Source organism: Silurus meridionalis, chromosome 12 (assembly GCF_014805685.1).
Source record: "Silurus meridionalis isolate SWU-2019-XX chromosome 12, ASM1480568v1, whole genome shotgun sequence".
Classification (NCBI taxonomy): domain Eukaryota; kingdom Metazoa; phylum Chordata; class Actinopteri; order Siluriformes; family Siluridae; genus Silurus; species Silurus meridionalis.
This window is the reverse complement of record NC_060895.1, coordinates 19940699-20060896: the sequence shown is the minus strand read 5'-3', so window position 1 is coordinate 20060896 and position 120198 is coordinate 19940699. Positions and strand designations below refer to the sequence as shown.

Sequence of the window (120198 nt, the reverse complement as noted above, 5' to 3'; positions counted from 1 at the left end):
AGAACAAGGCCTATGAAGAAAAGAACACCTTGCCTACTGTGAAGCATGGCGGGGGGTCAATCATGCTTTGGGGCTGTTTTGCTTCTGCAGGTACTGGGAAGCTTCAGCGTGTGCAAGGTACCATGAATTCTCTTCAGTACCAGGAGATATTGGATGACAATGTGATGCAGTCCGTCACAAACCTGAGGCTTGGAAGACGTTGGACCTTTCAACAGGACAATGATCCCAAGCATACCTCCAAGTCCACTAGAGCATGGTTGCAGATTAAAGGCTGGAACATTTTGAAGTGGCCATCGCAGTCACCAGACTTAAATCCGATTGAGAACCTCTGGTGGGACTTAAAGAAAGCAGTTGCAGTGCGCAAGCCTAAGAATGTGACTGAACTGGAGGCTTTTGCCCATGATGAATGGGCGAAGATACCCGTAGATCGCTGCAAGACACTTGTGTCAAGCTATGCTTCACGTTTAAAAGCTGTTATAACTGTAAAAGGATGTTGTACTAAGTACTAAGATTGAATGTCACTTGGGGGTTGAATAAAACTGATAATGATGTGAGCTCAGAAAAGACATTTGTGGTTATTTCATTATAAATGTTATGTTATATTTGTCTGACCTACACGTGCCTCTTTGATTTAATTGTAAGCAGGATGACTGAATGATCATAATCAATGTCAAACCGACCCTAACACCACAAAGGTCATAATTTTAATCAGAGAAATTTATAATTTAGTTAAAGAGATTTTTTGTTTTATTTTGTTTAAATAGAGGTTCCTGACAAAGTAAAAACCTTGATGCAATAAACAAATTTATGTGGTACTTCTGTGCATTTAAACCTACAAACGGGTCGGTGCTGACCCTAACACAAGAGGAAGGTTAAGCAGTCAATCAACTGGTTTACTGCAGATTTTCTTAGTATATGTACAATGGTGAATATTTCTTTTAAATAATGTGGGAACTACAGTCAGGGAGAGGAACGGGTAAACACCAAATAACTGGCCCAGCGAACTTTTAATATTCGTCCAGGGAGCTGCAGGCTTGTGGATTTTAACCCATTGAAAGGATTTGTAGGGACAAATTTGTTTTCCCCAAAAGAAGCATAATTTTTTTTTATGCTGGTTCAGTCAAAAAGGTATAATGGTTTATAGCAGGTATCATTGTATATAACATTTTTTGTGATTTTATTTATCACCTGCTACATATATCTCATGTTGGTTGTGTTGCACTGTGTTTCCATCTTGTGTCTGTACCAACATTTTGCTATGTTAATGGTTTTGTGGATGACATGGCTGACAAGGTGTCAGGGATTCCCCTGCCACGCCCCCCTCGGCCACCGTCAGGGATTCCCCTGCCACGTCTCGTCTCGAATTACTCGTCTCGAGCGGATATTCTTTTGTTTGTTTTCTCACCTCGGCAGCAGTGAGTGTTTCTTTGTTGAACTGTGTAAATAAAGACTATGATTGAACTATTTCCGCTTCCGCGTCATCAGCCTGACACAAGGCTTGGCACTGTCAACAAACATTATCTGACTGCACAACTTGCAGTGTTATTATACCTACCTATACTTTATTAAAAAGCAATTAATGGATATGCTTTTTTGACTTTTATTAATTACATATACACCAATCAGCCATAGCATTAAAACTACTCAAGGCATGTGCAGTATTTGCCATAAAGGTATTAGAAGCAGATGCTCAAGTTCCAAGGTGGGGCCTAAGTGGTCCAGCAAATATGTGAAGTAAAAATGGTAACGTTTTCTACTGTAATTTGAAAAAGTTAGCAGGCAGAGGAAATAACACCATACATTGTATACATATGTATACGTGTGTGTATATACATTATATATATATCTAGTATGTATATATATATATATATATATATATATATATATATATATATATATATATATATATATATATATATATACATACATACAGTGAGGAAAATAAGTATTTGAACACCCTGCTATTTTGCAAGTTCTCCCACTTAGAAATCATGGAGGGGTCTGAAATTGTCATTGTAGGTGCATGTCCACTGAGACATAATCTAAAAAAAAAAATCCAGCAATCACAATGTATGTATTTTTAACTATTTATTTGTATGATACAGCTGCAAATAAGTATTTGAACACCTGTCTATCAGCCCTCCATGATTTCTAATGGAAGAACTTGCAAAATAGCAGGGTGTTCAAATAATTATTTTCCTCACTGTATGTATATATATATATATATATATATATATATATATATATATATATATATAAAATTTTTTTTAGCTTTGTTTTAATTATGATCTGCTGCAGAGCCCAAGTACTTCAATGCCAGATATTCCTACTGTATGTTTGAAATGTAGCTGATCCGATCCTCGTTGGTTAAACAATCCTTGCTCTCACTTTTTTTCACAGTTGAGGCTGGTAGTCATTAATCAAGCCAATAACCAACAACCATTCATTTCATATCTTGGGAGGGTGAACATGGAGTAATCATAATAATCACTTAACAAACAACGCAGATGTCATATTGTTTTACAAATCCACCGACTAAACTTTAATGGTTTTGCTAGCATAATTATCAATGACACATTTTCCATATTAAATAACAAAAAAGGACACACTCACACCTTAAAAACAAACAAAAACCCTTTAGTCAATTATATATATATATATATATATATATATATATATATATATATATATATATATATATATATATATATTGTACAGACACCAGAATATAGACATAGAATAAAGTTTTTTTTTAATCTTACATATGGTAACAATAAAAACTCATCATAGTGCAAACATTGAATATTAGCATAAATATAATAATTTAGTAATTTAAAATTCCTTATTTAGTTTACTGTTTTAACAATAATATGTTAAATAACAAGCAGGATATTTCATGTTTTATGAACAATAAGATGAAATACTAAGATAATTTATCTGAAAAAAAAGAAAAATGACAAGGTTCTAAAAACATTTTTATGTGCACATTGTTACTACAAATGTGTACTGAAAAACATTTTTATTTTAAGTTTGAAGAAACAGTAAATTTATCATTTATTCTTCTTTTTCGCAATTTAATGATTATAGCTTCTCGGATTTCCTTAGTTCGAAAAAAAAATATAAATGGGTTGACAAGTGGGGGAAGTAGACTATACCACATGACAAGTGTAACACGAGTACTAATACGCATTTGAATGTTGATGTCTGTAATATTGACAGCACATCTAGGCAAATAGTAAAGACATATTATAAGAAGCTGAGGGCTACATGTAGAGAACACTTTGTACTTTGCTTGAGTGACTGGCATTTTTAAAACAGTTATAATAATTGACATGTAAGAAAATATGATGAAAACAAGGGGCCCCAGCATTGCAATCATAGTCATAATAAGGAACAACAATCTCAGAGTCCTTAAATCACCACAAGCCAATACAAATATTGAATTTTGGTCACAAAAGAAGTGGCTTATTATATTGGAGTCACAGAAAGGCATGCCTACACTCTGATGAATTATCAGTGTCAGCCACGAGACTGGAATCACCCAAAATATACCACATGCAAGTGCCATTGAATAATTAGTAACCAGAACAGGGTATCTAAGTGGATTACATATAGCGATAAAACGATCAATGGCCATTAATAGCAAAATAAAAGAAGTGACGGCACCAAAATAATGGACCAAAAACATCTGAACAAAGCACCCCTGAAATGTTAAAGTTTCATCATTAAGCAGGTACTTTGCAATGGTTTTTGGCATTGTGATGGTTCAAAAGCAAAATCCACTATAGCAAGATTACAGAAGATAAGATAGGTCGGTTTTTTAAGATTCTTTTCATACAAAAAAAAGACAATAGTTAACATATTTCCCCCTGCAAGTACGAGATATATTAAGAGAAGAACGGTTCCAACTACTGTGTAGTATTCTGGAGTGAGTCCTGGAAATCCAAGAAGGTAGAATTCTTCAATAGGTGTATAATTTGCATATTGATCCATAACTTCAGTAATATTCCAGAATTGTCTGAGGGCGATTTGGCCCAATCACTGCAAATTTAAAAGTATACATGATACACAATGATTTAAAATAATATAACTTGGTTTAGGCTTACAAATATGAATTAAAACTTCAAACAACACATTCTGACCTTCGTGTATTCTGAAGTTAACTAAAGCCTCTTACAGCTTGCAAGTCCATCAACATTGGCAAGACACACAATTCACTGAACCTTTATACATGCTCTTTCAAAACACAAGAGGCCAGTCATTTGATGCAATGTGTTTCCTCCTCCTTTCACTCTATCACATGTAAAGTGACATCATATGAGTATTTTTTAGAACATTTGAACAACAGCTAACCCCCTACATTTTTATTCTAATCATTTGGTGGAAAAATTACATTGGATGACATATTGAAGTTGTTTGTGATCACTGATTGGCTAAACATTTTACATTATTATTATTAGGTTATGTTTTACATTTTTAAACTATCTGTATAGAGTTTGTAAGCACAGTTTAATGATTGTGATGGTGGCAGGAACAACTGGATACATTTTGACAGTATATATGTAATTTGAAGTTGAATTACTTAGTCTGTTTTACTACAGCATGTAGCAATAGTGTAACACTCAAATCGATTTATTTATGTGTGCAAGTAGATCAAACTTAATTAGCAAGGCTTTAGGTAGGCCTGAGACAAAAACTTAACAATTCACATCTGTACACTTTGTTTTAGAAGAGTCTTACTTTGTTACACTTAGGCTTCATAGAAATTATAAAAAATATCCAACAATTGTTTTAATTAATTTTACAAAAAGATATCTTTACATTTATTACCCATAAGTGTCTAATATGCAGTCAGTTAAGGACTGGGCAAGGATGTTGCATTTTGTTTTATTTAACCAGGTACAAAATTGATTAAATATAATTTTCACAAGAGAGACCAATAGGGCAGCATACAAGGTTTCAACACAACACAAAACACAACACAACACAATCATCACATTATTACATCACTATATTGCCAGAAGTATTGGGTAACCTGACCTTTCCTGCTATATGTGGTTCTTTTCCAACTGTTACCAGAAAGCTGGAGGCACTCAATTATGTAGGACACATCTAGATACAATAAAATGTTGCATTCACTTGAACTTGGAAACTGAAACCTGTTCCAGCATGGCAATGCCCCTGTGCACAAAGTGAGCTCATTGAATATATGATTTACATGCTTTGGAGATCAAGATCTTAAACGGCCTGCTAAATGATAGCTCTAATTTCATCCCTACTGAACACCTTTTGGATGAATTGGAATACTGACTGCACTCCAGGCATCCTCACCTACATTAGTACCTGACTTTACCTAACACCCTTGTGGCTGATGAACACAACTATCCATAAGCACACTCCAAAATCTAGTGGAACAGCTTCCTAGAGGAGTGAAGGAATTATAAGAGCAAATTGGGACTAAATATTGAATGCGATGCTTAAAAATAACATACCATACTTATGACCAGGTGACCCAATACTTTTGGCAATATAGTGTATATAAAAATGTGCAGCATATTTGTCAAGTATAGCAATTTACAGTTTAACAAATATTCTTCTTCTATAAGGTTAAGTAATCCTAGACAGGAATTGGATGATTTAATTCTAAGTAAATGTATAAATGTTGAAAGACAGAAATAAATGCATATATAAATGTATCATTAACAAAGGGCTTAATTAAATTAATGCCTTCTTCATTTCTACATTTATTTATTTCTGTATATTAACATTCATACATTTTGATATTTATGCATTTTGTGTCCTTCTATGTTAATAGGGTGGACCGTCCAAACCTCACTCTAAAGCAGGATTGGTCAGCTGTGCAAAACAGATAGAAGCAACCAATTTTCTCTACACACATTACCAAACACCTTTTCAACTCTGCACAAATAAAAATGCTGCTCAAATCACCAAATATTTAAATGTCCACTGATTATTATTTTATGAACAGTGCTTTTGTATGTTACTTCAAATCAGCTCTGTGCACTATGATGCATTGCATTAAAGTGTATTTGTCATGTTTTGGACAGAATGTATGATAGCAAGTGAAGTGCAAATGTTGGGTAAGAATGTTATATTAAAGGAACAAGCAAACAAATCCAAATTTAAAGGCATAAACTTTAATGAGAAAAATAAATGATTGGTGTGCAAAACAAACAAATTAGAAGTATAAGATTTAGAATCTTGAGTAAAAATATTTTAATTTCAAAATACAGAATATAATAAATATATAAATGCAGAAGGCGTTAAATACATTTTTTATTGAGCAAAATGTAAATATGCATCTATTTAGTTCCCTTTCAGGAGCTGCATCTACAATGCTTTGTAAACGCTTCTGCGTTTCCGTACTCTGAATCATGTGTGTAATCGGTCCAACCAAAAGGCACGATGTCACGACCAGGTCCCGAGGCGAAGCGCCAGAGGCAGAGAGTTTGGAGATGGGCCTGTCCCTTTCTGTCCCCGGCGAACAAACACGGAGCCGAAGAGATGTGTATGGCAGATATTTTCAGAAGTACAGGTAAAGTGATCCAGTGTGATTTAAGGTTCATATGCAGTATAAGGTGACACTGTGCTGTGCCAGTCCAAAGTTAAAGAAGAGTGATGTCTTGCAGGCTAGGGAGCTCGGTGCAGATGGCACGCTCAGCTCAACCTAGATGTTCCAGAGATGTTCCATCAACAATGCTTCGGATACGAGTGTCCAATACCACCAGACTGACCAGTCCCTGCCTAGTGTGGATGGGCACAGTAACGTCTAATTCCAAAGGGACCAGGAATGGCACTGCGGTCTAGGTTATAGAACCGCACGAAGGTCAGCGGGGTGGACCAACCCACATTGTTACATATGTCTTGGAGGGGCACTCCAGAGGACCAAGATTTTGAGGCAGCCACACTCCAGGTGGAGTGAGCTCTAACCCCGAAGGGAGCGGGGTGACCAGAGGACTTATGTGATAGCATCAACAATCCATCTGCACAGAGGCTGCTAATTAGCAGGAAGGCCTCTCTTGGGAGGGCCGTAGCAGATGAGCAGCTGATCGGTGTTTCTCCAAGGACCCGTCCTGTGGACGTAGCGCGCACTGGACAGAGATGATTCAGTTGCTCCTGGTCTGGGGCCTGGAACGGAGGAGGATAGAATGCCTGAAAACGAACCTCAGGAACTTCTGTGAGAATGTAGGCTGGATACATGAAAGTATGCATTCTTTAGATCCACTGTAAAAAAAAACAGTCCTCGGATCTGATTTGAAGCACAACCTGCAACTTGAACCTGAGTCTCATGAGAGAGTGGTTCAGCTGATGTAGATCTAAGATAGGATGCAACCCTCTGTCCTTTTTGGGAACTATGAAGTACTGGCTGTGGAACGCGGACTCTAGTTCTGATGGGGACCACCTCAATGTCCTCCTTCCTCAGGAGAGTGTTTACTTCCTGTTCCATCACCAGAGCCTTCTGGTTTCCCACCAGGGTGGAAAGAATCCCATAAAGATGTGGTGGAGGAGACCCAAACTGAATCGAGTAACCTTGCTCTACAGGACCACTGAGACACATCTGGAAGAGCTTTCCAAGCTGCCAGAAAGTGCCTTAGGGGTATCAGTCTCTCAAAAATGACCTTCAGTGTGCCTAGAACCAGGGCAGTGCCCTAAGACTCTAGGGGTGACAATATCTCCTGCACCACAACAAGGCCGGGTGGAGACCAAGGAGAGAGCTCTCTGGCTGTGCCCTGAAGCACCGAGGGTGGCAGGGTTAACGGACCAGGTCCCTGAGGAGGCCGGGGGCAGGGCGGGCCCGGGTAATGCGGTGCAACGCGCCCCTTCATGGCCGGATGCCCAGAATGACCTATGTCAGGACACCGCTGCCTGTTTCTTACACCTGAAGGAGTGAGTGGGGCATTAGGGCAGCATGGCTCTTTCCCTGTCAGAAGTTTCCGAGAGAGTCAGCCAGACATGCCTCTTTGTCTAGACGAGACTTGAGGGAGGAGGCGAACCCGGGAGAGAGATTGCTCACAAGCGTCTCATCAACCCACAGCATTTCTCCATACCCGTGTATTTTCCACCCCATGAAGTGTGAATACAACGTTTAAAAAGGGGCTGAAGGGGCTTTGCATGTGCAGTGTGCAGGTCTGGAAAGAACGGGAACGGGAGATCCTGACATGGAGGTTGCGACCCAGTGTCAGAAAGTGTTCGACCAGATTACTGGACAGAGGGACTTTTTGCTCATGAGCTGGCCAAGTTATGTGGTGCAGGTCACAACTGCATAGCTCCTCGAGCCTAGCTCGCAAAGCATGCCCCCCCTTTAGAGGAAGAGATGCAGAGCTAATGCTTTTGTTGCAGGAGGAGAAACCACTGAAAAGCGTGCTGCTCTCAAGCCTGTGAACCAAGTGCTGGATCAAGCAGGTGAGGTTGGACAAAGGGACAAGCCCGTCTCGAAACTCTCTGTGAGGTCCACTTGCAAGCCCCATGAACTGCTGCGCCGCTCCACTTCAGCGAGAGCAGGGGCGGAACCGCAAGAAGCGCAAGATCTCTCCTTAGAGAGAGCCGCTCTGGAGCGGAGCGATGGCATTGACATGCAGCCGGCTCTCTAAAGAAACCAACTAGTGTGCTCCACTCCCAGGAATATATCTGGTATTGCACACTAAACCATTGCGAGCCACTTAGTGGGCAAGGCTTACACGGCAGCGGTTCAGGCTGCTGGTTACCTCCACACAATGGGTGTGTTGCAGGCATACCAGGCTGACCTGCTGCGGAAGATGGATGAGGGATTCAGCTCTGGGGCTGACGATAATTATAAGCAAGAAGCACTGCCGACCTAGCCTTTAGGGCCACCAAAGAAAACGGCTAAGGCCGTGTCAGCCTTAGAAGCCACAGAAAGTAATCTGTAGCTCACCCTGTTGGATATTTCAGACAGGAACACTTCATGGGGTGGAAAGTACACAGGTATGGAGAAATGCTGTGGGCTTTTCTGCTGAACACCCCAATGGCCCCTCCTGGCTTGTTTAGTGATGCCGTAGGTTTGGTTGTCGATAAGTTCCAGGAAGCCAAGAAGCAGTTGGCAGCGTTTCAGCGGGATCCCCCTCGTTGCTCACAAGGTGCCACTCGACAGGCACTGCAAAGCCTAAAGACAGAGTGTTGCCACCCGGACCCATCTGGAGGGGCCCAAAGGCCCTCAGTGATGCTCTAGGGCCAAGCTGAAGGAGCCAGTGGATCTAAGGGTCGTTCTCTCCAGCAAGCAGGCCGTGGCACATAGGCCCTGACAACCAAAGGGCCTCAACCTTAGAAGGGCGTTGTACACTGGGAGGTCAGGCTGTTAACCCTGCTACAGGATGTTCTTCAGAGCACAGCCACCTCCAGTGAGTGTTTTCCCCCACCTCCGTCTGGTCTCATAGCAGATGGCCTATGCACATGAGACCCCTCCAGTGGTTTAGAGACAGAGGGTTCTCCTGAAAGGGCAATCCACTCCGTACTATCAAGGTCTCGCAGCGAGCCCTAAGCGCCTTAGATATGATAGATGCATCCCTCATGGGGTGGGTAACGGTCATGAGTGGACGCTCCGCCAAAGGTTGATGGAACAAGCTCCATCTCATGTGGCACATAAACTGCCTAGAGATGCTGGGCGTGTTTTTGACTCTGAATTACTTTCTCCCAGACCTGAGGGAACATGTGCTGGTCCGTACGAACAACATTGACTCTTACATTGACCGACATTTGGGACTGGAGTGTACTCTGGAACGAGACGCTGCGTCTCCAAACCACACTCCCTGCATCCCTGCAAAGCTTTCCTTCTCATTTGCAGAAGCTAGCATCGGCTCCACTGCATGCGCATTTTGTAGCATCCTGGTTGTGACGTCAACCTGCCGGTGACGTTGCGTCTTGCTGTTGGCTGAATTACACATGTGATTCAGAGCGTGAGCAACACGGAAGTGTTTCCAAAGCTTTGTAATGCAGTGTTTTATTCCCTCAGGGAACTAAGGTTACATACGTAACCTAGAGACGTTTTATAGTAAAACCTTCAAGGTTACCCTCTGCAAGGTTCGGTTATGTTTAATTTCACTGCCTTAACTAGCTTGATAGCTGCAATTAATCAACTTACCAAAGTGAAACAGCTTGTAGGCAAGATGCAGGTGCATTTTCTAACATTGTTAGACCAAAGAATTTACAAAACGTTGTCCTGATCTGTACACAGAACATCTTTGTAAACTCACTTTAAGTAAAATACCACTTTAAACTTGATTCAATGACAAACTAGTTATAGGCCAAAAACAGTAGCATTTACCTGTTATTACAAAACCCTTTAAATGGTTGATTCCAAGACATAATCCAGGGTCACCTATATTTAACTAAATATTTATTTAAAATGATGGTTTGCCTTAGTTGTATTTTACCAGGAGTCTTTTTTAAAACCTAGGCTAATTGTGCACTTGTATTGTAATAAACCTGCAGTATGCAGAGTCTTAAAAGTTTGCATAATTGCAAGTCTTACAGTGGCTATCAGTAATTTGTATTATACTAAAACGTTTTTAAAATGTTTTGCATTACAGGGTAAGTTGACCTAAATAGCAAAAATAAATGTTAGTTGTTTCAGTTTTGTAGCTGATAATAAATCATGATAGCATTTTGTCATGGGTCAGACAAGATTTACTCCTAAAATGACCATGAACCAGATGCATGTGACATGCTGCTAAGTGTTGTTGCTCAACAGAAGGAATCAAGGCAATAGCTTGCAAAGCTATTTAAGCACACAGAGTGATTAAAGAAAAACAGGAAACAGGTTTGAATACAGGTGAGCATGAACACTGTAATGTTTGGCCTAAAATCGGATAAGGATGGGATGTTCCTTTATTTGATGAGGGCCTGCATGTCATTATAATCCAAAAATTATATTTGTTAGCAAAAATCTATATATAAAAACTAAAAAGGATAAATGTTACAAAAAAACAGCATCTATATTTCTTGCAAAAGATCTGAATCATGCCTGATTTCCATTCATACATTTGATAAAAATTTTAAGCTTTGAGTAAAATTAATAACGCAAGTATGTAAGCATAGAATATTTTAGGCACTGTGCTTATTAGACTCTGTGCTTTTTTGCCTGCCCATTTCAATAAATGTTAACAGATAAAAATAATTCTTCACAGTATTTCGAACATCACCACCTGTAGTCAGGCATATGAAACAAATTGCAATAAAATAACAAGGAACACAATAACCAATTTAACATCTGACAATTTATTCTGAGACCTGACATATACATAAGGATCTATCTAATTTGGCCTTTTTAAATTTTCTTATCAAGATTTTCTTTACTTCTTCTGTTTTTAGGCTATACAGTACAGGGTTGATCATTGGAGGTAGCAGGCTATACAACATAATAATTGCTATTTGCAAATCAGCATTAAATGTAATACCTATATTGGCAGCCAAATAATAAAAACACCTTGGTAAGAAAAACAGTGCAATTATAATGAGTTGAGAGCTACATGTGGAAAACACCTTTAGCTTCCCCTGTGCACTTGATATTTTAAAGACAGCTAAAATAATGAAGAAATATGAAAAGAGAATAATGGCAAGAGATCCCAGCAGTACTACTATGGCATAAACAAAAGCTGGAACACTATATGGAGTCCTGTCTGTGCATGCAAGTCGGGTAATAGAAACATGATCACAATAGCAGTGTAAAATGGTGTTGGATCCACAGTAAGGGAGGGGGTAAGCCCGAACAACCATCATTATAATGCTAAGATGAGCAAAACTCCAGACTACTATTGAAGAAATTACTATATTCCTGTTTGACATAAAAGTATGGTAACGGAATGGGTAACAAATAGCTATATATCGATCTATGGCCATTAATGCAAGTACATATGAATTGACTGTAGCAAAATAATGTACTAAGTACATCTGAAAAAAACAAGCTCCAAAAGAAATGTTGCCGTCTTGAAACAAATATCTTGCAATGATCTTTGGTAAAGTGCATGTACTGAACAGTACATCAGACAACACAAGACTTGTATAAATAAAATACATGGGTTTATGGAGATTTCTGTTAGTTGTTAACAAAAGAAGAAAAATTCCATTACCTATCAGAGTGAAAACATAAACTAACAACATAATTGCAGAAATGAAGACATAGTATTTAGGATGGAGTCCAGGAAAACCAAAAATGAAAAAGTCCTTTACAAATGTCATGTTTCTGTCCGACATGATCTGACCTATACTTAAAGAAAAAAAATTCAATTGTTAATGAATAAATATTCCAGTTTTTTAAAGTATTGTGAGCACTGTGTATATGAACAAATCAAGTTTAAATATTGTTATATTACATTTATGTAAAATTTACATGGATTACTATATATTTCATATAAATTACCAAAAGCTATTATGAAATTATGTGTTTTATCCATACCTTTACAGAGTCATAGCACATCAGGAAATATGTCAGTGCTCTAGGGTAATTTATTTATCTGAACATGTCAAGTCATAAGTCACATGTCTAGCAACATGTATTATTAACATTATGTAAATTTCCTAAGACTTGTGTAAGAAGCTACATTTTATTCTCCATAATAAAGTGTGCATAAACAACATCAACATGCTATTCAGGACATTTTACTGTTTTTTTTACCAATTTATGTGGAATTGTTGAACTGCTAAATGGTAAAATGACTATTTTTTGCCATATAATTTAGATCATCAGTGAAGCACAGAAACCCATTGTATTGTGTATGTCAGAGGTGGGAAGTAACGAAGTTCAAATAGTTTTTTACTGTACTTAAGTATATTTTTCTGGTATCAGTACTTTACTTCACTATTTTTATTATTTTTTTTTTTACACTATTTTTTTTCACTGTTTTTACACAAATATCTGTACTTTCTACTACTTAAATTTTCAACCCAGGCCCGTTACTTTAGTTATTTTTAATTTTCACTGCACACCTATTTTAGCCCATCAACCTATTACTTGTCATTGTGTGGCTTTTTCAATCCACTGGTGTAATATTTCCTGGCTCTCACACACCACAGATGTAGGCTAGTTTACAAAGCTCACAATGAGCAGGCAGAAGGCAAAAATAAGTATGGGGTTAACGTGGATGAGACAGAAGGAGTCAGCAACGTAAACATGACTGAGAACAGACACATTCCTTATCATCAGATCTTTTCTCTGCTTGTGTTCAGCCTGGATACATTCATTAGGTAACAAAATTTTAAATAAGTTTTATATTAATATATTAACCAGGGCTGTCAAAGTTCAAACGCAAATTCATTTTAACGGCACTAATTTTATTAACATCAATTAATGCAGTGGGCGTTTCTGTTTCACCATTTTTATTAAAAATAGACATACATAAATAAATAACTAAATATAACAGAGAAATTGAAACCTTCAGCGCAACATACTTTTATTCACGATGGCCTTTCTTTACTCAGATGTAATAAATAAAAAAAATATTTTTAATCAGTAAACATTTGTTTTAATCATGCGGCAAGTCTCAAATCAAACACCAAAATCCGCCATTTTTTATTCATAACGCCGAAACTAATTTAAATGACTGTATTTTTTGATTGTACATATAGAGAAATACATCATTCAAATTTGTAAAGAGTTTACTTTTATTTGTACACACTCATAATCAAAACAAAACGCTTTTTGTAAAATAAAGAAAACAGACAGGGGGTGCTCTCTGCCGTCTCGGTCATCTTCCTACACCAACACATAAATAAAAGAACCAGAATCTCAGTAAATACTTGCCTCACAAACATAATAAATATATGTATAGAAAGCTTAATCTGTCTTTTACATAAAACAGTACACATCGAAAACAAATATTCTGATTATGTAATCGGTATGAAAGTTAGGAGAGCCTTATTAACCCATGTGGAAACATAGCAAATGTTCCGTTTGGTGTCCTGATGATTTATCTAATTTAAACCACCATAATTACTTCAAAACAGTTACAAGAATTTTTTTGTCCTCATGCTGTATGTTGAACTTGGTTTCACACATTTGCATAAAGCATCCATATTTCTCCATGTCCATGTTGCTTAGAGTATTTACAAACTAAGTATTAATAAATGGTACAGTTACAGTAGAACAGATAGAAATGTGTGATTAGGTTGCGATTAAATACTTATATCAATTGACAGCCCTGACGTGAGGTCCAATTACCAGCGTGACACTTAAACAGGTAGTAGTAATGGCTACTTTTTACTTAAGTACATGTCAGAGCCTAAATTCTATTACTTTAACTTGAGTAAAAAAGTGTAGTCAGTCCAGAACTTTTACCTGAGTATTTAAAAACGAGTATTTTTACATTTACTTAAGTAAAAGATTTGTGAACTTTGGCCACCTCTGACATATGTATTAAAACACCATGTGTTAATATTATCATTGTGTTTATTGCAGACTACAATATATGCAATAGTGATATACATGCTCGGGAGGATAAGAGGCTGATACTGCGTTCAATCAATCAACTCGGGTAAAATGTAGGTTAAGGATGGGAGGCAGATGTGGACCTCAGAACACCTTGGCTCTAATTTTAAAGAAAGCAGACAGCTGCAGCCTAAAAATAAAAGGAACTGCCTTAAGAATTTTTAAAATGAAATCTGGAAGAGACAATTCTTAAGGGCTGGGCATAATTGCAATGCCAGAAAGACAATCTTTCATTTACCAAACAAAGCTTCTTTTGAGGTCTATTGTAAAGAGGTTGCTTACCAAGGCCCAGAGGTCTGATGCAGGATTTGATCAGAGATTGGCCAAGTTGTGTTAATTAAAAAATGCTCATGGATATGTTATGGCTATAAATGATATGATTGACTTTATTTTTTTATTATTCTATTAACTTTTTTAGAGTTAAGTGAGGCAGTGTTTATGCTGTCTTCAATTCAAACAGCGTATATCAGGGCTTCATTATATTACAACTGAAAGAGAAACAGAAGACTAAAAGCATAAAAAAATGAAGGAAGCAAATGATAAAGCAAAGAAGCAATAGTGCTTTAAATTGCACATTAAAAACACAGAGCATAGTAAATTGCATTCAAACACAAGAATTGTTCGTTTTGTCAAAGTGATCAAAAAGAAACCCATAACAACAAATGACAATTATCCACAAATTTTACAAAGTAATGTAGGTAGCATGAACTATGTCTAACTGTGCAGCTTTTAAAATACTGGGAAAACTAACTAACTAACTAACTAACTAATTAACTATCTATCTATTATCTATCTATCTATCTATCTATCGATCGATCGATCGATCGATCGATCGATCGATCTATCTATCATGTACTTACATCTTCTGATTTTACGAGATTGAGCATTAGAGGGAACAGGCTACATTGGTCAGGTAATTAAGACACCCATGTAAAAGCAGAGGGAAAAACTGTTTAATGTTAAACTGTTTATTTGTGTTTAAATGTACAAGACATCTACAAAAATGCAAGAATAGAATATTGAATCATTTAAGAATATAATTCGCTGTGTTTTATAGTGTATAACTATATTAAAGATTATATTGGGTTCTTTTTTTAAATCACAGTACTATACCTATTTACTTGACCATTTCTGAATAGCTACTTACATATAAATGTTAATAACATTTAGGATTTAGGACATTTTTGCTTTTTAATAAAATAATAGATTTTCTTCATGGTTTTCAAATCATTTAACTGTTTGATTACTGCAGTATCTGCTGAAATCAGGCACCATGAGTAAAGCGTATTCCACTACAAAAACAGAAACATAATGGCACAGTAAACACATCACAATATACATCATATTGTCAAAAGTATTTGAACACCCACCATTTATGGCTATATGTGTTTTTTCCTTAAAATTTGGAGGTACACAGTGCACACCGGAGCTACTCACTCTACATCAGTAACTGCCTTTCATAATACCCGTGTGGCTGATAATTACAAATATCCATAAGCACACTCCAAAATCTAGTGGAAAAGCTACCCAGAAGAGTGTAGGGAATTATCAGAGCAAATTGGAACTAAATGTGGAATGTAATGTTTTTAAAGATCAAATACCCCACTTATGACCAGGTGTACTTTTGGAAATATATATTGAACACCTCAATTTAGAAATGCCATGTGCCAGACTGCTTCAAAACATCCACCATCATGACATGACTTATAGGAATTACTGGACTTAATCTTTATAGGGAGATCTTCAATGTGATCTTTCAAAAAAACAAAATATATTAATTAATAATAATAATAATAATAATAATAATAATAAACATAAAATGACATTTCTAATACCCTTGTGGGTGAATGAGCACATCCACAAGCAGACTTAAAAAAACAATAGTGGAACATCTACCCATGAATGTGGAGGTTATTATAACAGCAAATAGAAACTAAATGTAGATTTAAATGTTCAAAAAAAACTTACCAATCTTATGGTCAGTTTTACACATTTTTTTTCCTACACTGCATCTTAAAACCTGATATGCTATGCTTTTAAAATATTTTCTTATCAAAATATTCTTAACTTCTTCTGTTTTTAGACTGTAGATTAAAGGGTTGATCATTAGAGGTAGCATGCTATACAGCAAAACAATTGCTATTTGCAAATCAGCATTAAATGTAATACATACATAAGCAGCCAAGTAATTAAAACACCTTGCTAAGAAGAAGAGCGCAATTATTATAAGCTGAGAACTACATGTGGAAAAAGTCTTTAGCCGCCCCTGAGTACTTGATATTTTTAGAATAGCTAAAATAATAAAGGAATAGGAGAGCACAATGATGGCAAGAGATCCTAGCAGTACTACCATGGCATAAACAAAAGCTGGAAAACTATATAGAGTACTGTCTGTGCATGCAAGTCGGGTAATAGATATATGATCACAATAACAGTGTACAATGGTATTAGCTCCACAGTAAGGAAGAGGATAAGCCTGAACAACCATCATTATACTGTTAGGATGAGCAAAAAGCCAGACCACTATGCTTAGAATTACTATATTTCTGTTTGACATAAAAATATGGTAATGAAATGGGAAGCAGATTGCCCCAAAGGGGCGGCCCCTGACGCCCCAAACCCGGAGGAGGACCCCTCCAACCGCCCAGGGTCAAAGGGGACCCGGCCAGAACCGCCGCGGAGCCAGGAACAGCAGGGAAGGGCCGAGGTGAAGCGACCACCACTACGGAGAGCCGGAACGGGACAACGACCCCAGCGGGGTCCCGGAACGGAGCACAGCCCCACGCGGAGGCCAGGAACGGGGCAAAGTCCTTCGCACAGACTAGAGGCGGAGAGACGTCCACCACGGAGACCTGGAGCAGAGCGCCGCCCTCAGCGAAGACCGGAGGCAGAGCGACATCCTCCGCAGAGCGACGCCCTCGGCAGAGACAGGAGAGCGACGCCCTCAGCGAAGACCAGAGGCAGCGCGACATCCTCCGCAGAGCGACGCCCTCGGCAGAGACAGGAGGCGGAGAGACGACCCCCCTGGAGCTCTGGAGCGGAGTGACGCCCTCGGCGGAGACAGGAGGCGGAGAGACGACCCCCCTGGAGACCTGGAGCAGAGCAACGCCCTCGGAGGAGACCTGGAGCAGAGCAACGCCCTCGGAGGAGACCTGGAGCAGAGCAACGCCCTCGGAGGAGACCTGGAGCAGAGCAACGCCCTCGGAGGAGACCTGGAGCAGGCGCCGCCCTCAGCGAAGACCGGAGGCAGAGCGACATCCTCCGCAGAGCGACGCCCTCGGCAGAGACAGGAGGCGGAGGCGACCCCCTGGAGACCTGGAGCAGAGCAACGCCCTCGGAGGAGACCTGGAGCAGGCGCCGCCCTCAGCGAAGACCGGAGGCAGAGCGACATCCTCCGCAGAGCGACGCCCTCGGCAGAGACAGGAGAGCGGCGCCCTCGGCAGAGACAGGAGAGCGGCGCCCTCGGCAGAGACAGGAGGCGGAGGCGACCCCCTGGAGACCTGGAGCCCGGCGACCCGGACAGTGGAGTGGAGAGACAATCCTGGTGACTACTGGAAGCGGGGCAGAGCTCTCAACGGGGCTTACCGGCTGGAAGACCCTCTGGATGGAGACCAGAGATGGAGCGACGACCCTGACTGAGCACAGAGGCTGAGTGATGACATCGGCAGGGTTAATCGGTGCGACGTCACCCTCCAGGGAGCTTAGGGGCGACCTGTCACCATCCAGGGAGCTTGGAGGCAGAATGTCACCGTGGGAGGAGCTCTGCGAGCTGCCTTTTGAGTGCTGGTGTGGTGAGCCGTCACCCTTCGGGAGACTGTGGGCGAGCCATCGCCTTCGGTGGAGTCTGGGGGCAACTGGTCGACTTCCCTTTTGCAGTCTCGGATGTGAGTTGAGTGCTCCTTGGGACGCTGGAGCGGAACCGAGCTCTCTTTGGGACGCTGGAGCGGAACCGAGCTCTCTTTGGGACGCTGGAGCGGAGCGGAACTTTCCCGGAAGTCCTGGGATGGAACCAAGCTCTCCTCGGAAATCAGGAGCAAAGCCAAGCTTTCCTCAGTAACCAGAAGCAAAGAGGAAGCCGCCTGGAAGCCTAGGAGTGGAGAGGAAGCCGCCTGGGGACCCTAGAGCGGAGAGGAGCTCACCTGGGGACCCTGGAGTGGAGAGGAGCTTGCTGGGAGGTCCTGGGACAAAGCCGAGCTCGCCAGGAGGTCCTGGGACAAAGTCGAGCTCCTTTCAGGACTCTGGAGCAGAACGGAGCTCTCGGGGACTCTCTGGAGCAGAACCGAGCTCTCGGGGATGCTCAGGGACAGAGAGGAGCTCACAGGGTCGCTCTGGGACAGAGAGGAGCTCACGGGGTTACTCTGGGACAGAGCCGTGTTCTCACGGAGGTCCTGGGATGGAACGGAGCTCTCTTCAGGACCCTGGAGAGGAACGGAGCTCTCTTCGGAGACCTGGAGCAGAGCTGAACCAACCCGAAGGAGCACGGCGGAGATCCCTTAGAGGACCTTCGGCGAAGTGGAGCTGTCCTGGAGGACCTGGAGCAGCGTGGTGACCTCCTGGAAACTTTGATGAGGAATCCTGCAAACGGCAGTCCAATAATAACATCCACGGTGCGTTATGGAAGAAGCGCGGTGCGGAGGAAACGACGGAAAAGCGTCAGTAGTCCGAGGTGCGCTGGGGAAGGTAAACGCAGCCGTGGAGTGAGCGAGGAGTCCGGAAGGAGAAGGTATGTAGCGGGAGCAGCATACATACGACCACACACCACCATGAACCTACATGAACACGCATGGACATATAACAACGGACGCTGAGCGTGGGTAAATGAGGGGTTTATATTGGCGGTGTGATGCCCGAGTAGATGGGAGTCAGGTGTTCCCCATGAAGCCTGATTGCGAGCAGCTCTGTGCGGGCGGGGCACGCACGGGAGAAGGAGTGAGGTGCTTTGGGGAATGCCGAAGTCTGATAGCCGCCGAAGGGGGCGTGGCAGGGGAATTCCTGACAATATCGATCTATGGCCATTACAGCTAGTGTATAGGAATTGACCACACCAAAATAATGCACTAAGTACATTTGGAAAAAACATGCTGCAAAGGAAATGATCCCTTCTTGGAACCAATATCTAGCAATGATCTTTGGTAAGGTGCATGTACAGAACAATACATCAGACAACACAAGATTTATATAAATATAATACATAGGTTTATGGAGACTTTTGTTCGTTGCAAAAAAAATCTGAAAAATCCCATTTCCTATTAAAATGAACAAATAAATGAAAAACATAATTGCAGATACAAAGACATAGTAGTTAGGATGAAGTCCAGGAAAAAGTCTTTCACAAAAGTCACGTTTTTACTTGACATGACCTGATTCCCTAAAGAGAATGTATATAATATAATGCAGATATATTCAAGCATATTAAACCATAATATATTACTGTATTGTTAGTAGATCATGATGAATTATTCTTTTGTTATGCATTCTTTTCTTAACTTTACGGAGTGTTGGTAACCTACCGTTGAACATTTGTAAAGAGCTGTGTGATAGGGCAGTTTATATAATAACCCACAATGTGCATGTTATGTGACTAGAAAGAAAAAACTAAACTGTCTATCAAATATAGCGCTAGCATTAAAATGTACATAATAATGTGTTAAAATTGTGTGTATACAAAGAATGTGTATACACACGAAGAAATTATGACAGCTGTATTTTTTTTTTTTGGATATTTATAGTTTATTGCAATATTCATATGGATGACGTCCAAAGAGGTCCTCACTTGTTTGGCAAATTTCTGCAATCAACCTACGTTTGAATTTTTTTTTTTCAGATTCATAATATAGTTTTAGTCTTCATTGTAACATTTAATTCTGATAATAATTTTGTGTGCTATGTAAGTGTATGAAAACAACAAAAGCAATAAAAAATATTCACACTAGCAGATGAGTGGTGTGATACAGCTGACATGAATTGTCTCCAGGTTACGTATGTAACCATGGTTCTCGAGGTAACAAGAAGCTGTGTCAACAACGCTTTTGAAACGCTTTTTCTTTGTCCATGCTCTGAATCACTATAACAGAACCTTTCAGAAACCTAGCTGATGTATTAAGTGAAGCACAAGCATCCAAGCGACCAGGCTAGTGAGTGCTGCTAGATACTGGGTATCAACCCTATCCCTATCCTACCCGAGATCCAGGCTATCACTGTTTGCATTTCTGAGACTCTAAGATATTTACTAAACTTGACCTACAAAGAACCTTTGATGCACATCAAAGAGGATGAATGGAAGGTAGTATTCAACACCATCAGTCACTTTGAATATCGAATCATACCCTATGACCTTGCAAATACACCATAGGTTTTCAGGCATTTATAAACTAATTTCTTTGCCACCTTTATGATAATTTTTATTTACAATATCCTGATCCTCTCAGAATTGAAAACAGCATGTCCATTAGGTAAAAGCAGTTCAAAACTGACATTAAGCGGATGATGCTGTATGTCAAATTGGGAAGAGTAGACAGCATGAAAATGTGCAAATACTTTTAACAGTTTAATAGTGTTTACAATCCACAGAAAGTTTAAAATTAAAAAATACCAATACTGAATAATGTCAATAAACTCTTATAAAACAGTTTGTGCACAATTGAATTGCTTGTATATCTTGTAATTAAAACAATATATGCAAGTAATTACATTACATTCTCAGAATATTAATTTTAAAATGAAATACACCCAAAATTGAACTAGAGATATATACATTTATTTCTATGGAATGATTTATATGTATGCTTTAAATTGAATTCGGCATGATAAAGCATGGTAAATACCTGATAATATATTATAATAGCATTTTTACATTGGTCAGACCAGATTTACTTCTAAAACCATGAACCAGATGCATGTGACATGCTTGCTATGTGTTATTATCTGTAATGTCTGGCCTGGATTCAGATAAGGATGGGTTGTTCCTGGATGGGATAAGGGTCTGCAAGTCATACTGATCCAAAAATTGTATTTGTTAACGAAAATCTAAATTTAAAAACCAAAAAGGATGAATGGTACCAAAAAGCAGCATCTAGTTTTTTTTTCAATTTTTGATTTCCATTCATACTTTTAATACAAAAAAATAAGCTTTGAGTAAAATGATTTAGTTGTGGAAGCATTGGATATTTTAGGTCCTGTGCTTATTAGACTCTGTGCTTTTTTGCCTGCCCATTTCAGTAAATGTTAACAGATTGAAATTATTTCCCCACAGTATTTAAAACATCTCCACCTGAAGTCAGGCATATGGATCAACTTCCAGTAACAAGGAACACAATAACCAATTTAACATCTGACAGTTTATTTTGAGACACGACATGTACACAAGAATCTATCTAATTTGGCCTTTTTTTTAATTTTCTTATTAAGATTTTTTTCACTTCTTCTGTTTTTAGGCTATACAGTAAAGGGTTGATCATTGGAGGTAGCAGGCTATACAACATAATGATTGCTATTTGCAAATCAGCATTAAATGTAATACCTATATTGGCAGCCAAATAATAAAAACACCTTGGTAAGAAGAACAGTGCAATTATAATGAGTTGAGAGCTACATGTGGAAAACACCTTTAGCTTCCCCTGTTCACTTGATATTTTAAGGACAGCTAAAATAATGAAGAAATATGAGAAAAGAATAATGGCAAGAGATCCTAGCAGTACAACCATGGCATAAACAAAAGCTGGAACACTATATGAAGTCCTGTCTGTGCATGCAAGTCGGGTAATAGAAACATGATCACAATAGCAGTGTAAAATGGTGTTGGATCCACAGTAAGGGAGGGGGTAAGCCCGAACAACCATCATTATAATGCTAAGATGAGCAAAACTCCAGACTACTATTGAAGAAATTACTATATTCCTGTTTGACATAAAAGTATGGTAACGGAATGGGTAACAAATAGCTATATATCGATCTATGGCCATTAATGCAAGTACATATGAATTGACTGTACCAAAATAATGCACTAAGTACATCTGTAAAAAACAAGCTCCAAAAGAAATGTTTCCGTCTTGAAACAAATATCTTGCAATGATCTTTGGTAAAGTGCATGTACTGAACAGTACATCAGACAACACAAGACTTGTATAAATAAAATACATGGGTTTATGGAGATTTCTGTTAGTTGTGAACAAAAGAAGAAAAATTCCATTACCTATCAGAGTGAAAACATAAACTAACAACATAATTGAAGAAATAAAGACATAGTATTTAGGATGAAGTCCAGGAAAACCAAAGATGAAAAAGTCCTTCACAAATGTCACGTTTCTGTCCGACATGATCTGACCTATACTTTAAGAAAAAATTCAATTTTTAATGAATAAATATTTCAGCTTTTTAAAGTATTGTGAGCACTGTGTATATGAATAAATCAAGTTTAAATATTGTTATATTACATTTATGTAAAAATTACATGGATTACTATATATTTCATATAAATTACCAAAAGCTATTATGAAATTATGTGTTTTATCCATACCTTTACAGAGTCATAGCACATCAGGAAATATGTCAGTGCTCTAGGGTAATTTATTTATCTGAACATGTCAAGTCATAAGTCACATGTCTAGCAACATGTATTATTAACATTATGTAAATTTCCTAAGACTTGTGTAAGAAGCTACATTTTTTCTCCATAATAAAGTGTGCATAAACAACATCAACATGCTATTCAGGACATTTTACTGCCAATTTATGTGGAATTGTTGAACTGCTAAATAGTAAAATGACTATTTTTGCCATATAATTTGGATCATCAGTGAAGCACAGAAACCCATTGTATTGTGTATGTCAGAGGTGGGAAGTAACGAAGTACAAATAGTTTGGTACTGTACTTAAGTAGATTTTTCTGGTATCAGTACTTCACTATTTATTTATTTTTTAACACTTTTTTTTTCACTGTTTTTACACAAATATCTGCACTTTCTACTACCTAAATCTTCAACCCAGGCCCGTTACTTTAGTTTTAATCTATTTATTTTGTGGATTTTGTGGATTATTTTTTATTTTCACTGCACACCTATTTTAGCCCATCAACCTATTACTTGTCATTGTGTGGCTTTTTCAATCCACTGGTGTAATATTTCCTGGCTCTCACACACCACAGATGTAGGCTAGTTTACAAAGCTCACAATGAGCAGGCAGAAGGCAAAAATAAGTATGGGGTTAACGTGGATGAGACAGAAGGAGTCAGCGACATAAACATGACTGAGAACAGACACATTCCTTATCATCAGATCTTTTCTGCTTGTGTTCAGCCTGGATACATTCATTAGGTAACAACATTTTAAAATAGTTTTATTATAATATATTAACCAGGGCTGTCAAAGTTCAAACGCAAATTAATTTTAATGGCACTAATTTTATTAACAGCGATTAATGCAGTGGGCGTTTCTGTTTCACCATTTTTATTAAAAATAGAAATACATAAATAAATAACTAAATATAACAGAGAAATTGAAACCTTCAGCGCAACATACTTTTATTTACGACGGGCTTTCTTTACTCAGATGTAATAAATAAAAAACATTTTTAATCAGTAAACATTTGTTTTAATCATGCGGCAAGTCTCAAATCAAACACCAAAATCCGCCGTTTTTTATTCATAATGGCGATACAAATTTAAATTACTGTATTTTTGATTGTACATATAAGAGAAACACATCATTCAAATTTGTAAAGAGTTTACTTTTATTTGTACACACTCATAATCAAAACAAAACTCTTTTTGTAAAATAAAGAAAACAGACAGGGGGTGCTCTCTGCCGTCTCGGTCATCTTCCTACACCAACACATAAATAAAAGAACCAGAATCTCAGTAAATACTTGCCTCACAGACATAATAAATATATGTATAGAAAGCTTAATCTGTCTTTTACATAAAACAGTACACATCGAAAACAAATATTCTGATTATGTAATCGGTATGAAAGTTAGGAGAGCCTCATTAACCCATGTGGAAACATAGCAAATGTTCCGTTTGGTGTCCTGATGATTTATCTAATTTAAACCACTATAATTACTTCAAAACAGTTACAAGAATTTTTTTGTCCTCATGCTGTGTGTTGAACTTGGTTTCACACATTTGCATAAAGCATCCATATTTCTCCATGTCCATGTTGCTTAGAGTATTTACAAACTAAGTATTAATAAATGGTACAGTTACAGTAGAACAGATAGAAATGTGTGATTAGGTTGCGATTAAATACTTATATCATTTGACAGCCCTGACGTGAGGTCCAATTACCAGCGTGACACTTAAACAGGTAGTAGTAATGGCTACTTTTTACTTAAGTACATGTCAGAGCCTAAATTCTATTACTTTAACTTGAGTAAAAAAGTGTAGTCAGTCCAGAACTTTTACCTGAGTATTTAAAAACGAGTATTTTTACATTTACTTAAGTAAAAGATTTGTGAACTTTGGCCACCTCTGACATATGTATTAAAACACCATGTGTTAATATTATCATTGTGTTTATTGCAGACTACAATATATGCAATAGTGATATACATGCTCGGGAGGATGAGAGGCTGATACTGCGTTCAATCAATCAACTCAGGTAAAATGTAGGTTAAGGATGGGAGGCAGATGTGGACCTCAGAACACCTTGGCTCTAATTTTAAAGAAAGCAGACAGCTGCAGCCTAAAAATAAAAGGAACTGCCTAAAGAATTTTTAAAATGAAATCTGGAAGAGACAATTCTTAAGGGCTGGGCATAATTGCAATGCCAGAAAGACAATCTTTCATTTACCAAACAAAGCTTCTTTTTGAGGTCTATTGTACAGAGGTTGCTTACCAAGGCCCAGAGGTCTGATGCAGGATTTGATCAGAGATTGGCCAAGTTGGGTTAATTAAAAAATGCTCATGGATATGTTATGGCTATAAATGATATGATTTACTTTATTTTTTTATTATTCTATTAACTTTTTTAGAGTTAAATGAGGCAGTGTTTATGCTGTCTTCAATTCAAACAGCGTATATCAGGGCTTCATTATATTACAACTGAAAGAGAAACAGAAGACTAAAAGCATAAAAAAATGAAGGAAGCAAATGATAAAGCAAAGAAGCAATAGTGCTTTAAATTGCACATTAAAAACACAGAGCATAGTAAATTGCATTCAAACACAAGAATTATTCGTTTTGTCAAAGTGATCAAAAAGAAACCCATAACAACAAATGACAATTATCCACACATTTTACAAAGTAATGTAGGTAGCATGAACTATGTCTAACTGTGCAGCTTTTAAAATACTGGGAAAACTAACTAACTAACTAACTAACTAACTAACTATCTATCTATCTATCTATCTATCTATCTATCTATCTATCTATCTATCTATCTATCTATCTATCTATCTATCTATCTATCATGTACTTACATCTTCTGATTTTACTAGATTGAGCATTAGAGGGAACAGGCTACATTGGTCAGGTAATTAAGACACCCATGTAAAAGCAGAGGGAAAAACTGTTTAATGTTAAACTGTTTATTTGTGTTCAAATCTACAAAAAATGCAAGAACAGAATATTGAATCATTTAAGAATATAATTCGCTGTGTTTCATAGTGTGTAACTATATTAAAGATTATATTGGGTTCTTTTTTTAAATCACAGTACCATACCTATTTACTTGACCATTTCTGAATAGCTACTTACATATAAATGTTAATAACATTTAAGATTTAGGATATTTTTGCTTTTTAATAAAATAATAGATTTTCTTCATGGTTTTCAAATCATTCAACTGTTTGATTACTGCAGTATCTGCTGAAATCAGGCATTATGAGTAAAGCGTATTCCACTACAAAAACAGAAACATAATGGCACAGTAAACACATCACAATATACATCATATTGTCAAAAGTATTTGGACACCCACCATTAATGGCTATATGTGTTTTTTCCCTAAAAGTTGGAGGTTCACAGTTCTATATGATGGCTTTGGATGTGGTAGAATAAACTTTTCCGCACAAAACCAGCTCCATGAAGATAAGGTTTTTATGAGATGAATTAGATGACCTTGTTAGATGAGAGCGCTCTGCTACAGATCTCTGACCACAACTCTAATAAGGAGTTTTGGGATGAACTGGAACACTGAGTGCACACCAGAGCTACTCACCCTACATCAGTAACTGCCTTTCATAATACCCGTGTGGCTGATAATTACAAATATCCATAAGCACACTCCAAAATCTAGTGGAAAAGCTACCCAGAAGAGTGTAGGGAATTATCAGAGCAAATTGGAACCAAATGTGGAATGTAATGTTTAAAGATCAAATACCCCACCTATGACCAGGTGACTGAATACTTTTGGAAATATATATTCAACATATCAATTTGGAAATGCCATGTGCCAGACTGCTTCAAAACATCCACCATCATGACATGACTTATAGGAATTACTGGACTTAATCTTTATAGGGAGATCTTCAATGTGATCTTTCAAAAACAAAATATATTAATTAATAATAATAATAATAATAATAATAATAATAATAATAATAATAATAAACATAAAATGACATTTCTAATACCCTTGTGGGTGAATGAGCACATCCACAAGCAGACTTAAAAAAACAATAGTGGAACATCTACCCATGAATGTGGAGGTTATTATAACAGCAAATAGAAACTAAATGTAGATTTAAATGTTCAAAAAGAACTTACCAATCTTATGGTCAGTTTTACACATTTTTTTTCCTACACTGCATCTTAAAACCTGATATGCTATGTTGGCCTTTTAAAATATTTTCTTATCAAAATATTCTTAACTTCTGTTTTTAGACTGTAGATTAAAGGGTTGATCATTAGAGGTAGCATGCTATACAGCAAAACAATTGCTATTTGCAAATCAGCATTAAATGTAATACCTACATAGGCAGCCAAGTAATTAAAACACCTTGGTAAGAAGAACAGAGCAATTATTATAAGCTGAGAACTACATGTGGAAAAAGTCTTTAGCCGCCCCTGAGTACTTGATATTTTTAGAATAGCTAAAATAATAAAGGAATAGGAGAGCACAATGATGGCAAGAGATCCTAGCAGTACTACCATGGCATAAACAAAAGCTGGAAAACTATATAGAGTACTGTCTGTGCATGCAAGTCGGGTAATAGATATATGATCACAATAACAGTGTACAATGGTATTAGCTCCGCAGTAAGGAAGGGGATAAGCCCGAACAACCATCATTATACTGCTAGGATGAGCAAAAAGCCAGACCACTATGCTTAGAATTACTATATTTCTGTTTGAAATTTGTCAAAAATATGGTAATGAAATGGGAAGCAGACTGCTTCAAAACATCCACCATCATGACATGACTTATAGGAATTACTGGACTTAATCTTTATAGGAGATCTTCAATGTGATCTTTCAAAAACAAAATATATTAATTAATAATAATAATAAACATAAAATGACTTTCTAATACCCTTGTGGGTGAATGAGCACATCCACAAGCAGACTTAAATAAACAATAGTGGAACATCTACCCATAAATGTGGAGGTTATTATAACAGCAAATAGAAACTAAATGTAGATTGAAATGTTCAAAAAGAACTTACCAATCTTATGGTCAGTTTTACACATTTTTTTCCCCTACACTGTATCTTAAAACCTGATATGCTATGTTGGCCTTTTAAAATATTTTCTTATCAAAATATTCTTAACTTCTTCTGTTTTTAGACTATAGATTAAAGGGTTGATCATTGGAGGTAGCATGCTATACAGCAAAACAATTGCTATTTGCAAATCAGCATTAAATGTAATACCTACATAGGCAGCCAAGTAATTAAAACACCTTGGTAAGAAGAACAGAGCAATTATTATAAGCTGAGAACTACATGTGGAAAAAGTCTTTAGCCGCCCCTGAGTACTTGATATTTTTAGAATAGCTAAAATAATAAAGGAATAGGAGAGCACAATGATGGCAAGAGATCCTAGCAGTACAACCATGGCATAAACAAAAGCTGGAAAACTATATAGAGTACTGTCTGTGCATGCAAGTCGGGTAATAGATATATGATCACAATAACAGTGTACAATGGTATTAGCTCCACAGTAAGGAAGAGGATAAGCCCGAACAACCATCATTATACTGTTAGGATGAGCAAAAAGCCAGACCACTATGCTTAGAATTAGTATATTTCTGTTTGAAATTTGTCAAAAATATGGTAATGAAATGGGAAGCAGATTGCCCCAAAGGGGCGGCCCCTGAGGTGAGTGCTCTGGGGACTCCTGGGGCAAAAAGGAGGTCTGTGACGTAGCTTCGCCTTTTGAGTGCTGGTGTGGTGAGCCGTCACCCTTCGGGAGACTGTGGGCGAGCCATCGCCCGGTGGAGTCTGGGGGCAACCGGTCGACTTCCCTTTCACAGTCCCGGAGCTGAGGTGAGTGCTCTGGGGACTCCTGGGGCAAAAAGGAGGTCTGTGACATAGCCGCCTTTTGAGTGCTGGTGTGGTGAGCCGTCACCCTTCGGGAGACTGTGGGCGAGCCATCGCCTTCGGTGGAGTCTGGGGGCAACCGGTCGACTTCCCTTTTGCAGTCTCGGATGTGAGTTGAGTGCTCCTTGGGACGCTGGAGCGGAACCGAGCTCTCTTTGGGACGCTGGAGCGGAACCGAGCTCTCTTTGGGACGCTGGAGCGGAACCGAGCTCTCTTTGGGACGCTGGAGCGGAACCGAGCTCTCTTTGGGACGCTGGAGCGGAACCGAGCTCTCTTTGGGACGCTGGAGCGGAACCGAGCTCTCTTTGGGACGCTGGAGCGGAACCGAGCTCTCTTTGGGACGCTGGAGCGGAACCGAGCTCTCTTTGGGACGCTGGAGCGGAACCGAGCTCTCTTTGGGACGCTGGAGCGGAACCGAGCTCTCTTTGGGACGCTGGAGCGGAACCGAGCTCTCTTTGGGACGCTGGAGCGGAACCGAGCTCTCTTTGGGACGCTGGAGCGGAACCGAGCTCTCTTTGGGACGCTGGAGCGGAACCGAGCTCTCTTTGGGACGCTGGAGCGGAACCGAGCTCTCTTTGGGACGCTGGAGCGGAACCGAGCTCTCTTTGGGACGCTGGAGCGGAACCAAGCTCTCCTCGGAAATCAGGAGCAAAGCCAAGCTTTCCTCAGTAACCGGAAGCAAAGAGGAAGCCGCCTGGAAGCCTAGGAGTGGAGAGGAAGCCGCCTGGGGACCCTAGAGCGGAGAGGAGCTCACGGGTTACTCTGGGACAGAGCCGTGTTCTCACGGAGGTCCTGGGACGGAACGGAGCTCTCTTCAGGACCCTGAGCGGAACGGAGCTCTCTTCGAGACCTGGAGCAGAGCTGAACCAACCCAAAGGAGCACGGCGGTGATCCCTTAGAGGACCTTCGGCGAAGCGGAGCTGTCCTGGAGGACCTGGAGCAGCGTGGTGACCTCCTGGAAACTTTGATGAGGAATCCTGCAAACGGCAGTCCAATAATAACATCCACGGTGCGTTATGAAAGAAGCGCGGTGCGGAGCAAACGACGGAAAAGCGTCAGTAGTCCGAGGTGCGCTGGGGAAGGTAAACACAGCCGTGGGTGGCGAGAGTCCGGAAGGAGAAGGTATGTAGCGGGAGTAGCATACATACGACCACACACCACCATGAACCTACACAAACACGCATGAACATATAACAACGGACGCTGAGCGTGGGTGAATGAGGGGTTTATATTGGCGGTGTGATGCCCGAGTAAATGGGAGTCAGGTGTTCCCCATGAAGCCCGATTGCGAGCAGCTCTGTGTGGGCGGGGCACGTACGGGAGAAGGAGTGAGGTGCTTTGGGGAATGCCGAAGTCTGATAGCCGCCGAAGGGGGCGTGGCAGCGGAATTCCTGACAATATCGATCTATGGCCATTACAGCTAGTGTATAGGAATTGACCACACCAAAATAATGCACTAAGTACATTTGGAAAAAACATGCTGCAAAGGAAATTATCCCTTCTTGGAACCAATATCTAGCAATGATCTTTGGTAAGGTGCATGTACAGAACAATACATCAGACAACACAAGACTTATATAAATAAAATACATAGGTTTATGGAGACTTTTGTTCGTTGCAAACAAAAGCAGAAAAATCCCATTTCCTATTAAAATGCACAAATAAATGAAAAACATAATTGCAGATACAAAGACATAGTAGTTAGGATGAAGTCCAGGAAAACCAACAATGAAAAAGTCTTTCACAAAAGTCACATTTTTACTTGACATGACCTGATGCCCTAAAAAAAATGTATATAATATAATGCAGATATATTCAAGCATATTAAACCATACTATACTACTGTATTGTTAGTAGAACATGATGAATTATTCTTTTGTTATGCATTCTTTTCATACCTTTACGGAGTGTTGGTAACCTACCTTTGAACATTTGTAAAGGGCTGTGCTGCAGGGCAGTTTATATAATAACCCAAACTGTGCATGTCATGTGACTAGAAAGAAAAAACTAAACTGTCTATCAAATATAGCGCTAGCATTAAAACATTACATAATAATGTGTTAAAATTGTGTGTATACAAAAAATGTGTATACACACGAAGAAATTATGACAGCTGCTTTTATGTTTTGGATATTTATAGTTTATTGCAATATTCATATGGATGATGTCCAAAGAGGTCCTCACTTGTTTGGCAAATTTCTGCAATCAACCTACTTTTTAAAAGTTTTTTCCAGATTCATAATATAGTTCTAGTCTTCATTGTAACATTTAATTCTGATAATAATATTGTGTGCTATGTAAGTGTATGAAAACAACAAAAGCAATAAAAAATATTCACACTAGCAGCTGAGTGGTTTGATACAGCTGACATGAAATGTCTCCAGGTTACATATGTAGAGGAAGTGCTGCAAGGATGCCAGCAGTGTGGCCTGGAGTTGCTGTGTCTCATTCCCTCAGGGATCCATGGTTACATACGTAACGTCTTTAGGCTACGAATATAATCCTGGTTCCCTGATGTAATGAGACGCTGCGTCGGAATGCTTTGGGAATGCAGCTATGTTGTCCATGCTCTAAATAATGTGTGCAATCAGTCAAAATTGGAGTCAGGCTGTCACCGGTGGGGTGACGTCATGACCAGGAAGTATAAAATGCACATGGAGTGAAACTGGCACCAGCTTCTGTAACAGAGAAGGAAGTGCTGAAGGGACGCCATAGGTGTGGCATAGAGACTCAGCGTCTCGGTACCATGGTTACATATGTAACCTAGAGACGTTCCCTTTTAGGAACTCGAGCTGCATCGGAACGCTTTTCAAATGGGAGTCCAATACCACCTGACTGACCAGTTCCTGACTAGTGTGAATGAGCACAGCTAGGTCGAAGGACAAAGGTGCCAGGAGTGGTGCAGGGGTCAAGGTTGTAAAAAATGACAAAGGTCAGTGGGGTGGACCAGCCCACAGCGTCGCAGAGGTCTGGGAGGGACACTCCAAAGGACCAAACCTTAGAGGCTGCCACACTCCAGGTCGAGTGCGCTCTGACCCTGAATGGCCCAGGGAGACCAAAGGAGTTATAATAGGATGCGATAGATTCGATATGCTGAGGGTCTACTTATGAGCAGGAAGGCCTCTTCTCGAAGGGCCGTAGCAGATTTACAATTGTTCCGTCTTTCTCCAGGGACTTGTCTTGTGGACAAAGCAGTCCAGTGCTCGGGCCGGTGCACAGCCAGTTAAATTTCTGGTCTTGGTCGGATGACCGAGGGCACCTTGGGGATGTAGAAAATGTAGAAAAGAGCCACGCCCAGGACCTGGACACCTCGGTGTGCAGGTCAGGGTAAAATGGCAGACCTCGACGTGATGCTGGGAGCCAAAAATGCTCGTCAATGACATGTGCCGTTCAGAAACTGCATGTCCAGTAAGCTGTGTACATTGAGGCAGGAGACAGTCGATTTCTTTGGCACAGGAATGATGGTCGTTGTCTTGAGGCACGTGGGAACAACGTTACTGCTCAGGGAGATGTTGAAGATGTCAGTGAAGAAATCTGCTAGTTGTTCTGCACATTCCCTGAGCACTCTGCCAGGAATGTTGTCAGGTCCAGCAGACTTCCGTGCATAAAGTTTTCCTCACTTCAGCTGTGGTTAGACAGAGCACCTGGTCAGTGGGAGGAGGGATGGTCTTCTTTGCCACCACATTGTTCTGTACCTCAAACCGGGCGTAGAAGTCGTTCAGCACATCTGGGAGGGAGGCGTCACGGTCCCAAGCAGGTGATGTGGTCTTGTAATTTGTGATCGCCTGGATGCCCTGCCACATGCGCCGAGTGTCTCCACTGTCCTGGAAGTGGTTGTGGATTTTCTTCGCGTGCGCGCGCTTTGCCTCTCTGATAGCACGAGACAGTTTGGCCCTTGCTGTTTTTAAGGCCGCCTTGTCCCCTGTTCTGAAGGCAGAGTCTCTTTGTTTCAACAGCGCACGCACATTTGCAGTCATCCACGGCTTCTGGTTGGAGCGTGTATTGATGGTCTTGGAGATGGTCACATCGTCAACGCACTTGCTGATGTAGCAGGTCACTGATGACGTGTACTCCTCCAAGTTAATGGAATCGCCGTTGGTTGCAGCCTCTCTAAACATGTCCCAGTCAGTGCACTCAAAACAGTCCTGAAAAGCAGAAGTAGCTCCTTCTGGCCATGTTTTCACCTGTTTTAGAACCAGTTTAGAGCGTCTGATGAGCGGTCTGTATGCTGGAATAAGCATAACAGAGCAGTGGTCTGAGTATCCGAGATGGGGCGGGGCTCCGCTGTCTGGCGCCGGGGATGTTTGTGTAAACAAAATCCAGCGTGTTCGCTCCTCTCGTTGCAAAGTCCACATGCTGATGGAGTTTAGGAAGCACAGTCTTGAGATTTACATGAAATCTCCGGCGATAATAAACAATCCGTCGGGGTGAGCATTCTGCAGGTTGCTAATAGCGCCGTAGAGTTCACACAGTGCCTGCTTAGCATTAGCGCTGGGAGGAATGTACACTCCGACGATGTAAACTGTGGTGAATTCCCACGGTAAATAAAAAGGTCTGCATCTAACAGTCACAAACTCCACTAGCGATGAGCAGTAGCATGAAACAAGCACAGAGTTCTTACACCATTCCGTGTTGATATAAACACACACGCCACCACCGCGAGTCTTACCGCACAGAGCTGCATTTCTGTCGGCTCGAAACACGGTTAGCCCGTCTAGCTGGATGGCGGCGTCCAGAACTCTGTCGCTGAGCCACGTCTCCGTGAAAACAAAGACGCAACAGTCTCTAAACTCTCGCCGTGTGGTTTGCTGGAGTCGGATGTAGTCCAGTTTATTATCCAGGAAGCAGACGTTGGAAAGAAGAATGGACAGGAGAGCTGGCCGGCTAGGGTTAGCATTTAGCCTAGCACGGACACCCGCCCGCTTGCCGCGCTTCGCTTCCTCGAACAGCGCTGACGTCTCCTCTCCGGCCACCGGCATCAGGTAACACCGAGGGCTGGGGGCCTGGTCTTTGTGGCCGAGGTCGCAGCAGGCCGAGGTCGCGAAGGTTGTTAATAAGATCATCATGCAGATTGTTGGTTGCATGATGCCTGTACTGTAGCAGTGTCTGGTGGTCGTACACATGAACACAGCTGACTCTGGTGTCCATGTATTGTGGAAGGTCGGGCTAAATATGGTAAAAGCACCATTTTTGGATCCGGAGAGGCCACTGCGAGCTACTTCCGCGCCGCCATCTTGGATCTCAGATCTCAGGAACTTAAGCTGCATCAACAATGCTTTGGGAAGAGTGTCCAATACCACAAGACTGACCGGTCCCTGCCTAGTGTGTAATAGCACAGTTAGGTTGAAGGACAGAGGGGCCAGGAGTGGCACTGGGGTTAAGGTTATAAAACCTGACAAAGGTAAGCCAGGTGAAGCAGCCCACAGCGTTGCAGATGTCTACACTATGGGTTGAGTGCACTTAGATTTCGTGCAAGTGGCGGCACTCTGTTTCTGAACCTTCCGATGTCAGCAGCCCCATGAGAGCAATGTGGGATTCATGGAGTTGCCAAATAGTCTAGTGAGTACCAGAGGGGATCCAACAGTGTGAGCCATAATTGCTTTTTGGTAGACACGAGGGGGGCTATAGACCAGCCAATGGCCACAGCCGTCTCTGAAGTGGCCCGGAGAGCTAAATCCGCCATATATTGGAGCTCCAGGACCTCTTGGTCACCCGAGATGACACCCACGTCTAGCACTCGCAGCAGGTCAGCCTGTTAGGCCTGCAACACTCCCATGGTGTGCAGCCACGGAGTGGCTTGACCTGCTGAAGTGTAAGCCTTGATCATCAGCGCCGTCGTATTTCAAAGGGGCTTGGTGGGCAGTGTCTGGGTTTTTAGGGATGATGAAACACACTCAGGGAGAGATAACTGGCCAGCGTCACTCCATGTTCTCGTCGCAAGAGGTAGAAACCGCCAAATTGCATGCTTTCAAGACTTGCGAGCGAGTGCTGGATCAGGCGGGTGAGGAAGGAGAAAGGGGCAAGCCAGTCACCTGAGGCCCAGGAACTAGCATGCCAGAACCACAAGGAGCAGGGGCACCCTCCTTAAAGAGTGCCCACCGGGAGTGGAGCGTTCGTATAGACATGCGAGCACAATTTGCGCAGTCGGCTCCCTCGAGAACCGACTTAGCATGCTCCGCTCCCAGGCAAGCCACACACAGCCGGAGAGTGTGCTTAGTTTTCTTGCTTGCCTTAATTTTCTTATGTATATTTTTCGGACATTTACTACTTACTATATAAACATACACACATAGAGTGCTTCATGAACAAACAGAAGCTAGTGCCGGCTTCACTCCATGTGCTTTTTATAGCTTCCTGGTCATGAGCGTGGACAACGTGGAAGCATTACCAAAGCGTTGTTAAAACAGCTTGAGTGCCTAAAAGGGAACTGAGGGTACATACTTGATTTTATACATGATTTTACATGCACAGAAATATACAGGGTTATTGAATAAGAAAGAGCCGATACCATGACGCATTGCTTCATTTCTCTAACATCGTCATATGTTGGTCAAATTGAACACTTGTAAGACAGGAAATAAAAGTTGATTGTGAGTATAATGCTTGTGACATGGCTGGAGTTTTGTATTACTTTGTATTACTTAATAAAATATTGCATAATGAAATCGGTTCATTGTTTTTGAATAACCCTCTATAAGAAATATGGTAGAAATCATTAGGCAATCTGTAGGTTCGTTATGTTCAGACTGCATACAACATATTCATACTGCAGTTTAGAAATATAAACAACTGTTAATTTGTTTCCCAAAATGCTAAAAAAAATTATTTAAAAATATGTCCACTCTTCCGAATGTTTAACAATTCTAGGCTGACCTTACTATTTGATTTAAGTCCTATCTAAATGTCCCATGAACTTAATAAAGTAATTTGTATGTAAAGCTAAATAATATTATTGAAAAAGTGTTTAACATTAGAATTATTCTTCTCTCTGCCAAGCTTTTTGTATTTTTAATCAATTAATTTATTAATTTTATAAAAAAAAAAACAAGCCTTGCAACAGGGCACCAAAAGAAAGATGTCAACAGTTTCATAATCAATAAATCACCTTGTCCTTGTTGAACGTTTCTCATGACATTACAAATTAATCTAAACACAATGAGCTAATTACCTGTTTAATGTTTAATGTCTTTATTCTCGCTCATCATGCACATAAAATGCCTGACACTCAAAGAGATATTACTATAACAGAACCAAGCGATCAGCCTAGTAGGTGCTGCTAGATACTGGGTATCAACCCTATCCCTATCCTACCCGAGATCCAGGCTATCAATGTTTGCATTTCTGAGACTCTAAGATATTTACTTAACTGGACCTACCAAGAACCTTTAATGCACATCAAAGAGGATGAATGGAAGGTAGTATTCAACACCATCATCAGTCACTTTGAATATCGAATCCTACCCTATGACCTTGCTAATACACCATAGGTTTTCAGGCATTTATAAACTCATTTCTTTGCCACTTTAAAATTAAGCTTTGAGTAAAATTGTTTAGGTATGTAAGCATTAGATATTTTAGGTCCTGTGCTTATTAGACTCTGTGCTTTTTTGCCTGCGAATTTGAGTAAATGATAAAAGATTTAAATTATTTCCCCACAGTATTTAGAACATCACCACCTAAAGTTAGGCATATGGATCAACTTGCAGTATAATAACAAGGAACACAATAACCAATTTTACTTTTGACAATTTATTTTGAGACCTGACATATACACAAGAATCTATCTAATTTGGCCTTTTTTTTTAATTTTCTTATTAAGATTTTCTTCACTTCTTCTGTTTTTAGGCTATACAGTACAGGGTTGATCATTGGAGGTAGCAGGCTATACAACATAATGATTGCTATTTGCAAATCAGCATTAAATGTAATACCTATATTGGCAGCCAAATAATAAAAACACCTTGGTAAGAAAAACAGTGCAATTATAATGAGTTGAGAGCTACATGTGGAAAACACCTTTAGCTTCCCCTGTTCACTTGATATTTTAAGGACAGCTAAAATAATGAAGAAATATGAGAAGAGAATAATGGCAAAAGATCCTAGCAGTATAACCATGGCATAAACAAAAGCTGGAACACTATATGGAGTCCTGTCTGTGCATGCAAGTCGGGTAATAGAAACATGATCACAATAGCAGTGTAAAATGGTGTTGGATCCACAGTAAGGGAGGGGGTAAGCCCGAACAACCATCATTATAATGCTAAGATGAGCAAAAATCCAGATTACCATTGAAGAAACTACTATATTCCTGTTTGACATAAAAGTATGGTAACGGAATGGGTAACAAACAGCTATATATCGATCTATGGCCATTAATGCAAGTACGTATGAATTGACTGCACCAAAATAATGCACTAAGTACATTTGTAAAAAACACGCTCCAAAAGAAATGTTGCCGTCTTGGAACAAATATCTTGCAATGATCTTTGGTAAAGTGCATGTACTAAACAGTACATCAGACAACACAAGACTTGTATAAATAAAATACATGGGTTTATGGAGATTTCTGTTAGTTGTGAACAAAAGAAGAAAAATTCCATTACCTATCAGAGTGAAAACATAAACTAACAACATAATTGCAGAAATGAAGACATAGTATTTAGGATGAAGTCCAGGAAAACCAACAATGAAAAAGTCCTTCACAAATGTCACGTTTCTGTCCGACATGATCTGACCTATACTTAAAGGAAAAAAATCTATTTTTAATGAATAAATATTCCAGCTTTTTAAAGCATTGTGAGCACTGTGTATATGAATAAATCAAATTTAAATATTGTTATATTACATTTATGTAAAATTTACATGGATTACTATATATTTCATATAAATTACCAAAGCTATTATGAAATTATGTATTTTATCCATACCTTTACAGTCATAGCACATCAGGAAATATGTCAGTGCTCTAGGGTAATTTATTTATCTGAACATGTCAAGTCATAAGTCACATGTCTAGCAACATGTATTATTAATTTTATGTAAATTACCTGAGACTTGTGTAAAAAGCTACATTTTAATCTCTAAAAAAAATAAAGTGTGCATAAACAACATTAAAATGCTATTCAAGACATTTTTACTGCCGATTTATGTTGAATTGTTGAACTGCTAAATGATAAAATCTTTTCCCATGTAATTTAGATCATCAGTGAAGCACAGAAACCCATTGTATTGTGTATGTCGGGAGGGAAGTAACGAAGTACAAATACTTTGTTACTGTACTTAAGTAGATTTTTCTGGTATCAGTACTTTATTTCACTATTTATTTTTTGGACAACTTTTTACTTTTATGACACAAATATCTGTACTTTCTACTACTTAAATTTTCAACCAAGGCCCGTTACTTAAGTTTTAATCTATTTATTTGGTGTAATGTCAATATTTTTTCTTTTCACTGCACACCTATTTTAGCCCATCAACCTATTTCTTGTCATTGTGCGGGTTTTTCAATCTACTGGTGTAATATTTCCTGGCTCTCACACACCACAGATGTAGGCTAGTTTACAAAGCTCACAATGAGCAGGCAGAAGGCAAAAAGAAGTATGGGTTTAATGTGGATGAGACAGAGGGAGTCATTGAAGTAAACATGACTGAGAACAGACACATTCCTTAACATCAGATCTTAAAATTTGTTTTGTATTATATTAATTAGGGCTGTCAAAATTCAAACGCAAATTCATTTTAACGACACTAATTTTATTAACGGGCGATTAATGCAACTATTCTTAATGGCTGGCCATAATTGCAACGCCAGAAAGACAATCTTTCATTTATCAAACAAAGCTTCTTTTTGAGGTCTATTATAAAGAGGTTGCTTATCAAGTCCCAGAGGCCTGATGCAACATTTGATAAAAAATTGGCCAAGTTGTGTTCATTAGAAAATGATCATGGATATATTATGGTTATGACTAATATGATTGACTTTATTTTTTTATTATTTTATTAACTTTTTTAGAGTTAAATGAGGCAGTGTTTATGCTTTCTTAAATTCAAACAGCGCATATCAGGGCTTCATCATATTACAACTGAAAGAGAAACAGAAGATTAAAAGCATAAAAAAATGGAGAAAGCAAATGATAAAGCAAAGAAGCAATACTGCTTTAAATTGCACATTAAAAACACAGCGCATAGTAAAATGCGTACATAACACAAGTGTTGTTAGTTTTGACAAAATTATAATAACAAATGACAATTATCCACAAATTTCTAAAAGTAATTCAGGTCTAACTTTACAGCTTTTAAAAAAAAACTGGAAAACCATGTCAGTTCTACATAGAAACCCAGATTAATCTCACTTCAGGGCCAAGCTAGCTGTATATATACAGTGGGGAAAAAAAGTATTTGACACATCAGCATTTTTATCAGTAAGGGGATTTCTATGTAGACTATTGACACAAAATTTCCACCAGATTTAGCAATCAAGCCAAATATTAAATTTATACAAAGAAATCAGAACATTTAAGTATACATAGTTAAGTCCTAATAAATAAAGTGAAATGAAACAGGGAATAAGTATTGAACACACTTTATTTAATACTTCGTAGAAAAGCCTTTGTTGGTGATTACAACTTCTAGACGCCTCTTGTATGGAGAGACCAGTCGTCTGCATTGCTCAGGAGTAATTCTGGCCCATTCTTCTGGCCCAACATGCTTTTTGTTCAGCAATGGAGTCTTGCATGGTGAGCGTGCATGGATGCCATGGCAGTTCAGTGCATTGCTTATAGTTTTCTTTGAAACAACAGTACCTGCTGATGCAAGGTCTTCCTGAAGTTCTGCCCGAATGGTTCTTGGCTCTTGGCGAACTCTCCTGATTATTCTTTGGACTCCTCAGACAGGGATCTTAGATGGAGCACTTGATCGTGGCTGGTTTATGGTGAACTGATGCTCTTTTCATTTCCGGATAATGGCCCCCACAGTTGCTCACAGGAACATTCAGCATTCTGGAAATGCGCCTATAACCATTCCCATCAAACTGCTTTTCAACGATAAGATTATCAAGATCTTGAGAGAGTTCTTTGCTTGTGATACAGCTGACATGAATTGTCTCCAGGTTACGTATGTAACCATGGTTCCCTGAGGTAAAGAGAAGCTGTGTCAACATCACTTTTGAAATGCTGCTGCGTTGTCCACGCTCTGAATTACGTGTATAATCAGTCCAATGGAAACCGCAGCGTCACTGCTGGGGTGACTTCACGACCAGGAAGCTATATATATACAGGGATGCTGGCAGTGTGGCCTGGAGATGCTGCGTCTCATTACCTCATGCATAATGTCAAAAGTGGACGCAGGCTCTCCCCAGTGGGCTGATGTCACGACCAGGTAGTATAAAATGCACATGGAGTGAAGCTGGAGCCAGCTTCTGTAACAGAGAAGGAAACGCTGAAGGGACGCCAGAGGTGTGGCATAGAGACACAGCGTCTTGTTTTCCTCAGGGAACCATGGTTACATACGTAACCTAGAGACATTCCCTTTTAGGAACTCAAGCTGCGTCGGAACGTTTTTCAAATCAGAGTCCAATACCACCTGACTGACCAGTCCGTGCCTAGTGTGTAAGAGCACAGATAGGTTGGAGGACAGAGGGGCCTGACAAAGGTCAGCCGGTTAAAGCAGCCCACAGCTTTGCAGATGTCTGGGAGGACACTCCACAGGACCAAACCTTGGAGGCTGCCATACTCCGGGTTGAGTATGCTCGAACTCCGTAAGGAGTGGCGTGACCAGAGGACTCATAGGATCCACAATCCATCTGCTAAGCATCTGCTTGTTTCCAGGGAGATATAGTTTAAGAAGTGGATGCGTTGAAGTCTAAGAGGGATCAGCGCCACATCCACACACTTCTTAAAGGTTGCGGGGTGAGAGGGCAAGACCAGATGGAAGGACCTGAAGGATGATCGATGGATACATGGAAAATATGCATCTTTCAGATCTATCATGGCAAACCAGTTCTCGGATCTGATGAGACACTACCTGATTCAGGGTCAGCATCTTGGACCAGAGTCTCAATAGTGAGCGGTTCAGCTGACGTCGATCTGGTATAGGACGCAACCCCTCATCCTTATTGGAAACTATGAAGTACCGGCTATAGAACCCGGACTCTCTCTCTGATGGAGGGACCACCTTGATTGCCTCCTTCCTCAGGAGAGTGTCTACTTCTCGTTCCCCAGAACATCCCCAGACATCCCGTCGCACAGGGTACCTATTAGGGATTCATGGAGTTGCCAAAAAGGTCCTGTCAGCACCAGAGGGGATCCAACATTGTGAGCCATAATTGCCTTTTAGTAGACACAAGGGGGGCCATAGACCAGCCAATGGCCACAGCCGTCTCTTTAGTGGCGCTAAAAGCCAAATCCGCCGTATATTAGAGCTCTTGGCCACCCAAGATGACACCCATGTCTAGCTCTCGCAGCAGGTCAGACTGATAGGCCTGCAACACTGCCATGGTGTGCAGCCACGGAGCGGCTTCACCTGCTGAAGCGTAAGCCTTGCCCACCAGCGCCGATATATTTCAAAGGTGCTTGGTGGGCAGCATCTGGGATTTCAGGGATAATGAAACACACTCGGGAAGAGATAACTGGCCAGCGTCACTTCAACCAAGGGCACCGACCTGTAATAACACTCTTTCAGTCCAATAATGTTGGAGTACACAAAGTCTTAAGACTGAAGAAAAAGGAAAGAAAGGCAGACCCTCCCTCGATACCTCGAGACCCGACCTAGCATGCTCCACTCCCATGCAAGCCACACAAAGCCGGAGAGTGTGCTTAGTTTTCTTTGTTGGCTTTATTTTCTTATGTATTCTTTTCGACATTTAACACTTACCATATAGACATATACACATAGCACGCTTCATGAACAAACAGAAGCTAGTGCTGGCTTCACTCCATGTGCTTTTTATAGTTTCCTGGTCATGATGTCATCCCACCAGTGACACTGCGCTTTTTATTGTACTGTTTACACACGTGATTCAGAGCGTGGACAACATGGAAGCATTCCCAAAGCGTTGTTGACACAGCTTGAGGGCCTGAAAGGGAACTGAGGGTTCATACTTGATTTTATACATGATTTTACACGCACAGAAATATACAGGGTTATTCAAAAAGAAAGAACTGATATCATGACACATTGCTTCATTTTCAAGCATCGTCATATGTTGGTCAAATTGAACACTTGTAAGACAGGAAATAAGAGTTGATTGTGAGTATAATGCTTGTGACTTGGCTGGAGTTTTGTATTACTTTGTATTACTTAATAAAATATTGCATAATGAAATTTGTTCATTCTTTTTTAATAACCCTCTCAAAGAAATATGGTATAACTCATTAGGCAATCTTAAGGTTGGTTATGTTCATACTACATATAACATATATATATATATATATATATATATATATATATATATATATATATATATATATATATATATATATATATATAATGGTAATTTGTTCCCCAAAATGCTGAAAAATATCTTTCAAAATATGGCCACTTCTCCCAATGTTTACAAATTCTAGCCTGGCTTTACTATTTGATTTAAGTCCTATCTGAATGTTCCATGAACTTAGTAAATTAATGTATATGTAAAGCTAAATAATATTATTTAAAAAGTGTTGAACATTAGAATTATTTTTCTGATTTTATCGTGAAGCTTTCTGTGTTTTAAATTAATTTATTTATTTAATGGAAAAAAAAAGCCTTGCAACAGGGCACCAACAGAAAGATCATCTATTTTCTTTGAATGTGCACTGACATTTTTTTTAATAAAGACATTTTCTTTCATTATCAATAAATCACCTTGTCCTTGTGAACTTTTCTCATGACATTACAAATTCATGGAAACACAATGAGCTCATTACCTGTTTTAATGTTTAATGTCTTTATTCTCGCTCATGATGCACATAAAATGCCTTCACACTCAAAGAGATATTACTATACCAGAATCTTTCAGAAACCTAGCTAATGTATTTAGTGAAGCACAAGCATCCAAGCTACCAGCCTAGTAGGTGCTGCTAGATACTGGGTATCAACCCTATTCCTTCCAGAGATCAAGGCTATCAATGTATCCATTTTTGTGACTCTTGAATATTTACTAAACTTGACCTACAAAAACCTTTAATGCACATCAAAGAGGATGAATGGAAAGTAGTATTCAACACCATCATCAGTCACTTTGAATATCGAATCATACCCTATAATCTTGCTAATGCACTATACGTTTTCAGGCATTTATAAAATAATTTCTTCGTCACCTTTATAATAATTCAATAATAATAATATAATTTCATTAGATAAAAGCAGTTTAAAAATGACATTTAGAGGATGATGCTGTATGTCAAATTGGGAAGAGTGGACTCTTCAGCATAAAAATGTGCAAATACTTAGAATAGTATTACTTTTTAACAGTTTAATAGTGTTTACAGTTCACAGAAAGTTTAAAATAAAAAATACCAATACTGAATAAGGCCATACACTCTTATAAAACAGTTTGAGCACATTTGTATTGCTTGTATATCATGTGTAATTAAAACAATATTTGCAAGGAATTACAGTACATTATCAGAATATTTATTTTAAAATGAAATACACCCAAAATTGAACTCGAGATATATACATTTGTTTCTATGGAATGGTTTATATTTATGCTTCAAATTTAAATTTAAATTGGCATGTTAAAGCAAGGAAAATACCTGATAATAGATTATGATAGCATTTTTCCATTGGTCAGACCAGATTTACTTCTTAAATAACTATGAACCAGAGGCATGTGACATGCTTACTATGTATTATCTGTAATGTCTGGCCTGGATTTAGATAAGGATGGGTTGTTCCTGGATATGATAAGGGCCTGCTAGTCATAATAATCCAAATATTATATTTGTTAGCAAAAATCTAAAATTTAAAAACAAAAAGGATAAATGGTACCAAAAGCAGCGTCTATATATATTTTTTTAAAATATCAGATTCATGCCTTTTTCAATTTCTAATTTCCATTCATACTTTTGATAAAAATTGTAAACGTTAAGTAAAATGATTTAGTTGTGTAAGCATTGGATATTTTAGGTCCTGTGCTCATTAGACTCTGTGCTTTTTTGCCTGCCCATTTCAGTAAAGGTTAGCAGATTTTCAAATTATTTCCCTACAGTATTTAGAACATCACCACCTAAAGTCAGGCATATGGATCAACTTGCAGTATAATAACAAGGAACACAATAACCAATTTCACTTTTGACAATTTATTTTGAGACCTGACATATACACAAGAATCTATCTAATCTGGCCTTTTTTAAATTTTCTTATTAAGATTATCTTCACTTCTTCTGTTTTTAGGCTATACAGTACAGGGTTGATCATTGGAGGTAGCAGGCTATACAACATAATTATTGCTATTTGCAAATCAGCATTAAATGTAATACCTATATTGGCAGCCAAATAATAAAAACACCTTGGTAAGAAAAACAGTGCAATTATAATGAGTTGAGAGCTACATGTGGAAAACACCTTTAGCTTCCCCTGTGCACTTGAAATTTTAAGAACAGCTAAAATAATGAAGAAATATGAGAAGAGAATAATGGCAAGAGATCCTAGCAGTACTACCATGGCATAAACAAAAGCTGGAACACTATATGGAGTTCTGTCTGTGCATGCAAGTCGGGTAATAGAAACATGATCACAATAGCAGTGTAAAATGGTGTTGGATCCACAGTAAGGGAGGGGGTAAGCCCGGACAACCATTATTAAAATGTTAAGATGAGCAAAAATCCAGACTACTAGTGAAAAAATTACTATATTCCTGTTTGACATTAGAGTATAGTAACGGAATGGGTAACAAATAGCTATATATCGATCTATGGCCATCAATGCAAGTACATATGCATTGACTGTACCAAAATAATGCACTAAGTACATCTGTAAAAAACAAGCTCCAAAAGAAATGTTGCCGTCTTGGAACCAATATCTTGCAATGATCTTTGGTAAAGTGCATGTACTGAACAGTACATCAGACAACACAAGACTTGTATAAATAAAATACATGGGTTTATGAAGATTTTTGTTTGTTGTGAACAAAAGAAGAAAAATTCCATTACCTATCAGAGTGAAAACATAAACTAACAACATAATTGCGGATATAAAGACATAGTAGTTAGGATGAAGTCCAGGAAAACCAACAATGAAAAAGTCCTTCACAAATGTTACGTTTCTGTCCGACATGATCTGACCTATCCTTAAAGAAAAAAATAAAAATGTAAGCACTGTGTATATGAATAAATCAAGTTTAAATATAGTTACATTACAATTCTGTTTATTTTACATGAACTACTATATAGACAAAAAGCTATTATGAAATTATGTGTTTTATCCATACCTTTACAGAGTCATAGTGCATCAGGAAATATGCCATCGCTCTAGGGTTATTTATTTATCTGAACATGTCAAGTCACAAGTCACATGTCTCACAACATGTATTATTAACATTATGTAAATCTTCTGAGACTTGCGTAAGAAGCTACTTTTTAAAGTCTAAATATAAAGTGTGCATAAGCTCAACATGCAATTCAGACATTTTTAATGCCAATTTATGTGGAATTGTTGAACTTTTATATAATCAGTGAAGCACAGAATCCCAGTGTATTGTGTATGTACTAAAACACCATGTGTTAATATTATCAGTGTGTTTATTGTTGATTACAATTTATGCAATAATGATATACCAGCTGACGATAAGAGGCTGATACTGGGTTCAGTCAATCAACTCTGGTGAAATGTAGATTAGGGTTGGGAGGCAAATGTGGATCTCAGAACACCTTGGCTCTAATTTTAAAGAAAGCAGACAGCTTCAGCCTAAGAATTATTCAAATGAAATCTGGAATAGAGTGCTCTTAAGGGCTGGGCATAATTGCAATGCCAGAAAGACAAGCTTTCATTTATCAAACAAAGCTTCTTTTTGAGGTCTATTATAAAGAGGTTGCTTACCAAGGCCCAGAGGTTTGATGCAGGATTTGATCAGAGATTGGCCAAGTTGTGTTAATTAAAAAAACTCATAGATATGTTATGGTTATAAATGATATGATTGACTTATTTTATTAACTTTTTTAGAGTTAAGTGAGGCAGTGTTTATGCTGTCTTAAATTCAAACAGTGCATATCAGGGCTTCAATATATTACAACTGAAAGAGAAACAGAAGACTAAAACGATAAAGAAAAGGTAGGAAGCAAATGATAAAGCAAAGAAGCAATACTGCTTTAAATAGCACATTAAAAACACTGCGCATAGTAACGTGCTTGCTGCTCCAGAGCGTAACAAACCCTTCAAGCTAGAGGTAGATGCTAGTGGCACTGGGGCTGGTGCGATACATATCCAAGAGGATGATAATAGGGTGGAGCACCTTGTGTGTTTCTTTTCTAAGAAGTTTTTTAACACCAACTTAACTACAGTGCCATTGAGAAGGAGGCATTGGCCATGCTGTTGGCTTTACAGCATTTTGAAGTGTATCTCGGGACAGTTCGGCTTCAGTTCATGTTTCCAAAGATCACAATCCATTAGACTTCCTGCATCAAATACGCAATGCTAATCAGAGGTTGATGCGTCGGGCCCTGATTGTGGAAGGTTTTGATCTGGCCCGGTGCTTTATTGTACATACTTCAATTTACCTTCTGTTTTACAACACCCCCAGTGTTTGTGTATACACCACCCCGTGCCTTAAATCACGCTGTGCGCCCCATCCCAAGACTGGGACATAACAGAATTGGGGGCTTGTCTGAAGGATGATCAATTCTGTTATGTCCCAGTTTAGGGTTTGGGTGCACAGCGACTATATGACCTTTTCTATGGCAGTAAAAACACTCGCGAGTTTCAGGACAGTCGGGGGAAGCACGGGATTGCGGAAGTTTCTTAAGCACCCTTGATGAGTTTTATGTGTTAACACAAACTCATCAGCCAACATGGCAGCTCTATACAGAACATTGATCTTTTGCTCGTTTAGATACACAACGAGTTGTTAGGGTAAGCAAGACTTAAACTCCTCTAATCGAATGAGTTCCTTAAGCTGATTAAAACTCTGCACACCACTAGCTGAGCACTACTTCTCAAATAAAGTAGCCTCATGAGCAAACTCTACATATGTCACATTTTTATTTTTAATGGAATTTCTGAAACCCTACTGGTACGCCTCGGGTTTACACAGTAATAATAGTGTCCACAAATTCTTAAGCCAGTAAAAGGTACTGCCGATTCTTTCAAAAACTGAGAAATACGCATCTACTTCATCCTCTCTAAACACGGGCACAAGCGCTACATTTCGGCTCAGATCAAAGGCAGGCTGTCTTACTGGGGAGGACTGGATCAGAGAAAGCGGTGACGCGGGCACACTGGAGACATCAGCCAGGACATTAGCAGGGATCCTGCCACAGAAGAACAGAACTTCCGTGCCGAGGCACTGGTTTGGGAAGACTGGGTCGACTCTGAAAAGCCAGATCGAGCTTCTTCCCCTCCATTTCCAATTCCCTCTCATGAACTCATAGCAACTGTGTCGCGTGCTTCTGCCACATAATTTTTAACTCCAACTCCTCCAAAGCGATTTGCAACTTGAGGTCTACAGAGCAAGCCCGTGGCTGCTCGGGGGGCGTTCAGCAGCACGCAACCATTCTCCCACAGCACCAAGAGCTTGAGCTGCGACCTCCGGAAGCATCTCACGCTCAGGTAAGACCTGCTGAGCCACTAGTGCCTCATACACCACAGCCTTACCCACCTTCTTACTGGCAAATCACGGAACAGAAACATCAAAGAAATCCGCAATTAACAGCAGATCGTCCTTCCTGTACTTGTCAAATTCCTCTAATGTAGGACAAAGTGTAAACAAAGTTAAATTAAATGCTGCCATCCTCAAAAACAGACCGAACCCCAATAGGCTCACTGCAAAACAGTAAAAAAAGTATACCAAATACGAGCAATCGCCTGTACAAGCCCCCACTTCTGTTTAACCTCATATGGCCCAAAGAATTTTGTCCGGAGTGAGGATTCTGGCAATGGCAACAAAGCTAAAACTTGATCTCCAACACAGAATGAGCGGGAAACTGCCTCACCGTCATATTGCTCCTTCATATTGGTCTGAGAGAAACTTAAGGCTGTAAGTGCAGTTTCTCTGGCCAGTTTAGGTGATCCCAAAGGGTAAGAACATACTTTAGGATAGTTTTATTTTGCGGGGTGGGTACAGTGGACAACCACTGTTCCTGTAGGACTTTCAATTGGCCCTGTACGATGTGAGGAAACACCAGTTCAGAGGGGTTAAAACCGAGTGACTCCTGCACAGCATCACACACAGCAAACAACAACAGTGAAATGCCATCATTCCAGTCCTTCCCAGTTTCCATGCAATACGAACACAGCATATATTTAAATGTGTGGTGGAAACGTTCAAGAGCACCTTGGGACACTGGTTGAAAGGCGCTGGAAACTTTTCAACTCATTAACCACCTGAGAAAATAACTGGGATATAAAGTTGGACCCATGATCAGTTTGTATACAGTTAGGCATACCAAACGTAGTACATAATTTTACCAGTGCTTTGACAACAGTCCTGGACTTAAGGTTGTGTTATTATGACTCAACTTGTATACTTAAGTGTTCTGATTTTTTGTATGAATACAATATTTGGCTTGATGGCTACATCTGGTGGAAATTTTGTGTCAATAACCCACTTATAAATCCCCTTACTGATAAAAATGCTGATGTGTCAAATACTTATTTTCCCTGCTGTATATTAAAGAATTTATTGGGCTTTATTTATTTATTTTTTATCAAAATACGATAAGTATTTACTTGACTATTTCTGAGTAGCTTATATATAAATGTTAATAACATTTAACATTTAGGACATTTATGCTATTTATTAATATAATAGATTTTCTTCATTACATTCAAATCATTCAACTGTTTGATTACTACAGTATCTGCTGAAATTATGCACCATGATTACAGCAAATTACAATACAAACACAGCACCATAAAAGCACAATACACACATACATAATATTGGCTAAAGTTATGTGTTTTTTCTCCAAAAGTTGGGGGATACACGATTCTATATGATGGCTTTGGATGTGGTAGAATTACATTTTTCCCTTCACTTGAACTAGGAGACCCAAACCTGTTCCAGCATGACAGTGCCCCATTGCACAAACCCAGCTCCATGAAGATATAGTTCATATGAGATGAATTAGATGACCTTGAGTCCTCTGTGATCTGTGAGCTCTGATCTCAACTCTTTTAAGCACCTTTGGGATGAACTGGAACACTAAAAAATCTAGTGGAACAGCTTTCCAGAAGAGTGGAGGAAATTATAAGAACAAATGGGGACTAAATGTGGAATGCAATGCTCAAAAATCAAATACTGTACTTATGACCAGGTGACCCAATACTTTTGAAATACAGGTGTTCTAAGAATTACAGGACTTACTTTTTAATCAGAAAGATATTTAATGTTATTTTCCAAAAAAACAAAAATATATTTTTAATTAATAATAAGCATTCAATGACATTTCTAATATCCTTGTGGCTGAATGAGCATAGACTTGGAAAATAATCTAGTGAAACATCTTCCCGTAAATGTGGAGATTAATTAAGCAATGAAAAAATTAAACATCAAATATATACTGTATTTTATTATGGATAGTTTAAATCATTATTGAATAGAAATAATATTTTTTGAAAGAATAAGAAATTTGACAACAAAACAACAAAGAGAAATAATGCTGCTCTCCTAAGCCAAAAAAGCATCAGTCTTTAGTCGCGTATATCATCCAGCTGTGATCTATTTGGCTGTACACAAAAGATCCATTTCTATAATTTTCATAATATTACAAGCATTAACAAACACCTCTGCCCCATTCTGCATATAAAACACACTCGGCTCATCTGTCAAAAGGGTAAACAAGGAAAGTATGCATAATTAAAAATAAAAAGACAAATGGTTGTTAAAAGCCTTATGCATTTCGGGAACAGCAAATAGAAACTGAATGTGGATTGAAATGTTCAAATAGAACTTACCAATCTTATGGTCAGGTTTACACATTTTTTTCCTACACTGTATCTTTAAAACCTGATGAGCTACGTTGGCCTTTTAAAAAAAATTCTTATAAAGGTTTTCTTAACTACTTCTGGTTTTAGACTGTAGATTAAAGGGTTGATCATTGGAGGTAGCATGCTATTCAGCAGAACAATTGCTATTTGCAAATCAGCATTAAATGAATTACCTACATAGGCAGCCAAGTAATTTAAACACCTTGCCTAGGCATGTGACATGCTTGCTATGTGTTATTATCTGTAATGTCCAAACTGGATTCAGATAAGGATGGGTTGTTCCTGGATGGGATAAGGGACTGCAAGTCATAATAAACCTAAAATTATATTTGTTAGCGAAAATCTAAATTTAAAAAACAAAAAGAATAAAAATATCAGATTCATGCTTTTTTCAATTTATGATTTCCATTCATACTTTTGATAAAAAATGTTAAGCTTTGAGTAAAATTAGGCATGTATGCAATGGATATATTAGGTCCTGTGCTTATTAGACTCTGTGCTTTTTTGCCTGCCCATTTCTGTAATTGTTAACAGATTTAAATATTTCTCCACAGTATTTAGAACATCACCACCTGAAGTCAGGCATATAGATCAAATTGCAGTATAATAACAAGGAACACAATAACCTATCTAATTTGGACTTTTTTAAATTTTCTTAATAAGATTTTCTTTACTTCTCCTGTTTTTAGGCTATACAGTAAAGGGTTGATCATTGGAGGTAGCAGGCTATACAACATAATGATTGCTATTTGCAAATCAGCATTAAATGTAATACCTATATTGGCAGCCAAATAATAAAAACACCTTGGTAAGAAGAACAGTGCAATTATTATAAGCTGAGAACTACATGTGGAAAAAGTCTTTAGCCACCCATCAGTACTTGATATTTTTAGAATAGCTAAAATAATAAAGGAATAGGAGAGCACAATGATGGCAAGTGATCCTAGCAGTACTACCATGGCATAAACAAAAGCTGGAAAACTATATAGAGTCCTGTCTGTGCATGCAAGTCTGGTAATAGATATATGATCACAATAACAGTGTACAATGGTGTTAGCTCCGCAGTAAGGAAGGGGATAAGCCCGAACAACCATCATTATACTGCTAGGATGAGCAAAAAGCCAGACCACTATGCTTAGAATTACTATATTTCTGTTTGACATAATAATATGGTAATGAAATGGGAAGCAGATTGCTATATATCGATCTATGGCCATTAAAGCTAGTGTATAGGAATTGACCACACCAAAATAATGCACTAAGTACATTTGGAAAAAACATGCTGCAAAGGAAATGGTCCCGTCTTGGAACCAGTATCTAGCAATGATCTTTGGTAAGGTGCATGTACAGAACAATACATCAGACAACACAAGACTAATATAAATAAAATACATGGGTTTATGAAGACTTTTGTTTGTTGCAAACAAAAGAAGAAAAATCCCATTTCCTATCAAAATGCACAAATATATGAAAAAAATAATTGCAGATACAAAGACATAGTAGTTAGGATGAAGTCCAGGAAAACCAACAATGAAAAAGTCTTTCACAAATGTCACGTTTTTACTTGACATGACCTGATGCCCTAAAGAGAATGTATGTAATTTAATGCAGATATATTCCAGCATATTAAACCATAATATACTACTGTATTTTTGATTGTTTTATGATGAATTATTGTTTCATTATGCATTATTTCCATGCCTTTACAGAGTGTTGTTAACCTACCTTTGAACATTTGTAAAAAGCTGTGCTGCAGGGCTGTTTATTTAATAACCCAATTTGTGCATGTCATGTGACTAGAAAGAAAAAACTAAACTGTCTATCAAATATAACTCTAGCATAAAAAAAAAAAAATTTGGTTTGAGCAGTGCATTATATCACAAGGTCTTAGCAATGGCATAAAATAATAATGTGGTAAAATTATTATACACACACTTTATAAAATTATCACAGCTGCATTTGTCTTTTGGATATTTATAGTTTTATAGTTTTGTAGCGTCTGGCACGTGTCATTTAGACTTTATGTCTCAGGAATTTCCTTTTAACCCCTGACATCTGCTTTTCAATCAAAGGATGAGCACCACGGCTTACACTTTTATTGAGAGCTTGTATACCGCAGTGTCATACCCCCCCCCAACAACAATTTACTCTCGGAACTCGGCCCCAGTACGTCTGTTTGTGACACACACACATATGCAGACACACACACACACACAAAAGGGAGCATTCTTTTATTAATTAAATAATAAATAGAATGTCCCATTTCACATGATACAAACATACATCTTGTTTGTATCTTCTACTATAAATAAAGCAAGTGTTTAACTCTACATCAATAATATTTAAACCTTAAAATGTAACTCTATGTTAAATGTTGTCTCTTCTCTTCTTAAGGCTTGATTGACTTAGAATTATCTGTTCTTTACTTTCCTGACAAGGGTGCATTTTATTTATCAGAATACAACATTGTATTAACATCAGTTAATTACTGATCTCTGTAAGTTAATGTACCTCTGCCTTATACTGTCATTCCTTTTCATGTTTAGTATCCAAATGACCGCAAAATTATCTGTTTCTTTATTTTTCAAACAATGGTACATTTTATTTGATCATGAAATGTACCATACCGTCTTAATTCACTTTGAATAAAACTTTAAAGTCCTCCAAAAGCAAGTATAGCCCACAGATGCATGAACAAAGGAAGTTTTTCCCTCCAAAATTTCAGGCCATAGCATTGGCCATTCCCCCAAGGATGGGTGGGGTTCAGGACCTTTAAAACATCTTGAACCCAACTAATCATTGTCCAGTCAGAGTGCAGTCGGGTCCAGTCAGAGTTCAGTCAAGAGAGTCAAGGGGCCCGATGGCTCGGAGAGTCGGACGCTTTGAACAGCTCAGCAGCGACCCTTTGGGACGAGATCTCAAATCTCTTTTGAGATTTTCCAGCAAGCTTTATCTTCAAAACACCAACTGCTCTGATCTTCAGGAGAAGCTGGGAGAACATCTGACTCCATCCTAACAGACTCGTCCAAGATTCTTTTGTCTACCGCATCCGGACTCTTGTGCAACAAGTCAATGCAAGTAACCGGTTTACCAACTAATGCGTGATACTTAGATGCGTGTTAAGTTTGAACCCCTTAATATTAAGGCAAATTTAACGATTTCTCAGTTAGGATGTGATTAATTTGAAGCTTAAGTTGCCTTTCCTCCCTTTTTTCCTCCTTCTTCTTTTCCTTTCTCTTCCTCCTTTCCTAATTTCAACTTTCTTTTATTTTATTTTCATTTTTATTTTCTTTATTTCTTTTTGTTTGTTTGTTTGTGTAGTTAATTTTATGTTGTGTTTGTCTCATTCATTAAACGCCGTATTTTTCATAAGTGATGGTCTCTGGGTACGTTCACAAATGTAAAGAACATTTGTCTGAACGACATGCTCTTTTAATTTAATTTATGGTATAAAGTAAAAGGGGGTTACGTCTTTCTTGGCCAGGGAGATACCTCTTTTATAGAATTAATATAAAATTATACTGTCTGTTTGCCGGACGAACAGACAAATAAGTGTAATGTTAATTCCATTACTGTCAATTCAACTTAATTTAAATATTTAGGAGTAACTATAACCCGTTATAATTACTTATAAATATTCCCTTTTCTTTATGAGCTAAATTCGTTACATATAATGATAGAGAATGCGGGCAGACTGTGCTTCCAACTATATACTCAATTTATCTGTATTATAAGTTTGTCCCTCTTATCCCCCAGTCGCTACAGTTTATTGGATTATTCATATGGCCTCTACAAAAATACCAAACCAAACTAGGTAAACAAAAAACTCTGGATCCTTTCAATAAAAGGTTCTGTCATGTTTTTTCCAATCGTGTACTTGGATAATGTTCAAAGAGATTCTCAAATACTTGTGATCACATGGTGTGACATACCTAACCTGGAGACGTTCCCCTTCAGGAACTCGAACTGCGTCAACAACGCTCTGGGAATGAGTGTTCAATAATGCCAGGAGTGGCACTAAGGTTATAAAACCTCACAAAGGTCAGCAGGGTGAGATAGCATCCAAAATCCACCTGCTGAGAATCTGCTTGTTTGCAGGGAAACCCCTTCTCAGAGAGCCATAGCAGATGAACAGCTGCTCTGACTTCCTCCACAGTTCTGTTCTGGGGCCTGAAAGGCAGGAGGAAAGAATTCCTGGAGCATAACAGGTCATGGGATGACCGAGGGTACCTTGGGTCATACCCTGATTTGGGGTAGAGGAAGGCACTGGCCATGCCTAGATTAAATTCCAGGAATAAGGGGAGCACAGAGAGGGCCTGAAGATCCCCTACTCTCTTGAAACAGGAGATGGCCATGAGTAACACAGTCTTGACTAGGAGAAACCTCAAAGGCACAGTAGATGGGGCCCTCCTCAAAGACCTTTGCCCATGACGGGAGCATCCGTCATTAGCGTTACATGATGACCAGGAACTCCCAACATGGGGCCCTGAGATAGGGCCCCAGGATCTCTCCAAAAATCTAAGGCACGTAGGGCTCGCCACATGATCTTGATTGTTTGAACCGGATTGACCCTCCAAGAGAACCCTCAGGCCCTGAGCCACCACTGAAGGGGTCTCATGTGCCAGAGGCCAAGTGGAACCACATTGGACACTGCTGCCATTAGCAACAGCAGTGAGTGACTATCCTTCTTTCACCCTCCTGATGGCCGTAAGGATAGACACAATGCGGCAGGAGACAGCTGCGCACGCATAAGGGTCGAACCCCAAACGATGCCTAAGTAAGTGGTTCTCTGTAGTGGAGAAAGCAGTACAGAGTGTGAGTGAGAATGACATCTCGATGCAAATTGACAATATAGTTTAAGATGCAGATCTTATGATTCTTATAGCCCATTGAGGACCCATCAAGACAAGTCTGGAGGAGCAACATCCACAGTGGTCTCTTTCGTGGCCCTAAGAGCTAAATCCACTGCACAGTGGAGCTTCTGGACCTCCTGGCTGGCGAAATGCCCTCTACATCTTTCTCTCACAGCAGGTCAGCCTTATACGCCTGTAACACCACCATGGTGCACAGGAACGCAGCAGCTTGACCTGCTGAGGCATATGCCTTACCCACCAGCGCAGACGTGCTTCGCAGGGGCTTGGTGGGCAGTGTCAGGGTCTTAAGGTATGATGTGACACCCGTGGAGAGATAGCTGTCCAGCATCTCTTCAACCCGGGGCACCGACCTGTAACCACACTCTTTCAGTTCCATTACATTGGAGTACAACAAGGATTTGGAACTGAAGGGGCAGACCGAATACGGCTTAGCCCAGGACCTGGACACCTCAGTGTGCAGGCCCGGAAAGAAAGACCTTACTTACCAGAGCTTATTGGACAGGGGAACTTTCTGCTCATTGGCCGGCTAATCGGCTTGGCTGCAGCACAGGCCACAATCTCCATAAGCTCTTTAACCTCTGGCTCGCAGCATGTAGCCCCTCCTCCTCAGAGGAAGAGAGGCGGAGCTGAAGCTGGGTATAAGGCGTGCTTTCAATGCTTGCAAATGAGTGCCGAACCAGGCAGGTGAGGAAGGAGAAAGGGACAAGTCCATCTCAAAACCCTTTGCAAGGTTCATCTGCGAGCCCCAGGAACTTGCTGGGCTCAGCGAGAGTGGGGCCAGAACCATTAAGAGCAGGGGCACCCTCCTCGAAGAGTGCTTACCGTGAGCAATGCGTTCGCAAAATCATGTGAGTGCAACCTGCGCTGTCAGCTCCTTCGAGAACCGATATAGTGTGCTTTGCTCCCAGGTAAGCCACACACAGGCTGGAAGGTGTGCCTACATTTTTTGCTTGCCTTAATTTTCTTTTAAAATATTTTCTCGGACCAGGCAGGTGAGGAAGGAGAAAGGGACAAGCCCATCTCAAAACCCAGCTCACAGCGTGCAGCCCCTCCTTCTCAGAGGAAGAGAGGTGGACCTGGGAGTTATTTTAGACAGCAACTTATCTTTTAAAAATCATATCAACCAAGTTACAAAAACAGCCTTCTTTCACCTTAGAAATATTTCTAAGCTAAGAAATATGTTGTCTATATCCGATGCAGAGAAGCTTGTCCATGCGTTTATGACCTCTAGAAAATATGATTACATAACCCCAATCTTATCGTCCCTACATTGGCTTCCTGTTAAGTTTCAAAGAGACTACAAATTACTGCTACTCACTTATAAAGCACTAAATGGTTTGGCTCCTATGTATCTCTCCAGCCTTTTAACACACTACAGTCGTCACGCTCCCTGAGATTTCAAAACTCTGAGCTTCTAGTAGTTCCTAGAATAGCAAAGTCCACTAAAGGCGGTAGAGCGTTTTTACATTTAGCTCCCAAACTTTGGAATAGTCTTCCTGACAGTGTTCAGGGTTCAGACACACTCACCCAGTTTAAGTGCAGATTAAAAACCATATATTTTTAGCAAAGCCTACACATAATACGTCTCACATCATAACCTTGTGCTGCAGAACATCTGATCACATGCACATTATCAACTTGTGCTGTTAATATCATGAACAGCAGCTACGCTAATTGCTCTCCACTGCTTCTATTTCTCTCCCCATCCTGAGGCTTCCTGAGGTTTGGCCAGCTCCAGTCACGTCCCTCCTCATGAAGATTATGGACTTTAAAGAAGTAGATGCCAAACTCGCAAACATCCTGAACCATCTAGAGACGTACCAGTGCCAATTGGATCCCACTGCATGTGTGGAGTTTTGACATTGGACCTCCTGGAGTGTTTAAAGGTTTTGGCATAGAGAAGCTGCTGCTGGATCTGTGATGATCACAAATGTTGAGCTCAGTAGCTCTTACTTTTATACAAAAGACTGAAGATAGAACATTTACTTATAATCTTATACTCCAGTACTAATGTTAGTTCTCACTCTCCAGTGTTCTGTATTGTTAAAAGATTTATGATCAAACTCTTGATGTCACCCAAATGAGGATGGGTACCCCTTTCGAGTCTGGTTCCTCTCAAGGTTTCTTCCTCATAACATCTAAGGGAGTTTTTCCTTGCCACAGTCGCCATGGCTTGCTTATCAGGGATAAATGCACACCATTCACCTTGACTGTTGATTTCTGTAAATCTGCTTTGATTTGTCTGTTGTGAAAAGCGCTATATAAATAAACTTGACTTGACTTGACATGTACCGCTTACCATATAGACATACACACATTGAGCATTTTATGAACAAACAGAAGCTGGCACTGGCTTCACTCCATGTGCTTTTATAGCTTCCTGGTCGTGACATCACCCCTCCAGTGACGCTGTGCTTTTCTATCGAACGGATTACGCACCTGATTTAGAGCGTTGACAATGCAGTAGCGTTCCCAAAAGCGCTGTTGACGCAGCTCGAGTTCCTGAAAGGGACCTGAGGGCTTATACTTGATTTTATACATGCTTAGAAATATATAGGAAATAGGGTAGAACTCATTAGGCATTCTGTAAGTTGGTTAAGACTGCATATAACACATTTATCATGCAGTTTAGAAATATAAACAACTGTTGATTTGTTTCCCCAAAATGCTGAAAAAACTCTAAAAAATGTCCACTCGTCCCAATGTTAAAAAATTCTAGGCTGGCTTTGTGGCTTTATTATTTGATTTTTGTCCTTGCTGAAGGTTCCATGACCTTAGTAAAGTTATTTGCATGTAAAGCTATATAATTATAAAAATTTTATAACATAAGAATTGTTTTTCTGGTTTCATCATTAAGCTTTCTGCCAAGCTTTCTATTTTTATTGGGTTTTTTTTATTATTAATTTATTTTAGTTAAAAAAATTTCTTGTTAGAGGGCAACAGCAGAAAGATGTCAACAGTTATCAAAAAAAGTATTTGAGCACACTATTTCCCTCCAAATGTGCACTGACATTTTTAATTAAGAAATTCTCTTTCATAATCAATAAATCACTTTGTTCTTGTTGAACTATTCTCATGACATTACAAATTCATGGAAACACAATGAGCTCATGATCTGTTTTATTGTTTAATGACTTTATTCTCGCTCATCATGCATATTAAATGCTTTGACATGCAAACAGATATTACTATATCAAAGCCTTTCAGAAACCTAGCTACCATATTTAGTAAAGCACAAACATCCAAGCTACCAGCCAATCACCACTGGGATTGTGCGATTAGTCTAGTAGCTTCTGCTAGATACTGGGTATTTACCCTATCCCTTCCAGAGATCAAGGCTGTCAATGTATGCACTCTAAGATATTCACAAAACTTGCCCTATAAAAGAATCTTTAATGCACATCAAAGAGGATGAATGGAAGGTAGTATTCAACACCATCATTAGTCACTTTGAATAACGAATTATACCCTATAATCTTGCTAATGCACCATAGGTTTCGGGCATTTATTAACTAATTTTCAGCACCTTTATGATAACTCTTATTCGCATATCCTGATCCTCTCAGAACTGAACACAGCATGTCCATTAGGTAAAAGCAGTTCAAAAATTACATTTACAGGATAATGCTGTATGTCAAATTGGGAAGAGTAGACTCTTCAGTATGAAAATTTGCGAATACTTAGAATATTATTGCTTTTTAACAGTTTAATAGTGTTTACAATTCACAGAAAAGTAAAAAAAAACCTAAATAAAAATACCAATACTTAATAATGTCAATTAACTCATAAATCAGTTTGTGCACATTGTATTGCTTGTATCCCATGTGTAATTAAAACAAAACCAATATTTGCAAGGAATTCCTGTATATTATCAGACTATTTATTTTAAAATGAAATACACCCAAAATTAAACTAAAAATATATACATTTGTTTCTATGGAAAGGTTTATTTTTATGCTTTAAATTGAATTTGGCATGTGAAAGCATGGAAAATACCAGAACTTGTCCACCAAATTAATTCTTTGAGATACTACTGCTTCTGTATTGCATGATCATAACAAGGTATTGTGTTTGTTTATCTGCCCATTTTGCCACATGTATACAGATTTTTGGGTTTTTCCTTAATGCTCAAATCATTCAACTGTTTAATTACAATATGCTGAAATCAGAAATTGTATTATATTACAAAAACTGGAACATAATATCATGGTCCACATGTGTCATATTTTAATTACTTACAAATTAAGTCAAGCTAACTCGCCTTTTTTAAATGTTTTGATAAAGATCTTCTTTACTTCTACTGTTTTTAGGCTATACAGTAAAGGGTTAATCATTGGAGGCAGCATGCTATACAGCATTATAATGCCTATTTGCAAATCAGCATTAAATGTGATACCTATATTGGCAGCCAAGTAATTAAAACACCTTGGTAGGAAGAAGAGTGAAATTATAATGAGTTGAGAACTACATGTAGAAAAAGTCTTTAGCCGTCCCTGTGCACTTGATATTTTTAGAACAGTTACAATAATGCAGAAATATGAGATCACAACAATGGCAAAAGACCCCAGCAGTGTTACCATGGCATAAAGAAAAGCAGGAAAACTATATGGCGCTCTGTCAGTGCATGCAAGTCGGGTAATAGATATGTGATCACAGTAGCAGTGTATAATGGTGTTAGCTCCACAATAAGGTAGGGGGTAAGCTCGAACGACCATCATTATACAGCAAGCATGAGCAAAAACCCAGACTATTAAACTCAAAATTACTATATTCCTGTTTGACATCAAAGAATGGTAATGAAATGGGCAGCAAATTGCTAAATATCTATCTATTGCCATTAATGCTAGTGTGTATGAATTAACAAAACCAAAATAATGCACTAAGTACATCTGAAAAAAACAAGCAGCAAAAGAAATTGTCCCATCTTGGAACCAATATCTAGCAATGATTTTTGGCAAGGTGCAAGTACTAAACAAAATATCTGACAACACAAGTGTTGTATAAATAAAATACATAGGTTTATGGAGACTTTTGTTTGTTGCAAATAGAAGTAGAAAAATCCCATTCCCAACCAAAATGCACAAATAAACTAAGAACATAATTGCAGACACAAGGGCATAGTAGTTACGATGAAGTCCAGGAAAACCAACAATGAAAAAGTTCTTCACAAATGTCACGTTTCTGTCTGACATGATCCAAAGTCCTTCAAAAGAAAATGATTGATTTTATGATTTTATCCAACTTCATAGCACATAGCACAAAAATACATTTTATAAAGTAAATGTTTATGACAAATAGATTGTTAAATATATTGTTACATTTCTATTTTTAATAAATTGTATTGGCTATAGCTTCAAAATCAAATGAAATAATATTATACCTTATTGATCTGTTGGTAACCAACCTTGAAATATCAGGAGAGGTCTGTCCTCATGCATCTTATTTAACCCACAGTGTACATGTCATGTGACTAAAAAGAACACAATTGGGGATACTTTCAAAATAGTGGAAAACCACTTTGCGGCAACTTTAGAGCCTAAGTACCACATTAATCATAATGACACAAAGCCTAAATAAAAATACAAAGATTAATGCAAATAGTATAGTGTAGTTATCCAGGCTGTGCACACATCTTTACATTCTGGGCACAAAGGCATATCTAGAACCCGAAAATTAGTGGGAAATATTATGATGAAGAATTTTTTAAAAGGACATAAAACATTATAGAATTTAGATGAATGTTTTTGTATAACACTTTAACAATATACATTGTCACAAAGCAGCTTTAAATAAATAAATAGGCAGAGAAAATACATTATACATTTATTATTTTCTCTAATGATTAAGCCATATGTGATGATGGCAAGGAAAAGCTTACTGAGACAATATGACAATGAAAGTTTGTAAAAACCAAACAAAAAAACAAAAACAAATACCAGACACCAGATTAATGATCATTAATGATAATTTCAACAAAGTAGACACCACAATGAAACTGTCATATGTTTACTAAAGGAGACTTGAGAGCAAAACTGTTTGTAGCCCTAACCCATCATTGCAAAGCTGTTTGTATGAATTTCAGTCCAAAAATCCATCTTAATAGAACATTTATGTACACACAACATCAGTAAAAAGCTATGAAAAAATATCAGGCACAATTATTATACCTTACCAGTCACAAACGTACGTTTCCATTTCTAGGGGTGAATAAATGTTCTCTTAAGGGTACAAACAAGAAGGTACAAAAATGTGCCAATGTTCAGAGGTACATTGGAGTGGCAAAGTATTTGTACTGTTTTAGGTACGTACCTTGATTTGTCTGTGTGTGTGGAAAAGATAGCAATGTCAAGTCAAGTCAAGTCAAGTTTATTTGTATAGTGCTTTTCACAACAGACACTGTCTTAAAGCAGCTTTACAGAAATCAACAGTCAAGGTGAATGGTGTGCATTTATCCCTGATGAGCAAGCCATGGCGACTGTGGCAAGGAAAAACTCCCTTAGATGTAATGAGGAAGAAACCTTGAGAGGAACCAGACTCAAAAGGGGAACCCATCCTCATTTGGGTGAAATCAAGAGTTTGATCATAAATCTTTCAACAATACAGAACACTGGAGAGTGAGATGTCGGAACTCAGAGCCCGTCTCTGAGGCGACACATCGAGGGTGGATTTCTTTGCTCAGAGGATTCCCAATAATGCCCAGCCAATTCTAGAAAAAACACAAATATAATAGACACAAACCGCCAATGAAGGATCCTCAGTCCTGGATGAGTAAAAGCAAAACTTCTTTATTTCCATGCACGTTCCAAAGAGCTCAGTAGAAGGTGGGTACTTCACATCAAAATGAACAGCACATCAACAAATGATAGAGCACGCCATAGTGAGGAAGTACACTGACTGTTCGTTTCGCTTGTATTTATACCCTGTAGCCACCGTGTCTTTTCTATTTTTCAAATTCTTTGGCCTTGAGAAATTCCCTTATGTCTGCCTTCTTGCCGTTCCTTGTCCCCTTTGCCTATCCTTGTCAATTCCCTTATGTCTGCCTTCTTCTGCCAAGTCCCTTATGTCTCGGATCTTGCCTATCCTTGTCAATTCCCTTATCTTTGGCCTTGGTGTTCATTCTTCCAAATAACACCATATTTGGAGTTCCTGTTTTTCCAATTTCCCTTATATTCGCCCATAATTTTATACATAAAAAATATGAGTGAGTATAAAGCCCTTATTTCTCTCTGGATTCAACCATACGTTCTTCAGTCTCTCAAGTGTGAACAACCTTTTGCGGCCTATTTTGTCCTCCTGCATTTGCAATGGGTAAGTGTTATGCTTTATTCTTTTATAATGCTGTTTTGCTATTCTACTTTCATTTAATTGAGTTATAGCATTGTTTGTATACTGTGCTTGATTATAATACTTTTAATTAATAGTTGTATGCGCCTAGGTTATATTTTAATTGTGCATTCTGAACTGAATGTTACACTGTGTGTAGAATCTTTTTCTTGCATGAGTGTTATCTTTTGCTTATGCCCGTCGTCACCGTGATTTGACCCTGTCTAATATCTTATCTCTGTTGGTCTCTTTGCTCAGCTCCACCACGTTTGCCTCCCAGAACGACTCAGTTGGGCATTCTTCACGACAATTTCGCCAGTTTCAGCTCTCCTTACTTGCCGCTGAGCTTACTCATTTTCTTGAACATCTTTCCAGCCCAAGTGTCCCTGAGGATGCCTTCCTGCCTCCTCGCATTGTGCAGAGCACTTCTACGCGTGACAAGAGCACACAGACTTCTCCTGAGCTCAACAGCCGTCACGGATGCTCCTACTTCCTGACACTACACCACAGTTTTCTCCCTATCCTTCACACTGGCCTGTTGCTTTGCCAAGTCACCGTGCTCCTGTGCCTTCACCTGGCTTGGGCCAAGCCGCTCTTTCATGTCTCCTGCCCATGCTTCTGTGTCTTCACCCGGCCTTGGGCCTAGCTACTCCTACATGTCTCCTGCAGCTGCTGAAGCCCGTACGCCTTGCTATTTCAATAAAGATGCTTAATCTCCCTCAAGTTTGTTTCCTGTCCTTCTTTGCCTATTCTATACACTCATAACATTCAGTCAGATTCTATCCTACTCACACATGTAAATACCCTATTATTATTATTAATACTTGATGTAACTAAAGGTTTGATTAACATATAGATCAAATAGGTTTTGTCAGACTACTTCTATTATATCTAATAAGTTCTATATTGCTTTATTAAGTTAATTAGGTTAATTTAGTTTGATAATATTAGTTTGATTATAACACACGCTAGATATGGTTGATTAAAATATTTTTCTCGACATTACTCCCCCCTCTGAGACTTTATAGTCTCACATTCCGCTTATAACCACTTATAACCATTTCTCAATCATACATGTCATGTAATACAGCAGTAGAACAAAGTAAAAGTCTTTGACTTCTTTGGCATATGTAGTTTTCTTCTGACCCAGATACTTTGCGTATCGCAGGGGTCTTGTTGGAGCCCTGGAAGAGGTTACTAGCACTTTACCAGGCACTCGTGTGTTGAAAAGAATAATAAAGCAAAAACAAAAAGTAAAAGAAATAAAAGCAAAATGATTAAGATCGACAATGCAACATTATAAGATCGACAATGCAACATTATAAGATCGACATTACTCCCACCCTCACACTAATGGGTGCGCCAAACCACAACATCGATGAACTAGGAGTGGGCGAAAAACCCTGTAGACAAACATGCCAGGGAAAATTCCCACTCTGCCCGCCAGTGGCGCGACCGTGGAATCACCACCAAGGTCATCCTTAGTCGTGGGTGTACATGCAGTTAAATATGAGACACATAAACAAAATGAAAATTGAAATTAAACAATGTAGTCCGCATAATGTGCGATATCTGTGAATCAGGATAGGGCGACAGTGCCAATCCCGATGTGTTGCTGGTTCCGTTGTCCATAGAACATAGCCTCCTAAGGTAATGGTGTAGTACGTTACAGTAGTGCGTTGCATGACGAAGGTCGTAAGCAGGAAACTATGGGTGTTTCGGCTCTTGTTGAGAAGGAAAGAACCCCAAATGACTCAGCCAGGAGATTGCAGCGTATTGTGAAGACTCGGGTGACCATCTGGAGTCCACCAGGAAGATTATAGACAGAGTTCTGAATGGAGTCTAACCACGTTCCCTCCGGAGAAAACATGTTAGCATGGCGCAAAATGGCGGTCACTGGTCTACGCTGGTCCTCATCTGTTTCCCAAGCAAACTCATCCCTCTGTGGAGGAAAACCGAACCACTCATGGGGTCCATCATGGCACCGGTCACCCAAAGGACAGTCGTCACCGTCTTGGCACCACAAGCAATGTGTCTGATGGTCATAGGTTAGGCTGCACACGCCTCACAGGGACCCCTGAATGTGTCAAGGCGGCGATATCCCTCATAACATGTTTCTGCGAATGCACACACACCAGGAAACAGTCGCAGATTCGGCTGTAGCCACCTGGGTTCACCAGCGGCCATGTTCCTGCACACAACATGAAGAACTCACAACAACAACATGGTTCATACAACATAATTTGGACAAGCAACGACTTAAAGCATTTGCCATGAAAGTGGGAAATATAGAAGTAAACCTCCACGGGTATGTTATTAGTATCAAGATCAGTAATCAGGCACAGATAGATAGATGGCTAGACAGATATACATCTGTATACATAATACAAAGGATATTAGTAAAAGGATATGTTTGGTGTGCAGCACTACGTGAGTGCATCCAGTTGGCACCATAATCAACAGCAGCTGAACCCAAAAAACATATAGCTGGACAAAGATGAGTGGTGTCATAAGGTGCTTTGTCACATGCCTCTAACCCTACTGTCGGCATAACACGAGGTGGACGTCGAGATCTTCTGTCACATACAATGCACGTAGAGTGGGGCACTGCTGCATGCCCCGAATCCACCATCCATTGTCTGTACAGGTTAAGGTTTGGCTGAATGTTTGTAGTTTCAGCATATTGCTTTACTGATGTTACATTGATTCTTTCCGCGCATCTGAAACAGGTCGGGGCTTTTGGGTTAGAGGGATAGTTGGGGTTCTTGTATCTGAAACTAAATTGTATTCTAGGTAAGTTCATCCCTTCCTGCCAGTTAGGGACATATACTAGAATTTTATACAAAACATCCCCATACGCTAGAGATTCTACTGAGGTTCTTTCAAACGTGCCATGCGGGATCCCTACTTGGGGAAAACCGAAATACCATAAAAGCGTAATATCAATACAACTGCGGGTGCCTAATATGCGAGGTATAACTCTGTGGGGTACTCCAGTGACCACTATAATGTCTGTTTCTTTATCCGTGTCAGTCATTCGAGCCTCAAGTCTCATCTCGTATTCAGGAGTGTTTTTTATCTCTGTAGAGTTGCAGGGATGAAAAAGGGATATAGTATATGTTATAAACATATGTTGTGCAGTTACTGGAAAGGATGGTAGGACCTTGGTGTTATTTAAAACGCCCAATGCACACGGAACTGTTCTGCAAGCACGTTTCTGGCCATATGTGCGAAACCTTTGCAGCCTGTTCTGAAGTGAGACTAGTTTTAGCAAGGTGACCTAGAGACCCTAGTGGTTTAGACCTTTTGTATCTATTTGTGGACATTGTGCGGGTTGGGAATAGTTATTTAGGGAAATGTTGGACAAAGGGACTGATATATCTGCTGGACGATGTAAATTACGGTTAATGAAAATGTAAGGGCAAATGAACCATACTGCTAAAGCCATAACGAGTACTGCCCAGTGTCTGTTGGTGAGAGTCCGTTTGGACTTTAGGGAATTTTTCATCATGGTTCCACAGGTAGATCGATATCTAAGTCTACTAGATCTTGTAGATTAAGAGTGTCAAACTGTTCAGGTGGAGTGACAGTGTTTTCTTCGTTGCCTAGTAGTCTCTGCACAGTCTCTTCTAGTTTGTCAGAGTCTAGTGTGTCATGTGGTGGTCGTGAATCAACCTGATACGAACAACCTGGCCTCGGTTCTCCTTCAACTGGCCGTGGTTGTGTGGTTTTGGCACGTGTCCTGTATGCTGGTCCTCTGTCCTGTGCTGGGCCTGCGCCGTCGTCGTCGTCTTCTGAGTCGTCAGAGTGGGCGCAGCGTGCCAACTCAGCCGAGATTTCCTCCACTCTGGTCCTTTCACGCAGCTCTGCAACAATGGTTAAGATGATACCAGTATTCCTTACCTTCAACCTTGACTGCGGTAGGAGTTGCTAGTACCACCTTGAATGGGCCTTCACGGCGTGGCTCACTCCAGTGTTTCCTTTTGAACACTTTGATATACACGTAGTCACCTGGTTGCACCTGCTGTAGTGGCTCATCAACCTGTGCCCGTGTGTGGCTTCACGGACCTGTAAATATAAAGTTCTGTGTATTTGCGTCAGATGTTTGCAATAACTAGACATGTCTGCTTCAAGTTGTTCAAGTGAGGAGCCTGTGTAAGGTCCTTGTGTAAAAGCAACTGGCATGGGTCGTCCTGTCAGCAACTCATGTGGTTTCAGGTGTGTGTTGCGATTTGTTTGAGAGCGCATTTTCATCAATGCCAGTGGGAGAGCCTGTACCCAATTCAGATCTGTGCTAGCACAAATTTTGCTATTTTCTCCTTCAACACTCCATTTGCTCTCTCAACCATTCCTTGTGACTGTGGATGGTAAACACACCCCATTCTTTGCTTGATACACAAAGCTTCTGCAAATGCTTTGATCACATTATTTACAAAATGTGGTCCATTGTCAGAGCTCAGCTTGTCAGGTATCCCAAACCTTGGAATCACTTCCCTGATCAAAAACTTAGCTACAGTCTTTGCGTCATTCTTGGCAGTAGCTGTTGCCTCTACCCATCTGCTAAAACGATCTATTACTACCAAGATGTATATTTTCCCTTCCTTCCTATCTGCCATGTCCACAAAGTCCATCATCAAATGTCGAAATGGTCCCCTTGGTTCAGGAATGTGGCTGATTGGTGCTGTGAAATGTTTCCTGACATTTCGTGCTGCACATAGCTCACAGGACCTCAGGAATTTGTCCACCATACTGGCCAGATATGGCGACCACCAATTCCTTCGGATTGTGTCTATGGTCTCCCAAAGATTACAGTGATCTACCCCATGTGCTTCAGTAATGAGCTTGGTAAAGAGCTAATGGTGCTACCCACACTCCATCAATACTTCTCCATAACCCTGTGTTGGGGTCTTGTACTGCCCCTCGTTTTTTCCATCTCTCTTTCTCCTCTCCACTTGCTACATCCTGATATTCCCCAAGATCTTCCTCTGTTACCTGCCCTCGCACTTCCTCATGTTCTTCATCTTGTACCATCATCACTTTCACACAGTCTTTTTCTACTGCTGCACTTTTAGCTGCCTCATCTGCTGCCGCATTACCTCTACTGACCATATCTCCATCAGATTTGTGGGCTTTACACTTCACAATGGCTAATGCCTTTGGAAGCATCATTGCTTTGAGCAAATCCGAAATTGCAGGACCATGTAAAATGGATGATCCATCAGCTCTCTGGAAACCCCTTTGTTCCCAGATGGGTCCAAATGTGTGACATACCCCATGTGCATATGTTGAATCAGTGTAAATAGTACACCTTCCTCCTGCTCCCAGCCTACATGCTGCTGTTAACGCTTTTATTTCTGCCAATTGGGCAGAACAAGGTTGTGGTACACTTACACTAGCTAGTACTCAAACGAGTCATCTTCCTCATTGTGCATGACCACAGCATATCCTGCTTTATTGCCATCATTCGCACGATAGCAAGAACCGTCCACAGACAAAACAATTTGGGCATTTTGCAATGGTTGGTTCTCTAGGTCATCTCTAGCTTTTAGAAATTTCTCTGCTTCTGTAGTGCACTCATGGGGAATTCCTCATCTGATAAGACCACTCGATCAGCTGGATTGATTGTGAGGCACCTCTCAATTGTTAGTTCTGGTGCAGACAGGATGACATCATACCCTGTCTTTCGTGCATTCGTGATCACAAACTTTTGACTTGTCAGCAGAGCATGTAATGCATGAGAAGTGTACAGGGTCACTGGATGACCCATCGTGATTGTTGATGCTTTTCGATAGGCAAATGCTGCGGCTGCCAATCCTCTGTAACAAGGTGGCATGCCTTTTTCCACATTGTCAAGAGCCGTACTATAGTATGCAATTGGCTTCTTTCCCATGCTCTGTTGCTGTTGTGCTAAAATGGCTGATGCAAAACCTCGTCTCTCTGACACATAGAGGTGAAATGGTTTTGTGTAGTCTGGACAAGCTAGTGCTGGGGCAGATTTTAGATCACTTTTGATTGTTTCAAAAGCCTTTTTTCCTTCCTCTGTCCAGACCACACGTGCGCTAGATTTTGTCTGATCAGCTGCTTTCATCATGTCTCTGAGAGGTTGTGCTTTCAACGCAAAGTCACAAATCCACGGTCTGCTAAAACCTGCTAAACCCAGGAATGACAACATATGTTGCACTGTTTGAGGTTGTGGTGTTTTCTGAATTGCCTCTACATGAGAGGCGAGATTTTGCGTGTAGTGCCTTGAGCACTCTACCCAAATATTCTACCTTTTGTTGGCAGAATTGCAATTTTTCCTTACTGACCTTGTGTCCATTATGAGCTAGGGTTTCCAGGACCTTTAACGAGTCCTTCATGCACTGTTCTTTAGTTTGACTACAAATCAGTAGGTCATCCACATTTTGAAGCAAACTGCTTTGAATGTCTAGATCTGCCAGATCTCGTGCTAACACCTGGTTAAAAATTGATGGACTTTCACAATACCCTTGTGGCAGACGCGTGTAGGTGTATTGTTTTCCCCCGTATGTGAATGCAAACAGAAACTGAGACTCAGGATGCAGAGGTACACTAAAAAATGCTGAGCATAAATCAATCACCGTGTAACATTTAGTCCCTTCAGGGATGTTTGTTAACAGTGTGTGTGGATCGGGTACTACAGGATTTTCTGCTACCACCACACGATTTATTGGTCTTAAATCATGGACCAATCTCCACTTGTCTGAATTTGGTTTTCTGACCGGAAAAATGGGGGTGTTGCAAGGGCTGTTTGTTGGAATTAACACTCCTGCTTCAACTAGTCCTTCAATGGTTGGTCTTATCCTTCTATCGCTTGTTGCGACAATTGGTATTGCTTCTGGTAAGGTAACTGCACATTGGGTTTTAATTGAATTTTCTCCAACCCTGATGACTTAACTAACCCTACATCTGTCTGATGTTTAGTCCATAGCTTTTCGAATTTGTTTCAGTACCTGTTCTTCTTCTAGTTCAGCCTGTTCTTCCTTCTGTTGCCATTGTCCTACCTGTCCTACTTGTGTTCTCACTTGCATCTGTCTGTTGATCAAAATAGTGTGAGCTACCACACTGTCTTCAGCTGTTAGTTTTATTCTGAGATATTTCCTGTCTAATGTCATGCTCATATTTTCTACCACTGGTATCCATTCAGTTATCTGGCTTGCTTCTCTGACCATTGGCCCTAAGTCTTTTGATTTAAAATTTTGCCCGATCATTAGGGAGACATGTGGAACAGAGTTCTCGACTGAATACCACTGTGCAATGTGGTCTGGTAGTTGTACTGTTGCAGCTATCCCTTGGGGACCAAGGATCATGTTCTCTGCTTTGAGACTGTACTGGTTCCTTCTACATGTTCTCCCACAAAGTCTCATATTCTTCATCTTGTCCCCCTCATCGTACCTTATTGTGCAATGCCATGGTTTTCTGGTTTCTTCACAGTCTGGACGCATGTTTGTAAACCATATTTTCCAGTGGTCATATAGCTTGTGAATTTCTGAGGATGTCCCGTCGAGTTCCAGCCAATAGACTTTATCCAGTGTTTGTTGTTCTATTTTTCTTTCTACCATCACACACTGTTGAGCTAGGATTTCAGGAAGTTCGACCCACACTCCTGTAGGTCCACAGAAGATTTTTGCTCTAGCTTACACAGTACATCTCTGCCTAATAGATTTGCTGGGGTATTGGGGGAATACAACAATGGTGCTTGTATTGTGATTCCTTCTACTGTTATGTCTTGTGGCTCTGTGAAATGCAAAGTTTGAGTTTTACCCGAGAAGCCTACTGTCTTTACTGCTTTGCGTGAGAGGGGGAGCTTAGAGCCTTCTTTTCCAATGCTTGTAAATGTTGCTCCTGTGTCAATCAAAACGATGTCTGGAGCTGGTTATTCACATCCACCATTATGGTTGGTTCTTGTGCAGGGTACAGTGAGGTGGGGCACTGTACCAGCTCCCCCTCTGGCTTCTCTGGGCATCTTCACATGTTACCTTGAGGTGGTCCCGGAGTTTGTTGATTCTGCTGATTCTGGCCCATCCATGGTCCTGCCCAATTTCCGGGGTCTTGCCAGCTTTGATTTTGTTGCTGGTTTCCTTGCTGTTGTCTTATTGGATAGGGGCAGTTTCTCATCATGTGATTGGGATCTTGACAGTTCCAGCATCTTCCTCCTCTCGGTGGTTGATAATTTCTTGGTTGAAACATTCCTCCTCTTCCTCTGCCTCTTCCTTGCCCTTGCCCCCACCCTCTGTTTTGTGGTGGATATTGTTGATACATTGGATAGGTCATTATTGGTTGTCCCACAGGCATTAGTTGCTGATTTCCTTGATCTGATATGGTTTGACTAGCTGGATCCTGCTGTGCATTTGTTGGTATCATCATGACTGCTGCTTGTTTAGCTGAACTTTTCTCTTCTTTGCGTTTCTCTTGATTTTCTTGTTTGCTCCGTGCTATCTCTCCGAGCTGTGCTTTGTGCAGCAATGTTATTAAATCTTCTGCTGCTTGTTTACTTGCTTCCTTCTTTTTCCTGTGCATTTCCACAGCATGTGTGACATTTGCCTGGAAAGCTGCCCAGGGCAGTGCATTAAGTCCCACAACTGATTCAAGCTGTTCTTGTACTTCACTTGGAAGCGCCCTCTTCAAAATTATTTTGAATAATGTGAGGTTAGCCGTTGTCTCATCCCATGCTGACCCCATCTCTTCAGCCCATGCTTTCTGTAACTTAAGAATGAAGGCCGCAGCTCCTTCTTTTTCGTCCATTTTCAGGTTTTCCACCTTGGTTAGATCAGATTGAGTTGGGTATGCAGATCGAAGTGCATTCCATCGTCATTTCTTTTCACTCCAAATGTCCAGCGATCATAATCTTTCTTGTACTTTAGGGGTGCTTTCACACCTTTCTTGCCTCTGTTTTTTGCTTTTTCTGGCGATGTCTTTGATTCTGGTCATGCTCAGGTGGTTCTAGTTCCTCTCGCTTTCTTTCCCATTCTTCAGGTGGGATATCTAAGTCATAATCATGTTCATAATCATATCTCCCTTCATTGCCGCTTTCTTCATTATCTCCCTCTTCTCCTTCAAGATTCTGAAATAACACTGTTTGTTTGTCTTGCTCTTCCTTTGTTCATTTTGTTGTCTGAAGCTAGTAATTCCATCCTCCCTTCAATGCGTCCTCCTGTTATGTCTAGTTGTATGTCGTGATACTCTCTCTTTCCTAGTACTGGGTAGAAGCTAATCACCTTTGGCTTCTTTACTTCAGCATATGGTGGTGCTTTCTTCTGTTCCTCAAACTCCTCCAATGGTGGGGCTGAGGCCTTTTCTGACCCTTTTCCTCCTTACTTCCTGTTCCTTCTCTGTCTTTTCTTTGTGCACTTTTAACATCTCCCCTCATGCTCAAACCATTCAATGATGTCTAATTTCCGTTTTGTCTTTTCCTTCTTCTCTTTTTTTATTTCTCCCCAATTTCTTATTCTGGTCTTCATTACATCACACTTTTCTTTGTTAAATGTTCCTCTTCTGGCCATTGCAAATCCCAGTTGTCAGGTTTTCCATTTTTCATGTATTTTTGATCTCCTTTTCAGCCCCTTTATGCCTTATAATTATCACATCTACAGGTGTGATTGGGGATTCCTCCTTGCTCATGATGCACCCTGTCTCGCTCTGTGTGCTTCTCACGGTGGCCTGGGTTTCTATTTTGAGCAGACCACTTTAGATGGACGTTTATCCGTCTCACTGTCTTACAAGGTCGTGTTGGATTCTTTCGGCTTTGTCCACTTAACGAGTTGATTTTATCGATTAGAATCGAGGTGGCTACACCTCTTTCCCACAAAACCTCTTTAGGTTCTACTACAACAGTTGCCGTCAGTCCTGAGCAATAATTAGATTGTTCAGGTACTTCTGCATTTAATTCTATCAATGGTTCCTCGTCTTCGTTGTGTGGGTCTGCTATGAAATCAAACAGGTGTATCACGGCTTTACTAGGTTTAGGGGCTTTCACTAGGGTGCGCAATACTGGGCTTAACAGTTGAGGTTTCAGACGCTTTTTATTTTTCATACCAGTTTTCCTCTGGGAATATCTGGTGTAACACCTCTATGCCATGTAATCGTGTAATAGCCCACAATTTGTCTTGTATCTACTTCTCTGTCTGCCTCCTCTCTATACCGTTTCTATCTTTATATGTTCTTTCGTCCCAAAATGAGTTCTAAGTCCGTTCGTCTCTATCTCTATGTCTATCAAATCCATACATTTATCTTGCTATATTTTCTCTATTTGATTTATTCGTTTATTCGCACTGTGTATGTCCGAGTGTATGCATGTATGTGTGTGTGTCAGCGAGCGAACACTATGTGTGTGCTATACTCCGTGCGCCTATGCGCATGCGCACCCCCCTTCGTGCGCTCCGTGTCTATACGCGCGTGCCCGCGCCCCCTCCTTTTCTGCTCCGTCCCTCGTCCACGCGCAGCTCTCCTGTGCTTCTAATGTGTGCGCGTATATACCATGCTATTTTATCAATAGTACAGATATGCAAATAATATGAGTATACTCACAAACTCAGCATCATCCCAAGCAGCGTAAGCAAACAGCAAGCAACAATACAAACACAGGCATACATATAAATTCACAGACAAAACATCAACATACAGAAAACACCACTATAAATCCGGTTTTTTACAAAAACACGCTTTTCACGAACAATATGACAACAACACTTACACAACTGCAGTTACAACGTTTCTCTTTTTACCGTACATGTACACATGGCCATCACTTCATCTCAATAATCTCAATATCCTCGGTCCCACCCGTACTCGTAACGGTGACTCTCCGAGCCCTTTACTCTTATACTGACAACTCACGACCTTTTAAATGTACCCTTTCCACCCCAGGTTACGAATCTGGATCCCTAGTAAAGACCTATGGTATCTTTCCTGTTTTAGACCATATGAGAAGTGTTGTCTTCTCACATCGGGACTTGCACCGAATCACCAAGACTTCACTTTTGGGTTTACACGATTTCGGTCTGCTTAGTCTGCAACCTAATTAGACCATATGGAAAGTCCGACAGACTAAGGTACAAACAATTAGCCGTAGTTTCACGTGGGTCCCACCCTGCGTCTCTATACGCAGTGACTCTCCACCTCACAACTTTATTCACGTGGGTCCCACCCTGCGTCTCTATACGCAGTGACTCTCCACCTCACAACTTATGTCTTTACTTTTGCTTATACTCATCCAACACTAATTTTCCACCCGATAGTTCTTTGGCCCTAGGCCAGCAGTCTATACCCTCCCGGGCCGACAACCTCATAGGCATACAGTTACTAATCACAGACTTTGAGTATAACAGGTGTCTGCTTACCTTTTTTCTCTGAATTTTTGTTTCCAGCGGCTGTAGCCCACAGGATGCTCGGTCCCCTGTTCAGGTTTTCGACCTTTGTGCTGACCTTCAGGGCCCCACGTTGGGCGCCAATAAATATGTCGGAACTCAGAGCCCGTCTCTGAGGCGACACATCGAGTGGATTTCTTTGCTCAGAGGATTCCCAATAATGCCCAGCCAATTCTAGAAAAAACACAAATATAATAGACACAAACCGCCAATGAAGGATCCTCAGTCCTGGATGAGTAAAAGCAAAACTTCTTTATTTCCATGCACGTTCCAAAGAGCTCAGTAGAAGGTGGGTACTTCACATCAAAATGAACAGCACATCAACAAATGATAGAGCACGCCATAGTGAGGAAGTACACTGACTGTTCGTTTCGCTTGTATTTATACCCTGTAGCCACCGTGTCTTTTCTATTTTTCAAATTCTTTGGCCTTGAGAAATTCCCCTTATGTCTGCCTTCTTGCCGTTCCTTGTCCCCTTTTGCCTATCCTTGTCAATTCCCCTTATGTCTGCCTTCTTCTGCCAAGTCCCCTTATGTCTCGGATCTTGCCTATCCTTGTCAATTCCCCTTATCTTTGGCCTTGGTGTTCATTCTTCCAAATAACACCATATTTGGAGTTCCTGTTTTTTCCAATTTCCCTTATATTCGGCCCATAATTTTATACATAAAAAAAAATATGAGTGAGTATAAAGCCCTTATTTCTCTCTGGATTCAACCATACGTTCTTCAGTCTCTCAAGTGTGAACAACCTTTTGCGGCCTATTTTGTCCTCCTGCATTTGCAATGGGTAAGTGTTATGCTTTATTCTTTTATAATGCTGTTTTGCTATTCTACTTTCATTTAATTGAGTTATAGCATTGTTTGTATACTGTGCTTGATTATAATACTTTTAATTAATAGTTGTATGCGCCTAGGTTATATTTTAATTGTGCATTCTGAACTGAATGTTACACTGTGTGTAGAATCTTTTTCTTGCATGAGTGTTATCTTTTGCTTATGCCCGTCGTCACCGTGATTTGACCCTGTCTAATATCTTATCTCTGTTGGTCTCTTTGCTCAGCTCCACCACGTTTGCCTCCCAGAACGACTCAGTTGGGCATTCTTCACGACAATTTCGCCAGTTTCAGCTCTCCTTACTTGCCGCTGAGCTTACTCATTTTCTTGAACATCTTTCCAGCCCAAGTGTCCCTGAGGATGCCTTCCTGCCTCCTCGCATTGTGCAGAGCACTTCTACGCGTGACAAGAGCACACAGACTTCTCCTGAGCTCAACAGCCGTCACGGATGCTCCTACTTCCTGACACTACACCACAGTTTTCTCCCTATCCTTCACACTGGCCTGTTGCTTTGCCAAGTCACCGTGCTCCTGTGCCTTCACCTGGCTTCGGGCCAAGCCGCTCTTTCATGTCTCCTGCCCATGCTTCTGTGTCTTCACCCGGCCTTGGGCCTAGCTACTCCTACATGTCTCCTGCAGCTGCTGAAGCCCGTACGCCTTGCTATTTCAATAAAGATGCTTAATCTCCCTCAAGTTTGTTTCCTGTCCTTCTTTGCCTATTCTATACACTCATAACATTCAGTCAGATTCTATCCTACTCACACATGTAAATACCCTATTATTATTATTAATACTTGATGTAACTAAAGGTTTGATTAACATATAGATCAAATAGGTTTTGTCAGACTACTTCTATTATATCTAATAAGTTCTATATTGCTTTATTAAGTTAATTAGGTTAATTTAGTTTGATAATAGTTTGATTATAACACACGCTAGATATGGTTGATTAAAATATTTTTCTCGACAGAGAACTAACATAAGCACTGGAGTATAAGATTATAAGTAATGTTCTTTCTACAGTCATTATGGTTATAAAAGTAGGAGCTACTGAGCTCAACATTTGTGATCATCACAGATCCAGCATCAGCTTCTCCATGCCAGAGCCTTTAAACACTTCAGGAAGTCCAATGTCAAACTCCACACATGCAGTGGGATCCAATTGGCACTGGTATGTCTCTAGATGGTTCAGGATGTTTGCAAGTTTGGCATCTACTTCTTTAAAGTCCATAATCTTCATGAGGAGGGACGTGACTGAAGCTGGCCAAACCTCAGGAAGCCTCGGGATGGGGAGAGAAAGAAAAGCAGTGGAGAGGAATTAGCGTAGCTGCTGTTCATGATATTAACAGCACAAGTTGATAATGTGCATGTGATCAGATGTTCTGCAGCACAAGGTTATGATTCGATGTGTGTTATGTGTAGGCTTTGCTAAATAAAACGTTTTTAATCTGCACTTAAACTGGGTGAGTGTGTCTGAGCCCCGAACACTGTCAGGAAGACTATTCCAGAGTTTAGGAGCTAAATGTGAAAACGCTCTACCACCTTTAGTGGACTTTGCTATTCTAGGAACTACTAGAAGCCCAGAGTTTTAAGATCTCAGGGAGCGTGACGGATTGTAGCGTGTTAGAAGACTGGAGAGATACATGGGAGCCAATCCATTTAGTGCTTTATAAGTGAGTAGCAGTAGTTTGTAGTCTATTTGAAACTTAACCGGAAGCCAATGTAGGGACGATAAGATCGGGGTTATGTGGTCATATTTTCTTGACTTTGTGATAATTCTGGCTGCCGCATTCTGAACTAACTGAAGCTTGTTTATTAATGACGCAGGACATCCACCTAGTAATGCATTACAATAGTCTATTCTGAAGGTCATAAACGCATGGATGAGCTTCTCTGCATCGGATATAGACAACATATTTCTTAGCTTAGAAATATTTCTAAGGTGAAAGAAGGCTGTTTTTGTAACTTAGTTGATATGATTTTTAAAAGATAAGTTGCTGTCTAAAATAACTCCCAGGTCTTTTACTGTTAAACTAGTGGTTACAGAGCATCCGTCTAAATGCAGGTTGAGATGCTGGTGCTTCTGTATACTAGTTTTTGGGCCGATGAGCAAAATCTCCGTCTTATCAGAATTAAAAAGTAGAAAGTTATGGGTCATCCAATCTCTTATTTCCTTAACACACTCAGTTATCCGGGTTAATTGAGCTATATCGCCTGGCTTAGATGAAATATATAGCTGAGTATCATCAGCATAACAATGGAAGCTAATTCCATGCCTTCTAATAATATTTCCTAAGGGAAGCATGTATATTGTGAAGAGCAGGGGTCCTAGAACTGAACCTTGTGGCACGCCATAGTTCACTAGCATTAGCCTGGATAGCTCTCCATTTAAATCTACGAAATGGTAACGATCAGACAGGTAGAATTTAAACCAGCCTAATGCCTGTCCCTGAATGCCAATGTAATTCTGTAAGCGATCTAGGAGAAGATCATGATCTATAGTGTCAAACGCAGCACTAAGATCTAGTAAAACTAACAGCGAGATGAAGCCTTGGCCTGAAGCTAAAAACAGGCCATTAGTGATTTTAACTAGGGCAGTTTCTGTACTATGATGGGGCCTAAAACCTGACTGAAACTCCTCAAAGATATTGTTCTCTTGCAAGTGGGAACATAACTGGGCAGCGAAAACTTTTCTAAAATCTTAGACATAAATGGCAGATTTGAAATTGGTCTATAATTCAATAGCGTTTTTGGATCCAGATTAGGTTTTTTAATGAGGGGCTTAATAACTGCTAACTTGAGGGATTTAGGGACGTGACCTAATGATAGTGAGGAGTTAATAATATTCAGAAGAGACTCACCAGCTGTATATAACACTTCCTTTAGTAGATTTGTTGGAATGGGATCTAACTGACATGTTGTTAATTTAGCTTTGATAATAACATCATACAGCTCTTCCTGTCCTATACATGTCAAATAGTGGAGTTGTGGAGTTGAAGGTAACACTGTCTCAGGAGATGGTCTCAGAGGTTGAACTGCCACAATTGTTTTTCTAATGTTATCTATTTTTTCAGTGAAGAAATTCATAAAGTCCTCACTACTAAACTGTGATGGAACACAATTTTCAGAGCCCTGATTTGTAGTTAGTTTAGCTACTGTACTGAAAAGGAACCTGGGATTGTTTTTGTTGTTTTCTATAAGTTTGCTCAGGTGTTCAGCTCTAGCAGCTTTTAGCGCCTGTCTGTAGCTGAGCATACTGTCTTTATACGCAATTCTAAATACCTCCAATTTAGTTTTCCTCCATTTTCTCTCCAGATTACGGACTGTTCTCTTGAGGGCATGCGTATGACTATTATACCAAGGTGCAGGTGCTTGTTCTCTAACCTTTTTTAACCGGATGGGGGCAACGGTGTCTAATGTGATAGTGAGGATAAGGTCTATGTTGTTAGCCATTTTATCAAGATCATTAGTAGTTATGGGTTTAGTGTGAAATTGAGATAAATCAGTCTGGTTATTTATGAATCTGTCCTTAGTGGTCGGAACAATAGTCCTACCAGGTCGATAGCGTGGTGCAACACGGCTAATCTGCTCTACCGGTAGTGTGTACAGTATGAGAAAATGGTCTGTGATGTCATCACTCTGAGGTAAAATATCTATATCAGTGACGTCTGCGCCGTGGGATATTATTAAGTCTAATGTGTGGTTAAAGCAATGAGTTGGTCTGGTGACGTTTTGTTTAACCCCAAAAGAGTTTAATAAGTCGACAAATGATAATCCTAGAGCATCGTTTACATCATCTACATGAATATTAAAATCTCCTACAAGCAGCACTTTATCAAAATCGATCAAGAGGTCTGAAAGAAAACAAGCAAACTCTTGAAGAAAATCAGCGTAGGGCCCTGGGGGTCTGTAAACAGTGACCAGAGTTTTCTATGCATGTCTGAAAGTACAATTTTAAGGATGACCACTTCAAATGATTTAAAACTGAATCCTAATCTCTGACTAACATTAAGAGAGGCACTATAAATGGTTCCGACACCCCCCCACGACCAGTCTGACGGGGCTCATGCTTATAAACATATCCTGACGGTGTAGATTCGTTTAGACCCATATAATCACCTGGTTTAATCCAGGTCTCAGTGAGACAGAGTGCATCGAGATTATTTTTTGTGATCATCTCATTTACAATCAGTGCTTTGGGTGCAAGTGATCTAATGTTTAATAGACCAAACTTTAGAACTTTTTGGTGTTTGCTTATCTGGCACTTTTCAGTTTTAACTTCAATGAGATTGTTTCTGGATCTTGTGTATTTAATTCTTGGTTTTACTACACGAGGAATAGATACGGTTTCTATAAACTGGGCTGTGTGTGAACTTATTATTTGGTCTGTTGTATTCGTGTTCTCATAGTTTAAGATTTCTTGATGTCTTACCAGTCAGATGGTGTGAAGTATCCTAGAGATGTTATCTGATAGCACTGCTGCTCCAACTCTGCTGGGGTGCAGGCCATCAGGGCGGAAGAACCTAGGACGCTCCCAGAAACAGTTCCAGTTATTAACAAAGAGAAGTTTATGCTCTCGACACCATGACTGTAACCATTCATTTAGTGCAAAAAGTCTACTAAACTTCTCAGCCCCTCGCTGGTAAGTGGGAAGAGGTCCTGACACAATGATCCTCGTTGTGGGTGATGTGCTGCGTACCGTCTCCACCAGGATCCTGAAATCCCTCTTTAAGATCTCCGTTTGCCTCAGCCGGGTGTCGTTCGTTCCGGCATGGAGAACAACAGCACCGAAGTTCTCGTTCAGGATCGCGGGTACCTGCGCAGCGACATCGAGAACACGAGCACCAGGAAAACAGCGAGTGTGCACCTTACCTTTAGCTCCGGTAGCGCGGACATGCCGGACGATGGAATCTCCGAGAATCACGGTATCGCGTTTCGTCTCGATAATGTGGTCATATCTTCTGGTTCTAGATAGGACTTTAAACAAGCTTAAAAAAGTTTATACACCTACTGGAACACCCAGTTAGCATTATGCATGATACATAAAGTGGTGGAGCAAATTTGGCCAAGATTTTACATAGCTCAGGTGGACCTGTTTGCATCTCTGGTTGTCCCTAACACCCCAAGCCCCTCTAGGGCTGGATGCTTTGGTACAGGCGAGGCCTTGGCTGCACCTGTATACCTTTTCCCCCTGTCGTTGTTCACCGGGATGGAGCCCATCCCCTCCTGGTGACCCTGTGGTGCCAGGCAGGCCATGGTTTCCGACCTGGTAGCCCTTCTCAAACACCCTCTTTGGGAGCTTCCTCTCAGGAGGGATTTTCTACCTCAATAATACATCGCCGCCAAGAGCTATGGAGGCTATGGCTTTGGCCCCTGAGGGGGGGCGCAGTTGCTAGTTGCTGGTCTTTCCACTGAGGTGGTACAAACCATTCTGCAATCCAGAGCCACAGGTTGAAGAGACGCTTGACAGCTAACTCTCTCCTGTGATCTACTCCTCGCTTTGGACGACAACACTACCCATAAAGCCCCTATGATATACATCGGCACTCGTGGGTAAAGCTCATGCTTCGGCAGGTCAAGCTGCTGCTTCCCTGCACACCATGGTGGTGCTTAAGGGATGTCAGGCTGACCTGCTGCATGAGTTGGATGTGGTAGGTGCACCGTGTAGCCATTTAGATGATCTTAGCCCTACGGCGGATCTGGCTTTTAGAGCCACTAAAGAGACCGCTAGGGCCATTGGCCGGTCTATGGCTGCCCTGGTGGGGCACCCCCAGGCACCCCCTGACCTTAGTGCGGTTTGATAACCTGAACTGCAGTGCCACTCCTGGCCCCTCTATCGTCCTCTAGCTGTGTTTGACAGATACACACTAGGCAGGGACTGGTTAATCTGGCGTAATTGGACACTTGTTCCCAAAGCATTTCGATGCAGCTCTAGGTTACGTATGTAACCCTAAATCCCTGAGTGAATGAGACGCTGTGTCTATATGCCACACCTCTGACGTTCCTGCAGCGAATCTTTCTCCCTTACAGAAACTGGCGATGCCTCACTCTATATGCGTTCTATACTTCCTGGTTGTGATGTCACCCTGCTAGTGGTGGCCAGTGTAGAATAGTTGACTGATTACACACATTATTTCAGAGCGTGAACACTCGGGCGCGATTCCAAATCGCTTTAACGCAGTATCTCGTTCCCTCAGGGAACCTAGAGACGTTCATGCCAAAGTTCATTAGAGTATTAAAACTGGAAAGTGTTAATTAAAGGTACATTTGAACAAATTGTGAGTTAACTCATGACAATCATGTAACCGGGTGGAAAATGGCATTTAAGTTGTTTTGCATGTATACACCTGTAATTCCTAAAGCTGGCGATAGGGGCAGTATTCGGGTGTGTGTATGTGTGTGTGGTGCCGATTAGGAAGTGCACATGCGCTCTTGTAAATAAACTTTTTCTGACACGTGCTCAGCAAGCAGAGCGAGAGAGATGCATTCTCGGAAAGTTGCAATGTTTAAAATGCAATCCTAAGGTAAATGTGATGTTTCTTGACAACATTCTTTAAAATACTAAAGGGAGATGTGCATTTTATAGTTTCATTTAAAATAGTTGTTTCATTTCATTTTGTGCAATGTTTATTTCCATCTTAAGTCACCATGCGGTGTAGGCTACTAATTTAGGATGTTATCCAAAATATGCACTAAATCTTGTTAGTTAGTTCATGTGATTTTGAAATGTATTTAACTGTTTGCACAGTGTACAACATAATGTTGGGAATTGCAACTTTTGTGAAGTGAGTGTGGATGGTTGTCTGGAAGCTCATCAGCCTGTAAGTGATATACTTTTCCTACCTTCTAGTTGCATTTAGTGGGTAGTATTTTATACTCATGTTATTTTGTTGATTTTTTGTAGAGTATTCCCACTGTCATATTTTGGGTATTAAGGGTTATTGTTCTGAAGTATATGTGCATTTTTCTGCCCCAGTAATCTTTATATTTCTGTGTTTTCATTTTTTGTTTTGATCCTTGTGTTTTTGTGTTTTTTTTTTATTTAGAACAAATGTAAATCTGTGCACATACAGTGGAAAATTAGACATTGAATAAACTTTAAAAAGTTAAACCCCTTAAATGTGGTCCTGGTGGTATACTAAAAATCCCTAGCCCACAATCATGTGATTAGACTTGATTGATTATTTTAAACGATTGCTATAATATTAATATAATATGAGGTCCAGCTATCAGAGTGACACTAAAACAGGCAGTAGTAATGGCTACTTTTTACTTAAGTAGATGTCAGAGCACAATCTTTCCTTATTTTAATTTGAGTAAAAAAGTATATTCAGTACTTCAACTTTTACCAGAGTATTTTAAAACATAAGTATTTGTACTTGAGTATCTATACTTGTACAAAGGTGCAAAAGTACACACATGCTTCATTTACATTTACATGCCACAAATGGGCAAGAAGATCATGGCATCCAAAATTCATTTTCACCCTTGTCGCTTGCACACAGAGATTTCTCCAGGTTCTTAAAATATTTAAATATCTACTGTACATGTACTGTACATACTACTGTTTTAATTTACACAGTGTTCCAAATTCTTTGGAGCTTATTTTAGTATACCTTATCTGTTCCAAACCAAATTATGGCTTCATATTTACTTAGAGCCCTGTTACAGTTTTTTTTTTTTACCTTTTTACAATGGGGCATCCACAATTTAGGTTTATTGTTTGTATTATTGTGTGATAAAAGATGAAAAGGTTTAGAAGCAGTTGGCAGTAAACATAATGTTAATAAATGCAAAAATTAAGGAATAGTCAGACAAACAGGATCTAAAACACATAAATCAGATCTGATCCATTAAATGCATCTTTAACTGCAGCAAAACAAAAAACAGGTGTGTTTGTGTGTGTGTGTGTGTGTGTGTGTGTGTGTGTGTGTGTAAACACTGTGATGTATAAGCAAGAATTAATCTTTTACATGAAAAAGCCCTTTCATTTACATTACATTACATAACATTACAACTTGTTATTATCTCATTCATATGCTGAGCAGGTGAGGGTTAAGAGGCTTGCACAGCTTGGTGGTTCTGAGATCCAAGTGCTGCTGGATTAGTATTTAATATAGTACATAAATTTTATTTCAAAGTAAATAATAAAAAAAAGGTCAACATATACATATTTAGTTACATAATATATTCATTTTACAATTGAACCAGTATTTCAAATTATTTTTTAATATTTTTGCTGGAAATAAGCATCACTTGCTGAATATGTACACACTATACAAAACCACAGATAATATCCACTTCAGGGCTAATATGTATATATTCTGTTCTAAATGGATTGATCTCAAAACATATCATGATTATCAACATGACACTGACGATTTGCATTTAGTTAGAACAAGAGAGCTTTAGAGTGGAGGAACTTCTAAAAAGTTTAATTGTGTTAAAAATTCACAGAAGAAAGAAAACTATTAAAACAGCATTATAGTATATATCAAAATACTCTTATTTGAAGGTATAACCATGCATCATGTTTTTAAGTTAAAGGGTAAACATTCAAAACACTGAATATATTACTCACAAAATATAATTTGTGCACAAGTTTTATTGCTTGTATCCTGTGTGATCAACATACTGTCAGCCTGCTTGAGCACTTTAGGCTGAGAGAATCAATAGCCTAAAGGAATTATAGTTTGTTATCACATACCTGTTTAGCTTGAAATACACCCAAATTAAAATTGTACTGATGTACATTTGACTTTAAACATCAGTTTATGAATGGATGTTTTGTGTTTGTCCTACAGTGTAATTACTAACTGCTGAAGTCAGGCATCATGTGTAGATCAGATTACAATACAAACACAATATGTTTGTATTGTAATAGTTTGGTTCACAAGTGTCAATATATTTTACAATCTAGGTCCAGCTATCTTGCTCTTTTTTAAATTTTCTTATTAATATTTTCTTTACTTCTTCTGTTTTTAGGCTATACAGTAAAGGATTGATCATTGGAGGCAGCAGGCTATATAGCATTACAATTGCTATTTGTAAATCAGCATTAAATGTGATACCTATATTGGCAGCCAAGTAATTAAAACACCTTGGTAGGAAGAAAAGAGAAATTATAATAAGTTGAGAACTGCATGTGGAAAAAGCCTTTAGACGTCCCTGTGCACTTGATATTTGTACAACAGCTAAAATAATGCAGAAATACGAGATCACAACAATAGCAAACGATCCCAGCAATATTACCAGGGCAAAAACAAATGCTGGAAAACTATATGGCACTCTGTCAGTGCATGCAAGTCGGGTAATCGATATGTGATCACAATAGCAGTGTACAATGGTGTTAGCTCCACAGTAAGGAAGGGGGTATGCTCGAATGGTCATCATCATACTGCAAGGATTAGAGATAATCCAGACCAGTAAACTCAGAATTACTATATTCCTGTTCGACATAATAGTATAGTAATGAAATGGGAAGCGGATTGCTATATATCTATCTAGGGCCATTACAACTAGTGTGCATGAATTGACCACAGCAAAATAATGCACTAAGTACATTTGAAAAAAACAAGCAGCAAAAGAAATGGTCCCATCTGCAAACCAATATCTAGCAATGATCTTTGGTAAGGTGCATGTACTGAACAATACATCTGAGAACACAAGACTTATATAAATAAAGTACATGGGTTTATGGAGATTTTTGTTTGTTGCAAACAAAAGTAGAAAAATTCCATTCCCTATCAAAATGCACAAATAAACCAAAAACATAATTGCAGATGCAAGAACATAGTACTTGGGATGAAGCCCAGGAAAACCAACAATGAAAAAGTCCTTGACAAATGTTATGTTTCTGTCTGACATGATCCGAAGTCCTTAAAGAGAAAATTTCAGATTTAATACAGATATATGCCAGCATCATAAAGCATACACTGCAAACACACAATACAGTTGCCCTCTTAATTGAAATGGTTATACAATAGTTAATTATAATATATATAAGATTGTTCTATTATCTGTAGAGTATAAATTACATGCTATATATCATTAGACAAATAAAAATTATATACCTGTGCAAAGTATTGTTGGTAATTGTCAAAACATCAGGAAATGTATCTTTGCTACAGGGCAATTTATTAAAGAGACAGTGTACATGTCACATGATCAGCATGAAATGTAAATCTGAGCAACATCTCCTGAGATTCATGTAAGAAGCATTTTAAAGGCTATAATGCCCTGCTGAGTTTATATTTTATGTCCTTACACCATACCATACACACAAAAAAGAAAATTAATAATTCATTTTCAAAACCACCTCATTGCTTCACACCAAATACTATATTGTGTTTTATCAAACAAGAATCCAAATTATTGCACCTAAAAGATAGTTTAAGGAAAAATAATAAATAAAATGTGGATGCCAATAATGTGATCTTAATGATAATCTGTACTGATATAAGTGATTGACAGTTTATACCACCTTTCTGTGCTTCTCAATTAAACTTTGTGACAAACCAATACTTAAAATATATATATATTTGAATATGGTACATAAATTGGTTGAATTAAAGTAACATCTCATTTACTGTTTGATAATGTGCTCCAAGAGCACAGAGGATTAAAGGCATTATTTAAGGGTCCAACACTAGTATCTTAAACTTATTACTGTATGATTACTGTATTTTGTTTGCCTTCTCATTTACTACTTATGGGTGAATGGTATATTGGCAAAGTGAAATCCCTGTCATGTATACATAAAATCTAGGCTAAAAAGAAATCAGTCACAGCACACTTGCTTCTTCATACCATTTGCACTTCATACTATTTTATTTCTTCTGACCATCGCTGGTGCTGTTGTGCTTGCCTTAGTAAATATTTTAAAAGTAATTAACTGTAGAAGGCTTTTCAGCTTAAAGAGGAGGAAATAAGCTCTGCTCATTCAGTTATCTGGTGATTTAAAAATTACTAGGCACAAACCTGTGATACTAGGCAGCTAGCCCCAGGGACTTTCTTACCTCCTTTTTGTTCCAGGGTCTCAGTCAGGTCACAATTGCTGAGGTTTCATCAATCTGGGGATGACCCAAGTGTAAGCCCAGACATCATACCTCCAACTGCACATTTCTTTGGGTTTTAAATTCAAGGTTGAATATAAGTTTAATCAAGCAGTTGATCAATGCAAGGCATTAGATACATGTCAAATTTTGACCTGCATTGACCCTTCTAAAGTTTTCATGCAAATGGACCGACACATCAGACGACAGGGGTTATTCAATCGCTGTGGGACTCATCGATTACACTCATGTTAAGCATTGCCTTGAGTTGCTCCTGAATCACATTTGTGCTTAAGGAGCCTGTATGGATGACTCCACACAACCACACCTGGAGGAGTCTTAATATGGAAATGGAATGGAAACACCACCCCAAAATATCCCGTCAGTTCTGGGAAAGATATTATGAAGCAGAGGTGGACCTCTTTGCACCTCGTTGACTGACAAGAATGTGTTCTCAGATCTCAGAAACTCAGGAGAGAGATCCTATCTCAAGTGCAGGGGACCCCGGCCTAAGTTCTGGAACCTTTAAGTCTGACTCATTTCTTAGATGGCATGCTATTAAAGGTTGGTGTATGACATCATGCAGACCCATGCTGTATTTTCTAGCTCTATCAGTCTTGGCCTCCCTTTCAGGAACTCGAGCTGGAAACGCTTTGGAAACGTGTCTGTGTGACCATGTTTTGAATCATGTAAGTAATGTGTCCAACAGAACGGCACGGTGACGTCACAACCAGGAAGGTATAAGGACACTTGTGGAGACGGCGCTAGCTTCTGTTTGTTCTACAAGAAAAGGTAAGATGCGGTAAAATTTTAAACATATTTATAAGAATGGATAATGGCCCCACTTTATTATGCTGGGTATGCACAGTTTGTGTGTCGCTTGCCTGGGAACGGAGCATGCTCAGTCCACTTTCGAGGAAGCCAGGTCGTCCGATCAGAGTGTAGTCTATCTCTGTCCAGTTTACCAAAGGCTACTCAGGAAAGGTCTGTTACAGTATGGGATAATAAGAGCATAATGGCTTTGTAGGGGTGTTTTAAATGTACCCAGTGGAAGGGTTTCAGTGAAGCTGATGTTAATGAACAGGTTGAAACAGTTACTGATTATATACATTTTTGTATGGATACTGGATTGCCAAGACTTTTCAGGTCTACCCAAACAATAAACTTTGGGTTTCAAAAAAGACCTTTATAAGTAAGTCAATTCAAGTTTATTTATATAGCGCTTTCCACAACAAACATTGTCTCAAAGCAGCTTTACAGAATTTAACAGTTAAGGTGAACAATGTGTATTTACCCCTGATGAGCAAGCCATGGTGAGTGTGGCAAGGAAAACTCCCTTAGATGTTATGAGGAAGAAGATTTTTAGAAAATGTAATTCCTGAAAAAGTCCAGGCACAGATAAGATATGTGGAAATGTCTTAAAATATTGTACTGTCCAGTTAGTTAGTACAGTGGTCCCCAACCCTGGACCATGGACTGTGGGTCAATTGTTACCGGGCCGCACAAAAAGAAAACATGACTTACATTATTTCCGTTTTATTTATTATCTGATTCTGAAAGATTTTTTATTTAAAACAATTACCAGATTCTCTAAGCTACATTTGTCTATGACTCACTCTTGGTGCATGTCAAGATGCTTGCCTCGGTCACATGTCTAACCTACATCCTCTACCTTCTTAAAGGGGCTGCTAACACATAATACATTACCGCTAAATTGAAACCCCCAAGCTAGCAAACTGAACAAAAAACAACACAGTGAATTCACATTTATTATTATATTTAAAAAATAACAGTTTTTATGTCTGTAGCACAAAAATGGTTGGGGACCGCTGAGTTAGTATACTGTTCTGTATTCACAAACATTTTTAAAGCATTGTATAATACTGTCCTTGTCTTATGGAAAACATCCTCAATAATCCCAGTGGCGAAGGTTTCTAAGCCTTTAGGATTAAATGATTTTCGACCAATAGCACTTACATCGCTTGTGATGAAGTGTTTTGAACAATTAGTAAAACACAGCATCTAATTATTCCGTTGCAATTTGCATACCAATCTTCCAGAAAGGTTAAGAATGCAATTTTATCTGTATTGCATGTTCTGTATTCACACTTAGATAAACCAAAAACCCATGCAAAAATGTTATTTCTAGATTTCTCATCAGCTTTTAACTGTATATCCCCTAGAACATTAGCAGTTACCCTTGCAAAAATGTTTTCCTTGTACAGTAAAATGATTACCTGGGTGACTGACATTTTTAGTTTTAGAATCCAGCAGGTTATGTTTAGGAGGTTTCCTTTCAGGAACTCGAGCTGCGTCAACAACTCTTTGGGAACGCTTCTGCGTTGTCCATGCTCTGAATCACATGTGTACTTTGTGGTTCCCAATAAGGATGGGGGGTTGCATCCTATTCTGTGGTCCTTGAACTGCTCCCCAGTCAGCAAACAAACTTGGCCCAGACTTGGCATTTATCTGGCACAGCTGGCATTCATCTGGCACTGGCATACAGCATGTGGGCCAAACATGGCCCAGGTTTGGCAGAGGTGGTACCGATTTTAAGGCTGCTCACAAGACATGGGCAAGATGTCATTTGTAGTATTTGGTCCAGATGTCGAGTATACATATGTGGGCCACATACGTATGGCCGATCTTAACACAAAAATATTTCCATCTTTCTGTGTATAATGCCTTCAAGTTAATCCAGATTTTTTTATTTCTGAAGAAAAAAAAAAAATACTGTGAAGGGTTGAGGTAGGTGTAGACTTTAATGAAATAAAAAATAGGTCGTTTTTTTTTTTTTTTTTTTTTTTAACCGGAATAACTTTTACCCAGCGTGCACCAATCATGATTTAAAAAACCTAGAAATGCGAAATTGGCCTATCAGAGCAAAGTTGGCCAAAAGGCGCAATTATAATTTGCAATGCTTCATGGGATTGTAGTTTTATTTACCCAGATTGCCGTGACACACACACAGTCTCGTATTGCCTTTATGACAAATTTTCAAATATTTGTATTTCAGATCGAATATTTTACATGTTGTAATTCAAGTTGTAGCTGGTTGTTATGATTCAAGGCTTATAACGCTTTAAGCAACAAATCTCCAACGAGGAAAAGTGAATGAAAATACTCCAGGAAGTGTCTGTTGAAAAAGTGGCCGGATGCGGTGTTGCTCGGAAACAGCCGCTCGCGCTGAACCCAGGAAAGTCAGCAGAGTTGGTAAGTGAGAACATACATATATATCAATAAACAAATATTATATTCTTCTTAAATTTAGCCACGGTCACATGTGGACTTAATGATCAATTGATGCATTCACGTGCTATCGGTGTCCTTTGATGCAAACGGGGGGTGAAATAAAAAATTACACCTGTACGTGTCTGAATAAACGGACGACGACAAAAAAAAAAATGAAACCAGCATGCACTTAAACGAGTGCTTCTCTTTGCTTCTCTTTTTCTGGTATTTCATTTTCATTATAGTCTATTAAAACTTTTTAATAATCTGTTTTTTTTTTAGGAGGAAAAACAAAAGGCTTCAGTAAAGACACAGTATGGAAAAGATTTGGAAGTACAATGATAGGAGAAATTCCAGAAGGAGCAGAAACATGGACATTTAAGCGTCATAGTTCAAATAAATCTTGTTTCTGACCAGAAACATGGACGTTCAAGTGTTATACATAGTGTGAAACTTGTTAATGACCAGAAACATGGATATTCAAGTATTAAAGGTACAGTAAATCTTGTTACTGACCAGAAACAGGGATGTTCAAGTGTTATACATAGTGTGAAACTTGTTAATGACCAGAAACATGGACATTTAAGCGTCATAGTTCAAATAAATCTTGTTTCTGACCAGAAACATGGACATTTAAGCGTCATAGTTCAAATAAATCTTGTTTCTGACCAGAAACATGGACATTTAAGCGTCATAGTTCAAATAAATCTTGTTTCTGACCAGAAACATGGACATTTAAGCGTCATAGTTCAAATAAATCTTGTTTCTGACCAGAAACATGGACATTTAAGCGTCATAGTTCAAATAAATCTTGTTTCTGACCAGAAACATGGACATTTAAGCGTCATAGTTCAAATAAATCTTGTTACTGACCAGAAACAGGGATGTTCAAGCGTTACATTTAACTTCATTAACAAAACCATAGCGGAGAACTTCTACTTGTTTTATTTTTGCTTTTATTTTAATTGCAGAACTGACCGGGTGGTATTTTATAGAGTTGTTTGTACAAGTGTATATGTCAGGTTTCAATGTTTTGATGTTAAATATAATAAAATATTTGTTCAGAATACTGTCGTTGTTGTGACTATTCATTTGGGAGGGGTGTGTATCAAGTGGCCTGGTTATGGTTTTGTTAAGGCTGACATGTGGAACCTATCTGGTCCAGTGTATAGGACCACAATAGGGCCAGCTATGGTCATACAGGTGGGTGAGCTATGGTTCTGTCATGGCCCTTTTATGGCCCATATTTTGGCTGCCAGGTTTAGTTAACCTCTGGATTATGCTCAGGTGTGGCTAAGTTTTGGGCTTTCTGCTGTTGATATGGTTTACTTATGGTTGTATTTTGGTTCCAATGTCATATTTTGACCTGGCCCAATTCAGGACCAGTTATGGGTATTTAACTTGGCTGAGACTTGGGCCAGTTATGGAATCCAGACCTGGTCCACACTAGTACCTTAATTCATTGCGGTATGTGGGCCACGCAAAAGCTGGTTTTGTGGGCTGGAGCTGGGCCAGAGAAAAATTGCTATGTGGGTCTTTACTGAGGCTCAGGTTCAGGATACTTACTCTCAAGCAGGTTGTGTTTTAAATTAGGTCCGAGGACTGGTTTGTCATTGTAGATCTAAAGGATATCCGCATTATGAACTTTATCTATGATTGGTGAATATTAGCTCAATCAGAGCTTCTTGCTGTCCGCAATCAAGATGTTGTTCTCGCCTCAATGAATGAGCTGGGGCTAAGATTTTACATTAAGAAGAGTTGTCTCTGAAGCACTTTTTCTCAGACCTGAGGGGCTGCCATGTACATTACGCGATTACATGAAGCCCCAACACAGGGGCCCTGTAACAGGAACCCGGGATCTCTCCACATATCTAAGGCCCGTAAGGCTCGCCAAGTGACCTTGATTGTGTGTAGTGGGTAGCCCTTTTGTTAGAAGCCTCTGTCTCTGAGCAACCACTGTAGGGGTTGCATGTATGCAATTTGCATTAGCGCTATCTTGAATCTATTCTCTTCTGGTAAGGTAGGATTCTGACTTTGTATTTCTATTTATCTCAGTTGATTGTAGAGTGTTGGTCTGTGTTTTTTAGTTCTCTCAGGTGATTAATCAAGGGTAGTTTCAGTCTCACTTGAGGTGTGAATTGTGGGCAAGGCTTACTCAATGTCTGTAGCAGTTGTAGGTAACTCTCCTAAGGTCAGTAATGCTTAGAGTTTAGTTATTAGTACATATATTGTTCTTTTGTGTTTTTAAAATCTATACATTGATCTCAAATTGGCAGATGTTTCTTAAACCCATCTCTGTAGTCACCTCTTACAGACACAGACATTCTCATCCACAGAACAGAGGTAAAATTCCTGGTAACCTCAACTACCCTCCTCTGTTGTCTCAATCTCAAACAGGGGTGGTAGGTGTTCTTTGGGATTGCCAGTCTGCCAGTGGATGGGCACAGCTACACCGAAGAATGGAGGAGGCAAGAGTGGCTCTAAGGTCACGGGTTATAGAACCTGGCGAAGGAACTTGGGGTGGACCAGCCCGCAGCGTTGCAAATGTCTTGGAGTGGGACTCCAGAGGACCAGGCCATAAAGGCTGTCACACTCCGGGTAGAGTGAACTCTTACCCCAAAAGAAGCATTTAGAACAGAGGACTCATAAGAGGAATGGATAGCATCCACATTCCACCTGCTGAAGGTCTGCTTATCCACAGGGAGACCCTTCTTATATGGACAATAGCAGACAAATAGCTGGTCCAACTTTTTCCACACGACAGTTTGTGGACGTATGTGTCTGTGGACGTATGTGTCCAGTACTTGCACCGGGGACACTCGGTTAAGCTTCTCCTGGTCTGGAGCCTGAAAGGGAGGAAGATAGAGAATAGAGAGATAGAGAGCACTTGCCATCCCCCTTATGGGCTCCTCATGGCAAACCATGTCCGGCCTGGCCAGCATAGGTCTACCGTAAGTGAGGGAAAATTCAAGGGAACAATGCAAGGTCTCTTGAGATTCACTTGTGCTCTGTCAAACCTCCTCCATATTATGCCTCGGCCCTTGCCTCGAAAGGGCATCTGTTTCGTTATGCTTTTTCGCTGGACTGATTAAACACATGGTTCACAGTTTGCATCAGTTCTCACCTTTTCACATCCAGCTGTTTTTAAAAGTCCATCTTGTAAATGCTCTTGTTAGTATATCTGCAACCAAATCAATTTTTTCTCCTTTGTCAGCCATTGTAGAATGAAAAAACAGCTATTAAATGCACATGACTATATTTGAGCTTGTGCAGTTTGCTACAGGTGTGTCTGCTCTCTGGTCATCCAATCAAAGGACGTGACAAGGCCAATGTTATTGTACACCTGCTAGATGGCTTAAGTGCTGACAACATGAAATCTGATTGGTTAAAGCAACATTAACTGTATGCTGCAAGCAGCCATTCATTCTGAAGGCCTCAGAGAAGATTATTTTGACCTGGCAACATGATATACATGCTAAAACTGATTGGATAGAAACTCCACTGTAAACAGACACACTACTATGTAAACAACACACAAACTATGAAATGAAGAGAATGAATAATTTAATACATTTTAATGGATAAATATATTACAATCTACAGTATTTTAGTGTTTCTGATTGTTTTATGCCAGCAGAGAAAGTATTGCTGGCCTGATGACCGGTCACTGCTGTTATCACAAAACAGACAAATGTGAGACAAAAAGTACTCTAAAATTTGAGAGCATATACAAGTGCTAATCAAGGGTGACATGGGACAGGTGTGAGCAATTAGTAACATATGAGAATCATGGGATCTTTTAGTGGCTGATGAGAATCATAGTTGAGGGCCATATATTCTGTCAAACAGCCCAAAACTAGGTAATCTCAAACCCATTATTATTTGATTAGCAACCCAGATCTTTAGCCATTAAGCCACCACTGCAACTAATGAAAACACTCATTAGAAGATTAGCACACTAATAATAAGTTGAGAATTATATGTGGAGAAAGATCAACTAAAACAACTATATATATATATATATATATATATATATATATATATATATATATATATATATATATATATATATATATATATATATATATATATTGCAGTGAATAAAACATGAACAAAAACAAATTGCAATGATTTTCATATCTCATAAACACATTTTATTTATAATAGAACTCAGAAAATGTATAAAATGTTAAAATTGATGAAATATAACATTTTAAAGAAATAATAAAGTTAAATGATTGACAAAACATAGCTCAACCAAAGACATATGTATGTCTGGAAACTGAGGAATAATGTCCAATTCAGAATTCTACCTACTCAACAGTCCTGGGACTTTGTCATATTTTTAATTTTTCATAATTTTCAGTATGCAGTATGGAGTTGATCATTGTCCTTCCCTAATCAAGACATTTACTGGATGAAAGTATATGTTTATACCTTTGACAGTGCTTTTCCAGATATGAAATCTGCCCCTTCCATAGGCACCAGTGCACCCTCATACCATCAGAGATCCATAGATTTGTACTTATACTGTAATTTCGGGTGACATTTACATAGGCTTGAAATTTGACAACACAATCCATAAATACATTTGCAGTTTAAAACTAAACCATGTCTCAAAATCTAAATTCCAAAAAGAAAAATGCATAGGCTTAAATATAAAAAAATATTTCATTTTCTACATGTCTTCTAAATGTTTTCTGCATGTTAATAAATCACTTAGAAAGAGTAGGAACCTGTACCTTTATTTCCAAAAAGTGAAAAAATGACAATCTTTTAAAATATTTTTTAAGCATTCCTAGCTTCTTTTGTCTTTAAACAGTAGATGAGTGGGTTGATCAAAGGGGGCAACAAGCTATACAACAGAATCACAAGTATTTGTACATCAGTGTTGTAAGTGATACCTAAAAAGCCTGCTAAATAATTTAAACATCTTGGTAAAAAATAGAGGGTGATAATTAACAGCTGAGAACTGCAAGTGGAGAGAGTTTTTAAGCGTCCACGTGTGGATGAAGTTCGAAACACTGTCATAATAATAGCAATGTAAGAGAATAAAATAAATGTTAGTGGTGTGAGCAACACAACCATTGCTGAAACTACAGCTGAAAATACATTAGGTGTTCTGTCAGTGCATGAAAGCCTTGTGACAAATGGATGGTCACAATAACATTGTGTAACTTTGTTAGAAGCACAATAAGAAAGAGTAGTTGCCCTGAAAGTCATATAAAAGTTGGTGGGTTCTGCAAGCAGCCAGCATGCTAAACATAATCCCAGTATAGTGGATTCTTTGATAATATTAGCATATCTGAGGGGATTACAGATTGCCACATATCTATCAAATGCCATGATGCCAAGAATAAATGCATTAACTGAACCAAAATAGTGCACAAAATGCATCTGAATAAAGCAGCCTGCAAATGAAAGAGTGCCGTCTCCAAACCAGTATCTAGCAATCATCTTTGGTAAAGTTGTGGTGCTAAACAGTACATCTGATGCAGCAAGATTTAGCATGATAAAATACATAGGTTTCTGCAGACTTTTTTCTTTTAAATATAATAGAAAAAATATTCCATTTACCATTAACGTGCACATAAAAACACAAAACATAACCGCTGAGACAAGGCCATAATAATTAGGAGGAAGTCCAGGAAAACACACAATAAAAAAATTATTTACACTGGTAATGTTTCCTTCAGGCATGTTGTGTCGATATTTAGATGAAGGGATGAGGTAGCCTAGTGTAGAGAAATATTTTAACTAAAATCAAATGTGCATCAAGCTTATGCATGTAATGCATCGTATGTATTTTTTCAGCCTATTCAGTTTAACTGAAGTCACTAGAAAAAGAATAAAAATAATTTGTATTTTTTTTAATAAGTGAAAATTGACTATCAAAATAAACATTTTACTGGCAATATTAAAATGCATATTTCTTAAATTAAATTGCCAATAAAACAATATAAATGTTAATTTTTTTAATTAGTCCAGAATTCCTGTGTGCATAATGGGACTGAAGACTTTTAATAATCAGAAATTTCTTTCTTTAATAAGTACTTTCAACTCTTTATAGGTAATACACACATGCAGTTTTCAGTGTTCATACCTTGTTCAGTGTGTTAGATGATGCCCCCAGTCAGCCCACGGAATTATATCACTTTATGTCTTTTCATGATCCCTGTTGACTTTATCATGTGATACCTAGTTGTAATAGGAATACATTTTTAATGGCAACTCGATTTTGTCCCTGTAGACAGATTGTACTCTGTGTCTGTGGTGTTTTTATCTTCCGCTTTCCTCAGTTAAATTACATATAAAAATTGAGAATACACTACACATTTAATTTTTTTGTAATTTATTTTACTTTTTTTATGATTTTAAACTTTTTGTAGACTATTCTGAAGTGGCTTACTGGCATGCGATACTGATAGTGTCGATTATTTTAATGAATTTATGTTATGATAGCAGTTTGAAAAGATGATGAATATGTTAACCATAATGCTCACATGGTACACACCTATATATCTTCGCTTGTGTCCTTTCCTTAATAAATCCACATCTCAGCACCATCATTATGATACAAACTTTGTGTGGCTTGTCCGGGAGTGGAGCATGTGAAGTCGGTTCTCGAGGGAGCCGACTGTGAACATGTGCTTGCATGTCCACACTAGTTCATTGGGCTCGCAAATGGACATTGCAGAGGATTTCGAGACAGGTTTGTAGGTTTCGTCACAACCTTCTCATCGGGGTATTTTTGTCTTTCGGCCCTGCACACCTAGGGGTCCAAGTTGTGGGCAGTTGTGGGCCCCCCCTTTTAGTGATGGGACTTAAAAAGAAAGTGGCTATGGGGCGATGCCCCAGGTTGAAGAGACACTGGCCAGCTATCTCTCTCCATGGGTTGCGGCCCCTCCTCTTAAGACCCCAAAATTGCCCACCAAACCCCTGCGGAATACGTCAGCATTGGTGGGTAAGGCTTACGCCTTACGGGTCAAACTGCTGCATGCCTGCACCATATGGCAGTGCTGCAGGCATATCAATTAGGCTGATCTGCTGCAAAACCTAAATGTGGGAGGCATCTTGGGCGGCCAGAAGGTAACCCAGGAGCTCTGCCATACACTAGATTTAGCTCTCAGGGCCACTAAGGAGACCACTAATACCATTGTACCATCAATCCTGCCAGCCCCAGTAAGCACTCTCCTCGATCTCCGCTTGGAATCGTAGTGAACCTGGAGAACTCGCAGCCTCCCTTAAGGCTCCTAGAGCTGCACCAGGGCATTTATATCTTTCAAGAGACTGATACACTTAGAGGACTAACTGGCAGCCTGGGAAGCTCTGCCAGATGTGTCTCAATGGGCATACTGTAGACAAAAGCTATACAATTCAGTTTAATACAGTCTTGTCTGCCCCGGTTTGACGAGGTGTGTCTCACCCTGGTGGGACCCTAGCAGGCTCTGGTCATGGAACAAGAAGTAAACACTCTCCTGAATCACTCTCCGGGTTCTACAGCCGGTACTTCATATTTCCCAAAAAGGACGGAGGGTTTCCTCCTATTTTAGATTTACATCAGCTGAACTGCTTACTAATGAGACTCAAGTTCAAGATGTTGACCCTAAAGCAGGTTGTGTCCCAGATCAGATCTGTGACTGGTTTTGTCACGATAGGTCTAAATGATGCATACATCCTCCCTTTTTACAGGAAGTTCCTAAGGTTAGCTTTCGGGCCCGAAGCATACTAATATTGGGTCCTTTCGTTTAGTCTTGCCCTTTTACCCCACACCTTAAGACTTCTTAAACTATATCAACAATTGGTTGATATTAGCTAAATCCGAGCAGTTAGCAGCCGGCATTGAGATGTTGTTCTCGCTCACACTAGGAAGCTTGGTTTCAGCTAAATGCCAAAAAGAGTGTGCTTTCTCCACTGCAAAAAAACACTTATTTAGGTGCTGTATGGGATTCGACCGTTATTTGCGAGCAGCTATCTCCTGCCCGCATTGTGTCCAGGATCAGAGAAGGGCAGTCACTAACTGTGAAGCAGTTCCAGAAACTGCTTGGGCTTATGGTAGCAGCATCCAATGTGGTTCCACTTGGCCTCCTGCACATGAGACCCCTTTAGTGGTGGCTTAGGACCCAGGGTTCTTGCAGAGGGGCAATCCCCTTTATACTATCAAGGTCACAGGGTGAGCCCTACGAGCCTTAGATGTTTGGAGAGCTTCCTTAAATAGGCCCAAAAAGCCATAAGCCCAAGCTGTCTCTGGAACTGCTTGACAGTGAATGACTGCCCTTCTCTGATCCTAAACGCAATGTGGGCAGTAGATAGCTGCTTGTGAATAAGGGTCGAATTGGCATCTTTTGGCATCTGTTCAACTTTAAAAGCATGGTATGATGTGCCACAGCAGATGGGGCCCTTCCGATAGACCTTGGGTGGAGCAGTCAATCCCAAGCCTGGGTAAATGGGGATGGTTGTGTTAGGAAGGGCATCCAGCTTAAAACATGCGCCAAATCGAATAAGTGGCTCACAAAGAGAAATTCACACTGGATCGGTCGAGGCCTGGGTTACCAACAACCGCCACAGGTATCGTTGAGAAACGGTACCAGTGGAAATTGGGCTACCGTTGGCCAAAGAAGGAGAAGAAGAGGAGGAAGATGTCTACAGAGACGAAAGGGAAAGGAGAAGTGTAGGAGAATGGGTGGGCACTTTAAATGTTGGTACTATGACTGGTAAAGGGAGAGGTAACTGATATGATGGAGAGGAGAAAGGTAGATATGTTGTGTGTTCAGGAGACCAAGTGGAAAGGGAGTAAGGCCAGGAACATTGGAGGTGGGTTTAAACTGTTCTATTATGGTGTGGATTCTGAAGGAAGAGTACAGTAAGTGTGTAGTGGAGGTGAAGAGAGTTTCTGATAGGGCGATGATCGTGAAGCTGGAAGTTAAAGGGGTGATGATAAATGTCATCAGTGCTTATGCTCCACAAGTGGGTTGTGAGATGGAGGAGAAGGAAAAATTATGAAGTGAGTTGGAAGAAGTGGTAGAAGGTGTACCGAGGAATAAATGAATGATTGGGCGGATTTCAATGGGCATGAAGGTGAAGGGTACAGAGGTGATAAGGAGGTGATGGGTAGGGATGGCTTTAAGGAGAGAAATGTGGAAGGGCAGATGGTGGTAGATTTTGCTAAAAGGATGGAAATGGCAGTGGTGAACACTTATTTTAAGTATAAGAGTGGAGGTAGGTGCACACAAGTGGACTATGTTTTATGTAGGAGATGCAACCTGAAGGAGATTAGAAACTTTAAGGTGTTGGCAGGAGACAGTGTAGAGAGACAGCATCGAATGGTGGTTTAAAGAATGGTTTTGGAGGTGAAAAAGATGACCGGTCACTGCTGTTATCACAAAACAGACAAATGTGAGACAAAAAGTACTTTAAAATTTGAGAGCATATACAAGTGCTAATCAAGGGTGACATGGGACAGGTGTGAGCAATTAGTAACATATGAGAATCATGGGATCTTTTAGTGGCTGATGAGAATCATAGTTGAGGGCCATATATTCTGTCAAACAGCCCAAAACTAGGTAATCTCAAACCCATTATTATTTGATTAGCAACCCAGATCTTTAGCCATTAAGCCACCACTGCAACTAATGAAAACACTCATTAGAAGATTAGCACACTAATAATAAGTTGAGAATTATATGTGGAGAAAGATCAACTAAAACAACTATATATATATATATATTGCAGTGAATAAAACATGAACAAAAACAAATTGCAATGATTTTTATATCTCATAAACACATTTTATTTATAATAGAACTCAGAAAATGTATAAAATGTTAAAATTGATGAAATATAACATTTTAAAGAAATAATAAAGTTAAATGATTGACAAAACATAGCTCAACCAAAGACATATGTATGTCTGGAAACTGAGGAATAATGTCCAATTCAGAATTTTACCTACTCAACAGTCCTGGGACTTTGTCATATTTTTAATTTTTCATAATTTTCAGTATGCAGTATGGAGTTGATCATTGTCCTTCCCTAATCAAGACATTTACTGGATGAAAGTATATGTTTATACCTTTGACAGTGCTTTTCCAGATATGAAATCTGCCCCTTCCATAGGCACCAGTGCACCCTCATACCATCAGAGATCCATAGATTTGTACTTATACTGTAATTTCGGGTGACATTTACATAGGCTTGAAATTTGACAACACAATCCATAAATACATTTGCAGTTTAAAACTAAACCATGTCTCAAAATCTAAATTCCAAAAAAGAAAAAAATGCATAGGCTTAAATATAAAAAAATATTTAATTTTCTACATGTCTTCTAAATGTTTTCTGCATGTTAATAAATCACTTAGAAAGAGTAGGAACCTGTACCTTTATTTCCAAAAAGTGAAAAAATGACAATCTTTTAAAATATTTTTTTAAGCATTCCCTAGCTTCTTTTGTCTTTAAACAGTAGATGAGTGGGTTGATCAAAGGGGGCAACAAGCTATACAACAGAATCACAAGTATTTGTACATCAGTGTTGTAAGTGATACCTAAATAGCCTGCTAAATAATTTAAACATCTTGGTAAAAAATAGAGGGTGATAATTAACAGCTGAGAACTGCAAGTGGAGAGAGTTTTTAAGCGTCCACGTGTGGATGAAGTTCGAAACACTGTCATAATAATAGCAATGTAAGAGAATAAAATAAATGTTAGTGGTGTGAGCAACACAACCATTGCTGAAACTACAGCTGAAAATACATTAGGTGTTCTGTCAGTGCATGAAAGCCTTGTGACAAATGGATGGTCACAATAACATTGTGTAACTTTGTTAGAAGCACAATAAGAAAGAGTAGTTGCCCTGAAAGTCATATAAAAGATAGTGGGTTCTGCAAGCAGCCAGCATGCTAAACATAATCCCAGTATAGTGGATTCTTTGACAATATTAGCATATCTGAGGGGATTACAGATTGCCACATATCTATCAAATGCTATGATGCCAAGAATAAATGCATTAACTGAACCAAAATAGTGCACAAAATGCATCTGAATAAAGCAGCCTGCAAATGAAAGAGTGCCGTCTCCAAACCAGTATCTAGCAATCATCTTTGGTAAAGTTGTGGTGCTAAACAGTACATCTGATGCAGCAAGATTTAGCATGATAAAATACATAGGTTTCTGCAGACTTTTTTCTTTTAAATATAATAGAAAAAATATTCCATTTACCATTAACGTGCACATAAAAACACAAAACATAACCGCTGAGACAAGGCCATAATAATTAGGAGGAAGTCCAGGAAAACACACAATGAAAAAATTATTTACATTGGTAATGTTTCCTTCAGGCATGTTGTGTCGATATTTAGATGAAGGGATGAGGTAGCCTAGTGTAGAGAAATATTTTAACTAAAATCAAATGTGCATCAAGCTTATGCATGTAATGCATCGTATGTATTTTTTCAGCCTATTCAGTTTAACTGAAGTCACTAGAAAAAGAATAAAAATAATTTGTATTTTTTTTAATAAGTGAAAATTGACTATCAAAATAAACATTTTACTGGCAATATTAAAATGCATATTTCTAAAATTAAATTGCCAATAAAACAATATAAATGTTAATTTTTTTAATTAGTCCAGAATTCCTGTGTACATAATGGAACTGAAGAATTTTAATAATCAGAAATTTCTTTCTTTAATGAGTACTTTCAACTCTTTATAGGTAATACACACATGCAGTTTTCAGTGTTCATACCTTGTTCAGTGTGTTAGATGATGCCCCCAGTCAGCCCACGGAATTATATCACTTTATGTCTTTTCATGATCCCTGTTGACTTTATCATGTGATACCTAGTTGTAATAGGAATACATTTTTAATGGCAACTCGATTTTGTCCCTGTAGACAGATTGTACTCTGTGTCTGTGGTGTTTTTATCTTCCGCTTTCCTCAGTTAAATTACATATAAAAATTGAGAATACACTACACATTTAATTTTTTGTAATTTATTTTACTTTATGATTTTAAACTTTTGTAGACTATTCTGAAGTGGCTTACTGGCATGCGATACTGATAGTGTCGATTATTTTAATGAATTTATGTTATGATAGCAGTTGATGTAAAGATGAAAAGATGATGAATATGATGAATATGTTAACCATAATGCTCACATGGTACACACCTATATATCTTCGCTTGTGTCCTTTCCTTAATAAATCCACATCTCAGCACCATCATTATGATACAAACTTTGTGTGGCTTGTCCGGGAGTGGAGCATGTGAAGTCGGTTCTCGAGGAGCCGACTGTGAACATGTGCTTGCATGTCCACACTAGTTCCTTGGGCTCGCAAATGGACATTGCAGAGGATTTGAGACAGGTTTGTAGGTTTCGTCACAACCTTCTCATCGGGTATTTTTGTCTTCGCCCTGCACACCTAGGGGTCCAAGTTGTGGGCAGTTGTGGGCCCCTTTAGTGATGGGACTTAAAAGAAAGTGGCTATGGGCGATGCCCCAGGTTGAAGAGACACTGGCCAGCTATCTCTCCATGGGTTGCGGCCCTCCTCTTCAGACCCCAAAATTGCCCACCAAACCCCTGCGGAATACGTCAGCATTGGTGGGTAAGGCTTACGCCTTACGGGTCAAACTGCTGCATGCCTGCACCATATGGCAGTGCTGCAGGCATATCAATTAGGCTGATCTGCTGCAAAACCTAAATGTGGGAGGCATCTTGGGCGGCCAGAAGGTAACCCAGGAGCTCTGCCATACACTAGATTTAGCTCTCAGGGCCACTAAGGAGACCACTAATACCATTGTACCATCAATCCTGCCAGCCCCAGTAAGCACTCTCCTCGATCTCCGCTTGGAATCGTAGTGAACCTGGAGAACTCGCAGCCTCCCTTAAGGCTCCTAGAGCTGCACCAGGGCATTTATATCTTTCAAGAGACTGATACACTTAGAGGACTAACTGGCAGCCTGGGAAGCTCTGCCAGATGTGTCTCAATGGGCATACTGTAGACAAAAGCTATACAATTCAGTTTAATACAGTCTCGTCTGCCCCGGTTTGACGAGGTGTGTCTCACCCTGGTGGGACCCTAGCAGGCTCTGGTCATGGAACAAGAAGTAAACACTCTCCTGAATCACTCTCCGGGTTCTACAGCCGGTACTTTATATTTCCCAAAAGGACGGAGGGTTTCCTCCTATTCTAGATTTACATCAGCTGAACTGCTTACTAATGAGACTCAAGTTCAAGATGTTGACCCTAAAGCAGGTTGTGTCCCAGATCAGATCTGTGACTGGTTTTGTCACGATAGGTCTAAATGATGCATACATCCTCCCTTTTTACAGGAAGTTCCTAAGGTTAGCTTTCGGGCCCGAAGCATACTAATATTGGGTCCTTTCGTTTAGTCTTGCCCTTTTACCCCACACCTTAAGACTTCTTAAACTATATCAACAATTGGTTGATATTAGCTAAATCCGAGCAGTTAGCAGCCGGCATTGAGATGTTGTTCTCGCTCACACTAGGAAGCTTGGTTTCAGCTAAATGCCAAAAAGAGTGTGCTTTCTCCACTGCAAAAAAACACTTATTTAGGTGCTGTATGGGATTCGACCGTTATTTGCGAGCAGCTATCTCCTGCCCGCATTGTGTCCAGGATTAGAGAAGGGCAGTCACTAACTGTGAAGCAGTTCCAGAAACTGCTTGGGCTTATGGTAGCAGCATCCAATGTGGTTCCACTTGGCCTCCTGCACATGAGACCCCTTTAGTGGTGGCTTAGGACCCAGGGTTCTTGCAGAGGGGCAATCCCCTTTATACTATCAAGGTCACAGGGTGAGCCCTACGAGCCTTAGATGTTTGGAGAGGTTCCTAAAATAGGCCCAAAAAGCCATAAGCCCAAGCTGTCTCTGGAACTGCTTGACAGTGAATGACTGCCCTTCTCTGATCCTAAACGCAATGTGGGCAGTAGATAGCTGCTTGTGAATAAGGGTCGAATTGGCATCTTTTGGCATCTGTTCAACATTAAAAGCATGGTATGATGTGCCACAGCAGATGGGGCCCTTCCGATAGACCTTGGGTGGAGCAGTCAATCCCAAGCCTGGGTAAATGGGGATGGTTGTGTTAGGAAGGGCATCCAGCTTAAAACATGCGCCAAATCGAATAAGTGGCTCACAAAGAGAAATTCACACTGGATCGGTCGTACCCTGGGTTACCAACAACCGCTACAGGTATCGTTGAGAAATGGTACCAGTGGAAATTGGGCTACTGTTGGCCAAAGAAGGAGAAGAAGAGGAGGAAGATGTCTACAGAGACGAAAGGGAAAGGAGAAGTGTAGGAGAATGGGTGGGCACTTTAAATGTTGGTACTATGACTGGTAAAGGGAGAGAGGTAACTGATATGATGGAGAGGAGAAAGGTAGATATGTTGTGTGTTCAGGAGACCAAGTGGAAAGGGAGTAAGGCCAGGAACATTGGAGGTGGGTTTAAACTGTTCTATTATGGTGTGGATTCTGAAGGAAGAGTACAGTAAGTGTGTAGTGGAGGTGAAGAGAGTTTCTGATAGGGCGATGATCGTGAAGCTGGAAGTTGAAGGGGTGATGATAAATGTCATCAGTGCTTATGCTCCACAAGTGGGTTGTGAAATGGAGGAGAAGGAAAAATTATGAAGTGAGTTGGAAGAAGTGGTAGAAGGTGTACCGAGGAATAAATGAATGATTGGGCGGATTTCAATGGGCATGAAGGTGAAGGGTACAGAGGTGATAAGGAGGTGATGGGTAGGGATGGCTTTAAGGAGAGGAATGTGGAAGGGCAGATGGTGGTAGATTTTGCTAAAAGGATGGAAATGGCAGTGGTGAACACTTATTTTAAGTATAAGAGTGGAGGTAGGTGCACACAAGTGGACTATGTTTTATGTAGGAGATGCAACCTGAAGGAGATTAGAAACTTTAAGGTGTTGGCAGGAGACAGTGTAGAGAGACAGCATCGAATGGTGGTTTGAAGAATGGTTTTGGAGGTGAAAAAGAAGAGGTGGAGAGTGGGGACTGAATGAAGAATAAGAATGGTGGAAACTGAAGGAGGAAGACTTAGAGAGAGGTTCAGGGAATAGGTCAGACAGGGGCTCAGTTGTGGTGAAGAGGTGCTAGATGATTGGGCAACTACTGCAGCAGTGATAAGGGAGACAGCTAGTAAGGTACTTGGTGTGACATCTGGAAATAGAAAGGAAGACAAAGAGGTGGTGGAATGATGAAGTGCAGGAAAGCATAAGGAGAAAGAGGTTGGCAAAACAGAATTGGGATCGACAGAGTGATGAAAAAGTAAACAGGAGTACAAGGAGATGTGGCAGCAGGCGAAACCAAGGAGAAGGCATATGAGGAGCTGTATGAGACGTTGGACACTAAGGAAGGAGAAAAGGATTTGTACCAATTGGCCAGGCAGAGAGAGAACGAGCTGGGAAGGATGTGCTGCAAGTTAGAGCAATTAAGGATGGAGGTGGAAATGTGTTGACTAGTGAGGAGAGTGTTTTGAGAACATTTACATTTTCATTTGTGGCATTTAGCAGACGCCCTTATCCAGAGCAACATATAAAAGTGCTTTGAGTCTCTAGCAGTCTCTGCTGCTTTAGAGTCTCCATATACTTTCAATAGCTTAATTTCAGCTTCTCAAATAATGAGATGCTTTAAAAATAGCAGCTGAAAAGTACACTTTAAAGACTTTTCCTGGAATGCAGGGTAAAATCCTCACTGAAGATGAAGGGAGTATTTTGAGCTGATGAATGAGCGAAATGAGAGAAAGAGTGGTGTGACAGCAGTGACGTGTGCAGTAGGAACGACAGACTGGTTCAAGGTGGAGCGTGGGCTGCATCAAGGATAGGATCTGAGCCCTTTCCTGTTTGCAGTGGCGATAGACAGGCTGACAGACTAGGTCAGACAGGAGTCTCCATAGACTATGATGTTTGCAGATAAAATTGTTATTTGTGGCGAGAGTAGGGATCAGGTTGAAAAGAGCCTGGAGAGGTGGAGGTACACGCTGGAGAGTAGGGGTATGAAAGTCAGAAGGAGTAAAAGTACATGTGTGTGAATGAGAGGGAGAGCAGTGGAGGTGAAGGAGTTTAGGTACCTGGGGTCAACAGTGCAAAGTAATGGAGAGTGTGTTAGAGAAGTGAAGAAAAGAGTACAGGCAGGTTGGAGTGGGTGGAGAAGAGTGGCAGGAGTGATTTGTGGTAGAAGGGTATCTGCAAGAGTGAAAGGAAAAGTTTATAGGACTATGGTGAGACCTGTGATGTATGGTTTAGAAACAGTGGCATTGAGTAAAAGACAGGAGGTGGAGCTGGAGGTAGCAGAGCTGAAGACGTTGAGGTTTTCGTTGGGAGTGACGAGGATGAACAAGATTAGAAACGAGCAAGCAGTGACATGTGACAGTCATGGGATCCTTCAGTGGCTAATAAGAAAAATAGTCAAAGGCTGTATATTTTTTTAAAGGTTCTAATAAAACCCATTATCTAAATCTAAAACCCATTATTGTTTGAAAAGCAACCCACTATAAATAAATAACCACCACTGCAACTAATGAAAACACTAGCAGACTAATAAAGAATTATGAATTATATTTGGTAATGATTTATCGTCACCTCTTTGTGCTTGTTTTCTTTTTAAACATTTACATATAACACAATAAATAATGATATCAGCACAGGTTAAAAATAAAACAAATTTTAAAGCTGAATAAAAAAGGTGCAATGATCTACAAAATTCATAAACCCATATTTTAGTTACAAAAGGACACAGAAAATGTATAAAATGTTTAAATTGAGGAAATATACCATTTGAAAAAATAATCTTTTATAATCTTTTATAATAATTTTTAATTGATGGCCAAAATACGGCTAAAGAAAGCAGGGACAGAGTGATGTGTACCATTCTAAAGCATCCCTTTTTTTTCTAACAAAATCCTGTGTACGTCTGGAAACTAAGGAGACCAGTTTCTGGAGTTTTGAGAGAGGAACATAGTTCAGCACAGGATTCTACCTACTATTCAACAGTCCTGGGGATTTTTTGTCATATATTTCAGTTCATAATGTACCAAAGGTGTTCAATTGGTAAAGGTCCGGACTGCTGGCACTCCAGTTCAGCATATGGACTCTTCTGCTACAATGCCATGCTGTTGTAAAATATGCAATACGCGGTTTATCATTGTCTTGCTGAAATATACAAGGCCTTTCCAGAAAATTTGGATGAAAGCATATGATGATCTGTGTATGCCTGTTTGAACCTTATAACATTGATAGTGCCATTCCTTATATGGAATCTGCCCCTTCCATAGGCACCATACCATAGTAGAGCCATGGATACACATTTCAGTCTATATTCGGTGTTTATTTGCCTTCATTTATATAATAATTTTGGGTTGATTTCTGACAAATTACAGACAGAGTTAAAACATTTTAAACTCATGCTGTAATTTTGTGTAAATTACATAAGCTTGCAATTTGACAGCATAATCAATAAATACATTTATATTTTAAAACTAAATTAATATTAAAATTAAAATGTCTCAAAATATAAAATCCAAGAAACAAAAAAAATAATAAGGGTAAATGACTCTCTGAATGTAACTCAGAACAATTTGTAACAAAAATATTCAGTTTTGTACATGTATTTAGAAATCATTTAGAAAGAGTAGAAACCTGTACCTTTATTTCCAAAAAGTGAAAAAAACGCAATCTTTTTAAATGTTTTTTTAAGCATTGCCTAGCTTCTTTTGTTCTTAAACAGTAGATGAGTGGGTTGATCAAAGGGGGCAACAGGCTGTACAACAGAATCAGAACTATTTGTATATCAATGTTGTAAGTGATACCTACAGAGCTCGCTAAATAATTTAAACATCTTGGTAAAAAATAGAGGGTGATAATTAAAAGTTGAGAACTGCATGTGGAGAGAGTTTTTAAGCATCCACGTGTGGATGAAGTTCGAAATACTGTCATAATAATAGCACTGTATGAGAATAAAATAAATGTTAGTGGTGTGAGCAACACAACCATTGCTGAAAATACAGCTGAAAATATATAGGGTACTCTGTCAGTGCATGAAAGCCTTGTGACAAATGTATAGTCACAGTAGCATTGTGTGATATTGTTGGATGCACAGTAAGAAAAAGTGGCTGCCCTGATAGTCAAATAAAAGACTGTGGGTTCTGCTAGCAACCAGCATGCTAAACATAAACCCAATATAGTGGATTCTTTGACAATATTAGCATATCTGAGGGGGTTACAAATTGCAACATATCTATCAAATGCCATTATGGCTAGAATAAATGCATTAACTGAACCAAAATAGTGCACAAAATGCATCTGAATAAAGCAGCCTGCAAATGAAAGAGTGCCGTCTCCAAACCAATATCTAACAATCATCTTGGGTAAAGTTGTGGTACTAAACAGTACATCTGATGCAGCAAGATTTAGCATGATAAAATACATAGGTTTTTGAAGACTTTTTTCTTTTAAATATAATACAAAAAATATTCCGTTTATTACTAACGTGCACATAAAAACACAAAACATAACCGCTGAGACAAGGCCATAGTAATTAGGAGGAAGTCCAGGAAAGCACAGGATGAAAAAATTCTTCACATTGGTAATGTTTCCTTCAGGCATGATGTGTTGATGTTTAGATGACAAAGGGAAAGAAGGGATGAGGTAGCCTAGTGTGGAGAAATATTTTTACTAAAATCAAATGTGCATCAAGCTTATGCATGTATTGCATTGCATGTATTTGTAAGTATAAGTGAATAACAAGAAATTAAAAATGGTTTGTATAAATATTTTTGTAAGTGAAAATTTACTTTTGTAAAATAAACATTTTAGTGGCAATATTAAAATGAACAATCATCAATAATCTTCAATAATCAAAAATTTATTTTTTGTGAGTACTTTGATAAATTTTAAGTGTTCATACCTCGTTCAGGGTGTTAGATGATGCAGTCAGCCTACAGAATAATCTCACTTTATGTCTTTCCATGATCCCTGCTGACTTTATCATGTGATATGCAGTTATAACAGCAATACACTTTTTATGGCAACTCAATTTTGTCCCTGTAGACAGATTATACTCTGTGTCTGTTGTCTTTTTATCTTTTACTTTTCTCAGTTTCCTGGGCTTAGATTCCAATAGCCTAATTATCCATACTTGTGTTATGACTAGTGTGTTCACAATAAAAATCTCAGTAAGTTGTAGTGTGATTTTGATATTCAAAATTCTACATTAAATTACATTTAAAGATTTAAAATGTCATTTCTCCACTTTAAAATCATTAATTAATTTTTTTATTAATTTATTTGTCATTTTTTATGATTAACATTTTAACTTCATGATTTATATTCTTTTGAGGAGACTATTCTGGAGTGGCTCATTGTGAGGAAATACACAATTATGTGTCAATTATCTTGATAAATGTATATCATTATAGCAGTTGGAAAAGCTGATGATTTGGTTAATCATAACACTCACATGCTACTCTATATGGACTAAATTTTAAAACACCTAACTTTTACATCCATATGTGGTACTTTTTAAACCTGTTATCTAGTTAACACCTAAGTCTTCAATGGTGTCCTACCTGAATAAATCCACCTCTTAATACCATCATTATGTCCTATGTTGTATAATTTAGAGACAGGGGCATTAAGTAAAAGACAGGAGGTGGAGCTGGAGGTAGCAGAGCTGAAGATGTTGAGATTGACAGGATTAGAAATAAGTTTATTAGAGGGACAGCGCATGTAGGACGTTTTGGAGACAAGGTGAGGGAGGCCAGATTGAGATGGTTTGGACAGAGGTGTGCAGAGGAGGGACATGGGTTATATCAGTCCTCCACCAGAATGGAGGAAAAGAGGAAGGCCAAGGAGGAGGTTTATGGATGTGGTGAGGGAAGAAATGTAGGTAGTTGGTTTGAAAGAGGCAGATGTAGAGGACAGGTGGGTATGGAGATGGATGATCCACTGTGGCGACCCCTAATGGGAGAAGCCAATAGAGATTCTAGCATGGAGGTGATCAATCTGTGGCACTGCTGAGGTGGTATGTAACCCCATGTTTCTTTGACAGTGGCCTTCAGCTCATTTGCATTTTTGGTCTCTTGTTTCTCATTTTCCTCTTGACAATACCCATAGATTCTCTATAGGGTTGAGGTCTAGTGAGTTTGCTGGCCAGTCAAGCACAGAACCCAATGTTCATTTAACCAACTTTTGGTGCTTTTGGCTGTTTGGGCAGGTTCCAAATCCTGCTGAAAAATGAAAATAACATCTTCATAAAGCTGGTCAGCGGAGGGAAGCATGAAGTGCTCTAAAACCTCCTGGTTGATGGCTGTGCTGACCTTGGACTTGATAAAACACAGTGGACCACTACCAGCAGATGACATGACTCCCCAAACCACCACTGACTGTGCAAACTTTACACTGGACCTCAAGCAACTTGGATTTTGTGTCTCTCCTTTCTTCTTCCATACTCTGGGACCTTGATTCCCAAATAAAATGCAAAATGTTCTTTCCTTTCATCTGAAAAGATGACATTGGCTCACTGACCAACAGTCCAGTCCTTTTTGTCCTTTGCCCAAGTAAGACACCTCTGACATTGTCTCTGGATCAGGATTGGCTGGACACAAGGAATCAGTTGTAGCCCATGGATACATCTGTGTGTGGTGGCTCTTAAAGCACCGACTCCAGCTGCAGTTCACTCTTTGTGAATCTGCCCTAAATTCTTGAATAGGCTTCGTTTTTAGCGCTGACCTTTTGTGTCTTACCCTCCATGTGCAGGGTGTCAATGATCGTCTTCTGGACAACTGTTAAGTCAGCAGTCTTCCCACATGATTGTGTAGCCTGAACCAGACTGAGACACCATTTAAAGTTCAGGAAACCTTTGCGGGTGTTTGGATTTAATTAGCTAATTAGAGTGTGACACGACGAGTCTCCAATTAAAGTTTTTCACAATATTCTAATTTTCTAAAATACTGAATTTTGGGTTTTCATTAGCTGTAAGCCATAATCATCAAAATTGAAAGAAATAAACACTTAAAATATATCAGTCTGTGTGTGATAAATCCATATAATATACAAATTTCACTTTTTGTATTGAATTACTAAAATAAATGAACTTTTTAATGATATTCTAATTTATTGAGATGCACCTGCATATTTGGAGAAAGATTTTTTTATCGCTTTGTGCTTGCTTTTTTTTTTAAACAGCTATAATGCAGAAAATAAATAATGATATAACCACATGTTAAAAAAAAAAAAAAAATTAAAACATGCATAAAAACACAGTGCAATGATTTTAAAATCTCATAAACCCATAGTTTATTTACAACAGAAGTCAGAAAATGTTTAAAAAATGTTTTACATTTAGGAAATATACCATTTTAAAGAAATTATAAAGTACATTTTAATTGATGGCTAAAACATGTCTTAAACAAAGTCCTGTGTATGCGTGGATACTGAGGAGACTAGTTGCTGAAGTTTGGGGAGAGGAATATTGTTCGGTACAAGATTCTACCTACTATTCAACAGTCCTGGCGCTTTTTTTTTTTTTTGGTCATATTTTTTTCATCATAATGTACCAAATGTGTTAAATTACTGAAAAGTCTAGACCAGTGGTCCCCAACCTTTTTTGTGCCACGGACTGGATTAATGTCGGACAATATTTTCACGGACCGGTTTAATGTCAGACAACATTTTCAAGGACCAGCCTTTAAGGTATAGCAGATAAATACAACAAAATAAAACGATACGACCGGCATAAAAACTGGTATTTTCTAAATATAATAATAAAGGTGAATCCACTGTGTTGTTCTTTGTTCATTTTGTTAGCTTATTTAGTTCTATAGTTTCAATTAATTTAGTTTAATGTATTATGCCCCTTTAAGAAGGTAGTGGATGTTAGGTAAGACATCTGACTGAGGCAAACATATTGACATGCATCAAGTCATAGACAGATGTGGCAGAGAGAATCTGGTAATTTTCCAAAATAAAACATAGTTCAGAATCAGATAATAAATAAAACAAAAATAATGTAGAATTCTTTCTGTGTGGCCCGGTACCAATTGACCCACTGGTCTAGACTGCTGGCAGGCCAGTTTAGCATGTGGACTCTTCTACTACCAAGCATTGCTGTTGTAAGAGAGGGATTACGCAGTTTACCATTGTCTTGATGAAATATGCAGGGCTTTCCCTAGTTATTTGCATGCAAGTATATGATGCTCTGTGTATACCTGTTTATACTGTACCTTTCAATATTGATAGTCCCTCTCCTGATATGGAATCTGCCCCTTCCATAGGCATTAATGCACCCCATATCTTTAGAGAGCCTATATATCTATATCTATAAATACATTTACAGTTTAAAACTAAAACATGAAAATGTCTTTAAAAAAATAATTTGCGTATGGTTAATGGTATTGTTATTTGACTTAATAATTTCTACAAAATGTTCTCAGTTTTCTAAGTTTTTATAAATCATTTAGAAAGAGTACCAACCTGTACTTTTATTTCCAAAAAGTGAAAAAACGACAATCTTTTAAAACATTTTTTTAAGCATTGCCTAGCGTCTTTTGTCCTTAAACAGTAGATGAGTGGGTTGATCATAGGGGCAACAGGCTGTACAACAAAATCACAAGTATTTGTACATCAATGTTGTAAGTAATACCTACAGAGCTCGCTAAATAATTTAAACATCTTGGTAAAAAATAGAGGGTGATAATTAAAAGCTGAGAGCTACATGTGGAAAGAGTTTTTAAGCGTCCACGTGCAGATGAAGTTCGAAACACTGTCACAATAATAGCACTGTAAGAGAATAAAATAAATGTTAGTGGTGTGAGCAACAAAACCATAGCTGAAACTACAGCTGAAAATACATTAGGTGTTCTGTCAGTGCATGAAAGCTTTGTGACAAATGTATGGTCACAATAACATTGTGTGATTTTGTTAGAAGCGCAATAAGTAAGAGTGGTTGCCCTGAAGATTGTAACAAAGACTGTGGGTTCAGCTAGCAGCCAGCAAGCTAAACATAAACCCAAAATAGTGGATTCTTTGATAATATTAGCATATCTAAGGGGATTACAGATTGCCACATATCTATCAAAAGCCATGATGGCTAAAATAAATGAATTAACTGAACCAAAATAGTGCACAAAATGCATCTGAATAAAGCAGCCTGCAAATGAAAGAAAGCCATCTCCAAACCAGTATCTAGCAATCATCTTGGGTAAAGTTGTGGTACTAAACAGTACATCTGATGCAGCAAGATTTAGCATGATAAAATACATAGGTTTCTGCAGACTTTTTTCTTTTAAATATAATGCAAAAAATATTCCATTTCCCATTAATGTGCACATAAAAACACAAAACATAACTGCTGAGACAAGTCCATAGTAATCAGGAGAAAGTCCAGGAAAACATTGAATGAAAAATGTCTTCACATTAGTAGTGTTTCCTTCAGGCATGATCCTTTGATGTCAGAGGGAAAGAAGGGATGAGGTAGCCTAGTGTACAGAAATATTTTTAATAAACTCAAATGTGCATCAATGCATGTAATGCATCACATGTATTTTCTTAACTGATTCAGCTTTAGTCGTCACAAGAAATATAAAATCTTTTTTTTTGTTGTTTGTTTTTGTGAAAATGAATGTCATACACATGCAAACACATCAAGAGCTTGAGAAGATACTGTAGCAAAATGGCACACTTGACTGAGTGACCTTAGAATCGTAGCCAGGAGCTTGGAACAATAGAGGTAGGAAGTTTGGGTCATTTATGGTCATAACTGGTAGATCGGGCGGTGAGTAAGGGGAAATAGGGACCTTATTAAGGGGACAGGTAAAAACAGGGACAGGTGTATGTGATTAGTAGGAAAAGAGGTTGAACTAAAGTGTGTGCATTAGAGGGAGGCATGACCGGTGGTTCCCTGACATTACCCCCTCCTCCAGGGGTGGCTCCTGACGCCCCAATCCCACCTTCGCCAGGTGGGCCAGTGCACTCCGAGGAAGCCCTCGCAACCCATCCATGGTGGGTGGAGGGGTTCTGGAGAAGGGAAGTCTTGGACATGGCACACGAAACCTGGTGCATGAGAAAGGTTGGGTGCCAGCAGCGGACATTGCGAACTGCCATTGGGTGGAACACCTTTAAGACCAGGAAAGGTCTGAGGCGGACCGGCGTCCTCAGCGGGACTCTGGAGTGTGGCATCGCCCTTGGCGGGACCCTGAGGTGGCGGTGCGATGCCCTCGTCGGTGCCCAGCAGCGGTGCGATGCCCTTGTCTGTAGCAAAATGGCACACCTAACTGAGTGCTCCCTTAGAAACGTAGCCATGAGCATGGAAGCACAGAGAATAAGACAGGTAGGAAGTCCTGGTCATCTATGGTTGTAACTGGCAGATCGGACAGTGAGTGAAGGGAAATAGGGACCTTATAAAGTGGATGGGTAAATGGAGGACAGGTGTAGGTGATTAGTAGGCGGGAGAGGCTGAGCATTGGAGGGAGGTGTGACTGGTGGTTCCAATATTTTGTTTTTATTATTTTATTTTTCATTTTATAATTTTTTTTTTTTTACTTTTTAATGATTTTCAACTTTTTCTGAGGAGACTATTCTGGGGTGCCTCACTGGCATAAGATACTAATACAGTGTTTATTATTTTGATGAATTTATGTTATGATAGCAGTTTAAAAATTTGATAAATCTGTTAATCATAATGCTCACATCCTACACTATATGAACAATAAGTATTGAAACACCTGACTTATACATCCATATGTGGTACTTTCCAAACATTTTATCTAGTTGCAAGGAATGCATTTCACACCTAAGCCTTCAATTGTGTCCTACCTGAATAAATTCTGATGCCACATGTATATAAACCTTTAATATTATACAGAATAGCAGTATAGCGGAGCACTGCATCTCATTCAGTGAGAATGAATGCTATTATTAAAGCAGGACACCCCAAAACTCCTTATTTAACAAGTCTCCTTTCACTAAAGACACAGCTCTTGCAGAAGCTTCAATATTAACCTAATGATGTCCAGCTGTTATTTAAAAGTCAGTCTTGTAAATGTCCTTTTAAGTATATCTGCAACCAAATCATTTTCTTCTCCTTCGTCAACCATTGTGGAATGGAAAAACAGCTAGTAAATGCACATGAAAATATTTGAACTAGTGCAATTTGCTACAGATGTGGTTTGTAAGATCTGACAAGCCTGCTCTCTAATAATCAAATCAAAGGATGTAAAAACAATGTTATTGTTAATGTTACCTGCTAGATGGCTTTAGTGCAATCAACTAGAAATCTGATTGGTTAAAGCAACAGCCTGTAAGCAACATGATAAGCAACATGATCTGTATGCTGCAAGCACCCGCACTTTTTAATTTCTTAACGCAGATTTATTTGACTCTGGTTACAAATGATATAAGAATTAACACTGATTTGATGGAAACTCTATTGTTAAAAGACATTTGCTGTGTGGGTCACCTGAGAGAAACGCTATGAATTGAAGAGAACATAATATTGGGAATATATAAATACATAATGGGCAAAAATATAACAATGTATGTCAGTGATTCTGAAAGCATTGTTGGCCCTGATGGTCAGCCACTGCTCTTATTACAAAACAAACAAATGTGAGACAAAAATGGCTGTAAAATATGGGATCATATACAAGTGCTAATTAAGGGTGACATGGTACAGGTGTGAGCAAGAAATGACATGTGACACTCACGGCACCTTTCATTCTCGAATAAGAATCAAAGTCGAGGGCCATATATGTTAAAGGGCAAATACTAGTATCTTGAACCCATTACTGTGTGATTAGCAACTCAAACCATTGAGTCAAGTCAAGTCAAAACGCTTTTATTGTAATTTCTACTATACACAGAGGTACACTGTACACAGTAAAAATGAGACAACATTCCCCGAACCCTAGTGCTACAGTGAGCAACAACAGAGAGCTAAAACACAATACAAGCTACACAAAGTGCATCGAGTGCAACCTACTGCAAACAATGCAGACGAAAAACAATACAGACAGACAGTGCAGACAGAAAACACAAGACAAGACACAAAACCCCATGATAGCGCCGACCAGTAAACCTACTGTATCTTTTGATAATACAGTACTGTGCGAGGAGAACTGTAAAAAACTATGAATGGGAGTGAATATAAACAGACACAATGTGGTGCAACAGACACAATGTAGTTCAAAAAACAGCAGCAGTCAAGAGGTGCAAAAGACAGCATGTAAACAGTATAGTATAATACAGTCAAAAGTGCAAAAGACAGCATGTAAACAATGTAATAGTCAAGTCAAGTTTATTTCTATAGTGCTTTTTTAAATAATAAATAAATAAATAATGGTGGAATGGATTGAAATGAGTAGAGTGTGTTTTAAGTGTTAAGTCCAGGTTTTACAGTTTAGTATCACACATTGAGAGTGTGTGTGTGTGTGTGTGTGTGTGTGTGTGTGTGTGTGTGTGTGAATTCCCTTTTAGTTCTGTGTATTGAGCAGTGTGTGTATATATATATATATATATATATATATATATATATATATATATATATATATATATATATATATAGTGCAGCGTGTGGTGTAAATGTGCATAATAGAGGGAAGAAAGACTCAATGATCTTCTCAGCTGTCCTCACTATCCTCTGTAGGGTCTTGTGAGACGGTGTAGTTCCCAAACCAGGCAGTGATGCAGCTGCTCAAGATGCTCTCAATGGTCCCTCTGTAGAACATGGTCAGGATGGGGGGAGGGAGATGAGCTTTCCTCAGCCTTCTCAGGAATTAGAGACGCTGCTGGGCTTTCTTGGTGATGGAGCTGGTGTTGAGTGACCAGGTGAGGTTGTCCACCAGATGAACACCAAGGAATTTGGTGCTCTTGACGATCTCCAATGAGGATCTATCAATAATCAGTGGAGATTGGTTGCTCTGTGCTCTCCTGAAGTCCACAACCATCTCTTTGGTTTTGTCAACGGAGGGGCCAAATGGAGGGTTGTGGAGATGACATCGTCTGTGGAACGGTTTGGACGATAAGCAAACTGCATGGGGTCCATGGAGGGTGGAAGCTGTGTCTTAAAGTGCCTCATGACGAGTCTCTCGAAGCACTTCATCACGATGGGTGTGAGCGCGACGGGACGATAGTCATTGAGGCAGGAGACAGTAGACTTCTTCGGTCAATGGTCATTGTCTTGAGGCACATGGGAACAACATTGCTGCTCAGGGAGATGTTGAAGATGTCAGTAAAGACATCCGCTAGCTGTTCTGCACATTCCCTTAGCACTCTGCCAGGAATGTTGTCAGGTCCAGCAGACTTCCATGGGTTAACTCTGCATAGAGTTTTCCTCACTTCAGCTGTGGTTAGACAAAGCACCTGGTCAGTGGGAGGAGGGGTGGTCTTCCTCGCCTTCACGTTGTTCTGTACCTCAAACCGGGCGTAGAAGTTGTTCAGTGCATCTGAACGACTGTCCTAGAAATGGTTGTGGATTTTTTTTTGTGTGTGTGCCGAGATGGGGGCGGGGCTCCGCACGATATGTGCCGGGGATGTTTGTGTAAACAAGATCCAGCATGTTCACTCCTCTCATTGCAAAGTCCACATGCTGATGGAGTTTAGGAGCACAATCCTGAGATTCACATGGTTGAAATCTCTGGCAATAATAAACAATCTGCCAGGGTGAGCATTCTGCAGGTCGCTAATAGCGCCTTAAAGTTCACACAGTGCCTCCTTAACATTAGCACTGGGAGGAATGTACACTGAACAATGAAAACAGTGGTGTATTTCCGTGGTAAATAAAATGGCCTGCATCTAACAGTCACAAACTCCACTAGCGATGAGCAATAGCATGAGACAAGCACAGAGTTCTTGCACCATTCCGTGTTGATATAAACACACACGCCACCACCGCGAGTCTTAAAAGAGTTGCGTTTCTGTCAGCACGACACACGGTTAGCCCATCTAGCTGGATGGTGGCTTCCGGAGCTCTGTCGCTGAGCCTCGTCTTCATTAAAACAAAGATGCAGCTGGAGTCGGATGTAATCCAGTTTATTGTCCAGGAAGCAGTCGCCGGCTAGGCTTAGCATTTAGCCTAGCATGGACTCCCGCCGCGCTTCCGCTTCCTCGAGCAGCGCTTCCGACATCCCCTCTCCCGGACACCAACATCAAGTGACACTGAAGGCCTGGGGGCCTGGTCTTTGTGGCGGAGGTCACAGCAAGCCGAGGTTGCGAAGGTTATTAATAACTTCATCATGCAGATTATTGGTTGCATGATGTCTGTACCGTAAAAGTGTCTGGTGATCGTACACATGAACACAGCTGACTCTGGTGTCCATGTATTGTGAAAGATCGGGCTAAATATGGTGAAAGCACCATTTTTGGATCCGGAGAGGCCGCTGCAAACTACTGCCGCGCCGCCATCTTGGATTAATTTTATGGGCCTCCACTGCAACTAATTATAACACTAATTAGAAGGTGAGCACACTAATAATAAGTAAAGAATTATATTTGAAGAACGTTTTTTTTTATCACCTCATTGTGCTTGCCTTTTTAAAGCAACAATACATAATGCAATAAATAATGATATAAACCACTGGTAAAAAAAAAAAAAAAAAAAAAACAGTGCAATGATTTTTAAATCTCATAAACCGTTGTTTTATTTACAACAGAACACAGAAAATTTATAAAATATTTAAAATGAGGAAAATACCATATTGTTGATTTCTCAAAAATCAATGACTTAATTTTATCCAAAATTAAATATGATTAAAATAATGTTAAATAGCTTAAAACTTGACAGCATAATTCATAAATAGAATTGCAGCTTAAAACATGTAAATGTTTTAAAATCGAAATCCAAAAAAGCAAAAAAACGTGTTTGGTTGAAAGTTTCAATTGACTTGTAAAAATTATTTAATTTTGTACATATAGTTAATAAATCAATCAGAAAGAGTTGAAACCTGTACCTTTATTTCCAAAAACAGTGATCTTTTTAAATGTTTTTTCAAGCATTCCTTAGCTTCTTTTGTCCTCAAACAGTAGATGAGTGGGTTGATCAAAGGGGGCAACAAGCTATACAACAGAATCAGAACTATTTGTACATCAATGTTGTAACTGATACCTATAGTACCCGCTAAATAATTTAAACATCTTGGTAAAAAATAGAGGGTGATAATTAAAAGCTGAGAAGTGCATGTGGAGAGAGTTTTTAGGCGTCCACGTGTGGATGAAATTCGAAACACTGTCACAATAATAGCACTATAAGAGAATAAAATAAACGTTAATGGTGTGAGCAAAACAACCATTGCTGAAAATACAGCTGAAAATACATAGGGTACTCTGTCAGTGCATGAAAGCCTTGTGACAAATGTATAGTCACAATAGCATTGTGTGATTTTGTTAGAAGCACAGTAAGAAAAAGTGGCTGCCCTGAAAGTCGAATAAAAGACTGTGGGTTCAGCTAGCAGCCAGCATGCTAAACATAAACCCAATATAGTGGATTCTTTGACAATATTAGCGTATCTCAGGGGATTACAGATTGCCACATATCTATCAAATGCCATGATGGCCATAATAAATGCATTAACTGAACCAAAATAGTGCACAAAATGCATTTGAATAAAGCAGACTGCAAATGAAAGAGTGCCATCTCCAAACCAATATCTAGAAATCATCTTGGGTAAAGTTACACTACTAAACATAACATCTGATGCAGCAAGATTTAACATTATAAAATACATAGGTTTTTGAAGACTTTTTTCTTTTATACACAATGCAAAAAATATTCCATTTCCCATTAACGTGCACATTAAAACACAAAACATAACCGCTGAGACAAGGCCATAGTAATCAGGGGAAAGTCCAGGAAGACACAGAATGAAAAAATTCTTCACATTGGTAATATTTCCTTCAGACATGATCCGTTGATTTTCAGATGTCAGCGGAAAAGAAGGGATGAGGTAGCCTAGTGTACAGAAATACTTTAAATACACTCAAATGTCCATCAAGCTTATGCATGTTATGCATCATATGCATTTTCCCAACATATTTAACTTTAGTCAATTCACAAGAAAAAGTTAAACGAATTTTTTTTTTTTTTGTATAGTTTTTGAAAATAAAAGTGGACTATATAAAAATATCCATTTTAATGGCAATATTAGAATATGCATCTCTGTAAAAAAAAATCTATTAATAAAACAATGTGAATGTTACCTTTCAAAATTATTTCACAATTTTGTGCACATTCTGCAGCTGAAGATCATTAATAATCAAAATACTTCTATCTTTAGTGAGTACTTTTAACTTTTCATACTAAATACACACCAGAGTTTTTTAAGTCTTTATACCTCTTTCAGGGTGTTGAATGGTGGTCAGCCAGTGGAATATACTTACTTTATATCCATCCATCCATGATCCCTGATGACTTTATCATGTGATACACAGATATAATAAGAATAACATTTTAATGCCAACCTGATTTTGTCCCTGTTGACAGATTATACTTAGTGTATGCCACTTGTTTATCTTTTACTTTTTTTCAATTGCATTCTTGGACTTCCATTCTCTTTATACATTTTAATTATGATTTGTGTGTACTTTATGAGAATTAAGAATGCCAATTCACCATTATACCATTTATATACATGATCATTTTTATTTTATTTTTTTAATGGGAGGATATTCTGGAGTGGCTCACTACACTATATAGATAAGACATCTGACTTTTCCATCCATATGTTGTTCATTCCAAATCTGTTATCCAGTCACAGGCCATGCATTTCACTAGGCCTACGTAAAGCACTGCAAAGGGTGGTCAAAACCGCCCAACGCATCACTGGCACCCAACTACCTGCCATTGAACACCTTCACCACAGCAGATGTCTGCGCAGAGCTCACAGCATCATCAAGGACTCTTCACATCCCAGTCATAAACTGTTTAACCTCCTTCCATCACGAAGGAGATACAGAAACTTGCGCACCAGAACCAGCAGGTTCAGGGACAGCTTTTTTCCATCCACCATCACACTACTGAACTCAACACTACACCGCTAAATCACTACAAAACAAACATAAACAAAAGACTGTATATAACCTCTGTACAATACATGTACATACTTCATATTATATCTTTTCACTCCTCATTACATCTGCACTTTTTATATCTGTATGTATATTTATCATTACTGTACATTCTGCCCAACATTTCACATTCATCTGTGTATATAATGTATGTGTATATATTTATATATATATATTTTTATATATAGTAGACTGTTTATTCAGCTTGCTACTCCTTAATGCCATAATCTTGTGATCTGTAACCTTTCATTTCTGCACATTTTCTTAATTACTGTACACCTTTATATTTATTCACTGTACTTCTGAATGTCCACACATCTCTGCACTGAAATAGCCTTTATATTTATTCACTGTATATACTTCAT

At 39.3% G+C, this 120198-nt stretch overlaps 14 protein-coding genes and 2 pseudogenes across 14 annotated transcripts; all 16 read right to left on the bottom strand.

Annotated features, from left to right (window-relative positions):
* Positions 1 to 3019: 3019 nt before the first annotated feature.
* Positions 3020 to 3993, bottom strand: LOC124394315 (putative gustatory receptor clone PTE01). Its single transcript, XM_046862455.1, is given in 2 exon segments — positions 3020 to 3768; positions 3771 to 3993. Coding segments are annotated over 2 exon segments (972 nt in total).
* Positions 3994 to 11253: 7260 nt separating this feature from the next.
* LOC124394314 (olfactory receptor 2AT4-like) lies at positions 11254 to 12228 on the bottom strand. The gene has a single exon (XM_046862454.1). It carries the CDS (start codon positions 12226 to 12228, stop codon positions 11254 to 11256), a length of 975 nt encoding a protein of 324 aa, XP_046718410.1.
* Positions 12229 to 15685: 3457 nt separating this feature from the next.
* Positions 15686 to 20030, bottom strand: LOC124394313 (olfactory receptor 2AT4-like). Its single transcript, XM_046862453.1, has 4 exons — positions 19969 to 20030; positions 19458 to 19784; positions 16493 to 17052; positions 15686 to 15750 (listed from the first exon to the last, which is right to left on the bottom strand). Exons 1-4 carry the CDS (start codon positions 20028 to 20030, stop codon positions 15686 to 15688), a joined length of 1014 nt encoding a protein of 337 aa, XP_046718409.1.
* Positions 20031 to 21831: 1801 nt separating this feature from the next.
* On the bottom strand, positions 21832 to 22773 carry LOC124394311 (olfactory receptor 2AT4-like). The gene has a single exon (XM_046862452.1). It carries the CDS (start codon positions 22771 to 22773, stop codon positions 21832 to 21834), a length of 942 nt encoding a protein of 313 aa, XP_046718408.1.
* Positions 22774 to 27221: 4448 nt separating this feature from the next.
* LOC124394310 lies at positions 27222 to 27949 on the bottom strand (annotated as a pseudogene).
* Positions 27950 to 28121: 172 nt separating this feature from the next.
* Positions 28122 to 30705, bottom strand: LOC124394309 (annotated as a pseudogene).
* Positions 30706 to 34982: 4277 nt separating this feature from the next.
* On the bottom strand, positions 34983 to 37663 carry LOC124394308 (olfactory receptor 2AT4-like). The gene is made up of 2 exons (XM_046862451.1): positions 36703 to 37663; positions 34983 to 35161 (listed from the first exon to the last, which is right to left on the bottom strand). The coding sequence occupies exons 1-2, from the start codon at positions 37661 to 37663 to the stop codon at positions 34983 to 34985; spliced, it is 1140 nt and encodes a 379-aa protein (XP_046718407.1).
* Positions 37664 to 44248: 6585 nt separating this feature from the next.
* Positions 44249 to 45193, bottom strand: LOC124394307 (olfactory receptor 2AT4-like). Its single transcript, XM_046862450.1, has one exon. It carries the CDS (start codon positions 45191 to 45193, stop codon positions 44249 to 44251), a length of 945 nt encoding a protein of 314 aa, XP_046718406.1.
* Positions 45194 to 47573: 2380 nt separating this feature from the next.
* LOC124394306 (olfactory receptor 2AT4-like) lies at positions 47574 to 51630 on the bottom strand. Its single transcript, XM_046862449.1, has 4 exons — positions 50694 to 51630; positions 50132 to 50232; positions 48161 to 48282; positions 47574 to 47736 (listed from the first exon to the last, which is right to left on the bottom strand). Exons 1-4 carry the CDS (start codon positions 51628 to 51630, stop codon positions 47574 to 47576), a joined length of 1323 nt encoding a protein of 440 aa, XP_046718405.1.
* A 7550-nt stretch (positions 51631 to 59180) lies between these two features.
* LOC124394305 (olfactory receptor 2AT4-like) lies at positions 59181 to 61288 on the bottom strand. Its single transcript, XM_046862448.1, has 3 exons — positions 61243 to 61288; positions 60338 to 60403; positions 59181 to 60136 (listed from the first exon to the last, which is right to left on the bottom strand). Exons 2-3 carry the CDS (start codon positions 60369 to 60371, stop codon positions 59181 to 59183), a joined length of 990 nt encoding a protein of 329 aa, XP_046718404.1. The 5' UTR covers positions 60372 to 60403; positions 61243 to 61288.
* A 22100-nt stretch (positions 61289 to 83388) lies between these two features.
* LOC124394304 (olfactory receptor 2AT4-like) lies at positions 83389 to 84923 on the bottom strand. The gene has a single exon (XM_046862446.1). The coding sequence runs from the start codon at positions 84337 to 84339 to the stop codon at positions 83389 to 83391; it is 951 nt and encodes a 316-aa protein (XP_046718402.1). The 5' UTR covers positions 84340 to 84923.
* An 8622-nt stretch (positions 84924 to 93545) lies between these two features.
* Positions 93546 to 94457, bottom strand: LOC124394627 (olfactory receptor 2AT4-like). The gene has a single exon (XM_046862985.1). It carries the CDS (start codon positions 94455 to 94457, stop codon positions 93546 to 93548), a length of 912 nt encoding a protein of 303 aa, XP_046718941.1.
* Positions 94458 to 95921: 1464 nt separating this feature from the next.
* Positions 95922 to 100097, bottom strand: LOC124394303 (olfactory receptor 2AT4-like). The gene is made up of 4 exons (XM_046862445.1): positions 99201 to 100097; positions 98170 to 98189; positions 96779 to 96888; positions 95922 to 96016 (listed from the first exon to the last, which is right to left on the bottom strand). The coding sequence occupies exons 1-4, from the start codon at positions 100095 to 100097 to the stop codon at positions 95922 to 95924; spliced, it is 1122 nt and encodes a 373-aa protein (XP_046718401.1).
* A 1463-nt stretch (positions 100098 to 101560) lies between these two features.
* LOC124394302 (olfactory receptor 2AT4-like) lies at positions 101561 to 107383 on the bottom strand. The gene is made up of 4 exons (XM_046862444.1): positions 106482 to 107383; positions 104569 to 104614; positions 102417 to 102552; positions 101561 to 101655 (listed from the first exon to the last, which is right to left on the bottom strand). Exons 1-4 carry the CDS (start codon positions 107381 to 107383, stop codon positions 101561 to 101563), a joined length of 1179 nt encoding a protein of 392 aa, XP_046718400.1.
* Positions 107384 to 111304: 3921 nt separating this feature from the next.
* LOC124394628 (olfactory receptor 2AT4-like) lies at positions 111305 to 113134 on the bottom strand. The gene has a single exon (XM_046862986.1). It carries the CDS (start codon positions 112213 to 112215, stop codon positions 111355 to 111357), a length of 861 nt encoding a protein of 286 aa, XP_046718942.1. The 5' UTR covers positions 112216 to 113134; the 3' UTR covers positions 111305 to 111354.
* Positions 113135 to 117693: 4559 nt separating this feature from the next.
* LOC124394626 (olfactory receptor 2AT4-like) lies at positions 117694 to 118671 on the bottom strand. The gene has a single exon (XM_046862984.1). The coding sequence runs from the start codon at positions 118669 to 118671 to the stop codon at positions 117694 to 117696; it is 978 nt and encodes a 325-aa protein (XP_046718940.1).
* Positions 118672 to 120198: the final 1527 nt, after the last annotated feature.

Coding starts and splice junctions, on each gene's coding strand:
- LOC124394314 (XM_046862454.1), bottom strand. CDS start 12,228: ATGTCGGACAGAAACATGACATTTGTAAAGGACTTTTTCATTTTTGGT.
- LOC124394313 (XM_046862453.1), bottom strand. CDS start 20,030: ATGCACATTGTGGGTTATTATATAAACTGCCCTATCACACAGCTCTTT. Junction 17,053..19,457: donor GTAATGGCCATAGATCGATA/TTGTCAGGAATT, acceptor GGGCCGCCCCTT/TGGGGCAATCTGCTTCCCAT. Junction 15,751..16,492: donor GATAAGAAAATATTTTAAAA/GCATAGCATATC, acceptor CTGTTTTTGTAG/TGGAATACGCTTTACTCATG.
- LOC124394311 (XM_046862452.1), bottom strand. CDS start 22,773: ATGTCGGACAGAAACGTGACATTTGTGAAGGACTTTTTCATCTTTGGT.
- LOC124394308 (XM_046862451.1), bottom strand. CDS start 37,663: ATGTCGGACAGAAACGTGACATTTGTGAAGGACTTTTTCATTGTTGGT. Junction 35,162..36,702: donor AGATAGATTCTTGTGTATAT/GTCAGGTCTCAA, acceptor AATTAAGGCAAG/CAAGAAAACTAAGCACACTC.
- LOC124394307 (XM_046862450.1), bottom strand. CDS start 45,193: ATGTCGGACAGAAACGTAACATTTGTGAAGGACTTTTTCATTGTTGGT.
- LOC124394306 (XM_046862449.1), bottom strand. CDS start 51,630: ATGTCAAGTAAAAACGTGACATTTGTGAAAGACTTTTTCATTGTTGGT. Junction 48,283..50,131: donor ACAGTCTAAAACCAGAAGTA/GTTAAGAAAACC, acceptor GATGCTGTGCAG/GAGTCACTCGGTTTTAACCC. Junction 47,737..48,160: donor CAAAATAAAACTATCCTAAA/GTATGTTCTTAC, acceptor GTGATTTGCCAG/TAAGAAGGTGGGTAAGGCTG.
- LOC124394305 (XM_046862448.1), bottom strand. CDS start 60,371: ATGCATGAGGACAGACCTCTCCTGATATTTCAAG. Junction 60,137..60,337: donor ACCTCTCCTGATATTTCAAG/GTTGGTTACCAA, acceptor TTTCTTTTGAAG/GACTTTGGATCATGTCAGAC.
- LOC124394304 (XM_046862446.1), bottom strand. CDS start 84,339: ATGTCAGACAGAAACATAACATTTGTCAAGGACTTTTTCATTGTTGGT.
- LOC124394627 (XM_046862985.1), bottom strand. CDS start 94,457: ATGCCTGAAGGAAACATTACCAGTGTAAATAATTTTTTTATTGTGTGT.
- LOC124394303 (XM_046862445.1), bottom strand. CDS start 100,097: ATGCCTGAAGGAAACATTACCAATGTAAATAATTTTTTCATTGTGTGT. Junction 96,889..98,169: donor ATATGCTCTCAAATTTTAAA/GTACTTTTTGTC, acceptor CCCCTCTGCAAG/AACCCTGGGTCCTAAGCCAC. Junction 96,017..96,778: donor GTTTCTGGAACTGCTTCACA/GTTAGTGACTGC, acceptor GCCCTGGTGCAG/CTCTAGGAGCCTTAAGGGAG.
- LOC124394302 (XM_046862444.1), bottom strand. CDS start 107,383: ATGCCTGAAGGAAACATTACCAATGTGAAGAATTTTTTCATCCTGTGC. Junction 102,553..104,568: donor CCACGCTCCACCTTGAACCA/GTCTGTCGTTCC, acceptor TGACCTTGATAG/TATAAAGGGGATTGCCCCTC. Junction 101,656..102,416: donor GTTTCTGGAACTGCTTCACA/GTTAGTGACTGC, acceptor GCCCTGGTGCAG/CTCTAGGAGCCTTAAGGGAG.
- LOC124394628 (XM_046862986.1), bottom strand. CDS start 112,215: ATGCCTGAAGGAAACACTACTAATGTGAAGACATTTTTCATTCAATGT.
- LOC124394626 (XM_046862984.1), bottom strand. CDS start 118,671: ATGTCTGAAGGAAATATTACCAATGTGAAGAATTTTTTCATTCTGTGT.